This window comes from Hypanus sabinus, chromosome X1, assembly GCF_030144855.1.
Source record: "Hypanus sabinus isolate sHypSab1 chromosome X1, sHypSab1.hap1, whole genome shotgun sequence".
Lineage (NCBI taxonomy): Eukaryota > Metazoa > Chordata > Chondrichthyes > Myliobatiformes > Dasyatidae > Hypanus > Hypanus sabinus.
This window is the reverse complement of record NC_082738.1, coordinates 56,188,141-56,332,319: the sequence shown is the minus strand read 5'-3', so window position 1 is coordinate 56,332,319 and position 144,179 is coordinate 56,188,141. Positions and strand designations below refer to the sequence as shown.

At 40.8% G+C, this 144,179-nt stretch overlaps 1 protein-coding gene across 5 annotated transcripts; it reads left to right on the top strand.

Moving 5' to 3' along the window:
- The first annotated feature begins 27,624 nt into the window (after positions 1-27,624).
- On the top strand, positions 27,625-116,865 carry slc4a1b (solute carrier family 4 member 1b (Diego blood group)). Of its 5 annotated transcripts, XM_059956626.1 has the most exons (23): positions 27,633-27,888; positions 38,042-38,138; positions 40,103-40,253; positions 41,921-42,000; positions 51,405-51,475; positions 52,058-52,083; positions 53,290-53,360; positions 56,874-57,051; positions 57,200-57,335; positions 64,602-64,668; positions 67,537-67,612; positions 69,728-69,912; positions 79,513-79,726; positions 82,212-82,418; positions 84,140-84,288; positions 85,935-86,129; positions 87,008-87,175; positions 88,072-88,161; positions 102,740-102,897; positions 104,579-104,832; positions 106,678-106,847; positions 113,272-113,445; positions 114,651-116,865. In XM_059956626.1, the coding sequence occupies exons 2-23, from the start codon at positions 38,106-38,108 to the stop codon at positions 114,729-114,731; spliced, it is 2,934 nt and encodes a 977-aa protein (XP_059812609.1). In that variant the 5' UTR covers positions 27,633-27,888; positions 38,042-38,105; the 3' UTR covers positions 114,732-116,865. The 5 variants fall into 5 exon arrangements, 4 of the variants coding, with proteins under 4 accessions (XP_059812609.1, XP_059812611.1, XP_059812612.1 ...); XR_009509043.1 differs by lacking the exon at positions 106,678-106,847 and having other exon boundaries at positions 27,625-27,888; XM_059956628.1 differs by lacking the exons at positions 40,103-40,253; positions 41,921-42,000 and having other exon boundaries at positions 27,636-27,888.
- The last annotated feature ends 27,314 nt before the right edge of the window (positions 116,866-144,179 follow it).

Genomic DNA, 144,179 nt, shown 5'->3' with positions numbered 1-144,179 from the left:
TCTTATGGACTCCTCCTTTTAGACTGTTTGAGGTAACTTATTTTTTATTCTTTCTTACTCCTCTTCTAATATTTGTGTATCTGTGACACTGTAATTTCCTTTGGGATCAACAAAGTATCTATCTATCTATCTATCTATCTAGGTAAAGTCCTCCCCACTATTGAGCACATTTACAAGGAGCCCTGTCGCAGGAAAGCAGTATCCACTGTCTAAGCCATGCTCTCTTCCAGCTGCTGTTTTTGTATTTGCACTGTTTGTTGTCTTAAACACGTTAGTTGTTTGTCCATCTCTATTGTGCGTGGGTTTTCTTTGATTCTATTGTGTTTCTTTCTATTTACTATGAATGTCCATCAGAAAATTAATCTCATGGTTATATATATGCACTTTGATAATATATTTACTTTGAACTTTAATTGTACCTGCCTCAACCTCTTCCAGGTACTCACTACTCTGTGTAAAGGAGTTACCTCTCGGGTTTCTTTTAAATCTCTCCCCTCTCCACTCTATCCATGCCTTCTAGATTTGGACTCCCCAACACTGGAGAATTGACTATGACTGTCCAACTTATCCATGCCCCACATCTCTGTTGTCATTGCTGTTGCCCCAACCTGTAAGGTGAAGCCAGGAGAGACTTCTGGTCTGATGTTGAGAAAAGCTTCGTTCTCATTCCCAGAGGGAAGCAAACTGATCCCAACACCAGAGTGGGAAAAGATACATGTCTTTGGAAAGTGTTCAAGCAAAGAGGGAAGTAGGGACAACTAATTCCAACAGGGTCATTCTCCTAACAAAGTGCTTGGAGTACAGGGTTTGCAAAACTTACTTGTTCGGCCTAAGAGATCTCTTAGCAATACCTCCAGAACCAACTTGTACCTGTTACATGATCCAGGCAAGAGATAGTAAGTATGTGAACATCACATGACTGTTGGACTAATCACCACATACCTGAACTATTATCTCTATTAACCTTGTACCCATATAATGACAGCAGAAAAAATAACCAATGGATGATCTTGGCAGTCAAAGAGCATCTGTGGTGGGAATTCCTCCTTATCTCCATTCTAAAAGGTCGCCCCTCAATGCTGAGGCTGTGCCCTCTAGTTCTGGATAACCCCACTATAGGAAACATCCTCTCCACATCCATCCTATCTATTCCTTTCAACATTCAGTAGATTTCAATGAGATACTCCAGCATTCTTCTAAATTCCAGTGTGTACAGGCCAAAAGCTGCCAAATGCTTCTCATATGTTAACCTCTTCATTCCCAGAATCATCCTTGTGAACCTCCTCTGGACTCTCTCCAATGACAACACATCATTTCTGAGATATGGGGCCCAGAACTGTTGACAATACTCCAAGTGCAGCCTGACTAGAGTCTTATCAAGCCTTGTTTTTATTTTCTGTTCCCCTTGAGATGCCAACATTACATTTGCATTCTTTACCACAGATCCAGCCTGTAACTCAACCTTCTAGGAGTCTTGAACAAGGACTCCCAAGTCTCTCTGCACTTCTGTTGTTTGAACCTTCTCCCCATTTAGATAATAGTCTACACTATTGTTTCTTTTACCAAAATGTATTATCATACATTTCCCAACATTGGATTCCATCTGCCACTTTTTTGCCCATTCTTCCTATTTGTCTAAGTCCTGCTGCAATCACATTGCTTCCTCAGCACTACCTACCCCTCCAACTATCTTAGTATCAACCTTAAACTTTGCCACAAAGCTATCTAAATCATTATCTAAACCATTAACAAACAATGTGAAAAGTAGCCGTCCTGATACTGACCCCAGAGAAACACCATTAGTCACTGGCAACCAACCAGAAAAGGCCCCCTTTATTCCCACTCACTGCCTCCCGCCTGTCAGCCATTCCGCTATCGATGCCAGTATCTTTCTTGTAATGCCATAGGATTTTATCTTGTTAAACAGCCTCATGTGTGGCTCCTAATCAAATGCCTTCTGAAAATTCAAATAAGTGACATCCACTACCTCTCCTTTGTCTACCCTGCTTGTGACTTCCTCAAAGAACTCCAACATCTTTGTCAGGCAAGATATCCCTTGACAGAAACCATGCTGACTTTGACCCCAAGACCTCATCCTTAATAATAGACTCCAACACTTTCCCAACCACTGAGGTTATGTTAACTGGCCTGTAATTTCCTTTTTTTTTTGCCTTCCTCCCTTCTTAAAGAATAGGATGATACTTGCATCTTCCAGTTCTCCCAGAATGCCAGAATCAAGTGATTCTTGAAAGATCATGACCAATGCATCCATTATCTCTTCTGCAACCTCTCTCAGGACTCTGGGATGTAGTCCATCTGGTCCAAGTGACTTATCCAACTTAAGACCTAGGAGTTTGGCTAGCAGTTTCTCCTTTGTAATAGCAATGGCACTCACTCCTGCTCCATGATAATCATAGACCCCTGGCACACTGCTAGTGTCTTCCACAGTGAAGACTGATGTAAAGTACCCATTAAGTTCATCTGCCATTTCTTTGTTCCCCATTACGACCTCATCAGCATCAGTTTCCATTGGGTGAAAATCAACTCTCGCCTCCCTTTTACTCTTTATATTTTTAGTATACTGCTTTATGTAGTTGCCCTCATAATTTAGCTTTTACCTTCTTTTTCTTCAGTTGCCCATCCATCCGCCCACTCACTTCTGCTACTTTGTAGTCCCTTTTTCTGGCTTTTATGCAGTCAGCCATGGTTGCCTATCCCTGCCGTTTGAGAACTTCTTCTTCTGTGGGACATATCTATCCTGCCTTGTAAGTTATTCCCAGAAACTGCAGCCATCCCTGCCAGTATCCTTCTCTAATCCACCTGGACAAGCTCCTCTCTCATGCCTCTGTACTATCCTTTATTCCATTTTGATACTAACACATGTGATTTATGCTTCGCCCTCTAAAATTACAATATGAGTTCAATCATATTATGATCACTGCTCCTAAGTGTTCCTTTACATTAAGCTCCCTAATAAGATGTAGGTTATGACACAACACCCAAAATAAGATAGCTTTTCCCTGAGCAGGCTCAAGCACAAGCTGCTCTACAAAGCCACTTTGTAGGCATTCAACAAATTTCCTCTCTTGGGATCTGACACCAACCTGATTTTCCCAATCCCCTTGCATATTGAAGCATCCCATTACAATTGTGACATTACCCTTATTACATGCCTTTTCCAGCTCCCTTTGCAAACTCAAACCCACATCTTGGCTACTATTTGGAAGCCTATATATGATTCCCATAATGGTTTTTTAACCCTTGCAGTTTCTTAACTCCACCCACAAAGATTCAACATTCTCTGACCCTATGTCACCTCTCTCTACAGATGTAATTCCATCTCTTACCAACAGAACCACACCACCGCCTATGCCTTCCTGCCTGTCTGATACAAAGTATGTCCTTTGATGTTGAGCTCCCAACTATGGTCTTCTTTCAGCCACTACTCAGTGATGCCCACAACGTCATACCGACTAATCTGTAATTGCACCAAGAATTTGTCCACCTCATTCTGAATGCTATGTCCATTTAAATACAGCTCCCTCAGCCCTGCATTCTTCGGCCTTTTGAATTTTGCCTTTTGTCTGCATTTGTATCCAATTATTGGCTTGTCTTTCACTTACATTCATGCTACATCTATTATCTACTTGTAAACCTGCTGGCTCATCCTCAGCTCTATCATACTGGTTCCCATCCCCCTGCCATATTAGTTTAAACCATTCCCACCAGTTTTAGTAAATCTGCCACAAGAATATCGGTCCCCCTCGGATTCAAGTGCAACCCGTCCCTCTTGTACAGGTCCCACTTATCCAGAAATCTGAATCCCTGCCCCCGCTCCAATTCTTCAGCCACACATTTATCTGCCACCTCATTCTATTCCTATCCTCACTGTCACATGGCACAGGCAGTAATCCCAAGATTACTACCCTAGAGGTCCTGCTTCTTAGCTTCCTTCCTAACTCGTCATATTCTGTTTTCAAGACATCCTCTCTTTCTCTACCTATATCATTGTTACCAATATGTATCACAACTTCTGGCTTCTCACCCTCTCTTTTCAGGATATCGTGGATGCGTTCAGAAACATCATAGACCTTGGCACCCGGGAGGCAAATTACCATCCATGTTTCTTTTTCATGTCCTCAGAATTGCTTATCTGTCCCTTAACTATAAGTCACCTGTTACTGCTGCTATCCTCTTCTATTCTGTTCCCTATTCTTCTGAGCCACAGGACCAGACTTAGTGCCAGAGGCACGGCCACAGCTCAGGTAGGCCCCACCCCCAATACTACTCAGAATGGAGTATTTATTGTTGAGGGGCATGGTCACAAGGGTGCTCTCCATTATCTAACATTCTCCCTTCCTGCTCTTGACAGTCACCCATATATCTGTCTCCTGTCGCCTGTTACAGGTGACTACATCCCTGTAACTGCTGCTTATCATCTCCTCACTCTCCCTAACAAGTTGAAGGTCATTGAGCTGCAGCTCCAGTTCCCTAACTTGGTCTCTAAGGAGCTGCAGCTCAATGCAGCTGGTGCAGATATGACCATCGGGTAGGCTGGAAGACTCCCAAAAATCCCAAATCTGACACCCAGTACAGAACACTGACCCTATAATCTTGGCAATTAGGACAAGCTAATGTTTCAAGTTGAGACCCTACATTAAGACAGAGAATGGAGGGGAGAATAGGAGAGGTGAGACAGGTGGTTAGTGATAGGTGGGAGTGTTGAGGAATGGTGGGAAGGTAGGGGGTGGGAACATGAAGGTTGGAGATAAGTTGGAGGGTGATGTACAGGAGCACAAAGACTACAAATGCCGGTTATCTGATAAGCAAGGAAGGTAATAATGGAGGTACATTTAAGTGAAAAATGGAAAGATGGAACCAGATGAGAAAGGAAGACCACTGGATGAAGTGAGTAGGTAATAGGTGGATGGAACTGTGGAAAGGGGTTGAAATGGGTGATGGAGTTAGAGAGGAGTATGAGAAAGTGAACAAAAATGGGAGGGCTCGGGTGGGTTGGAGGGAGAGAGGGGAACATGGAGTGTGTGTTTCCTTAATGGAGTGTTGTTCCTCTAGTTTTCCTTTGATTGCCAAGATTGCAAGGTCAGTGTGAAATGGGAAATGGAGTGCAATCAGGAACTCAAGATGGCCACTCCACTGTGGGCAGCAGCAACTTGGAATAGTGGTTGCCTTGTCTTACCTTTGAAAAAGAGGCCACAGCAGCAGATGCTGCAGATGAGGTTGGTGGTGGGGCATGTGAATCTTTGCCTCACCTGGAAGGGCTGTTTGGGTTTCTGAGGGAAGAAGTATCGGAACAAATGTTGCGCCTTCTACAGTTACAGGGGAAGGTGCCAGTGACTGGGGAGGGATCAACTGAGGAAGTCATAAAGAGAGTGGTCCCTATGAAAAGTGGAAAGGGATGGGGAGGGGAAGATGTGACAAGTGGTGGATCCCATTGCAGCTGATGAAAATGACAAAGGAATATGTGCTGAATAGAGAGGCTAGTAGGGTGATGACTAAGGGAACTCTTTGCTGAGGCTACATAAGCCATTGGTCAGGCCACATTTGGAGTATTATGAGCAGTTTTGGGCCCCAAATACAAGAAGGATGTTCTGGCATTAGAAAGGATTCAGAGGTGGTTTACGAGAATTATCCCAAAAATGACGAGTGTTTGATGGCTTTGGACCTGTACTCGCCAGAGTTTAGAAGAATGAGGGGTGATCTCATAGAAATCTACAGAATATTGAAAGACCTAGATAGAGTGGACATTGAGAGAAGATTTCAAATAGTGACAGAGTCTAGGACCAGAGGGCACCAACTCAGAATAGAGGGACGTCCCTTAAGAATGAGGAGGAATTTCTTCATCCAAAGGGTGATGAACCCGTGGAATTTATTACCACAAACAGCCGGAGGCTAAGTCATTTGGGTATATTTAAAGTGGAGGGTGATAGATTTTTGATTAATAATTGACATTAGTAATTAGTATTGGCCTTGAATTTCCTAATAGTGAGCTGTCCACTCAGTATTAGACCTATATGATAAGTATGAACTTACCAGTTTCCTGCAAAAGCCAGTTTGTGTGTCAATGCAAGTCCCTGTGCAAGAGTACAATCTTTGTAAATTCACTCAGACTGAGGGCAGAACAGAACAGTTAGCTAAACCACGTTCCTATCTCAGTCAGCTATCTAAGTCATTGGATGACTGTGAATATTAGGAGATACTAGGTAACATTAAAAATGTTCAGAAATCAATAAAAATGTTTTTAAAAGATGATTAAAGTGTAAAAAAATAAACACTTATAATTTAGTGGTACACAAGGTATTTTGCTAAGAAGGTGTATACAACTGCAGATTGAGAATGGAAAGTACTTCTTAGGGCAGTGACAGGAAGTATGTTTTTAAAATATAGATCAACAGACACTGATTTTTTTGTTATGCATGTACACGAAGGGTAGAGTTTGTTATCAGCCCAGCTACAGAATCCACTCTTGTCCCATGACAACTGTGCCAAATTGAATCAGATTCTTCATAGACTTAATTAACCCTAGGCTGAGGTTTGGACACTTCACAAGAAAAATTATCTATTTCCACTTGTGCTCCAAAGGAAAAGGAGTGTGAAAACAGCCCCTCAACCAATGCACCTTTCATTCATATCATAATTCAACCCCATCTTCCTGCTTGTGTATATATGGCTGAAATCTTCACCTTAACTTTGTCACCTTAGAATTAGCTCATCACTGATGACCCATTCTTTAATTTCCATAATTGAATTTCTGAGTAACTCTGAAACAGCCCCAATTATAGCTAGAGCGTTATGATGATGAATTGTAAACAAAATTCATCATGGAATCATATGGATTCCAGAATTATTATGAGTATTTCATGAACAAGTTTTTACATTTTGGACCTCTATCCAGAAGATCAAAACATAATATGCATGACTGCATGGTCAAAAACCCTAGTAGTTACATTGTCAAGTTCACCAACGACACAACAGGCTCATCACCAACAATGACCTACAAAGAGGAGGTGGAAGAGCTTAAGTCCTGGTGCCAGGAAAATAACCTCTTCCTTAATGTCAACAAGACAAATGAGATGGTTATTGACTTCAGGAGATTTCACACCCCACTTTACATCATCGACACAACAGTTTCAAACTCCTGGGAGTGCACATCTCACACAACCTGCACAATTACAAAAGCTCACATATGCCACTACTTTCTTAGGAGACTGAAGTGAGCTGGACTATGCACATCTATACTCAGGTCATTCTAGAGATGCAGTAGAGAGTATCCTAACAAGCTATATAGCTGATTGGTATGGAAGTTGCACAGTGTCATGCGGAAAGATGCTACAATGGGTAGTCAAAACTACCCAATGCATTACCAGCATTAGTCTACCCTCCATCAAGGACATACAGTATATACAGACAGGTACTAGAAAAAGACCAGAAATACCATGTATGATCCTACCCACCCTGCTCATGAACTGTTTGCCCCACTCCCATCAGGAGGGAGGCTGCATAGCATCTATGCCAGGAGCACCAGACTCAAAAACAGTTATTTTCTACAAGGAGTAAGGCCAATCAACACCTCCACCCACTAAGCTACCCCTCCACCACTACCACTTTATGTACAGACACTCCTTATGTCTAGCATCACCTTATAGACATACAATCTATATACAGGATATAAGCATCTTATGTATTTATATTTATTGTGTTTATTATTATTATTGTGTTCTTTACCTTTTGGGGGTTTTTGTGCTGCATCAGATCCAGAGTATAAATTATTTTGTTTGCCTTTGCACTTGCATACAGGAAATATATGTTTATGCACACTGCAGTGGGACATACACCTGAATTACAATGGTCTGAAATCCCAAAACATTTTTTTTGCATTAGTTAAAAGGTACTGTATTTGATCAATTGGAACTTGTAGGTAGAATTTTGTGAAGAAGCCTTGGAACAAAACAATCACAGAGAGGTTGGGCAATAGTGCAGTGCATTATAGAACTTAGAAGTCAAGTGGTAGGTCAGATCATAGATTACATGCCAAAACTATAAATTGAGAAACATCATTCCATGTCATCATAAATTCACAATGTAATTTGTGTAAGTTCTAAGCGCTTCTGGGAAACAGCTTGGAAAATTTAAAATTTAAAATTTAAATCCATTTCTGACACCTCCCTCCCCTTTCTTGATCTTTCTGTCTCCATCTCTGGAGACAGCCTATCTACTGATATCTACTATAAGCCTACAGACTCTCACATCTACCTGGACTATTCCTCTTCCCACCCTGTCTCTTGCAAAAAGGCTATCCCCTTCTCACAGTTCCTCCGTCTCCGCCGCATCTGCTTTCAGGATGAGGCTTTTCATTCCAGGACGAAGGAGATGTCTTCCTTTTTTAAACAAAGGGGCTTCCCTTGGTCCACCATCAACTCTGCTCTCAAACGCATCTCTCCCATTTCCCGCACATCTGCCCTCACCCCATCCACCTGCCACCCCACTCGGGATAGGGTTCCCCTTGTCCTTACCTACCACCCCACCAGCCTCCAGGTCCAACATATAATTCACTGTAACTTCCGCCACCTCCAACGGGATCCCACTACCAAACACATTTTTCCCTCCCCCCCTCTTTCTGCTTTTCGCAGGGATCGCTCCCTATGCGACTCCCATGTCCACTCATCCCCCCCATTCCTTCCCACCGATCTCCCTCCTGGCACTTATCCTTGTAAGCGGAACAAGTGCTACACCTGCCCTCACACTTCCTCCTTCACCACCATTCAGGGCCCCAGACAGTCCTTCCAGGTGAGGCGACACTTCACCTGTGAGTCGGCTGGTGTGGTATACTGTGTCTGGTGCTCCTGGTGTGGCCTTTTATATATTAGTGAGACCCGACGCAGACTGCGAGACCATTTCGCTGAACACCTACACTCGGTCCGCCAGAAAAAGCAGGATCTCCCAGTGGCCACACATTTTAATTCCACGTCCCATTCCCATTCTGATATGTCTATCCATGGCCTCCTCTATTGTCGAAATGAATCCAAACTCAGGTTGGAGGAACAACACCTTATATACCGGCTGGGTAGCCTCCAACCTGATGGCACGAACATTGACTTCTCTAACTTCCGTTAATGCCCCCCCTCCCCTTCTTACCCCATCCCTGACCTATTTAGTTGTTTGCCTGTTCTCCATCTCCCTCTGGTGCTCCCCCCACTCCTTTCTTTCTCCTGAGGCCTCCCGTCCCATGATCCTTTCCCTTCTCCAGCTCTGTATCACTTTCGCCAATCACCTTTCCAGCTCTTAGCTTCATCCCACCCCCTCCGGTCTTCTCCTATCATTTCACATTTTCCCCTCCCCCCACTACTTTCAAATCTCTTACTAGCTTTCCTTTCGGTTAGTCCTGAAGAAGGGTCTCGGCCCGAAGCGTCGACAGCACTTCTCCCTATAGATGCTGCCTAGCCTGCTGTGTTCCACCAGCATTTTGTATGTGTTGTTGTTTGAATTTCCAGCATCTGCAGATTTCCTCGTGTTTGGAAAATTTAAGTTTTCATACTGTTTAGTTCTTATGCTCCAATTATATGAACTTTTCATTCCAATTAAAATTAAACATACAGAATACAAGATTACTTCAACAATCATTAAGACAGGAGTGCTTACTATTGGAGAAGGTTTCTTTCAAATTGAAGACAGCAATCTCCATTTTAGACTTCATACAACTAATGCATAGACTAGTAGCCTTCCAAGACATTTTGGCAAAAAGACTTCAAATGTGTTGTCAACTTCAGCTGACAGAAATATTATCAAAGGAGCAGGAATATATTGCTGAAAACTGAATATGGATGAGTTTCCTAGCATTATTGGTAAAAATAACTACTTTCTGCAATAAGCTGCATTGTAGAAAATCACATTGGAGTACAAATATGCCCATGAATAAGTCCTCCAGTAGAAAGCAACAGCATCTATGAATGCACACAAGAAAATTGTTGACAGGACACACACCTTTAAAATCTGGCAATGTATTTTTATTTAAACTCATTTTATTACCCCCCCAAATACTTTCACTTTCCTCAAACAGACCAGAGGATACGTTGTGTGGACTGGAGCCTGAGTTCCTCAAGCAGCTAATATTTGTTGCAGATGTGGTCACCAGGAACCACAATGGGGCCCATCAGCTTCCACATCATGCAGACAGATCACATCACCTGATCCTGCATCCCTGTTTCATTTAATTTGGTATCTTTTTAGTTATATAAAACTGATAGTATATAAGAATATCTTTACATGTTCTTATCTACTACTTAGCTGTGCCTCATTGCTGAAGTTTCTCGAGACAAATCCTCCACTGGCCCACTCACACTATGGCTGCTCTGACACTGGCCACTCGACTTAGAGCTTGCTTCTTTTTATTTGCTCAAGTGAAACTCAGATATAATGAGATTTGCTGTTTTTAATGATTCCAACTCTCTCACAGATCTTGCTCTCACTATTCCAAAGTGTAACAAGACTTATGTGTCATATATGCCAATTTGCTGCTCACCAGTGTAGCTGGTAAAATAAGAATCTTCCATTTATGATAAATTCCACCTCATCTGAAAAGGGCTTTTGGCTGCCAAAACACTAGCATTCATAAGGGCACTCATGTCCTTTCACACATTTTTGTTTAACCTACTGACTTATAGAGGCCGTCACCAGCAGGCCTTGTCTCCAGAAAGCAGTGCAGGTTTTCTGTCATCCCTCCTCACTCTCTCTGGCAGTCTCCCACCCATTATTGTATCATTCTTCAAGGGGAACAGCCACAGGCCCTTCAGTCCGATGAATCCATCCTGATCATGGTGCACGCACAGTTAGTCTCAATATCCTGTGCTTGTCCAGTCGCTCTAAGCCTCTCCCTCTTCCATATACCTATCAAAATGTTTCTTAAATAATACCGTTGTACTTGCCTCAAGCATTTCTTCTGGCAGCTCATTCTATGTACTCTATACTCTCTGTGCGAAATAGTTGACCCTCCCTTTTAATTTTTTTGCCTCTCACCCTAAAACTATTCTTCCTAGTTTTGGTCTCCCCTACCCTAGCAAAAAGACTTCTTTCATTTACCTTATCTATGCCTCTCATTATTTTAAACATTTATATAATATAGCCTCTCACTCTCCTGTGTTCCAATGAATAGTGACATAGCCTGATAACCTGGTCATCATCTACCTATAACTTGGGCCCTCTACATCTGGCAACATCTTCATAAATATTTTCTACACTCTTTCTAGTTTAACCATACCTTTCCCACAACAGGGCCTCAGTAATGACTTATAGAACTACAATAAAATGTCTCAACTCTTGTACTCAGTGCCCCGAATGATGAAAGCCAGTGTGCTAAATGCTGTCCACCTGTGGCAATGCTTTCAACTAAATAGTACAGCTAGAATATTTTAATGAAACAAAACTACAACTTCTAAATAACAAATTCACCCCTTATTTGCATAAAGCTGCTTAAAAATGTATTATTATATAATGAACAAAACAGACTCCAAGCACCAGGAAAAGATGAGACAAATGAAGCAATGCTTGATGAATAAAGGATTTAGAGAATTTTTTTTTTAAACTTGCGATTTGCAGAAGTGTAAATATGCCTGTAAACATTTAAAATAAATTATTATATGAGTGATTGGGCAATGAATATTCATCTCCAGGTTGAATTGGTATGTTTGTAAAGTGAGGATCACCAATAAAGACTTTGAGATCAGTCATGTTGCATGCTAGATCACACCCAGTCGGATAATCACTATCTAACAGCCACAACTGACTCCTCCCTGAGGCACATGGTTCTTACGGTTGAAATTGACTCCTCCCTGGAGCAAACAGCTCACACGGTAACCTGTCATTTACATCCAACTAACTCCATGCAGGCAGAATACTGCACCATCAATATGACAAATACCACCACATATAGTCCACCTTAAGTCAAGGCTATTTGATTCTCTCCTCTATGGCTCATTGCCCACATGGCAGGTGATCTGAGGCTGCAAGAAATAGCAAAGGCTAATATCTGTGTTGATATGGTCTCAGTTCACAGGCAGAGCCTTCCCGCTCACTCTCCTGCAGTTGTACCTTTTTTATTTAAATCATACAGTACATAGGGAATATAATTGTGCACTTGTTAGATAATTGATCAGAATAAGCAATAATTTGGAAAGAAGCAGAAAAAAGTCCTAATGCCAGTTTACCAGAAGATATTTCATTTTCAGTGATGCTACTTTATTTATCTTTTAGGTGGCAGCACTACAGCAACTGCAGATTCAACCCCCTTGAGGTAATTGGATAATTCATATTTGAAGCCTCCACTTATGAGCCGACAGTTTATCTCAGGATCCCTTATACAGTATTTCGAACTCAAACAATCACATAACAAAAATGTATTTCAGCTTTACTTGAATTTTAAATTTCTCTATAAATCTAGATTATGAAACTCCACTTTAATTGCTCCTAGCCGAAGTCTGAATTTTCAATCAGAGTGGTCATTGTGCTATGTTGTAATTCAAAGTGGGAAAGAGTAACTGAACAAAAATCTCTAGACATTTATTTGGACTTGCTCTCCTCTGAATACATTGTAAAAAGTTAGGTTTTGCAGTCTTTGAAAAAAAACCTTCATGACACCTCTTGTAAGAGCATGATCTCTGTTGAATATTATTTCAGTTTCCTGCTTTTGAGACCAGACAGCAGTGAGAGAACAGTACAAGCAGCACAGTAGTATAACAGCTAACATAATGCTAATACAGCACTAGCAATCAGGGTTTAGTTCCACCATGGCCTGTAGGAGTTCGGTATGTTCTCCCCGTAACTGCATGAGTTTCTTCCAGGTGCTCCAGTTTCCTCCCACACTCCAAAGATATATAGGTTGGTAGGCAAATTGGTCACATGGGTGTAATTGGGCAGTGCAGACTCGTTGGGCTGGAAGGGCCTGTTACTGTGCCATATCTGTAAATAAATAAAACAATGGCTGGACACAGTCACACCACAAGGGTCACCCCATAACATGTAGCCAAACAGAATACAATTTAAAATATGTAAATATTTAAAATTTTATTTCTAGTATACAGTTTTAATATTACAAGATTTTATTTGTTATTTCCTTTGTTTTAGTGAGAAAAAAATTAAAACTTTAAACCAATTGCTAAGCTGTTCCTGTGAATTTGACTCAGTAAGTCAAGTTCCCTCTGCCTGAAGGAGTTTGTATATTCTCCCTGTGACTGAGGTGGGTTTCCACCCACGTTCCAAAGGGTAGTAGGTTCACTGGTCACATGGGCGTAATTGGACGGTGTGGGTTCATTAGGCCGGAAGGGCCTGTTACCTTGCTGTATCTCGAAATAAAAAGTTTAGGAACTCAGACCAGCATTTAATCTCCAGCATGTTTTGTATTTCTGGGTAAACAAACTCAGTGAAATCTCTGTGTAATATATGAATCGTGGCTGAATCTTGTCTTGGACTACACCCCAAGGTTCTGAAAGAGGTGGCTGAAGAGGTATTAGTAGTAATCTTTCAAAAAGCTCTAGATTCTGGAATGGTTCTGGAGGACTAAAAAATTGCAAATGTCACTCAATTCTTAAAGAAGGAGAGAGGCAAAAGACAGGAAATTATAGGCCAGTATAAGTCAGCACGAATTCTTTAAAGGGAAATCTTGACTGACAAAGCTGTTGGAATTATTTGAACAAATTACAGGCAGGATAGAAAAGGGAGAGTCAGTGGATGTTGTTTACTTGGATTTTCAGGCCTTTGACCAGGTGTCGTACTTGAGGTTGCAAAACAAGATAAAAGCCCATGATATTAGAGGAAATAAACTATCATGGACAGAAGATTGGCTGTCTGGCTGAAGGCAAAGAGAGGGAATAAAGGGGGCCTTTTCTGAATGGCTGCCAGTGACTAGTGGTGTTCCACAGGGGTTGATGTTGGGACCACTTCTTTTTCTGTTATACGTCAATGATTTGGATGACAGAATTGATGGCTTGGTGGCCAAGTTTGCAAGTGATACGCAGGTAGGTGAAGGGGCAGGCAGTGTTGAGATCTTGGACAGATTAGCAGAATAGGCAAAGAAGTGAAAGATGGAATGCAGCGTAGAGAAGTGTATGGTCATCCGCTTTGGTGAAGGAATAAAAGCGTAGACTATTTTCTAAATAGGGAGCAAATTCTGAAATCAGAGGTTCAAAGGGACCTGGGAGTCCTAGTGCAGGAGTCCTTTAAGGTTAACTTTCAGGTTGAGTTGGTAGTAAGGAAGGCAAATGCAATGTTAACTTTTCACTTCAAGAGGACTGGAATATAAAAGCAAGGATGTAATGCTGAAGCTTTGTAAGGCTTCAGACCACAGTTGGAGTGTTGTGAACAGGTTTGGGCCCCTTATCCAGGAAAGGATGTGCTGGCATTGGTGAGAGTCCAGAGGAAGTTCACGAGAATTTTCTCCGGACTGAAAAGATTAATGAATGAGGAGAATATGATGGCTCTGTGCCTGTACTCATTGGAATTTAGAAGTGTGAGAGGAGATCTCATTGAAACCTATTGGATATTGAAGGCCTAGATAGAGTAGATTTGGAGAGGATGTTTTCAATTGTGGAAGAGTCTAGAACCAGAGAGCGCAGCCTCAGAATAGAAGCATGTCCCTTTAGAGTAGAGATGAGGAGGAATTTCTTTAGAAATTTGGCTAATAGTGAACCACAGCCACATTCATTTGAAAGGCATCAATGGCCTGGTTAAAAGACTTAAGCAATGTAAATTACTTGACAAAATAATTTTATTTTAATATTTATAATAATATGCTGCCATTTTATGGGGCATATAATTAAATGTTTCTTATGTACTTTTTTTACATAAGAGACATTACACAACAATTCCAAATTTCAGTGAGGGCAGAAAGCTATCAAAGGCCTTTGGGACGTTCTGAGATCAGGACCTCAAGAAATGGGATGCTTGCAGTAAGAAGCCTGCCTTACTTCATATTACACCATTCAAAGGCAAAACATTAGTGGAACCAGCCCTCTATACTAGAATACATCAGTACTGGCAGACAGTGGGTTCGGGTATTGAAATGATTTAACATGGCCCAAAATTTCCTCATGCAGCTTGGTGTCAAAATTCACTCGAATATGCTCCCCAGAAAGCATCATGGGACATTAAAAGCATTATATAAATATGAGTTGCTATGATGCAATTAAGTGTTTATAGCAGAGAAGAATAAACTAAATCACTTCCTTTTCAATTTGTAGGCTGACAAAAACAGAATATTTGGAATTCACTATTCAAAAGCTAATGCACATTCAGATGTTATGGAAGTCAAGACAATGAAGAATTGAACAATAATTTTGTTTGTACTTATGGTCATCTGTTCAAATATTTTTGGTGTTTGATAATGATAATCAGTAATGTGCTCTCTATACATGCCATTGGGTAAGTACTATACTTCACTGATGCCTTTTTCACAAATTGTTATTATATTTTTGGTTTGAAAATATTTCACAGATTTTATCTAGTTTGGTTTTTGTATTGTAGATGAAGATCTGATTAAATGTACATATCCAACTATTGTTTGTCTTTCAGAAAGTATAAGAACTCATGGTGAAATCCCACCAAGTCACAAAAGACTCAGAATAAAGTGAGTTGTTAACCTCGGTTCACCATAGAGTAGCATATGGTTGAAATGAATGAATATCCAATCTGTATTTAGAAACTGCATTTTGGTGTGAACAAGAATAGATACTGCACACTGGGAAAAAGCATGTTAATAATCCACTTTCTGTTGAATGCAGCAATGATTCTGGTGCATCAAGATTAATTGTAGATTTAAGGTCTGCCTTTATCAGCTCTAGCACATAAATTAAATGCACTAACAATCACAAATGCTATATGCTATTGAGACATTACGGTAAAAGAACCCTTCGTGGCAAGTGATTATAATATAATCAAATTCACCCTGAAATTTCAGAAAGAGAAGCTAAAGTCAGTTGTATCAGTATTACAGTGGAGTAAAGGGAATTACAGAGGCATGAGAGAGGAGTTGGTCAGAATTGATTGGAAAAGAACACTGGCAGGGATGATGGCAGAGCAGCAGAGCCTGGAATTTCTGGAAGTAATTCGGAAGGCACAGAATATATATGTCTCAAAGAGGAAGAAGTATTCTAAAAGAAAGATGACACAATCATGGTTAACAAGAAACATCAAAGCCAACATAAAAGCAAAAGAGAAGGCATATAATAGAGCAGAAACTAGTGGGAAGTTAGAGAATTAGAAAGATTTTAAAAACCAAAAGAAGGCAACTTTAAAAAGTCATTAAGAAGGTAAAGATGGAATACAGAAGTAAGCTAGCCAATAATATTAAAGATAATACCAAAAGTTTCTTCAGATATATAAAGAGTAAAAGCGAGGTGAGAGTGGATATTGGACCACTGGAAAATTATGCAGGAGAGGTAGTAATTGGGGACAAGGAAATGGCAGATGAACTGAATAAGTATCTTGCATCAGTCTTTACTGTGGAAAACATGGAAGTTTTTACGATGGAAGTTCCAGGTGTCAGGGGACACGAAGTGTGTGAAGTTTCCGTAACTCAAGAGAAAGTTCTTGGGAAACTAAAAGGCCTGAAGATAGATAAGTCACCTGGACCAAATGGTGTACACCTCAGGGTTCTGCAAGAGGTGGCTGAAGATCATGGAGGCATTAGTAATGGTCTTTCAAAAATCACTAGATTCTGGAATGGTTCCTGAAGACTGGAAAATTGCAAATGTCACTCTGCTCTTCAAGAAGGGAGAGAGGCAGAAGAAACAACTCAGTGGGTGCGAAGATGTTGGAATCGATTATTAAGGATGAGGGCTCAGGGAACAGGATATACCAAGGAGAATCAGTTGATGTTGTGTACTTGGATTTTCTGAAGACCTTCGACAAGGTGCCACACATGAGGCTGCTTAACAAGCTATGAGTCCATGGTATGACAGGAAATATTCTAGCATGAATAAAGCAGTGGCTGATTGGCAGGAGACAAAGATTGGGAATAACGGGAGCCTTTTCTGGTTGGCTGCCGGTGACTAGTGATGTTCCACAGGGGTCTGTGTTGGGACCGATCCTTTTTACGTTATATATCAATGATTCGGATGATGGAATTGATGGCTTTGTTGCAAAGTTTGCAGACGATATAGAGATCGGTGGAGGGACAGGTAGTTTTGAGGCTACAGAAGGAGTTAGGCAGATTAGGAGAATGGGCAAAAAATGGTAGATGGAATACAGTGTCAGAAAGTGTATGGTCATTGACTTTGGTAGAAGAAATGAAAGGGTTGACTATTTTCTAAATGGAGAGAAAATACAAAAACTGAGGTGCAAAGGGACTTGGGAGTCCTTGTACAGAATTCCAAAAATATTAATTTGCAGGTTGAGTTTGTGGTGAGGAAGGCAAAAACAATTTCATTTCAAGAGGACTAGAATATAAAAGCAAGAATGTAATGTTGAGACATTATAAGGCACTGGTGAGTCCTCACTTGGAATATTATGAGCAGTTTTGGGCCCCTTACCTCAGGAAGGATGTGCTGAAACTGGAGAGGGTTCAAAGGAGGTTCACAAAAATGGTTCCAGAATTGAATGGCTTGTCATATGAAGAGTATTTGATGGCTCTGGGCCTGTATTCACTAGAATTCAGAAGATTGAGGGGTGACCTCATTGAAACCTATCAACTGGTGAAAGGCCTTGATAGAGAGGATATGGAGAGGATGTTTTCTGTGGTAGTAGAGTCTAAAAACAGGGGACACAGCCTCAGAATAGAATGGAAGAATTTGTTTAGCAGAGAGTAGTGAATCTATGGAATTCTTTGCCACAGGCAACTGTGGAGGCCAAGTTTTTATATATATATATACTTAAGGAAGAGGCTGATAGGTTCTTGATTGGTCAGGGCATGAAGGGATACGGGGAGAAGGCTGGAGACAGGGGCTAAGAGGAAAATTAGATCAGCCATAATGAAATGGTGGATCAGACTTGATAGGCCAAATGGCCCTATTCTGCTCCTAAATCTTCTTATCGTCTTATGGTAATGGGTAATCATTTAATAATTAGTAGTCATACAAATGACAACAAAACACCTGAACTGTGCCTTCTACATACACTACATAATTTAATGAAATACAATTTCTTTGAATATAAAAAATTTCAGTAAGTCCGCTTTCCTTGACAATCTTGTTGCTGCGTGATATGTCTGTCTAGACTTGCTACATCCACATTTTGGAAAAGGAAACTTTTCATTTCTGGTTTTTTATTTTTGTTTTTGAGACTCAAATACTTTCACCCATTCAGCTCATTGTTGCGCAGCAGCAGAATATTGCTTGAATTTGTCATTAATGATTCTTGATATCTAATTGACCTATTCAAACATGGATAGCCTTCTCAACCATGCCTTTCTCGCATTTGTTTTTGGCTTCAGTTTCTCTCAATGTTCTGTGCAATTGAGACACATAGACCTAACTGATATTTTTTATGTTATGAATATTTAACATAGAATGTTGTATGAATGATCTTTAAATTCTTGTGTGTGTGTTTGAATTTGACATTGCTGAGTGAACGCGATGTGTCTATTTACATCTGAATCCAACTGAGTGAATAAACTTTCAATAAATATTTCTCAAGTGTAATACAAAAAATCAATTGTCCAGTTAGTTTGCATCATTTTTAAACTGACACAAGCAAATTGTTTGAAGAACATTTGGGGAGAACGTAAGTGATCTGGTTGGTTAGATAAGGCTGCAGATGGGCTGAGAGCATTTTTTGATAAGGCACTTTGAAATGTAGTGTAAAGAAAATTATCCTTAATCTCACACTTGCAGCCCCTTATATGAGCACTGGTTCTGCTGAAGTAATGCACAACACATGCAAAATATCTCTCAGACTGACATTTTCTCTAGCAAATCAGCCAGGCTGCAGTGTGGATGGAGGGCACTTAAATTTGTTAGCCTAGGCCATCAAATGAAATGTTTGCACTCCAGTACAATCCTTGACTGTCTCACATAGCAACACCACTATAATTCAAATAGAAACCATATTCAAGTTCAACAAACAAATATACACGAGATTCCCCATGCAACTTCTTAGCAAAATGTTTCTCCAGCATTGACCATAAACAAGTGAGGATATTCAAATGTTTAAAAGCTGTTGTTTGTGATCTTTTTGTTAACTGTGTAAGTCATTGGGAAACAGAGGCAGGGGTGAGGAGCCCAACGAACAGAAGTGCTTCTACCACCAGCGGTGGGGTGCAGAAGCCTGCCGTTGTCGCCCACCCTGCAAGTTCCCGGGAAACACCAAGGCCAGCCGCCGCTGATGATACGGCGGCTGGCCATCGGGATAACCTCCTGTATGTGTGGGACAAGAGGTCGGGACACCGCTTTTTGGTCGACACCAGAGCCGAGATCAACGTCTTACCTCCAACGAGTTACGACACCCGCAACAGGGCACCAGGTCCCCTCCGAGGGCTGTGAACAGCAGCACGGTAAGGACCTACGGCACCCGTTCGGTGCAGCTACAGTTCGGCTCCAGCCAGTTCACGTGGGACTTCACACTGGCCGCCATAGCCCAACCGCTTCTGGGTGCAGATTTTTTGCGGGCTCACAGCCTGCTGGTCGACCTGCCGAGGCAGAGTCTGGTCCACGCCGAGACCTTTCAGACGTTCTCCCTGGGAGAAGCCCAGTTGCCAGCCCCACACCTTGACTCCATCACGCTGTCCGACAACAACTTCACCAGAGTCCTGGCGGATTTCCCATCGGTTCTGGCACCGCAGTTCACGGCAACCATGCCCCGACACGGCGTACAGCACCACATCCCAACCCAGGGACCACCCCTCCATGGCCGTGTTCGAAGGCTTCTCCCGGACAAGCTCCGACTGGCGAAGGAGGAGTTCAAGACGATGGAAGAATTGGGGATCATCCGGCGGTCCGACAGCCCATGGGCCTCCCCCCTGCACATGGTGCCCAAAGCGACAGGGGGCTGGAGACCATGCGGCGACTACCGCAGGCTGAACGAGACTACAACACTACCCTGTGCCGCACATTCAGGACTTTGCAGCAAACCTGCACGGCGCACGGATCTTCTCCAAGGTAGACCTCGTCCGAGGGTTGCATCCGGACGACGTCCCCAAAACGGCTCTCATCACCCCGTTCGGCCTTTCCGAGTTCCTCTGCATGCCGTTCGGCCTGAAGAATGCCGCACAGATGGTCCAGCGGTTAATGGACGCAGTGGGACGCGACCTGGACTTTGCTTTCATCTATTTGGATGGCATCCTCATAGCCAGCAGCAGTCGTCAGGAGCATCTGTCCCACCTCCGTCAACTCTGCGCCCGACTGAGTGAGTACGGTCTTACAATCAACCCCACCAAATGCCAGTTTGGACTCGATACCATTGACTTCCTGGGCCACAGGATTACAAAAGACGGGGCAACCCCTCTGCCCACCAAGGTAGACACTGTCCGCCATTTCCCCCAACCCAACACAATCAAAGGCCTTCAGGAATTCGTGGGTATGGTGAATTTCTACCACCGCTTCCTCCCTTCAGCTGCCCGAATCATGCACCTCCTGTTCGTCCTGATGTCGGGTCCGGGCAAGGACATTACCTGGGACGAGGAGTCCGCCACCGCTTTCATTAAAATGAAAGAAGCCTTGGCAAACACCACGATGCTAGTGCATCCCAGAATGGACGCCCCTACCGCCCTCACAGTGGATGCATCTAACATGGCAGTTGGTGGGGTGCTGGAACAACTCATCGAGGGTCGCTGGCAACCCCTGGCGTTTTTCAGCAAACACCTACGACCACCCGAGCTCAAATACAGTGCTTTTGACCAGGAATTGTTGGCACTATACCTGGCAATCCGGCATTTCAGGTGCTTCTTAGAAGGTAGGCCCTTCACCGCGTTCATGGACCACAAGCCGCTTACCTTTACGTTCACTAAAGCGTCCGACCCCTGGTCGTCCCGCCAGCAACGCCACCTGTCCTACATCTCTGAATACACGACGGATGTCCGGCACGTCTCGGGTAAGGACAATGTCGTGGCGGACGCGCTCTCTCGCCCTACCGTTCATGCCCTTTCCCAAGGGGTAGACTTTGAGGCGCTGGCAGAGGCGCAGCAGGCAGACAAGGAGATCCCGAGTTACAGAACCGCAGTCTCCGGTTTGCAGCTCCAGGCACCTCCTGACTATCGTGGACCGGTTCACAAGATGGCCACCACCTCCGAATCTTGCGCCTGGGCACTGATCGCCACCTTGGTATCCCACTTTGATGTACCGGTCCACATTACCTCCGACAGAGGTGCCCAGTTCACCTCCAGCCTGTGGTCAGCTATGGCCAGCCTTTTGGGGACACAGCTGCACCACACCACTGCCTACCACCCACAGTTGAACGGGCTAGTGGAGCGTTTCCACCGTCACCTGAAGTCGGCCCTCATGGCCCGCCTGAGAGGAGCTAACGGGCGGACGAGCTCCCCTGGGTCTTACTCGGCATCCGCACGGCGCCCAAAGAGGATCTGCACACCTCGTCGGCCGAGTTGGTGTGCGGCGCACCCCTGGTCGTCCCCGGGGAGTTCATACCAGCCCCAAGGGGGCAAGAGGAAGAACCCGCAGCAGTCCTGGACAGACTATGCAAGAGGCTCGGTAACCTGGCCCCCATACCCATTTCACAGCATGGGCAGAACCCGACCTGCGTACCCAAAGACCTGCAGAACTGTAAGTTTGTGTTTGTACGATGGGGCGGGCATTGGCCACTGCTGCAACAGCCCTACGAGGGGCCATTTACGGTGCTCAGGAACAATGAGTCCACATTCGTGCTGGACATTGGGGGAGAGAGGAGGTTTTCACGGTGGACCGACTCAAACCGGCCCACGTGGACTTGGTGCAGCCGGTCGAGATTCCGGCACCACGGCGCAGAGGCAGACCTCCCAAACAGGGTCTGGCCCAGACTGTGGACATTGGGGGGTGTATCGCCGGTTCTGGGGGGGGGGGGGGGGGTTATGTGGCGACCCACTTCCTAGCGCACTCGAACCAGCTCACAAATAGCCAGTGCGCCGGCATAAAGGCCAGTCCCAGAAGGGCGCCAAGTCTGCTTCACCAACAAAGGGAAAAGCCTGTGCGGGACTGTAAATACGTGCCCCCTACAGCATCTGCACCCGGGGAGGCGGGATCAGGGAGGCTTTAAAGCAAGGCTGTGAAGTTCGAATAAAATCTTCTTTAACTGCAGTTTACCGACTCCGTGTCGTTATTTTAGTGCTGCGTGTAGCACACCGCTACAAGACTTTAGTACACTGAGTGGCAAACAAACCTTTGTGGCGATGCATTATGATGTACTTTCCTTCACTAAAATTGACAGATGGCTTGAGGAAATGCTTCTGTTGTGAACTTCTGCCGGAAGGCAAGCCCTTCTGAGGTTTTGATGTGGTTCGCTACAACCAATAATTTATTCACTTAGTGCAGGCTTGCCAGACTGAGATGGTGGGTGAATTATCAGAAACAATATGAAAAGGTGAATTCCATTGAATGATTCATAAACAGCGGATAATTTCACGATGTTTTTCAAGCAGTTAGCACTAATTTACTTCACTGCAGATTATTGGAGATAAAAAAATTCAGGTTTCAGTATTCAAAATAAATTTATTATCAAAGTAGGCACTGTATATGTTAGCATATACCAAACTGAGATTCACTTTCATCCAGGTGTTTATAGGAAAAAGAAATACAATAAAATTTATGAAAACCTATACATAAACAGAGAAAGACTGACAAACATCCAAATGTGCAAAAGAAGACAAACTGTACAAATAAAAAATAACACTGAGAACATGAGTTGTAAAGAGTCCTTGAAAGTGAGTCTGTAGGTCACTGAATCAATTTAGAGTTGTGGTAAATGAGGTTGTCCACACACATTCAGAGCCTGATGGCTGTAGGGTATCAACTGTTCCTGAACTTGGTAGTGTGGGACCCAAGGCTCTTGTACCTCCTGCTCAGTAGTGTGGTGAGAGGAACATGATGCAATACCTCTGCAGACATTTCCTGACAAAAATGAAAGGAAATAATGGAAGTTGTTATATGATTCTTAGTAATAGTTACATGTTCAGGAATTTTAAAAGTTAAATATATATGGTTTAAACATTATATGAAGCAAAGGCTGTTCTTCAGCTGATCATGCACTTTGCAGAAGAGGGCTGAGCAAGAGGAGCATGTCATAATCATTATTAATTCTTTATAATTATTTGATGCATATTCAATATTGGTTCTTATTTCTGAAATTCTTAGAGTAATGACTTTTTAATCATAAGGTTTTGACTTGTGGACAGCATGAAATAGTGACCTTTATTGCCAATCGTGAATGATCTCAAAGGCACCTAAGGGCAACTGTATCTTTCAGACGTGAGCTATTTATAGGCAGAACCGGTAGGGATTTTATGATTCCATATCCTTTATGAAAAAGTTTGGATTATGTACCATGTTTTCTCTTTTAATAACTTATTTATTATCAGATTTATAGAATTCAGTTTCAATATCAGTACTGAAACCTTATTTGGTTGACAGATAAAATGAATTTTGGACAAAACCCCATATTCTTATCCAATATCTCTTTTGCATGGAATGTAACATTCCCTATCATAAGATTATCACCCATGGAGTCTGTTGCTACCATCAGCTTTTAAAGCAGTGCTTCCCAGTTTACAGGAACTCATTGCCAACAACAGTCAGATTATGGAAAATTAACTTGGATCTAATTCTGTTCTCAGAAAGTATATATCCACTTTGCAGCAAGATTGACTGGCAGTGAAGACCTGATGTTCATCTTCATTAGCAAGGAGAATATCAGCCTAAATTTTTCCTATCATGGCAAAATTAACAGCCGCATCTATGGATCAGTGCTGCAGAACTCTAGCTGATGACCCAGTATAATTTAACCATTCTGCCAGTATAAATTCCCATATTTCTAATTGATCAGTTGCATTCCCTACTTTTGATTCCTTGTTATCTGGAAACTGATTCTAAGCTTCTGTACTCAATAACAAATGATTCTCAGCAATAGACTGAGAATCATTATGCCAGAATATGTTTAATTGTGTGAAGCTCTTTAATTTTAGGCACACAAGGAATCTATGGCAAAAGATCCAAACATCAGAAGGGAGCTCAGTAGTCATGCAGTTTTTAGGTAATGCACTAAGCATGGAAGAAAGGGAGAGTATCATTTCTCAGAAGCGTTGATAAGCAATGCCCAACTTAGATGAGGGTTCAGTTATCAGGAAGTTGTTCATTAAAAGAGCAATGATTAAAGTAAGTATGGAATTGTTACAGCACAGAGGGAAGCCACTTGACCCATCAAAACCCTGCCAGCATTTAGAACAATCCTATCATTCTTATTTGCCCACTTTTCCCCTGCAACCATGTAAATTATTCTCTTTCAGGTGCCTATCCAATTGCCTTTTGAAAGCATTGATTGATTTATTTTCTACAACTTCAACAGTCAGTGAATTCCAGATCATAATTATTGTCGGTGCAAAAATAGTTTTTGTTAACACCCCCTTTGATTTGTTTGTTCAATACTTAAAAGCTTTGACCCCTCTACCCATTTAACACAGCTTCTCTCTGTCTACTTTATCTAAACTACTCATCATTTTATACACAGATTGCAGATACTGGATGAACTCAGCAGGATCAGGCAGCATCTCTGGAAGGAAATGGACAATCAACATTTCAAGTCGAGACTTTATTGATATCCATCAGACCTCCTCCCAAACTTATTCATTATCAGGAGAACAATAACAACTTCTTCAGTTAAACCTTAATGATATATATTAATATATAATGCAGGAAGTGTAGAAGAAATTCCTCAGGTATATACCTGAGATGAGGGAGAAGTAAGAAACATATCTTTATCTGTAATCAATTATAGACCCTGGGGCATGCAAAATCCTCTGAAACCAATATAATGGTAAATGGCTTTTATCAGCCTTCATGGATGCTCACAGAAGTTTAAGTGAAACTGGAATGTGTGCAGAGAAGATAAAATTGGGACCAGATTTGGCTTAAATATTGTACCTAATGACACACCTCATTAGACAGACTTACTTGTGCATGTTTAGGTTTTAAATTTATTTTGTCCACATACTTGCCTCACTCTGGGCTAGTATTTATTATTGTCACATGTACTGAAATACAGTGCAAAACTTGACTTGTATACTGTTCATACAGATCAAATTTTTGCACAGTGCATTGATCTAGAATGAGGTAAAACAATAACAATGCAGAATAAAGTGTAAAAGATACCAAAAGAGTGTAGCGCAAGATCACACACACAAAATGCTGGTGGGACTCAGCAGGCCAGGCAGCATCTATAGGAAGAAGCACTGTCGATCTTTCAGGCCAAGACCCTTCATCAGGCCTAATAGATTTCCTCGTGTTTGCAAGATCATAAGGTTGACTGTGAGGCCAGGAGTCCATCTTGTCGTAGACGAGGTCCCCATTTAAGAGTCTGATATCAGTAGTACATTAGACTCTTGAATGGCCTTTGAGCCTAGTGGTACATGCTTTTAGAATACCTATCTTCTGCCTTTTGGGAGAAGGGAGAAGAGGGCATGTCAGAACTGTATGGGGTCTTTGATTGTACTGTCTGCTTTACGGAGGCAACAGGAAGTATAGACAAAGTCCATAGATGGGAGGCTGGTTCCTGTGATGTGTGAGCTGTGAGCTCTACAGTTTCTTGTGGTCATGTGTGGAGCAGTTGCCATTCCATGCCATTATGCATCCAGACAGAATGCTTTCTATGGTGCACTGATAAAAGCTGGTAAGAATCGATGGGAACATACCGAATCTCTCGAGCCTGCTGAGAAAGTAAAGGCATTGGTGAGCTTTCTTGACCGTGACGTTAACATAGTTGGACCATGACAGACTATGGGTGATGTTCACACCTAGGAACTTGAAGCTCTCAACCTTCTCGACCTCAGCTCTGCTGATGAAGACCGAAGCACCACTCTTTTTGATGAGCTCTTTTGTTTTGATGACATTGAGGGAAAGGTTGTTGTCGTGACACCATGTCACTAAACTCTCATCCCCTTCCTGTACTCAGGCTCATTGTTAGTTGAGATGCAGCTCACTACAGTGGTATCATCTGCAGACTCATAGATGGAGGTAGAACAGAATCTGACCACACAGTCCTGAGTGTCCAGGGACTAGAGTACGGGTCTGAGGATGCAGTCTTGTGGAGCACTGGTGTTTAGAATGATCGTGGCGAGATGTTGGTCCCTATCCTTACAGATTGTGGTCTGTTGGTCAAGAGGTCAAGGATCCAGTTTCAGAGAGAGGTATTAACTCCAAGGGTCAAGAGTTTGGTGATGAGTTTGTTTGTAATTATAGTCTTGAAGGTAAAGCTGTAGTCAACAATAGTCTGACATGGGTGTCTTTACTGTCCAGACACTCCAGATATTAGTGTAGAGGCAGGGAGATGCCATCCCCCATAGATCTTGATCGGGACCTCCTCCCATTGCTACTTTACCTCATTTCTGTTGAGTCTTACAGGACATTGGTGTGTTTTTTTTGGGAAGAGAATCAGCAATAGTTCTTAGGCTGGCAAATTTAATGTGGCAACTATTCTTCCCTTTAATTGTCTGAATTTCACCAATTATTAGGTAGTGCCTCACAAGGAAATCCCCTTTGTTATAGGATTCAAAACTCTAAATCTGCTGCCTCAGAGCTCCACCAACCAGAGATCCATCCTGACATCCACTGCTGTCCACGTGGAGTTCACAGGTTGTCCATGTGATCACATGGGTTTCCTCCCGATGTTCCAGCTTCTTCTAAACGGCATGTGGATTAACTGGCCATTGTAAATTACCCACACTGTATCGGAGGTTAGTAGAATCTGAGAGGAGCTGATGGGAATGTGGGGAGAATGAAAAAAGGGATTCGTGTAAAGAGATTACACTACCCTAAGATTCACTTCCTTGCAAGAATTCACAGGAAAATAGACAAATGCAGCAGAATTTATGAAAAACTATAAATAGCAAATCACCAATGTGCAAAAAGGAGACAAATCACTGTGCCATATCTCAGTCCTGGTACCCTCTGTGGGTTATTGGTACTCTGTGTGATATTCCTAATCCTTTCATAAGATACAATAGGGTCTTTTAAGAGACTCTTAGATAGGTACATGGAGCTTAGAAAAATAGAGGGCTATGGCTAGGGAAATTCTAGTCAGTATCTTCAGTAGGTCACATGATTGGCACAACATTGTGGGCTGAAGGGCCTGTAACATGCTGTAGATTTCTATGTTCTATGTACTCTAAGATGGTATATAAATGGTGCACTTGGGAATGTCGAAGAAAACCCATTTTGGCCAATGCAGCAAGTAAGAGTTTGTGATTGGTATGTTTATCCCAGGAGCATGGGGATTTTCTCTGCCACTATGAGTGGTAACTGCAAAGTTCTGTTTTTTTTTTACTTGGCCACAGTTGAATGTGTTTACAAACTTGCATCATGCAATGACATTGCAGCCAGTTGAGAGGAGCAAAGAGCAAGGGTGGGGATCACTTGCTGACGATGAAAAAGCCCATGGTCCTGAAATGTTTCACTCAGATAAAGTCGCGGCTAGTTTTCTGTAGAGGGCCAGGCTCTTAATCTTGCCTAGCCAGTATGCAGGGAGCAATTGGGGTACAATTGACAATTAGAGATTGTGAATATCGCCGTGACTCAGATATCTGGTAGCAAGCGGCTGTGTGGAGTGTCTCTGCTGCCTCAGGTTACTTGTGAAAAGGTGCCCGTGTTACTACACCAAAGGCTAAAGCTTCTACAACCAACAGATCTCATTGCAACTGCACAGAAAACTTGGAGGTTGGAAGGTTGGATATCCAAAGGTGTGACTTCTTTCCAGAAGGTAAGCACCACGTTGAGTAGGACTTGGGAATGTACCAAACCATACCACTCTGAAGGGCGTAAAGGTGGAGGGCAACATTGAAATATCTCATGAATCTAAAAATGTTTCCTTTTAAAGGCAAAGAAAAGGGTCAACCCAGACTTTACATTTTCCTTCTGATCTTGCAAGACATCTTGGAACTCCTCTTAGTAGATGTTATTCAACACAACCCTTTTACTGGAAACATTTTCCAAGTAGTCTGTGTGGTAGTTGCTGGGGTGGGATGTGTGGGAGGTAAGATGGGGTGAGGGCAATAAATCCTTGCTTAAGGCTCAATGACTGGGTCTTTTACCCTCTAGTGAGTCAACCTTTATTTCTCCATTTATACGTATAGATCACATTCCTTCTTAATCTCATTCCCTTAATAGCAGTACATTAGGATTCTTACATTTAATGTTCTTATGTCCGGAGTTTACCTTCTAATATCATATTTACTATTCTTCCCTCAGCTTATCCTTTTAAAACCATTACCTAAAAACTGATCACAACCACGCAGACATGATCCCATTGATAACAGGCAGCTCCCTGTAGTTGCTTGTGTTCCATCTGCCCTTCGTGCAGGATAGCTCTGTATTCCTGTCTATTGCACCTACAGAGTACTAAGTATTGTGGATTATGTAACTAATCTACAATGGGAAAAAAACACAGTGATCTAATGAATAGATATCCACACCATGGCAGAAAGGGTGGACTGACAATTTACTTGAATTATTCAATCATTATAATGTTCTTACCAGTAAAAGTAGAATGTGTTTACAAAGCATCTCATCTACAATGTGCAGGTATAACTTTGTGTAAGATGTTGCCCTGTGCATTGAAAAAACAACTAGAATTATTCAGCTCTTGGTTACAATGTTTAATATTATCTTTGATGATGATTGAATGATGATGGAAAGCATAAAAAGACCATAAGACATAGGAGCAGAATTAGACCACTCAGCCCATTGAGTCTGCTCTGCCATTCTATCATGGCTGATTTATTTTCCCTCTCCACCTCATTCTCCTGCCTTCCACCTGTAACCTTGATACTCTGAGTAATCAAGAACCTATCAATTTCCACTTTAAATATGCTCAATGACTTGGCCTCCACAGCCATCTTTGGCAATGAATTCCACAGATTCACCAACCTCTGGCTAAAGAAAGTCCTTCTAATCTCTGTTTGAAATGGACGTCCCTCTATTCTGAGGCTGTACCCTTTGGTCCTAGACTCCCCCACTATAGGAAACATCTTCTGCACATCCACTTTATCTAGGCCTTTCAGAAATCAATAAGTTTCAATGTGTTCTTCCCCCCCCCCACACCATTCTTCTAAACTCCTGAGAGTACAGGATTAGAACCATCAAATGCTCCTCAAATGTTAACCCTTTCATTCTTGGAATCATTCTCGTAAACCTCCTCTGGACCCTCTCCAATGCCAGCACATCTTTTCTTAGATAAGGGGCCCAAAACACTTACAAAACTCCAAGAGCGGTCTGAACAATGTCTTATAAAGCGTCAGCATTACATCCTTGCTTTTATATTCTAGTCCTCTCAAAATTAATGCTAACATTGCATTTGCCTTCCTCACCACCAACTCAAGCTGCAAGTTAACCTTTAGTGAATCCTGCAGAAGGACTACCAGTCCCTTTGCACCTCTGATTTTGTATTTTCTCCCTGTTTGGAAAATAGTCTATGTCCTTATTATGTCTACCTAAGTGCATGACCATACGCTTCCCTGCAGTATACTCCATCTGCCACTTAGCTCATTTTCCCAACCTGTCTAATTCCATCTGCAGACACCCTGCTTCCTCGACACTGCCTGCTTTCTACCTACCTTTGTATTATTGCAAACTCGGTCACAATTCCATCATCCAAATCATTGACCTATAACGCAAAAAGAAGCGGCCCCAATACCGACCCCTGCAGAATGCACTAGTCACCTGCAACCATACAGAATAGTCTCCCTTTATTCCCACTCTTTGCCTCCAGCCAATCAGCCAATCTTCTATCCATGTTCATGTCTTTCCTGTAATTCCATGGACTCTTATCTTTTTAAGTAGCCTCATATATGGTCAAGTGCCTTCTGAAAATCCAAGTACAATATCCACTGACTCTCCTTTGTCTACCTTGCCTGTAATTTCCTCAAAGGATTGATTTGTTGGGCAAGATTTCCCTTTAAAGAAACCATAAGCACAAGCTCCAAAGAAGGATCTCAGCTCAAAATGTTGACTGTTTATTCATTTCCATAGATGCTGTCTGACCTGTTGAATTCCTCCAGCATTTTGTGTGTGTTTTAAGGAAACCAAGCTAATTTTGGCCTATTTCATCATGCACCTCCAAGTACCTCAAAACCTCATCCTTAATAATAGACTCCCACACCTTCCCAAGCTGGCCTAGAATTTCCTTTCTTCTGCCCATCTCCCTCCTTAAACTGTGAAGTGACATTTACAATTTTCCCGTCTTCCAGAACCATTCCTCAGAGTAAATGTATCTTCTTGGAAGTTTTACCTTTGCATTTTTTACCTCTCTGTGCAACTGTATAAATTTAGTACAGTCCACAAAGGTGGGAGTTGAAGTTTTGTTACTACTGGTCCAGATATGAACTTAGCACCTACAGAAAAGATGCTTTTGTAAGTTACTGCAGCCACACATTTACATCAACAAGTTGATATGATGAGTTGTGTTAAGGGAATACAAAGGATCCTTATGAACTTTTAAAAGGAAATTCATTTAGCAAAGCAGTAGAGTGGGATTAATTGGATGATTTTACTAGAGCTTGCATAACAGCTGAATGGTCTTCAGTTTGCGATATGATTTTATAAACATTAACTTAAAGTATTATCCTCTGAAAGCAGAGATTTGACTTGTGTCCTAAATGCACTATATGCTAAATATCAGTCTTCTGGAATATATTTTATTATTTGTTAATTTATTTGTGGTAATATTACTTTATGTGTTGTGTGTGAGTTATAGGTACTTTGTTGTTCCCCTTGGTTTGGACGTACATTGTTTAGTTTGGCAATATATACAGTAGAAATTATAACATACTTGAACTTGAAAATTCAATGTGCAATTGCCAGTGCTAATTTCTGAACTTATCTGATGGGCACTAGAAGGGCCAGTGTCAATGAATCAGCAAATTCATTTGATTTCAAAGTTCCAATGATCTACGTACACTGACTCCTCCAACAGCACCACCTTACCCTATAAGCTCAATTACCAAGAACAAGGGAAGTGACTGTATGGCAACACTGCCACCTGCAGGTTCCTCTCCAACACATATTGCCATGACTTGGTCTCAATCCTGGAACTGACTCCCTTTTGAACAGTACTACTTCACAAGACATGCTGTTCATGAATGCAGCTCATCACCTCTCCCTCAGCGGCAATTAGTAATGAGCAATAAGTACTAAACATCTCAAAGACTTAAAAAAATATATGTTTCATCCTTTGAAGGTTTACTAGTTAGCCTTTTATTTGGTTGATATTTGAATTACCTTCGGGTAATCCCAATTCCTGGTGCTACACTGCCACCTTGTGGCTACAATTTGCTGTAACCAGAACCCTATTCAGATTTGCACATTTAGTGGCAATTTGTTAATACCAGAGAAGTGTTAGGAGAGATCAACACGATTGTCCTAAAACATACCCCAACTAAAATGCCTAATTGTTAAAGAATTTGCACTAACTGTGCACTTCAAGGTCTTGTCAACAAGTTTGATTGGGAGATATAGCTTGTGAACTTCACAGGATTATTGCATTCTCTAATTTATAATTAAATAGTTTAAAAATCACTTGAAAGATCTGTGTTTATTGTTCAATAAATCTCTATTGAGATAGGCAGCATTTTACTCCACTTTTTCTCCTTGCGGTATTTAGGTAACAAATTAATGAGGAGCAGAAGGGGGTCACTCAGACCTTCAAACCAGTCCACTATTCATTGTAATCACAACTGATTCTGCTTCCACTGTCCTGTCAGGAGAGAGTTCCAAAGACCGCCCTGTTAGCCTAACGTCAGCCGTGGGGAAGATGCTTGAGTCCATTATTAAGGACGAAATAGAGGCACATCTAGATGGCAGAAATAGGATTAGGCCGAGCCAGCATGGATTTACCAAGGGCAAATCATGCTTGACTAATAGACGAGGGTAAGCCAGTAGATGTTGTGTACCTAGATTTTCAGAAGGCATTCGATAATAGACTTATTCCTTTCACAATGGACAATCAACTTTTATATAATTGGATTCAAAATGGGATTAGATATATAGGGAATTGTTTTGAAGGAGGTATATTAATGTCATTTGATCAATTAAAGAATAAATATAAAATATCAAACAACACTTTATTTTGTTACTTTCAATTAAGGGCTTATTTAAGAGAAAAATTAGGTCAAACAATGTTATTGCCGAAATCTAATGAAATAGAAATTTTAATTCAAAAAGGAAATTTCAAAAAATTTATATCTTGCATGTATAACGTGATTCAAAGACAGGTAATTAAACAAGGAGTCCATAAGTCAAGACAAAAATGGGAAAGTGATTTGAATATTAAAATTGAAGAAACAAATTGGTCAAGACTATGTCTTGATAGTATGACAAATACAATAAATGTTCGGTTAAGATTAGTGCAGTATAATTTTCTACATCAATTATATATTACACCACAAAAAATAAAAAAATTAAATCCAAATTTATCGGATCAGTGTTTCCGATGTAACCAGGAAACTGGTACTTTTTTACATTCGACATGGTCTTGCTCTAAAATTCAACCTTTTTGGACAAATTTAAGACTTTTACTGGAACAAATTACAGGAACACAATTTCCTCATAATCCAATATTATTCTTACTAGGTGATATTGAAGGGATAAAACCGAAACTCAAACTAAATAAGTATCAGAAAGAATTTATAAAAATTGCACTGGCAGTAGCCAAAAAAGCTATTGCAGTTACTTGGAAATCGGATACACATTTAAGTATAGATTCTTGGAAGAAAGAAATATATGGTTGTATTCCATTAGAAAAAATTACTTATAATTTAAGAGATAAATATGAAACATTTCTGAAAATTTGGAGCCCTTATTTACAAAAGACAGGATTAAATATATAGATGCTCTGAAGATGAAACAATTGGTTATTAGGGGAAAGAAATAAATATACATATTAAAGTTATTACGAATTCCATGGAGCATGTGGAGATCTTCCAACAACCAGGCATTCTTTCTTTCTTTCTTTCTTTCTTTCTTTTTTTTCTATAGGGCAGTTAGGGGGGAGGGGTTAAGGGGAGGGGGTAAGGGTTATATACATTGTTTTTTCATACTTTGTAACCATTTAAAAATGCAATAAAAAAAGTTTTAAAAAAAAGAAGGCATTCGATAAGGTGCCACATAGGAGATTGGTGAGTAAAATCAGAGCTCATGGCATTGGGGGCAGGGTTTCAACATGGATAGAAAACTGGTTGGCAGATAGAAAGCAAAGGGTAGCAGTGAATGGGTGTTTCTCGGACTGGCTGGAGGTGACTAGTGGGGTACCACAGGGCTCTGTATTGGGACCACAGCTCTTTACGATTTATGTCAATGATTTAGATGAGGGCATTGAAAACTATATCAGCAAGTTTGCTGACGATACTAAACTGGGTGGCAGTGTGACATGCGAAGAGGACGTTAGGAGAATACAGGGAGACTTGGATAGGCTGAGTGAGTGGGCAGATACTTGGCAGATGTCATTCAATGTGAATAAATGTGAAGTTATCCACTTTGGAAGCTGGAACAAGAGGGCAGAGTATTGTCTGAACGGTGTCGAGTTAGGTAAGGGAGAAATGCAAAGAGACCTAGGAGCCCTAGTTCACCAGTCAATGAAAGTGAATGAGCAAGTGCAACAGGCAGTGAAGAGGGCAAATGGAATGTTGGCCTTTATTACAAGGGGAATTGAGTACAAGAGCAAGGATGTTCTTTTGCATTTGTACAGGGCCCTGGTAAGACCACACCTGGAGTATTGTGTGCAGTTTTGGTCTCTAGGTTTAAGGAAGGACATTCTGGCAATTGAGGAAGTGCAGCGTAGATTCACTAGGTTGATTCCTGGGATGGCAGGGCTGTCTTACGCAGAGAGATTGGAGAGATTGGGGTTGTACACACTGGAATTGAGGAGTTTGAGAGGGGATCTGATTGAAACGTTTAAGATAATTAAAGGATTTGATAGGATTGAGGCAGGAAATATGTTCCAGATGTTGGGAGAGTCCAGTACCAGAGGGTACTTCATTCTAATTCATACTAATTCAGAGATTGAGAATAAGAGGTCAGTTATTTAAAACAGAGTTGAGGAAGAGCTTCTTCTCCCAGAGAGTTGTGGAGGTGTGGAATGCACTGCCTCAGAAGAGGGTGGAGGCCAATTCTCTGGATGGTTTCAAGAAGGAGCTGGATAGATATCTGATGGATAGGGGAATCAAGGGATATGGGGACAAGGCAGGGACTGGGTATTGATAGTGAATGATCAGCCATGATCTCAGAATGGTGGTGCTGACTCGAGGGGCTGAATGGTCTACTTCTGCACCTATTGTCTATTGTCTATTGACTCATCATCTTCTGAGAGAGAAAAAAATCACCTCATCAACATCTGATATAGTCAACCCCATACTTTTAAACCTAGGTTCTAGGTTCTCCATGAAAGAAAGCATCCTCTCTGTATTACCATATCATGTCTGCTTAGGATCCTATATGTTTTAATTAAGTCACCTCTCACTTTTCTAAACTCCAATGGATACAAGCCTTGATGTCTAACTATCTCCCATGTGATAAACCATTCATTCTAGGTGCTAACGTAGTAAACCTTCTCCAACTGCTTAATATAGTGGAAAATATAACATATTTTCCATTTTCCCTCTCACAAAAAACAAAAAAAATTCTGTTAAATTTTCTCATTTCTTGCTGTAACTACACAATGGCCATTTGCAAATTATTAGGAACATAAATGCAATGTGTTTACATGCCTCTGCGTATCAATTATCTGCAAACACTTATCATTTTCAAGTAAAGGAGTTACATTGACTATATTCCAAACTAATGGAACCTTCCCTGAATTTGAGGAATCTTGGAAATCTAAAACCAATGTGCCCACTGCCTTCGTAAGCATTTCTTTCAAGACCCTTAGATGGATTTTACCAGGATTCAAAGACTTGTCAACCAACAACTCTAACAATTTGCTTAGTACCACTTCCCTAGTGACTGCTACTTTACTGGTTTATTTTCTCACTTCCAATTCCATATTTACAGTTAGTGTATTTCCATTAAGCTATTTACAAACTCTGTAGTGAAAGCTAATGCAATATACCTGTTTAATTCACCTGCTATGTCCAATATTAATTCCCCAGACTCCCTTTCTGCAGGACCAATGCTCACATTGTAAATTCTTTTATTTTTTTAAATATCCTAAGAGGTTCATACTATCTGTTTTTACATTTTTATCTAGCTTTGGCTCATACTCTGACTTTTCCTTCCTTGTTAATCTAAGGCAGGTCCGCTTTATTTTAGTCAACCTTAGGTGATACATGTTGGCAGTCTGATGTAGAATCATTCCAATCTGATCAGGAAGTATTTTAGGCTATATAAAAGTATGCATTTATCTGTAAAAGCATATTAAATAAAACTGAGTCTTCCAAAACAGTAGAAACAAGTACTTACTTGTTACCGTACAGAAGGAAACCGTTTAGCTCAGCAGTTCTTACAACTGCTATATGCAATCATGCATGTGTGTTGCAACAAACAGAAATTAAAAGCACATTTAACCCTTTATGATTACTAAGGCTGTTCATTGCTGACTGAAATATTACAACCATAACATTTGAAATGTTAAACCTGATGATATGGCTAAAATGCAGCCTTCAATCAGAAAGTTTCTGGAAAAAGGACATATACTTATTTTTTCTTACTGAATGTACAGAAATGAACCTTCTTTAATTAGTTCAGACCACTTCACAAATTTAGATGTTTAGTTTGAATTATGAATCTACTTAGCTAATGGACACATTCTTTCAGTGCAATTACCATCAAAGCATTCTGTATTGAAGCAAATCAACCTGGGATATTCTTAATTAAAACACTTGACATAAGATGCTCACTAGAGTGAGTCACTAGCTAGCACACTGTATCAGCAGATTCTGCATTGGATCCATCAGTTCATTAGGTTGTGACATTTTACATTGGAACAACTCATCTCTGGGAACACTTAGGGAATATGCAATAGGTATTCCCATTGCACCTTCCAAAGGCCAAGCCTCAAGAAGGCAGCATCTATCATTGGGGACCCTCGCCATCTGGGGCATGTCCTCTGCTCATTGCTACATCAGGGAGGATGTAGCGAAGCCTGAATACCTACACTCAACATTATAGGAATAGCTTCTTCCTCTCTGCCATCAGATTTCTGTAAGTCCATAAACTTATGAACACTGCTTCGCCTGTCTCCTTAGCATTATTTAGTTATTTATTGTAACAAAGTAATTTGTTGTGCTTTCACTATACTGCTGCCACAAAATAACACACTTCATGATTCATTTCAGTGACAATAAATCGGATTTTGATTCTGATTTTGGTTGGCATACTTTGCACCCGCGAAGCATTCAGAGCATTCAGACTTAAAGCATTATACAGAACCATATGTAAAGAGACTCTATGGATAATATTCTATATAGTTACTTCCAGAAAGTCTAAAATACAGGACCTGATTATGGGTACAATGCTTGTTACTAAGACATTGGCAGTCAGTCAGTAACAGACATTCTAAAGTGTGGCAACCTGAATCAGAGCAATTGGTAAGGGACCCTTTGTTCTTAAGACATTCAGCATAAAAATCCTGCCTAAAGAAACAAATTATCTGCCATATTTTTAGAAAAGTTGAATGACATGTTATTGGCATTAGTGGTGTTTCCCAAGGAGCCTGGTATTTTGACTCTACATCATAAGACATTCCACACCTCTTGGTTAAAAGCTAGGTGTGTATAACTGGAGTGATCCCCTTTTGATGATGTCTGGCTGAAATGGACTCTGGTTTTGGTGAAAAGATAGCTTCCTCTGCTTTGGTAGACTCTGCAGATCTGATTTGTGCTGAGCAGGATGGCCGCTGATGGATTTACTCCAACTGAACCAAATTAGTTGATCTGCTTGGAGATGAGGTGCTTCTAGTTAGCGACTGCAGTTGATCTTCAAGGCTCCTCTCACAGAATTTTATCTAAATTTAAATGTGTATCACTAAAAATTAATTAACTGTACTTAAGCTACTTTCTTAGTTGGAGCTATCTTCTTGCTAGTACACCCAGTACTCAAATTGTGGGTGTTGGAAGCTAAACTCATTGTGGAGGATAAACTAGTCTTTGAAAAGTAGTTAGTTACAGTATAACTCCCCTTTAGTGACAATACCTGTAGCTATCTATCTAGTGCTTAAGATCTTTGAATTTAGAATTTCACTGTCAGCAAACTCAACACCATCACAAATTCATGCACTATTCTGAAGTTGGAACTTATCCCTGTTGCTTCATTCCCAATGAATCAAACTGCCAAAGCAGCGCTGTGGGATATTGACAGAGGCTCAAAGGAATGAGTTGAACCACCTTCCAAATGGAAGCAAAGTTGCACCCTTCAAGTGACTATAATTCTGAGGGAAACATTCGCTGAGTTAGTTCTATAATGATCACCTCAGGTTTGGGAAAATTGGCAGAGTATGAAGTGCTAATATCATTATCCTAGTCACGTTATTGCAGTCTGCAGGCTTTTTAGTATATTTGTGTAACCTTAAGATCAAGGTTTTTTTGAATAAAAATTTGATTTCTGTAGACAGTGATAAGGAAAGCTCAATACTCTATGTACTTAATTTTAATGTCAGTGGTTACCAAATTGGTCCAGTTCTGCTTTCTTATTCTGAGTTGGAAAATTACTTTTGGATGTCTCTGCTCTGATACAAACCTTTCTGATGTAGAGATAAAAATCTCTCCATCTTTTTCTACATTTAAACTTGCATCAAGCTTACTAATAGGTCCCTGTGTAGTTTGGGTACAAACTTTTATTTGATGATATTCCTGGTTTATTATGTTCAAGGCATGATTATAAATGCAAAGTGTTTTTACAATCTAAGTATATTCACTGGTATATTTTAGGAATGTTGTCATCGAACTCTATATAAGAAGGAAGAAGAATAACTTTAAACAGAAAGTGAGCAACATGTCATACAAAGGATCCTACGAACTCCAGAAGGTAAGTAAATGCAGGAGTCTTTGGTGTAATAAAAGACACATTTGAAATGAATAATCAGTTGCAATGCCTGCCATTTGAGTTGAGCAATGAAGTAGACATGTGACTTTGAAGGAATACCTGAGAATTTCTTCTGCACTATTTACATCCTTCTGAGGAGCAATATCGGAGGTAATGTTTTGTACATATCCCTGCCACATGTCAGAGAAGCAGGAAAAGGGATGTGAGAATGATCAGGTGTGACCATGTCCTCAACTTCTGTGGCTACAGCCCATCCAATGGCCATGAACTCAGCAAATATATTTCAATAATAGTTGGCATTGTCTTCTTCATGATGATTAAGGCAAACCATCATACCTGTCTGCTTTTGGATAACTCCTTTGGTCATATCCTGCACATCTAAGTGCAAAGGAGTCTATCAATAAGAGATGTAGAAGCTTTTGAACCATACAGTTGTCGTGTTTGAAAAGCTAGCGGTGTGCACAAGTGTACTGTGTGATGTGAGTGTGGTGCATTGTAACCATGCGACAAGTTTGTGAGGGTGTGGTGAAGCCAATGAAGGTTAGATAGGCTTCCTAATTGATGGACGGTGTCAGTGAATGAACAATGGTGGTGTGGTAAGTTGTGCTGTCTCTAAGGCTAATGGTGCAAACAGAAGAATGCATTCACTGATCTTGACCACTCTGATAAGGTCATTAAATTTCTGGCATACCACACATCCTTCGTGCTTGATATATAGCACTGATCTCACTGTCTATTTACTCCCAGACCTTGCAGTTTTGCATCTGGAAGCCTCTTTTACCCCCTGCAAATCCATTACACAAGTCCTTCTGTGATCCTGATCTCAACTGCATTATCCAAGAATCATGGAATCTACCCTTTTCTATATTGTACTATGCTTCACTATTTCCCAGGTTATACTCACTCCATACAAGACTGGAATTCTCTTCCTGCCTAATTTTAGTTATCCCTCCGCTGATCTGTCTGGTCAATATACTGCCTGCTGAGCATGCCGAACTAGTACATTATTCCAGCATGATCAATGTTGTGCATTGTGACACTCTCTCATAAATGGATAATTAAGCAACCACCAAATATTTCCCTCATAAAAATGGACTGTATGTTTCTGCTAGCACTTAGAAACAGCAGTATCAGCCCAAGTGTTAAATTTAACAAGTTACAGGCAGCAAAGATTACTGGCCCCTGATAAAGGAACCTGAAACCAATACTGGAGTGCAAGAAAGAAGATCAGAGTACTTGAGCATGGAAATATGGCCTTTGTCAGATCCATGGTGTACCCTGCTTCCAAAATTTGATTGTGTTTATCACAGGTGATTAAGAGCAGACATCCCCTCTTTGTCTCCGTAATGTTTCAAGCACTGAAATCTGGAGATTCCTAGTGAGACAAATATTTAACAATGGTTTCTCTACTGTGCTGATTACCTAATAATTATTGGGGCAAAATCAATTATCTATGAAATTACTACATGAAATTTTATTTTATTTTTATTTAGAGATACATCACAGAACAGGCCCTTCCGGCTCCACCCAGTAACCCAACTATTTAACCCGAGCCTAATCACAGGACAATTTACAATGACCAATAATCTACTAACCAGTACGTCTTTTGAATGGGGGAGGAAATCAGGTCACCCAGAGGAAACACACACATTCACGGGAGAACGTATGAACTCCTTACAGACAGCGTCCGACGGACTCTGATATTGGAATAGTGAGATTAGATCCTAGACTGTGTCCTGGCCCCATCTTTTGTGCTGCTCAGTAGCAGCAAAACAGAATTATCAAAATGTTCTATAGTGTACTTAGTTCAACAGAATAAACAATATTTGGGGGGGGGGGATGTTGATGGACAGCCAATCCAATCCAATCTTCATTTCCTAATATCTCTCCACCTGTGCCACTCTGTAGAGTAAGAGTTGTTGATTGTTCCACTTAATGCCAAATAGGACCCTTCCTCACCCAGAGGCATTGAGGGTCACTTCAGTGATGAAGAGGAAGATGACTTGGACAGAACTCTGGAAGTGGCGAGTTATGAGGACGTAAACTTTGAAACCGAAGAGTCTAAATTGAATGATGATGATGATGATGATCTTAATTGTGAGTAGATATAAAATATATTGAATCATTTTCAAAGTTCAGCTAGTGAGCACATTGTAATTTGTTAACTCATAGTTAACACAAAAAAAGAATTTTTACCGCCAATGGAAATAGACAAGGGAAAGTTGTCAATAGTATTGAATTGAAAACTAAGCCAATGCTATGCATTCTGAAGCAAACATGATGAAGTTATCAAAATGTTGTTATATCCTTTCTCCAATGTCAATAGATTGATGAGGATACTGGGAAAGCAATAACTTCTTTCAGCTGAAAGAATCCAGTATTCAGCTGAAAAAATACCTAGCATTTGCTGTCACTTACTGTTGACTGAGGCAGATAGAAAGTCAGACTCTACTCGTGAGAGTCACTGAGTTCAAATTCCAAGACTGAGAGTTCAGGGAGTACAGTTTCTAAGTTCAGGTTCAAGACATGATGTTCAATGATGTCAGACTACAGGAGAACAGATCCAGCGAGTTTATTCTCCAGAATTGAGGGTCACTGGGTTTAGACTCCATGGGTGAGCATTCTATGAGTTCAGACTGTGGGCATGAGAGTTCAGTCAGTTCAGACGCAGGCTGTGAGTCTGATTTCAGATTCCAGGCATTAGATCTCAATGAATTCAGACTCCACATTTGAGAAGTCAGTGATTTAGACTTCAGGAGTGAGGGTTCTATGAGTTCAGGCGTCAGAAATGAAGGTGATGAGCTCAGAATCCAGCAGTAAGGGTCATCAAGGTTGAACTCCAAGAATAAGTATCACTTAACTTTTCATATTAGCAGTAAGAATAAATTTTGATTCTAGAACTATTGCGACCTTGTTGGATTTTAGAGAGAAGTCTTGCTGCATACATGAGGGACTTCAGTTAGCCCACACCTGGAGTATAAATATACTTTGCTTTCTTGATGTATATTATACAGTATATTTGTCTGTATAAGGGTTCTCCTGGACTAGTTCCAGACAAGAAGAAATTGCATAGGGTTGGCTTATGTATGGTGATGTTTAAAAGAATATTAATTAATGTGAGAGTGCTTGATTTGTTGGTCACTGAGTGCTGTTTCCCTTGGTCAGAGATCTGAGAAACAGGTGTTGTAGTCTCTGTAGAAGGATTTCTCCTGGTGTTGGTTAACAAAATTAAGATGTTTTCATTTTGTAGACTTTGTATCTTTGGGATCCTCTTCCCTAGAGGTGTGAATATCCAAGCTTGAAATCTGTGGATTTTTTGGATACTAATGGAATCAATTAATATAAGGCTTAAGCAAGAAAATGGAGTTTGATAGATACAGCAGATTCAGGGAGATCACATAATCTAATTCTGGTCATCTTTCTTACCTTTTTAACTGAATTCAGATGCCAAGCTGAAGTATAGCAAATTTTGAGAAAGCATTGACAACAAAAAAAATCCAGGACAGAAGCCAGAATAATAAACTTGAAACTAGAAAAGCATTATACTGCAGAATCTGAAAGTTTGACCTGGAGGAATTGATAGCCGACTTTCTGATGACATTGTAACTAGCAATGTTTTCCCCTGTTTTCATTCAGCTATGTTTATAAAATACTCTCAAAATAGCCAATTAAAGTGGGTTTCTCAGGATATACATTGAGGATGTAATTGAACAACACAATTTAATACACCCTTGTTAATATTCCTTTTAACAAATCTCTCATAGACCTTCGTGACCTAATTGCCTGCAGCCCCCAAGTACCTTCCACTGATAGTCAGGAAGAGAAGACAGAACCTGGGGACCAGGTAAAGAGCTCGATTGCTCTATATACCAGAGTGTGTTCCTGACTGGTGCATAACCTATCTGCTGCTAGATTTCACTTGTCAGCAATATACCCTGGACACTACCTAATGCACTTAAATGGAAGAAATTATCATATTACACTTGGCACATGGAACAAAGCAAATACATTGATTAGACAATATCTGAAATGGGATGGTATTCAATATTTAACAGAACTAAACCTCTGTTACAAACTGAAGTTAGCAATAACCAATTGGATCTACGGTATTTTGTACTGCAATTCAGAGACAAAAATGTACTTTTCCAACTATCACTTTGGGACCAGTATCAAGCAACTGATATGAACATTAGTTCCTATGTTTTTCCCCTTTCCTTAGCAAACCATCGTCATTATAAGGCCAAGTGTTTCCATTCTTTTAACAGTTTTTAAAATAACTGGCAAGGAACAAGACTGACATTTCTGGACAGATGTTCCATCAGGTATAGTGTGGCATAATAAATAGCTGAAGGCAAAAGAAATGGAATTCTGAAGTCTCATAGAAAGGTGGATGGATTCGCTTTGAGTTTCACTTGATTAAACTTGGGCAACATTTGCAGAATTTTATTGAATAGGCAAGAGAGAGTCCACAATATGACAGAGAGACCTTATGTAACTGCAGAAGGAGTGGTCCACACATTCATGGAACATGAACTATAAATGCAGATTGTGGAAATCCAAAATACAACCAGAAAATGCTGGAATTACACAGTGGGTCAGTTGGCATTAGTCCTGCGAGTTTTTCAACATTTTCTGGCTTTGGTTTAACTAGTTTTATTTATTCCATAATTTTACATCCTTATTTCAAAATCCATAAAGCTGATCATTTCACATTACTTCACCTTAATCTGTTTTGTTTTCTTATATACCAGTATGTCTGCAACAACTCTCTTGAAATTCCTTTTGCTGTCCTAAAATAAGTATCAATATTAAAACACATTTACAAAATTATTAATTTTTTTTAAAGTGAGATTGTAAATTTCTGAGGTTGCAAATCTGCCTTCTTACAGCTGGGAAGAAAACTAGGAATGGTTACTCAACAGATGAATTACTACTATCAGTTGAATGTAATAGATCCTGAGCAGTCCTTTTTATAAAGGAAGATTGATGTGAGCCTGCTTCCAATACATCTGCATAACACGGTCTCCAAGCCTACCTTTCAATTCCCTGTCTTCTTGACGTACTCACCCAGTGTCCTTCTGAAAACTCTTAAGCCATAACATTGTGGTAATTGGATCCAATTCTACAATTTTCTGAAGGCAAAATTTTCTTCTTACTTCCTTATGAGATTGATCTGTAAATACCCTGGACATTAGAGTTGGTTTTAGGTTCTGCTGAAAGTGGAAAGACTGGAATAAACATTAAGGAGCAGATCTATGTGTATTTGGGATGGAAGAGTTAAGACTTAAGAGTTAAGATCTTTATACCATTCCTGTTCACCAGCTTTGGCATTTCACTGCACTGCTTTAGGTAGTGTGTGTATAACCCATGATCTGGTTGATTGTCAGCTTTAAAACAATCAATTGTAGTGACAGTAACATGGCATTTGCACTTATTATTATTATTATTATTATTATTATTATTGTTGTTATTATTATTATTATTATTATTATTATTATGAGTTCATGTACTTCCTAAACACCCACAAGCTCATAGCAAATCTATGCCAATGGTTATTACGGGGACTGAAGTTAAGACAGGGAAGTACACCGATAAGTATTGATGCCTATCAGTTGAAAGTTTTCTATAAAATACTTTTGCTGAGATTTGGATAATTTTTGTGCTCACCTATATTATCTGCACTGATCTAATAGATTTGTGTATGTGTGTGTGTGGTTATGCTCATTGTTGATGAGACCAAGGGGCCAATACACATGGGCAGGATCAGAGAATCATGAAAAGAAATTATATTTATGTGAAACCACCACGGTGGGCTTCACAGCTGAACAGGTGAGAAGACAGCTGACATGTATCCACCCAAGCAAGGCTGCAGGCCTGGATGATGTCAGCCCCAGGGTGCTCAAAGCTTGTGCCCCTCAGCTAAGTGGAGTACTTCACCATGTCTTCAACCTGAGCCTGAGTCTCTAGAGGGTTCCTGTGCTGTGGAAGATGTCCTGCCTCGTCCCTGTACTGAAGACACCACGCCCCAGTGGCTCCAATGACTACAGACCGGTGGCATTGACCTCCCACATCATGAAGACCCTGGAGAGACTTGTTCTAGAGCAGCTCCGGCCTATGGTTAGGCCACACTTAGACCCCCTCCAGTTCACCTATCAGCCCTGACTAGGAGTTGAGGGTGCCATCGTCTACCTGCTAAACCGTGTCTACGTCCACCTGGACAAGCTGGCGAGCACTGTGAGGGTCATGCTTTTTGACTTCTCCAGTGCGTTCAACACCATCCGCCTTGCTCTGCTGGGTGAGAAACTGACAGTGATGCAGGTGGATGCTTCCCTGGTGTCATGGATTATTGATTACCTGACTGGCAGACCACAGTACGTGCACTTGCCACACTGTGTGTCAGACAGAGTGGTCAGCAGCACTGGGGCTCCACAGGGGACTGTCCTGTCTCCCTTTCTCTTCACCATCTACACCTCGGACTTCAACTACTGCACAGAGTCTTGCCATCTTCAGAAGTTTTCTGATGACTCTGCCATAGTTGGATGCATCAGTGAGGGAGATGAGGCTGAGTACAGGGCTACAGTGGGAAACTTTGTCTCATGGTGCGAGCAGAATCATCTGCAGCTTAATGTGAAAAAGACTAAGGAGCTGGTGGTGGACCTGAGGAGGGCTAAGGCACCGGTGACCCCTGTTTCCATCCAAGGGGTCAGTGTGGACATGTTGGAGGATTACAAATAACTGGGGATACGAATTGACAATAAACTGGACTGGTCAAAGAACACTAAGGCTGTCTACAAGAAGGGTCAGAGCCGTCTCTATTTCCTGAGGAGACTGAGATCCTTCAACATCTGCTGGATGATGCTGAGGATGTTCTACGAGGCTGTGGAGGCCAGTGCTATCATGTTTGCTGTTGTGTGCTGGGGCAGCAGGCTGAGGGTAGCAGACACCAACAGAATCAACAAACTCATTCATAAGGCCAGTGATGTTGTGGGGGTGGAACTGGACTCTCTGACGGTGGTGTCTGAAAAGAGGATGCTATCCAAGTTGCATGCCATCTTGGACAATGTCTCCCATCCACTCCATAATGTACTGGTTAGGCACAGGAGTACGTAGAGCCAGAGACTCATTCCACCGAGATGTAACACTGAGCGTCATAGGTCATTCCTGCCTGTGGCCATCAAACTTTACAACTTCTCCCTCAGAGTGTCAGACACCCTGAACCAATAGGCTGGTCCTGGACTTATTTCCACTTGGCATGATTAACTTATTATTATTTAATTATTTATGGTTTTATATTGCTATATTTCTTCACTGTTCTTGGTTGGTGTGGCTATAACGAAACCCAATTTCCCTCAGGATCAGCAAAGTATGTCTGTCTGTCTAAAAAATATGAAGCAACTGAATTAGTAGTGTTGCACACCATTGTTCTTACCATATAACTGCAAGCTCATCCTCCTTCTGACATTCAACATGAGTTAATCCCTACATCTTCAGCAGGGTGGAGACAAGCCTTCGATCCCTGCTTCGACTGCCGAGCTGCTCTTGGCCAATGCATTGTAGATTTTGAACTGCCAATCACAGCTCAACTTATTCCCATGCAGAATCAGGCTTGGCCATCAGGACCACAAGGATCTCTCATGAACTGAGAAAGAGTAAAGACAACAGATGAGAAGCTAAAGAGCTTCTCTGGCCACTCATTTCCATTGCTCTTTCATTCCTGTTCCCAGTTAGGAACTGACTGCACTTCCCTCCTGTCAATGAACTGGAGAAAACTTTGCTGCAAATCAGCATGGCAATGAAAATAACAGCAGGGCTTGGACATCATCCATTCTTTTTAAGGTCACATAAATAGTGTAAAAGCCCTTGTTAAAGGGCTGCACACAAGGTCTGATTACCTACAACCATGATGGAATGGCAAGCAGACTCAATGGGCTGAATGGCCTAATTCTGCTCCTATGTCTTATAATGATATTGTGACCCATGAATATTTCATGCTGTAATGTGAGTGAGCTTTTGTTGTTTCTGTTAGTGACTTTGTTACTGACCAGTATACTTTGGTTAAATAGTCTTTCAGCAATGCTACCAGGACTGCTCCACGCAAAGATGACTGTGATACCAGATTTTCATTGTCTGACCTTGCCAAACCAAGACAAAGACATTAAATGATTGAAGAACTGAAGGTCATTTGTCACACCAACTGCACAAGAAAGCAGCTGGATCAAGGCAAATGAATGCAAATTGATAGAATGTCTTTCAAATAATCTTCTAGAGACACCTGAGTAACAGTAACACAAATTATCACTTAATGCATATGCCTTTTTTCTCCTGTTGGACAATCTCTCAAGATCAAGAATGACTTATTTTTAATGTTCTTTTGTGGGTTATGATGTGGCTAATGAGGGGAATATAAGAAACGCAGAGTGTTTCATGGGTTGGATAGCTGGTTGATGAGGCAGGTGGCTGGGTAGTTTTGGAGATAGATCACTCTTTCTGCTACCAGCACTGCAGACCTCTATGTGCTCCCAACTCAGTGTTCTCACTACCACCTAAATGCTCCCTTTCCATTCTGAGTCGTCATGGGCTACAAGTTCATGTAGTTGTTGCATGGGGGATGTTGTAGTTCATCAAGGAGGATTTGAATACATCCTTGAACACTTTGTTTTGTCCACCTGAGAATGTCTTACTATGGTACAGAGTCTATTTCAGGAGTCTGGTGTTGATCATGCAAATAGTGTGACATAGCTAACTAAGGACATCAGTACTGTGGAGATTCACCTGAGAGAGATCAGCTGTTCATCCACTGAAATTGGATGATTGTGCAGAGACAGATCTGGTGGTATTTTCCAGTGGCTCAAGCTGCCTGCTATGCGTAGCCCAGATTCAGGAGAATTTGGACTCACTCTTGCCCCATAGACCATGTGCTAAGTCTCAGTCCTTGATCTTAAAACCTTCAAAGCTAACACATTGAAAGTGGTGGCGAATGTCAATAGTATGATAAGCACCGGTTACTGCTGCACTGACCACTACTTAATAATTCTATTATCTCCATCACCTTGAGACCAAAGTTTTAGCATCAACAGAAACATTGAATTTCAATAACAAGATCCTCAGGAACCCCACAAAGTTGGCCCATCTCAGGCAACGCCACATAAGAGGCCTCTCAACTCTTTGCTGCCCTGAAATCTGACAAAACTGGGTTCTGTAATCAAGATAGGGGTGAGAAACCAGGAGGGAGACAACGGGCAAAGCCCTCTCTGCATGAGCAATGCAGCTGAATCTCTGTGAATCAATTGCACACTGGACAGTGCCTGCACATGTGTGAACTATCCTTCTGTCACAGAATTTTCCCTCCAATTATCTTTGCCCAATTTACCAATGGATCTAGACCTCACTCAATGAAGGTAATGTGCAAAGTTAACATGCATTAAAAGAAAACATTCAAAGGTAACTTCTATTGCACAATGTGAAGGTCAGGACTATCACGATCAATCTCAACAATGGCAGACATTGCTCCATTTTGGAACTTAGGAATTTTGATGTTTTGACAACAATATTGGCACACTGAATGAGACACTATAGGGAGGAAATGACTAGGTTCAGGACAATATGGTGGATCCAACAGAAGAGGAACATCATCTTCACATAGTGAGCTTTGCCACTGAGAATGAACTGGTGGTGTTTCTGCAATCCTTGGGCTCAGTCTACTATTGAACCATCACACAGCAGTGATCAGTGCATGCTCTCCAACTCTTGTAGTTTTGGGTGAGGCCAGGCAGGAGTTCACTTCTGGTCTTGTAAAAAACTGGGTTGCATTCCAAAAGGAGACAAGCTGATCCTGCTGGTCATTTTCAATGGGAGTTTGGGAAATGACACAACTCTCTGTGAAGATGAAGTCAGCAATGAAGGGGCAGTGAAGGCCAAGTGCAACAGGATTCGTCTTTTAGTTCATGGTCTCATCATAGCAAACACTCTTGTTAGAGCGAAAACACAAAACACCATGGCATCACATCTGGCCCAAGCACTGGTTCCTGCTTGATTTTTTTTCTTATTCGTTCCTCATTGCTTATGAGCTGCCTTCTTTTTTTTTTTTTTTTTAATAATTTTTTATTGCATTTTTAAATGATTACAAAGTATGAAAAAACAATGTATATAACCCATACCCCCTCCCCTTAACCCCTCCCCCCTAACTGCCCCATAGAAAAAAGAAAGAAAGAAAGAAAGAAAGAAAGAAAGAATGCCTGGTGGTTGGAAGATCTCCACATGCTCCATGGAGTTCGTAATAATTTTAATATGTATATTTATTTCTTTCCCCTAATAACCAATTGTTTCATCTTAAAAGCATCTATATATTTAATCCTGTCTTTTGTAAATAAGGGCTCCAAATTTTCAAAAATGTTTCATATTTATCTCTTAAATTATAAGTAATTTTTTCTAATGGAATACAACCATAGATTTCTTTCTTCCAAGAATCTATACTTAAATGTGAATCCGATTTCCAAGTAACTGCAATAGCTTTTTTGGCTACTGCCAGTGCAATTTTTATAAATTCTTTCTGATACTTATTTAGTTTGAGTTTCGGTTTTATGAGCTGCCTTCTTGAACTGCTGCAGTCCCTGAGGTGTGGGCTGCCTACAACACTGTTAGGGAGGGAGTTGCAGCATTTTGACCTGCAAAATATTCCATTATATACGATATATATAAGTCAGGATGCTGTGTGGCTTGGAGTCCAACTTCCATGTAGTGGTGTTCTCTAAGCTTTTGCTGCCCTTGTCTTTCTCATTGGTAGATGTCATGGGTTTGGAAGATTCTGTCTAAGTTTCCTGATGAATTGTTGCAGTGCACCCTGTAAGTGGTAAAAACTGCAGCCACTGTGACTGAATTTTGGTGGTTGGGTTGTCTATTATAGTGCCGAGCTTCTTGAACATTATTAGAGCTGTGCTGATCCAGGCAAGTGGAGACTAACACCAAACTCCAAACTTGAGCCTTGTAGATCATGGACTGGCTTTGGGAAGTTAAGAGGGGAGTTACTCCCCTCAGGATTCCTAGCTTCTAACCTGCATGTGTAGCCATATTATGTATGTAGCTATTCTAGATTAGTTTCTGGTCAATAGTAACCCCACAGGATGGGGCATTCAGTGATTATTTAATCATCTGAATGAGAGGCAACAAAGTTACCCCATCATCATCACCATGCCGGGCACCAGTAACTCTGCACCACCACATAATCCTATTGATTATCTCAAGAATATCAGAATCCACAGAAGCACTGCAGCTCATGGGCCGCTGTGAAGAGCTTCTTGGCTTCTCTAGTAAGTAGAATCAGGACTGAGTTAATAAGAAAGTCCAGGAGATCAAGGGAACTAATTCACCACTAACATAAGGTGTTACTGGATTGGGAGATCCAGCTTTCCTCAAGGTAAAAGAAAGAGGTCTACAGATACCTGCATGCAGAAGCAGAGCTCCAGAAGTCTAGGACCTATGGAACAGATGGTGAATGGAGACAACACTGAATGGTTGTTATCTTGTCAGCATTTGTGAGTTCTTCAGCATTGTTAAAAGCTGCATCCCTCTGAGAGCCATGAATTGGACGTGAACTTATCAGGGCAGAAATAGTCAATACACAGTGGAAGGATAATCATACAAATATTAATAAAATACCATATGTGGACACAGTTCCACACTGTTATAGAGAACCATATGAGAAAGAACGAAACACAGAAGAAAGACCTATGTGCACAACGTTATTTTAATTTTTTGCCTGCAGCAACCCACAACTGTTTTTTTTCCCCATTGGAGAGCAAATAGAGCTGGACAATCATCTCCAGTGACATTCACATCCCATGAATGGATAAAAAATAAACAAAACATTGTCTCTTCCACCCATCATTAGCTCCAAATTAGAAAATAGGCTTTCATCTTTTCACAACTGCTTTCTGATCACTGTACTGTGACTGTGAGAGATAAATTGTCAAAGACCTTTTAAAAACATGACCATTCAACAGCTAATATAAAAAATGGCATCATATCAGATAAAAGAGAAATAAAATACAGAACTTTGACAAACCAGAGAGAAATCTAATCACCTGGCTGAACTATAGTAAGTGACAAATTATGAGTTACTGCTTGATATATACTGGTATCCTACTAAGGGAGGATATAACATATATTGCTGTGATATAACATACAGGTATACACGTGTATTATTTTAATGGGGCGTATAATTGTATGTCCTTTATGAGAAAAGGGTCACCAGAGTGGGGATGGTAATAGGATGAATATATCTTTTCTTGGTTGTCATTCAATCACAAGGTGTAAAACCATCAAAGTTCGAAGTAAGTTTATTGTCAAAGTACATATATGCCACCATATACAACCTCAAGATTCATTTTCTTGCAGGCAATCCCAGTAAGTACAAGAAACACAATAGAACCAATGAAAAACCACACGCAACATGATGGACAACAACCGATGTGCAAGAGGAAAACAATAAACTGTGCTAATACAAAAAGGAAAAGAAAAAATATAAATAAGCAACAAATATTGAGAACGTAAGATGAGAAGTCCTTGAAAGTGAGTCCTTGAAATGGCCTAGTTTGAAATCCTGGTTGTGGGAACAGTTCAGTGATGGGGCGAGTGAAGATGAGTGAAGTTATTCCCTCTGGTTCAAGAGCCTGATGGTTGAGGGGTAATAACTATTCCTGAAGCTGTTGGTGTGGGACCTGAAGCTCCTGTACCTACTTCCTGATGGCAACAGTGAGAAGAGAGCATGGCCTGGATGCTGGGGATCTTGATGATGAATGCTGCTTTCCTGTAACAGCACCTCATGTAGATGTGCTTAATGGTGGAGAGAGCTTCACACATGATGGACTGGGACGCATTCACTACTTTTTGTAGGTTTTTCCATACAAGAGCATTGGTGTTTCCATATCAGGCTGTGATGCATCCAGTCAATATACTCTCCAATACACATCCATGGAAGTTTGTCAAAGTTTTAAGTGACATGCCGAATCTTCACAAACTTCTAAGAAAGTACAGGCAAGCCGTGCTTTTGTCGTAATGGCACTTATGTGCTGAGCCAAGGACATACCCTATGAAATGATTTTAAATGGAATATGGGAGTAAAGGTGTTCACATGGTCTTGATGCCTTCAGTTGTTGACCACTTCTTAATTGGATTTTGATGCTTGTAACTTGTAATTTTTTTTTACCAATTCTGTCACAATTAGTAATTACTCATTTTTTCTCTATACAGCCATCCCCTGATGAACCAAGTCCAAAGCCTCATCAGAAGTTCACTTCCAAGCAACATACTGATGATTTTGGGTAAGTGAACACCTCAAAGCTTCTTTATATGATTGGAATAGAAAGTTACTTATAATTTGCCAATGTGAAACTTTCTTATACCTGCATTTTTTCTCATATTGCCCATGAATAAATAGTTGTTTTGTTTTATTGCCTCCTATGTATAAGGATATGAATTGTCTTCACCCCATGCAAGATTAATAAACTGGCTGGTCTTTTCCTGTCCTACAATTTTGTCTGTTCATATTCAAATTGTATGATCTATATAAAGAGAAATGACTTGAGTTTCATTGCATCACCAAATAGGAAAGAGTACCTTCAGCACAATCATGTCTGTTTAATATAAATCTTGTACTTCTCCTTCTACAATTTCCTTGAGATATATATTAACAGCAGTTCAGGAAATCCAATGTTTGATAGGGGAAGTGACTCAAATAATATTGTTAAAAATCTATTCAGTTGTTCATTAATAATGAAAATGTCAAAGTTCTACATAGATGAAATTTCCACCTATCTATCTATTCACAACAATTATGGACTATATATAATTAGTGATACCCCTACAATTGTTTTCTAAGTTTGTTATTGTTTCTGTTTTTGTAGCAAAGACAAAACACCTCTCCAAAAGGGTAAGTGGCATATTTCACTTTTTATACCTAATGTTTTCAACAAGTTGATCACTTTAAAATTTCTTGTTATTTAAGAAATAACAAGAACAGATGATTTGGGATATAGTCTTCTTCATCTTCAACATATCCTCAGGATTGAAGATGTGTTGACAGTGTTAGGCTTAAACATAATTTATAACTCAGCTTCCAAATTTACAGAAGTCTTTAATAACATAATATGTTAGTAATTTATTGGAGACTTATAATAATACCATGTATCTGTAAAATACTGACACTTCAAAAGGTTCCACAGAATGATTGCATGTGCAGTTTATTATAATTTGGTATAACCACATAGACATATTAAGCAAATTTTGACTTATGCCTGTGTCTGGATCTAAATCTATTAAATAAACATTTAATGGTTATGTTGTACATAAAATTCTCACCTTTACGTGCAATCAAGAAAAGTCAGATAAAAGCCTCAAATGGTTGATCCAAGACTGACCTGGCTACAGTACCAGACACAGCAACAGTGAACATTACCAGGACTTGAAGAAAATAAATGATAAAATTATTCACATTTTTGGTGAGTCTTTAAAAAGCCACCAATGTCTAATGTTGGATATGCAACTTTCACTCTGTATACTCGATCGTCAAAACAAATGAAAAAAAATTGTGTGCTTAATGCAGTATTCTATTCTTACTGTCAAATTAATTGTATTAAACTCCAAACTCTAAATCTCATTAAATGACTTTTCATTTGACATTGCCATTTCTGGAGGTTTATTTTTATGTTGCACTGTAAACAGGATATCACCTATCCCAATTCCTGGTCCCATAGCTGTAAATAAATTACAGTGGAAAGACTGGGCTCCTCTGTTGATGCCTACATTCCCAAAACTTACTTTGCATTTTCTTGATGTACTCTATCAAAATGGCACTTGCTATTCTATAGTTGAATTTGATCCAGTTTTTCTAATCTAACTATTGGTTCCCAGTATCAAATGGTAGCATCTGAATCACATTGTATGGAGTGCAGTATATTATGAAAGAGCTTATAGTCTGAGAGAAATAGATTTCTCATCATGTTAGGATGAGGACAGTGCGGCTGGAGTACTGACTATCAAAATTGAAATAAGTCATAAATTAAAAATTATAAAGTTATTTCAGTAACAATAAATGTTTTAAAATTACTGTTCCAATATTCGTTCTGTTTGTAAACAGATCCCAAAGCCAGTCATCCTCCTCAGTCTGAGAGACGTGCCAAAGAATTTGGAGAAGATGCCTTTAGCAAGGTATAGTTTAAGAAGATAAAGTCTTACTGTAACTGTTCAAACAAGAGATTAAACTACTTTAGGAAAGGAAGGAAGAAGCTGGATTTTAACTATTAATTATTTGATCATATCTACTGGATTTCGCAATACGTTGTTGATTCTGAAAAATGAGGTCAGGGCTACGTGAAAGAGCTCTATTAATGTGTTTCTTCCTGAGATTGTCATAGGGCTAATCTTCACATGAGTGGAATGAAGTCTGATTTAAGTTGTATTAAAACAATCCTGAGCACTTACACTCACGCTTCTGGAAATATATTCCTTTGTTTTATTTATTTTCCCATGAAAACTGTTCTGGCTTCTAGAGTTGCATTTCACTTTGTATGACCATCACTTCCTACATGTAAGCTGTTTTTATATAGTTTCCTGGGCACTTGTTATTCTATTTGAAGCACACAGCGGAAAGACATACATCTCCATTTACTCTTTATTTGCCCTTGAAATAACAATATCTTTTTAAAGAAAAGAGATCTCATTAAAAACCAGAAGAAAGCTTTTGTCTCAGTTGATTTCTTGAGAAGTTGTTTAGTTCACTGCATAGCTAAACAGTGAGGGCAGTAGAAAAACCAAGACCCAATAGTGTTAAATGTAATTTCTTTTTTATCTTACACCTAGGCCTTGTTGAGGTGGATCTAAACCTTCTGCTGTCCTTTATTATTCACTTGCCAGCTCCATATTTTTTATGATTACATTGTTTTAATATAGTATTAGACTCTATTTTAAAACAGTGTCAGTAATATTGGAACAGTTTATTATTGTTGCATATACGGAGATACAATGAAAAGCTTTTGTTTTGCATGCAATCCAGGCAGGTTATGCCGTACATTGAGTTAGAAATAAGAAAACAGAATGCAGAATATACTTTATAATGTTGCAGCTTCAGAGAAAGTGCAATGCAGGTTGACAAATAAAGTTCAAGGGTAGATTGGGAGATCGAGACTTCATCCTTTAGTGTATGAGAGTTCCATTCAAGAGACCATTGAGAGTGGGACAGAAGCTGACTTTGAATCTGATGGTTTATGTTGTCAGGCTTTTGTATCCTCTGCCTGCTGAGAGAGGGGAGAAGAGAAAATGGACAGGGTGGGAGAGATCCTTGACTTTGTTGGCTGTTTTTCCAAGGTGTAGATGGAGACGATGGAGGGAAGGCTGGTTTGCATGATGGACTGGGCTGTTTTCAAAAATCTCTACAATTTCTTGTTGTCTTCAGCAGAGCAGTTGCCATACCATACCAGAGTCCCTTACCTTCTGACCTCATATCCCACCACCCACCAGCACCCACACTATATTTACTATTTCCTCCTCTCATTTCCCTCCTGAGATCCCCACCTCCTGATGATGCACATGGAATTCCTTGTTCAAGAAAGGTCATAGAGATAACTGGGAATTATGCACTAATGGGTCTGATGTTAGTGGTGGGCAAACTATTGAAGAGGATTCTTAGAGACAGGATTTATGAGCATTTAGAGAAGCATAGGCTCATTGGCGATAGTCAAAATGGTTTTGTGAGGGGCAAGTCGTGCCTCACAAGTCTGATTGGATTCTTTAAGCAAGTGACAAAACAAATTGATGAAGCTCGAGCAGTGGGTCTGGTGGATATGGATTTTAGTAAGGAATTTGACAAGGTTCCCCACAATAGACTCATTCAGAGAATCAGGAGGCTTGGGATCCAGCGAAACATGGCTGTGTCGATTTTGAATTAGTTTGACCACAGAAGGCAGACAGTGGTACTATATGGAGATCTCTGCCTGGAGATTGGTGACCAGTGATGTTCTGCAGGGATCTGTTCTGAGACTCCTGTCTTTGTGATTTTTTTAATAAATGACTTAGATGTGGAAGTAGCAGAGTGGATTAGTATGCCTGCAGATGACACAAAGGCTGTTGGTGTTGTGGATAGTGTAAAAGGTTGTTGTAGGTTACTAAGGGTGACAGGATGCCACATTGACAGGACGCCACAGTTTCCCAAATCTGCCACACCTCACCTCACTTACCTTGCACAACCTGCTTGTTATCACACATCCCTCCTCAATCCATCAATCACCTCATAATCCTTTGTCATTACTCCCGTTCTCTCTACATTGGCCACTTCGTCTCTCCATTCTCAGTCCTGATGCAGGGTTTCGACCCAAAAAAATTGATCATTTCTTTCCTCCCTCTGATGCTGCTCGACCTGTTGAGTTCTGCCAGCAGATTGTGAGATGCCACAACAAGCTGTGTTACCTCTGGATAGGATGCTCTCTATGGTGCATCACCAACAGTTGGTACGAGTCAATACAATTATAATAAATGTAACGAGCTAAAGCAGGCTCATAAAGAGTCACCATGTTTCAGTGCCATCATGGATTGAGCACCATCTTGGAATATTCCAGAAGGCAGTAAATTCTAATGTTAAATTCCAAGGCTTATTTTACTGTCCCACATTTCAACACATCCCTCTTAAGTAAGGGCATGCTTTTCCATATCAATGATTTGAAAGAATTATTAATATTATCTTAACTATCAAGTGAAATTATAATATTCTGCTTTGTTGACTCAAAAGATTTCTAATCATACTGTGACCTTTAAAGGCAACAATCTCTCTCTCTTGTCATAGTGTTTCAGTATTTTCTCCTGTTGTCTTTCCATACAAGGAATTCCATAATTACCTGCTTAGCAAAGTTCCACTGATGTTTAAATAATTGTTCCACTGCTCACTAATATCAGAATTTGTTTATCTTTCACCATTGTGGTTCAGGATTCTTCCAGGTCATATTTGCATAATTAATTGAAGTGAAACTCTCTGCAGCGCAATGATCATACTAACAAAGTCAAAGTGGAGTTTTTGTCATATTTGCAAGTATATGTACACACAAGTGCAATGAAAAACTTATTGCAGTGGCATCACAGGCACATAGTATCAGATACAAGCATCTGCAAAAAAAAATAAATCAGACATAAGTCATTCACAATTTTTACAAGAAAGAACAAATAAAACAAGAAAAGTCAATATTAGAGCAAATAAATTTAGTGGTCATAATGTTGCATAACTGTGGTGATTAGTGTTTTGCCATTTGGTTCAAGAACCGAATTGAAGTTGAAGGGAAGTAGCTGTTCTTGAACCTCTGCATTTGTGAAGTGATCATTGTGATTATTGTGTAACACATGGCCAATTAATAGTTAATCAAACTTATCTCTTCCTTATCTCCACCCGTGGAAGTTTTACATATTTTAGTTTCAGAATCAGATGTATTGTTATTTCTTTTGTATAATTAATTATCTAAATACAATGAGACCAAGATTGTCAGTCTTGTAGCACAGAACAAAGTATCATTTAAATATTAAAACAAACTGAAAATAGATTTAAAAATTATGATTTAGCCCAATAGAAATGAGTTGTTGAACAAACACTAAAAGCTCATATTTATTCAGTTGCTCAGAGAAAACCAATATGTTTTGCCATTTAACAGTCACTTCATCTCCGTCTTCTGGGTGTTACCTCAGGTATTTGTTGAAATGAATGAACTAATGAAGGATGGAGACAAATATTACTGGATGGAAAGAGGGCGATGGATCATGTATGAGGAGAATTTGGATCTGGACACAAACCGTTGGAGTCATCCACATGTCCCTTGTCTCAGCTTCAGGAGTCTCCTGGAAGTCCAAAGGGCCATCAAAGATGGTGTGTGCAATAACTCTGTTCCAATTGTTCTAAAATTGTGCAGCAAGTATTTTCTGTGAGACCAACATTCATATGTAAAACTAATTTACTTGTGATGATGTTACCAAGACTTCTTTTGCAAATTAAAACATTTCTTTTTCTCTATCAGGTGCTGTCTTGCTGGACCTGAAGGAAATCACAATGCATGCGATTAGTCTTCAAATAATAGAAGAGATTTTAGCCAAAGATCAGATAAGGACCAAACTGAAAACCACTCTGTTGAATACCTTGCTCTTTAAACACAGGTAAAATGACCATCTCCTCAGACAGAAGTTCAAATTACTTCAGATATCCATATATTTATTACTAAAAAGTTTTAAAAAGTGAGCGAGGCCTGTCAGGACTTGTCCGTGGAGTGAGAGATTGCTTGGGTTATTAGTAACTTAGCAAGGGCCAATAAATAGAAATGAGGTGCAAATGGAGTGGCTATTGTTGGAGTAGACCAGGGTGAGAGTGGGAGGCTTTGGCTCAACAGGCGCTGGCAAGAACAGTCCAAAGCTCTAAGTAAGTACAGAGCAAGGTAAATTTCTAGTTAGCTTTCCTTTTTGCTCTTTCTTTGTCTATTAGTACATAGCTGCTGCATTGAGAATGGGTCCAGGGTTAGTGTTATGTTCTATGTATCAGATGTGGGAACTCTGGGAGACCTCTGGCTGAATGTTAGGAGAAAGAAAAAGAATGGGCAGCCAGTGCAGAGTACCTCTGTAGCCATTCTCCTCAATAACAAGCATACTGCTTTGGATACTTTTGGGAGTGGAGGGAACAACCTATCAGGGAGAAGCTTCAGCAACCTGGTCTCTGGCACAGAGACTGGCTCTCAGGCTCATAAGGGAAGGAAAGAGGTATGTTGTCTCCCAGGAGCTAGGGTCAGGGATGCCTTAGGTTGGGTCCAAAAGATTCTAACTGAGCAGCGTGAACAGCCAGAAGTCGTGCAATATATTGGTAGCAATGACGTAGGCAGGAAAAAGGAGGAGGTCCTAAAGAAAGAATGTAAGGAGTTCAGTAGAAAGATGAAATGCAGGACCTCATGCATAGTAATCTATGTATTGCTGACTGTGCCACACATTAGTAAGGATAGGATGATTTGGCAGATCAATGCATAACTGAGGAAGTGATCTCTGGATCATTAGGATAGCTTCTGGGGAAGGTATAACCTGTACGAAAAGGACAGGTTACACCTGAACCCAAGGGGCACCAATACTGTAAAAGGGATGGATGGATTGGAGTTGTAAATTGTGTGCAGGATAGTTTTTTGCAGCATTACATAGAGGTACCAACTAGAGAAGAGGCAGTGTTGGATCTCCTGTTAGGGAATGCGATAGGTCAGGTGACAGAGGTATGTGTTGGGGAGCACTTCAGGTCCAGTGATCACAATGCCATTAGTTTCAATATAATTATGGAGAAGGATAGGACTGGACCCAGGGTTGAGATTTTTTATTGGAGAAAGGCTAACTTTGAGGAGATGCAAAAGGATTTAGAAGGAGTGGATCGGGACAATTTGTTTTATGGGAAGGATGTAATAGAGAAATGGAGGTCATTTAAAGGTGAAATTTTGAGGGTACAGAATCTTTATGTTCCAGTAAGGTTGAAAGGAAAGGTTAAAAGTTTGAGAGAGCCGTGGTTTTCAAGGGATATTGGAAACATGGTTAGGAAAAAGAGAGAGATCTACAATAAATATAGGCAGCATGGAGTAAATGAGTTGCTCGAGGAATATAAAGAATGTAAGAAGAATCTTAAGAAAGAAATTAGAAAAGCTAAAAGAAGATACGAGGTTGCTTTAGCAAGTAAGGTGAAAATAAATACAAAGGGTTTCTACAGTTATACTAATAGCAAAAGGATAGTGAGGGATAAAATTGGTCCCTTAGAGAATTAGAGTGGACAGCTATGTGTGGAGCCGAAAGAGATGGGGGAGATTTTGAACAATTTCTTTTCTTCAGTATTCACTAAGGAGAAGGATATTGAATTGTGTAAGGTAAGGGAAACAAGTAGCGAAGTTATGGAAACTATGACGATTAAAGAGGAGGAAGTACTGGTGCTTTTAAGAAATATAAAAGTGGATAAATCTCCGGATCCTGACAGGATAATCTCTAGGACCTTGTGGGAAGTTAGTGTAGAAATGGCAGGGGCTGTGACAGAAATATTTCAAATGTCATTAGAAACAGGGATGGTGCCGGAGGATTGGCGCATTGCTCATGTGGTTCCATTGTTTAAAAAGGGTTCTAAGAGTAAACCTAGCAATTATAGGCCTGTCAGTTTGATGTCAGTGATGGGTAAATTAATGGAAAGTATTCTTAGAGATAGTATATATAATTATCTGGATAGACAGGGTCTGATTAGGAACAGTCAACATGGATTTGTGTGTGGAAGGTCATGTTTGACAAACCTTATTGAATTTTTTGAAGAGGTTATGAGGAAAGTTGATGAGGGTAAAGCAGTGGATGTTGTTTATATGGACTTCAGTAAGGCCTTTGGCAAGGTTCCGCACGGAAGGTTAGTTAAGAAGATTCAATCGTTAGATATTAATGTTGAAGTAGTAAAATGGATTCAACAGTGGCTGGATGGGAGACGCCAGAGAGTAGTGGTGGATAACTGTTTATCAGGTTGGAGGCTGGTGACTAGTCGAGTGCCTCAGGGATCTGTACTGGGTTCAATGTTGTTTGTCATATACGTTAATGATCTGGATGATGGGGTGGTAAATTGGATTAGTAAGTATGCAGATGATACTAAGGTAGGTGGTGTTGTGGATAATGAAGTAGGTTTTCAAAGCTTGCAGAGAGATTTAGGCCAGTTAGAAGAGTGAGCTGAATGATGGCAGATGGAGTTTAATACTGATAAGTGTGAGGTGCTACATTTTGGTAGGAATAATCAAAATAGGACATACATGGTAAATGGTAGGGCATTGAGGAATGCAGTAGAACAGAGTGATCTAGGAATAATGGTGCATAGTTCCCTGAAGGTGGAATCTCATGTGGATAGGGTGGTGAAGAAAGTTTTTGGTATGCTGGCCTTTATAAATCAAAGCATTGAGTATAGGAGTTGGGAAGTAATGTTAAAATTATACAAGGCATTGGTGAGGCCAAATTTGGAGCATTGTGTACCGTTCTGGTCACTGAATTATAGGAAAGATGTCAACAGAATAGAGACAGTACAGAGAAGATTTACTAGAATGTTACCTGGGTTTCAACACCTAAATTACAGAGAAAGGTTGAACAAGTTAGGTCTTTATTCATTGGAGCGTAGAAGGTTGATAGAGGTATTTAAAATTATGAGGGGGATATATAGAGTTGACGTGGATAGGCTTTTTCCATTGAGAGTAGGGGAGATTCAAACAAGAGGACATGAGTTGAGAATTAGGGGGCAAGAGTTTAAGGGTAACACAAAGGGGAACTTCTTTACTCAGAGAGTGGTAGCTGTGTGGAATGAGCTTCCTGTAGAAGCGGTAGAGGCAGGTTCAGTATTGTCATTTAAAGTAAAATTGGATAGGTATATGGATAGGAAAGGAATGGAGGGTTGTGGGCTGAGTGCAGGTCAATGGGACTAGGTGAGAGTAAGCATTCAGCACAGACTAGAAGGGCCAAGATGGCCTGTTTCCGTGCTGTAATTGTTACATGGTTATATAGAGGATTATGTTCATGATGGAGCTGGTTGAGTCTACAACCCCCTGCAACCTCTTTCAATCTTGTGCATTAGAGCCTCCATAGTAGGTTGTGATGCAACCAGTAAGAATGCACTCCCTGTACTTCTGTAGAAACTTGCTAGATTATTTTAGTGATAATTTGAGATTGTTCTAGATCAGGAGTTCCCAAACTTTTTTATGCCCTGGACCAAGCAAGGGGCCCATGGACCACAGGTTGAGAATCCGAGACTGGATGAGATGCACCCCAGGCTACTGTGGGAGGCAAGGGAGGAGACTTCTGAGTCTCCGGCAATGATCATTGCATCATCAATGGGGACGGGAGAGGTTCTAGAGGATTGGGGGGGGGGGGTTGCAGATGTTGTTCCTTTATTCAAGAAAGGGAGTAGAGATAGCCCAGGAAATTATAGACCAATTAGTCTTACCTCAGTGGTTGGTAAGTTGATGAAGAAGATCCTGAGAGGCAGGATTTATGAACATTGGAGAGGCATAATATGATTAGGGATAGTCAGCATGGTTTTGTGAAAGGCAGGTCGTGCCTTACGAGCCTGATTTAATTTTTTGAGGATGTGACTAAACACATTGATGAAGGAAGAGCAGTAGATGTAGTGTATATGGATTTCAGCAAGGCATTTGATAAGGTACCCCATGCAAGCCTTATTGAGAAAGTTAGGAGGCATGGGATCCAAGGGGACATTGCTTTGTGGATCCAGAACTGGCTTGCTCACAGAAGGCAAAGAGTGGTTGTAGATGGGTCATATTCTGCATGGAGATCGGTGACCAGTGGTGTGCCTCAGGGATCTGTTCTGGGATCCTTACTCTTCGTGATTTTTATAAATGACCTGGATGAAGAAGTGGAGGGATGGGTTAGTAAGTTTGCAGATGACACAAAGGTTGGGGGTGTTGTGGATAGCGTGGAGGGCTGTCAGAGGTTACAGTGGGACATTGATAGGATGCAAAACTGAGCTGAGAAGTGGCAGATGGAGTTCAACTGGGACGTGTGAAGTGGTTCATTTAGATAGGTCAAATATGATGGCAGAGTATAGTATTAATGGTAAGACTCTTGGCAGTGTGGAGGATCAGAGGGATCTTGGGGTCCGAGTTCATAGGACACTCAAAGCTGCTGCGCAGGTTGATTCTGCGGTTAAGAAGGTGTACGGTGTATTGGCCTTCATCAATCATGGGATTGAGTTTAGGAGCTAAGAGGTAATTTTGCAGCTACATAGGACCCTGGTCAGACCCCACTTGGAGTACTGTGCTCAATTTTGGTCACCTCACTACAGGAAGGATGTGGAAACCATAGAAAGGGTGTAGAGGAGATCTACAAGGATGTTGCCTGGATTGGGGAGCATGCCTTATGAAAACAGTTTGAGTGAACTCGGCCTTTTCTCCTTGGAGCGACGGAGGATGAGAGGTGACTTGATAGTGGTGTATAAGATGATGAGAGGCATTGATCGTGTGGATAGAAAAAAGTTTTTTCCTAGGGCTAAAATGGCAGCCACAAGAGGGCACAGGTTTAAGGTGCTGGGGAGTAGGTACAGAGGAGATGTCAGGGGTAAGTTTTTTACTCAGAGAGGGGTGAGTGCATGGAATGGGCTGCCAGCAACGGTGGTGGAGACGGATACAAAAGGGTCTTTTAAGAGGCTTTTGGATAGGTACATGGAGCTTAGTAAAATAGAGGGCTATAGATAAGCCTAGTAATTTCTAAGGTAGGGACATGTTCGGCACAACTTTCTAGGCCGAAGGGCCTGTATTGTGCTGTAGGTTTTCTATGTTTCTATGTTTCTAATCCTTGTTCTAGATATTTATTCTAGAAATTTGGCAATTTGCTAAATCATCTTAAATCTCTTCCATGTCGCCAGTTGAGATCCTTTCTGAAACAGGGTGTATAATTAAGCTTCCACGCACTTGCTCACAGTAAATGCTCTTGGACATGTATATCTAAATAATCAATAAAATAGCTTTTTTTTATTTCCAGGAAGACTTATTTTTCTGAGATTGAAATGTACTAATAGCATTCCCAGGTTAAAGAGTCACAGATACAGTGTGGATACAGGCCCGTCAGCCTGAGCAGTCCATACTGACCATGGTGCCCTGGCTTTTGGCCAATTTCCCTCTAAAGCCCCACCTATCCAAGAGCTCCTTAAATAATATAGTTGTACGTGCCTCAGACATTTCCTTCAGCAGCTCATTCCATATACTCACCTCTTTCCATGTAAAAAAGTTGCCCCTCAGAACCCTTTTTTAAATCTTTCCTCTCTCCCCCAAAATCTACGCCCATTAGTTTTGATCTTCTCTACCCCAGGGAAAATGCTGTTATCTACACCTTTCATAATGTTGAACATTTCTATAAGGTCACCCTCATTTTTCTACATTCCAAGGAATAAAGACCTGTCCTGGCCAACCTCTCCCTATAACTCAGGCCCTCACGCCCTCTGGTCCTGGCAACATCCTGATACATAGCTGTATGTTTTCCAGTTCATTCACATCTTTCCCAAAAAGATAACCAAAACTGTACACAGTACTCCAATTGCAGCCTCATCAATGACTTATACAACTGGAACTTGTCCCATCTCCCACACTCATTGCCCTGACTGATGAAGCCATGCTAATCTCCTTTTCCATCAGCCTGTCTGTCTGTAACGATGCTTAATATGAACTCTGCACTTGTACCACTAGGTCCTCTGTTGCTTCACAGTCCCCAGTGCCCCACCATTCATAGTATAAGTTCTAGGGTGTTCTGACTTTCATGAATGCATCACCTTACACTTGTCTATACTGAAATCCTTTGCCACTCCTGGCCCACTTCCCTAACTGATCAAGATCCCTTTTTAATCTACTATAACCTTCTTCATTATCAACAACACATCCTAATTTGGCCTGATCTGAAAACTTACTGATCAAGCCTTGTGCATTCCCAGCCAAATCATTTATAGAAGTAACAAATAACAAGGATCATAACCTGAAGAGCTATGACCCAAGAACATGGAAGGAGGAGTCATCTATGTAAGCAATGGGTCAACTAACCTCCTTCTATCTTCTGTGTAGTAAAAAAAATCTATGATCTAACATTTTTAACACATTTGTTGGTCTGAAGTGAACTGCCTGAAAATGTACTGGAAGTAGTTTCAATAGTGATGAACAAAAGACAATTCACAGTCCAAAGGGGTTAATGGGGAAAGAGCAGGGAAAGCTCAAGTCAAGGGCTCCTTTGTGCTGGTTCCACCTGCCTGATTTTAACCTGCGCACAGGACGCTGAGCAATCTGTTTCATACATTGATGGGAGACTGCTCTGGGAAACCGGCTGCAATCGGCATTACTTGCAGATGAGATGTGTATTTTCTTTCTGTTGCTCTGCCAGAAAATCTCCTATGCCGCAATGTAGTGCAACATTTATGGTGACCAACGGTTACAATGCCCATTTGGCAAATGTCTGCTTGATCCATAAGGCCATAAGACATAGGAGCAGAATCAGGCCATTCAGCCCATCAAGTCTGCTCCGACATTCATCATGGCTGATTTATTATCCCTCTCCACCTCATTCTCCTCCCTGCTCCCCATAACCTTTGACAAATTTACCAATCAAGAACCCATCAAACTTGCTTTAAATATACCCAGTGACTTGGCCTCCACAGCCATCATCAGGACTGTCCTGTGGAGGGCCTGGGTCTGAAACGTTGACTGTTTATTCATTTCCATAGATGCTGCCTGACCTGCTGAGTTCCTCCAACATTTTGTGTGTGTTAAGAGATCAGCACTCCTGATCCCAATTAAAAATAAAAATACAATAACTTTACAACTACAAATTTGACAATCAATATGTTCAATATCTATTGTGCACAAATATAAAGTAAACCATCTGTATGTTTCATCATCATAGGCACCAACATGATGAAGCCATTCAATACAAGCAGAGGACTCAAGACATTGAAACACAGGGCAAAGAGGCAAGTTAAAATCTTAGCAGTTGTATTGGAAATGTGTTACTATCTCCCCATGATTAGAAGTTTATAAACAAGATGAAAATCAAATGTTATTATACTAATTGTAATAGTAGGTTCATTATATCTCTGCAAAATACAACTGAACAGCCTCAGTCTAGGTCAAAGTCATGTGGGGCTGGGACAGGTGTAGGCTGTCTTTGCACAGGAAGTAATCACTTCTTGATTTACATTTATAACAAGTTGAAGTGGAACTAATTTTCAATTAATATTGAGTAATTGGGTACCTGGAATTGAAAATAATTCGGGCCTCAGCACCTCTATCCATTATTTAACCAAAATTCACAAAATATGTGCAAAATTAAATTTTATTTAACAACTTTGTTTTGATCATTCAGTTTTCAATATATATAGAAAAGGTTTTAATTCAGATCTGGTTTTCTAACCAACACTGGTTTGTCATCTGTATGCGCAAAAAGGTGACCCACTTTCCTCTGCATGGACACATTGTATTCATCTCAGTTCAGCAAGTCTACATGGAAAAAGCCAGTACTTAGGATTACACAATTGTGATTTAATGAGAGTGGATTCGACAGATCTTAGTACGGAGCTTTGCAACTCCCCTTTGGTTGTTCTTTAAAGCATTAGCTTTCTAGAATTGTGTAGAATGACTCTTAATATCATTGACTGAACTATTTTTAAATCCTATTAATGAACTAGCTTGATAAAATAACCAAATCCTTTCTTAGAGTAGTATGAAAATACACAATTAATTTATTGGATAAACAAGTCTCCAACTAAAGACTGACTTAGTTCCAAATTATTTTACCATGCATATCCTCTGGCTGTACTCAAATCGGTGTCTACATATTCCCTTCCAAAATTCTCAGATTTAGGATTCTGAACTATTTTACCTTATGTCAGACTTTCCTTCTCTTCTTTCTTCCACTCGGCCCCTTCCCTACCCCTGCATTTCATGAAATCCCATATCCTTACATATCCAGCTTTTCCTTAGTTCTGACTAAAGTTCATCGGTGTGAAACATTAACTCCTGTTGCTTCTGCATAAATGCTGCCAATATTCTGCTGAGTACTTCCAAAATTTTCTATTTTAACTTCACTTTTCTAGGATCGGTGGTATTTTGCACATGTGAAATCTATTTCAATAGGCAATGCACTCTATATAGTATTCTTGTTTCAATCCACTTCAGAGTATCTTTACCAAAATTGAAACTTTATGGCTTATTTTCAGTTATCTTTTCATGGTATAAACAAGCAGGTCGAGAATTTTCAACTTTATTTGCTATTTCTCCTATTCACGCTGTGCATTAAGAATAAAATTGTAAAATAATTGGGTATTCTATTATTTGTGTTGGCCAGAAAGAACAAAAATCTGCAAATCAGTGAACAAGGATGAGGCAAAACCAGTGGAAGAAGACATAGCTAATGTCTCAGTTCTTGCCATGTGGTTGACGGTTATGGAGGCTGCCATTTTGTGAGCTTGTTCTTGCAGCCACCATTTTGTGAACCACTTTAGTGAACTGGTTCTTGCTCAGTGATGGTTCAATCAGAGCAATTGAAAGTGAACACAATAAGTTTCCCTGATAATGATTTGCTAAACCTGAGACCATGTCCAGATAAGAAGCTGTTTATTTAGTTATGTAAAAATGGTAGGCTTGTAGAAAGAGCAGCCAGTGATCTGAAACAGCATGGACTCAGTGTTTGGCTGACCTGGCTGAAGTGGGTTGAGTTGAAAAGAACTCAGGAAGTTACCTGAAGCACAAGTCTGAGGAAAGAGCCAAAAAGTATTACTGTTTGTAGCCTTGGGACAGATCCAATTAGAAGCTGACATAGGTCAGTCAGAAAAGCCTGAGCCAATGAAATTTGATCATAACAGATTGATCTGATAAGGAAAAGGATCAGAATGGAGGTTTGTGTGAGTATAGACAGTGGCAACTCTGTAGAGGCTAACCATTGTGGAAGAGATAACCCCATGTCAGAAATGTGGATGATCATGATCAAGAGAAACAACTAGGCAGCATAGACTCCTTTTCCTGGATATTACCTTTTCCATTTTTTGACTGTTCACAGAGGGTCATGAAACCTGATGGGTATGTGCACAAGTACCTAGTTTTGTAAATTTGTGTGTTTGATAACTGAGCCAATAAAGGTATTTGTCAGCACATAAAAATTCTCTCTGAGCCTAAATGATCATTTTAGTTCATGGTTAATACCTGTAACATTTGTAAGCTATTTTTTGCATCAATTCAGTGCTATGTCTGAAAGATATCTATGTTATCATAGTGTTGAAGTGCACTCTGTTATACAAGGATTACAGAATTAATGTACATCACCGAACTTGAGAACTATACAAATGACACCTCTGTTATGGCAGGTTAGGTGATGGAAATTGATTGTTACAAAATTCACAAACCACACCTAAAAGATCTGAGTTAGCAATGAAACTTTGCTCTTACAAAAGTCATGTGAAATAAGTAAATAAATAAACAACTATTTTGAGCTTGTATTTCTTGATGCACAACAGATGATGTGGTTTTGCACTGCAGACAACTGCAATTTAAATTATTTTCTAGTAACACAACAGCCCATCCTCCAGCTGTAACACAGGGGTCACCTGAATGACAACCATTAACAAACACCTGTATAAATTCAGTACAAATGTACATCTTTATGTAGGATCAAATAGTCAAAAGTTTTACATACACTGCATAATGTGGCATTCACATTGTCAGCGTACATGGGTATGGTACACAAGAGTACATTTCAATAATTCTTCCCAAGATGTTTTATAAAGGTCTGCAAAAAAGAGAGTTTGCATTAAAGTAAATTGTAATGTTTTGTTATTGTGGCAAAGGAACATCATAAGAGGCATCACTCGGAAATAATGGACAAAATTCCAGAAAACACGGAAGGAACCTTAGTTCTTGTTGGTAAGTATGGAACCTCTTTGTTGTGCCTTGTAATGATAATGAAAAAAAAAAGATGGTTTTAATTAGAACATCCGTCTCTCCTTATAGGGGAAATTGTGGTGGTGGTGGTGGGGGGGGGGGGAGCGTGGGGGAATGGAGATAGGCCTTGGTTTGCAAGTGAATGTGTTGTTAGTCATTTGTTGCCTTGGATTAAGTTGGTATCCTTCAAAGAAAAACACTGTGGTCTTGGCCAATATTCATATTTTTACCCAAAACACCACAAAAATTGCTATCATTCACCTCACTGGTGGCTGGAGGGCACTGTTTAATGTAGATGGGCTTCTCAAGACAAGTCAAGCCAAGTTTATTATCATGAAATTATGTATGTAACATAAATAACCATATAATGTATATAGAAAAAAGACAACATTCCTCCGAACCAGGGTGTAAAGCACAGCAGTACACATAACACACAATATCTTATGAAGGTAAGGATAAAATGTACAGATGAATCACACATAAATAACAAAGTAAAGTGCATTAATATTAAATATTGGAAGGTAGAGATCAGATTAACCAGTGACACATTGAATATGATACAGCCGGGATTTCAGAAGCCTAATGGCTTGATGGAAGAAACTGTTTCTCATCGTGACTGTTCATATTTTTATGTTTTGTAGTCTCCTGCCTGATAATAGAAAGTCAAAGAGGATGCTGGATGGATGGGTGGGATCCTTAATAATGCTCAGGGCCCTGCATCTTCAGCACTCCTGAGAAATGTCCCTGATGGATGGTAGAGAGACCCCTATGATCTTCTCAGCTGTTCTCACAGTCCTTTGTAGGGACTTCCAGTCTGATACTTGGCTGCTCCCGCACCAGATGGAGATGCAACTTGTCAAGATGCTCTCAATGGTGCTCCTATAAAGTACAGTTAAAATGGGGTAGAGGGAGCCTCGCTTGCCTCAATCTTCTTAGGAAGTGGAGGCGTTGTTGTGTCTTTGTGTTCAGGGAGATGATCTTAAGGGACCAGGTGAGGTCATCAATGATGTGAACTCCCAGGAACGGTGCACAGAACTCACTCTACGGAGGAGCCATGTATTCACAGAGGGGGATGGTTTGTCTGCACCGTCCTGAAGTCCACAATGATTTTCTTTGTCTTCTCCACGTTCAGGCTTAGGTTGTTCTTTTCACACCAATTCACCAGTCACTCCACTTCCTCTCCATACTCTGTCTCGTCATCTTTCTTGATTAGGCCAACCACTGCTGTGTCATCTGCAAATTTGGTGACAAGGTTTGAGTTGTATCCTGTGACACAGTCAGGCATCAGCAGTGTGAACAGCAGTGGGCAGAGCACACAGCCTTGGGGAGTGCCAGTGCTCAGCGTAATGGGATGAGAGGCATTGCTGCCCACACGGACTGACTATAGCCTTACCTTTAAGAAGTCCAGTATCCAATTGCAGAGGGAGGTGTTGAGACCCAGGGAGGACAGTTTCTAGGGTATGATGGTGTTAAACACTGAACATAAGTCTATAAACAGTTGTTTAGTGTATGAGACCCCATCTTCCAAGCGGGACAGAATGGGGGAGGGGGGAGGGCAGAGGCTATTGCATCGTCAGTGGATCAATTTGAGCGATAAGCAAACTGGAAAGCGTCCAGTGTAGCTGGAATTAAGGTTTTAATATGTGACATGACTAGCCACTCAAAACATTTCATGTTTGATAACATAAGCACAAGTTTATGCTCTGTGTTTCTGTAATGTTATTATGTTGCCTTTGATTTCAGCAACATACTTTCAATACCACTTCATTGCAAAGAAAATCTTATCCTTCTTGTAAAACTTGAACTCCTTACACTCGTGTCTTTTACTTACTGTACCTTTAAGCATGTCTCTCAATTCTGAACACTGCTATTTTCCTCCCTCTTCCAATCACCAATACCTATTTAAGCACTTTTATTCTCCAAACTATTTTAAAGAGATTCCAATTTTATGTTTAAGTTATGTTGGCCTGTTAGTATAAATTAAAGAAGTAAATAATTCTAAGGCTTTGTTCTCAAATTTAGCATTGCCTAGACAGTGAACTGAACTAGATGTGGATGATATATCAAAGATATTCACACTATCTCTCCCTTTGGCAGGTTGTATGGAGTCGCTGACTTGTCCAGCAATGGCCTTTGTGCGTTTGGAGGAGGCTGTTTGCTTGGAGTCAGTCCTGGAGGTTTCCATCCCCACCCGATTCATCATAGTATTCCTGGCACCCAAAACTTCCAACATGAACTATCATGAAATTGGGCGGTCATTTTCAACTTTAATGTCAGACAAGGTATGGAAACTTTCTGCAACTTGGAAAACTTAACATATCTGTCATAAACTGCTGGAAATTGACAAAGTCTTTCTGATCCGGATCAATGCTTCATTACATAGAACCACAATCATAACTATAATAGAGCTTCCATCTGATTCAAAATTTGAGAATTGCATTGAGAGTTGTGTACTCATAGGGTTCATAACAAGGAGAATACATGCTTAAGGTAATATTTCTTTCCCAAGGTTAGTTAGCGAAGACCAAGGCAGGGTGTGAATACATTCAATGCACTGACTGTTTTATTTGTTTACGGAGTCAGGAAATGAAGTGTTTGGTATGACATATAGTAATTCAAAAGCTGAGCACTCTATTACTAATAATAAATAATAACCAAGTTAATGCAACTGCCAATCAATAGTGAGTGAAGTCAATGATGCATGCTTTAGCTGAATTACCTCACTGGGGCTTTATCTCATATTATGTTCAATTTTTAAAAGAACCATGTTTCTCTTATCTGTTCTCATCCAATCAGAGGCTACTATATTAAGTGCTTCCTGTATTGTCTTTAGCTGCAGTAGCCCATCCACTTCAAGGTTTGATGTGATGTGTGTTAAGAAATGTTCTTCTGCATATCACTGCATGTCACATGGTTATTAGAATTACTGCTGTCTTCCTGTCAGCTTGAACCAGTCTGGCCAGTCTCTGCTGATCTCTCTCATGAACAAGGCACATTCACCCATAGAACTGCTGCTTACTGGATTTTTTTTTGTTTTTAGAAACTTCTTCTTCTTTAAAAAGTTCTTCTTTTCTTCCTTTTCCCCCTCTTCTTCCTCCTCTTCTTCATGGCAGCTGGCAGACCAACATAAGGTGCATTACCGTCACCTATTAAGCTGGGGTGTGGAGCAAAGAGACAGGAAGTACACCCACTTTAGTGACCCCCAAGACAAATATCTTGTAAGATCAAAAAATCTCATGCTTTTCAAAAAGTCAACTACACACTTATATAAATTACAATGGCGGTGATGTCCTTACAAACTTTCCATGTTAAACTGTGTCTGTCCCAAAGATCTCAATTTAGCAATTAGAAGATTCCTTTGCACATTCAAACAATATATGCAGCACCAGTTCTTGACAAGTACACTCCCTACAACTGCCTGTATTATGCATACTAGTTGTGAACAAGGAGTTATTCAATCTCGTATGTCTAGTATGTAAATGTGTATGTTTAACTTCTACCTTCCTGTTATACCCATCTCCCAGTTGAGTTCCCACCATCCTCTGAATTTTATATAACTTCTTTCCCTTATCCCAACTTTGTTACCTCAGTGATCGAACAGATATTTTAATTATGGCTTTATAGAAAAGCACCACTACATTTACATCCTTAATTTTTAGTGATTACTTAGCTAGAAGGTCTGCCACTTTGTTTCTTTCAATACCAACATAGGCAGGGACCCATAAGAAATAGATATGCTAGCTTAGACCCTGCAGCCTCAACAGATGTTGCCCAATTTCCAGAAGGAACTCTGGTCTACAATTTGAAGTACCTATTTTAATAGATGTCAAAACCAAGAATGGATCAGACCAAAGAAGTACATAATCACAACATATTTCTTTGACCCATTCCAAGGCTGAAATAATAGCAACCAACTCAGATGTGAATACTGACAATCTTTTCATAGTCACTTGAATCGTTGGAAAATAAACAGAACCACCTGAAAGACCTGTCACTAGATCTTTTGAACCATCTGTGTAGATAAGTAAGAATCCACAATATCTGCCTTGCATATATTGCTGAACTACCTGTTTAACTGATGTACAATCATTCTTCATCTTGATCTTCTCTTGAAGGCTTAACCACAGGCAAAGGGAAAAACCGTGGTGGAGCAACAGAAAGGGGTACACTGGGGCCATATTCCACATTAAACAACCCAAGATTTTGTGCCCATTCATTTCCCATCCACCCAAAACTGAAGACTATGAATACAGTCCTCCCAACACTCTACCGATGTTGCCAATATTGAATGACCAACTTTACCTCCTCTTACATTAACGCAATAAACCATTGCTAACTGTAACCTGCATAGACATAAAGGTAATTCATCCAGGAATGCCGAAATTGGGGATGATTTAATTGCACCACAACATAATCTCAATGCTTGAACTTGAACTTTATCTAGGGGCTTTAAACCACTGGTGGGGCTGACCCATACACAACATAATCTAAGATAGATCTGATTAACACTATATACGTTTGTCTAAATGACCTCCCACTCACACCCAACTAAACATTTCAGCACATTAAGGGCTTTTTTACACTTCTCTGTAATTTTATTCACATGCATCTTCTATGTTAGCCTTATGTCTGTCCACATACCTACAAACTTTACCACTGACTCCTGTTTAAGAGATTTTCCATTTAACTTGAGATTAATTGTGGATGTAATGTTCCTTTTAGAAAAACAACTAACTTGAGTCTTTGCAACAGAATATTTAAGTCCTCACTGATGGCCTCAATCTTCTACTTCATTAATAGCTGCCTGTACTTCCTAACTATATAATTTATATTCCTTTGTCTCTTCCACACGGCACCATCATCGGCAGATAACAATTTAGAAATGTCTGAGTCAACGGTTAAGAGAATTATAATATTAAAAAGGAATGGGCTGCACACACTCCCCTATGGAGTCCCATTCTCTATCTTATACTCCACAGAACATATTGTTCCTGTCACATAAAAAATACTGAATCCAACAGAACATTCTACCACTTATTCCCATCTTTTAAAGTCTATGCAATAATTCTTGTGTCCACAACATATTACAAGCATTTATTTACGTCAAAGAAAACTGCTACCACTGATTCGAGCCTTATTATAAATATTATTAATTTGAGCCTTATAAATAACAGATTCTAACCCTAACACTGAGTGACTGGTCATTCTCCCTTTCTGAAAGCAAATTGGTATACAGCTAATTTTCCACTACTTTCTACAAAATAAGAAAGCCTTGCTTATAACTTATCCTTCCATGATCTTACATCCATGTGAATTTAATGAAATAGGTCTATAGCTGGAAGGATCTGATTGATCTGTACCAGGTTTCAATATAGGGATAACAACTGCTAATTTCCAGGAAGGAAGTAAGTTGCCCTACAATTCATATTGTATTTAAAAAACTACAAAACAAACATGATTTTTGAATCTGACAATCGTATAAGCAGACAAATAACACTTCCCAGGTCTGACTAGCACTATTAATAGCCCTTTTAAGTTCAGACAATGTAAGTTCAACTTCCAAACAGGAACTGGAACAGACTTGTTCTCAGCAATCAGGATTGTTTGTCCGAACTGTTTCATAGAACATAGAACATAGAATAGTACAGCACAGTACAGGCCCTTTGGCCCACAATGTTGTGCCGGCCCTTAAACCCTGCCTCCCATATATCCCCCCACCTTAAATTCCTCCATATACCTGTCTAGTAGTCTCTTGTTTCACTAGTGTATCTGCCTCCACCACTGACTCAGGCAGTGCATTCCACGCACCAACCACTCTCTGAGTAAAAAACCTTCCTCTAATATCCCCCTTGAACTTCCCACTCCTTACCTTAAAGCCATGTCCTCTTGTATTGAGCAGTGATGCCCTGGGGAAGAGGCGCTGGCTATCCACTCTGTCTATTCCTCTTAATATCTTGTATACCTCTATCATGTCTCCTCTCATCCTCCTTCTCTCCAAAGAGTAAAGCCCTAGCTCCCTTAATCTCTGATCATAATGCATACTCTCTAAACCAGGCAGCATCCTGGTAAATCTCCTCTGTACCCTTTTCAATGCTTCCACATCCTTCCTATACTGAGGCGACTATAACGTTATTTATATCACGTTATTTTTCCTATTCCACCATCACTTTCCAATATATCAGGTGTTAACCTTTCACAAGGTTTATGAAAATTTATTACCTGTAATTCACTATGCTCTCACCAAAAATTCAACCAGATTTGACTCAAAAACAGCTCCAATTCCCAAAACGCTATGTGCTATCCCATTTTTAACAAGATTTCAACCAGGTTCCCTGTACATCAGGTTTATTTGTTAAACATACAACAAATTTCTTTAATTATTGATCATTTGCTGACAAACTAGAATTCCATTATAAAATTAGAAAACACATTAACAACTGTCCATTGAAGTTTGAACATTTTTTACTTATATAAGTTTAATTTTTTTCTGTTGTACTTTTAGTTTGTGCTGTACAATTTACCACATCTGCCATAAAAGTGACAAACTAGTTTACCAACAAACAATGAATACTTTATTATAAAATCATGCACTTTACACAGTGGCTTTAATCTATCTGTATTCTGGATATAAATAGGTCACATTGACACTGTCTTCTGTACTTTCTGCAGAGTGCCTGCACATGACATGCCCATTTTCACCTGAGCACGCTGTGTTTCCACAGCTTTCTTATATACAAGACACCCTGCATAAACAGAACTTTGTTCCCCCCCACAATTGCTATATTTTGGCCTAATGCCTTCTCCACTATGACATAATCATGCTCTCCACTGCATCTATCAGACTGCTTTTTATCCCAACACATAGCTCCTACATGACCAAACTTCTCAGAGAGGAGGCGACACATAGACTTAAACCGTGTAACTCATAAGCTAAATTAACCCTATCTGTCAACTTTTTTTCCATCAAATATAATCAACACCAATAAGCTATCTGTTCTTACTCCACCATGAAACCCTTAGAAATGTTTATAATCCACAACTTTTCCCCCAACTAAATTATTTTTATGAAGCAACTCTTCCTGGGTTAAATTATTTTTAACTTGTTCCATGGATATATCCTTGATTACTCTCTAAAGCCAGTGTCATTCAAAATAATTCCTTGGTGTTATTTTCCTTCCTCCCACAGCTTTAAACCCCAAACCTTTCTCACATCATTTACAATATTTAGAAACACTAAGAGTGCCCCATCTTTTAAAGGCCATTTGGGCCATTGGTTAATTGCAGCAGCTGCTTATTTGGGACAACTCTTACAGAACAAAAACTAATGGAGAAAATAGTCGGGATTCTTTTAGGGCACTATGCCACATAATTGGGACAGGACACTGTTGTTGAAGTTTCTAACTAGCGTCAGTCTTGTGCACTTGTGTGACCATTAGACAGTACATCATGTTTAGAGTGAACAATATTTAAATAGCATTAATAGTGTGTGTGTTCAAAAAGCAGTGATTTTTGTCACTGATAGCGAGAAACGAGCTGTAAGGCAATTTAGTACTGTCTTGCTCACTGCAGTTTCAAGCATTGAGGTTTTATAAATGCCAGAAACAGCCAGGAATGGAAGTGAGGCAATTTCATTACTTTAAAAAATTAGGGAATATGAAGAATTTGAAGGTATTGACAATCATCTTGAACTTTACAATAAAAATGAAGATTTGGAGGATGGAATTGCAGAAAGCATTGTATGAAGGCAAGTTCATTATCCACACCTGTGCCAGCACAGATTTTGTTAATTTACCGTCAATCAAAAGAACATGGCAGCATACACTGGACTAATTCCTCCATCAATAACTATTAGGGGCTAGTACACAGTTTTATAGTACTGTAGTAGTATACTATATAGTTCCTATATAGTTCTATGGGTTGTGAGTTATCTACCGATTTCTATGCAGAGTGCACACACTCTGCCACAGGTGGGGCAGATGGAGAGGTTTGTGGGTAGTATGGATTGTCCTGCCATTTGTGCTTGACCTCCATGCTCAAAGGTCCTTGGGATTCTTTGCTTGTTCAGCAGTCTTATCCGAGGATTCGCATCAGTTGGAGAGGATATTACATTCTTCCTTAGAGCACATCCTTGAACTGTTTTATCTCTCCTCCTGGGATTCATTTCCCATATTGGAACAAAGCTGACTGAAGTAGAGAGGTTAAAGTAGTATGAGGGCTGTTGGGCTACAAGAAGATGTTCTGCCTGTCCAACCAGTAAATGTGGACCATTTTTGTGGTGGTGCTTTGGTGACATTGATCCTGTGCTTTGATGTCCTAAAAGTAAGCTGCCATTTAGTGGTTGCATTCTGCAGCTAGGGCACCACTGTTGCTTGTTGGACAATAGTGGGGCTGGGTGCCAAATTTAAAATCAAACATCCTTTTGCTCAGGTGGTTTTTTTTTTTTTTTTTAATAATTTTTTATTGCATTTTTAAATGATTACAAAGTATGAAAAAACAATGTATATAACCCATACCCCCTCCCCTTAACCCCTCCCCCCTAACTGCCCCTTAGAAAAAAAAGAAAGAAAGAAAGAAAGAAAGAAAGAAAGAAAGAATGCCTGGTGGTTGGAAGATCTCCACATGCTCCATGGAGTTCGTAATAATTTTAATATGTATATTTATTTCTTTCCCCTAATAACCAATTGTTTCATCTTAAAAGCATCTATATATTTAATCCTGTCTTTTGTAAATAAGGGCTCCAAATTTTCAAAAATGTTTCATATTTATCTCTTAAATTATAAGTAATTTTTTCTAATGGAATACAACCATAGATTTCTTTCTTCCAAGAATCTATACTTAAATGTGAATCCGATTTCCAAGTAACTGCAATAGCTTTTTTGGCTACTGCCAGTGCAATTTTTATAAATTCTTTCTGATACTTATTTAGTTTGAGTTTCGGTTTTATCCCTTTTTCTGATGTTCTATATCCGTTAAATGAGTTTCTTGTAAGAAAGCTATATCTATTTTCATTTTTTTAATGTATGTTAAAATTCTTTTTCTTTTTATTGGTCCATTAAGCCCATTAACATTAAAACTTAAAAAATTCAATAAATTAGTCATTATTTTTATTTATGTTACTCCAATCTATAATAATACCTAATCTTTCAACTCTCATTATATCCTGGGAAATCTTTTTAGAAGTCTCCATGTTGCTATGTGTGTCCCCACCAATCATCCAGGCAAAAGAATAGAAGAAAAATAGAAGAAAAAAAAAAAAAAAAAAAAAACCCCTACTAATGTTGTGAAAAAAAAGAAACACAACATTACCCCCCCTCTATTGTACGGGTCATGGCAATCGCCATGATTACACACGTGAATCCCGTAGTAACCGATTCAAAGCTCCCCAGCCCCCCCGCAACATGAAAGATATATATATAAAAAAAAACATACCATTCTCAATTAATATTTCTAAAATATTACTTTTCTCCCTTATATCGTCCTTAAATATCCATCAGTTCCATTTACTTTCTCTGTCTTCGTCTTTAACCATTACATTTAGAAATCTCCGCTTTTAATCAACGAATAGATGGAAGATGGATGATCAAAATCCGCGATCAATTTTGATAAGATATTTAAGATACCAGGATAAAGAAAAGATTTTGAGGGCGGCTGCCCAGGGTGCTAAAAGAAGAAAAGGTCCATTGATGATAGCTGAGAAACCAGTTCTTTTTTATCCTGATATAAGTTATAACCTTTTGAAGAGAAAGAAAGAATTTAACCCAGCTAAAAAGGTTTTGTGGGAAAAAGGTTATAAGTTTTCAATGCGTCACCCAGCAACACTGATAATTTTTTTGGAGGAAGGAAAAAGATTTTTTTCTGACTATCAAGATGCGGAGGTGTTTGCACAAAGACTTCCATCTATTCGTTGCTCAGGTGGTTGAATTCAGAATTGGCATATGCTGTAGTGGTGGACTTTATCACTGAAGTCAAGTTGAGTTTACTACTATGTATACATAGTATATTATTTGTAGAGTTTATTTTCTTTTGCACATTGGTTGTTTGTCAGTCATTGTGTATTTTTTTCTATACATTCTATTGTATTTCTTTATTTTCCAATGGATGCCTGCAGGAAGGTGAATCTCAAGATAGTACTGTATATGGTGACCTATATGTACTTTGATAATTAACTTACTTTGATTTTGAATTTCTTAATTCAACCCCTAGTCCATTTCCCAATGTTACAGATAGTAATAGTAAGAACCTTTGGTTGTTACTAGATATTAGACCATAAGACATAGGAGCAGAATTAGCCATTTGATCCATCAAAGTCTGCTCCACCATTTGATCATTGCTGATCCATTTCCCTCTCAAACCCATTCTCCTTCCTTCTCCCCGTAACCTTTCAATGAGACCTCCCTTCATTCTTCTAAGTTCCAGTGTATACAGGCCTTAAGGGAATCGTGCACAAGGACTCCCAAGTCCTTTTGCACCTCAAATTTTTGAATTTCCTCCCTATTTTGAAAATAGCCTACACTTCTATTCCTTCTACCAAAATGCATAACCATACACTTCCCAACACTGTATTCCATCTACCACTTCATTGCCCATTCTCCTAATCTGTCCAAATCCTTTTGCATACTCCCTGCTTCTTCAACACTACCTTCCCCTCCACCTATCTTTGTATCACCTGCAAACTTGTCCACAAACCTATCAATTCCGTCATCTAAATCATTGGCATATCAGCACTGACCCCTGTGGAACACCAAAAGCCAACCAAAAAAGGCTTCCTTTGTTCCCACACCTTGCCTCTTTCCAATCAGCTAATGCTCTATCCATGCTAGTATCTTTCCTGTAATACCATGGGCTCATACCTTGCTAATCAGACTCATGGGCATTTTGTCAAAGGCCTTCTGAAAATTCAAGAACACAACATCAACCGATTCTCCTTTGTCTACCTTGCTTGTTGTTTCTTCAAAGAATTCCAGTGGATTATCAGGCAAGATTTTCCCTTAAGGAAACCATGCTGACCTTGATCTATTTTGTTATGTGCCTTTAAGTACCATGAAACCTCATCCTTAACAATCAACCCCAACATCTTCCCAACCACTGAGATCAGGCTAACTGTTCTATAGTTTCCTTTCTTGAAGAGTAGAGAGACATTTGCAATTTTCCAGTCCTCCAGAACCATGCCAAAATCTAGTGATTCTTTAAAAATCATTAAAAATGCCTCCACAGTCTTTTCTGCTACCTCTTTCAGAACTCTGTGGTGTAGTCCATTAGGTCCAAGTGACTCATCTACCTTCATACCTTTCAGTTTCCCAAGCACCATCTCCCTAGTAATGATAACTTCACATACTTCATGACCCCTGACACTCTCAAACTTCTGGCATACTGCTGGTGTCTTCCACAGTGAAGATTGATGCAAAATTCTTACTTAGTTCATCCACCATTTTCTCGTCTCTGCATCATTTTACAATGGTCCGATATCTACTCTCACCTCACTTTCACTCTTCATATATCTTTAAAAACTTCTGGTATCCTCCTTGATATTATTGGCTAGTTTACCTTCATATTTCATCTTTTTAGTTGCTTTCTGTTGGTTTTTAAAAGCTTCCCAATCCTCAAACTTCCCACTAATTTTTGCTCTATTATATGCCTTCTCTTTGCCATTTATGTTGTTATTGACTTTCCTTATCAGCCACAGTTGCATCATCCTCCCTGAATAGAACCTTCTCTTTAGTTTTCTAGATACTTAAAGTATACACAGTAGTAATATTTTAGAACTAAAGTGGGTCAACTGCTCCTGCGCCTACTGCTCTCCCTCAGCTGCTCAATGGTGAAGGAGGAAGGTACTTTCTTTGTGGTGGAAAATTTAAATGAGGAGGCTCATTCCGTTTTTCCAGATTTTCCGCCAAGTGGCATACGAAGCAAAGAATCCCTGTGATCTGCTGAATGGTATCCGAGAGGTTCTGGACTACAGCATCGTCATTTCACCAACAGAAATCCAGGATGTGGAACAACTAAAATATGTGATACTTTACCAGCAGGAAATGCTTTTGAACAGGAAGAAATTGAAGGATGACAAGTTGATGAAAGCAGCTCAGCAATCAGAGACAGGTAAAATGGGCTCACTTTACATTAGTCTATGTTTATGTTTGAATGCTCTTGACATCTTTGGTAATGCTGGCAATGAAGACATCTCTTAACTGAGGAGATGGTTAAGAATCAACCACACTGGTGGATGTGAGTAACATATAGGCTAAACTAGGTAAAGATGATACATTTCCTTCCCAAAAGCCATGATACGTATGAGCTTTTGTGATATATCTGTAGTTATGTGGTTACTGTTACTAAGAACAATTTTTCTTATCTATATACCTACAAAAATTTTAAATCCTTGGGTAATCTGGTGGGATTCAAGGTTATACATGATGATCCAAACCCCTGGCTGCTGGAGACACAAGAGACTGTGAATGGTGAAACCCGGAGCAACTACCAGTCTCCTAGAGGAACTCAGCAGGTTGAGCAGCATCTCTGAGAGGAAACATATTGTCAGTGTTTCGACTGCCAGTTCTAATGCATGGTTTCAACCTGAAACATTAAGAGTATCTTTTCTCCTACAGATGCTGCTCAACCTTTTGAATTCCTCCAGCAGACCGCATGTTGCTCTGGCTGCAGTTCCTGCAATATAACCACTATGAGACTGTTCTTGAACTTATGAATTTACATGCTAAGCTAAGAAGATCAGGTTTGCACAAACCACCTTCCATTTACTGCCAAAAAACATATTCTATACAAATCTAGAAATCTACCGTAGATCCAGCCAAATATCCCAGAAGAAACATACAAGCAATAAATCAAAGTAAGTCAAAGAGTCCCACTTCTGTGGACGGGCTCCATTGAGCCTAAAAGTCTGGAGCGGCTGACTGAAAGAGTGGTTCAATCCCTGAACCCTGAATTCCCATTTGCAAGTTCTTTAATCTGCTCACATCACCTCTTCATTGGTATTTTCTAGATCATGGCATGTTAGTGAATGAAACAAAATCTGGTTTCTTCCTTGTTCTTTTAATCAATTATCTCATTGGTAATTCTTCCAACATGAAACATGCTAACATACCAACATCTCCTTATTTGTCAAACCTATTCTGATTTTTAGCGGCTTTATTAAATTGCATCTCAACAATCAATACATTAAGAAGAATGGCCAATCTTTCCATAAATAAAAACCCCATCTCCAGCATAATTCACCATTACCTGAAATGCCCAAAGCCCAGCCCATGCACCAAACACAAAGGAGTCAAATGTTCCTGCAATGTACCTTATGAAATTAACCCATTGAAGCAAAGATATGTATATTTTTCTTCAGTGGATATTTGGAACATCAACAAAAAACACAAACACAAAAAGGTGGATAACAAAAATAAACTGCAGCTGGAGGCAAAGAAAAGTTTGATATTGCTTACATTTTCTACAGTGATTCATGGGTAAACAGTTGAATAGATAAGCAATACATTGAGGTGAAGATTTCTGTCACTGGTATCTGATTTCATTGTGATGGACAATCAAAGCACTAATGCTGGACAGACTGAATGGACTGACCAGAGGAACATTTCTTCATTTTTTCTTCTTGTTTCACACTGTACAGATCCACCCTGTCTAGAACAAATTTAAGTTTTAAGTTTGAATAAAATTGTGACTAATTTTCATTCAATTTTGAAAGTACTGCTTTGGCACCAACTTCACCACACCAAATTTAGTAAAGCTTACGAAAGATGTATTGATTACTTTGATAGCACACTGTATTACCATGTGCCAGACTTCTTCAGTAATGAAGATGGGAAATCATAACAGCTTTATGCATGAGAATTAAATTTCCACAGTACAAAAATATTATTGAAACTACCATAGGTCATAGTGGACCTGCTGAGCTCCTCCAACATTTTGTGTGTGTTGATCTAAATTTCCAGCATCTACAGTCTTTCTTGTGTCTAGAAGCTGCTTTAGCAACTGGAGGCAAAGCTATACCTTCATGCTCTTGTGTTGGTGGTAGAGATGAAAGATCATGGAAACTGGTATTGGCAGTGAAGGCAATATCAGGTATTTAATAATAACTAGCTTATATTATAAGCTATAGACAATGTAAGCAACAGTCATTGCAAACACAAAATAACATGAAAATCAGATGAAATGGATACAGAATTCTGCAAACTGTAGGAAGTAAGTGGTGTTACAAATGTAGAAAAGGTAAGAAATTATAAAATTACTATTCATCTGAGATGGGCAAAAAGTTGTCAGTATTAGCAGGATGGTGATTCCTTACCTTGAATAATGAGGTTGATGGACAAGGCTAACAACATAACTGACTTGTGAATGAGACAGCTAACATAAGCTCTCATCAGGTATCTCAGAAAGAATTTTAAAAGCAACCCATTGAAAGTGATAGATTAGTTGGGAGACAGTGGGTTAGGATCAAATTCCCAGTAAATCTAAATCAGAACGACAAGAGTAGTTCCAAAAATAATTGCTGATCTAAGAGGTCCTAAGAGCTCAGGAGTAAGTCCACTTGGATATCATGTGCAATTCAGAATTTCCATTGTTCCAGTTCCTAGCAGACCAGCACCACCTGTTGACGATGATCCTCTCAAAAGAACTGGGAAGCCATTTGGAGGTTTGTTCCGAGATATCAAACGTCGTTATCCCAAGTACCTGAGTGACATCAAGGATGCCCTGAATCCTCAATGTTTGGCTGCAATTATCTTCATTTATTTTGCTGCCTTGACTCCTGCCATCACTTTTGGAGGTCTCCTTGGTAAGAAGCTATTATGACAATTACCTTTCATTTACTAAATTAATCAAAAATTAATACTAAATAATTCAAAATCAGGAAAAACATTGCAGTTTCCTAAAGCAACTGTTGGTGATGGATTCAACTGATAACTCTCTGAATAAAAGTGGTTTGAATTATCACATTTAAGTAACCATGAAAAGGTAGGGTATTGTCAAATTTAAAAGAGGAAAGAACTTCAAAAATATTAATATGCAAAAAAGTCCAGAATTCTCTAAAGCACCGATATCTTACAATTGTATAGTCAAGTGCAACTTGTCACTGAAGATCTCAAAGTAGTAAAATATGGACAGACTTGTTGCAGAGTAGTAGATTCGACCACAAAACAGAATCTCAGATAGAACATCAACATCACTCTTTTGTTTTTTTGATGGACTCCTTTCTTTTCCACTAAAGTTCAAGTCTTTTCATTTATCTTAAATGTCTCTTCCTTCTGCATTTGTTATAAACTTGCCATCACTTAATTACTCCTTTTCATACTGCTTTTGTTCATTTTAAATTCCCTGTGACTATGACCCTAGAGCATGGTTTTTCAATTTAACACTGCAACTCACCAGAGACTGCATTAGTACAGCACATAGACTAACAATATCCAATTATAGCTACACTGATATCTAGTCTTATAAAATAGTCTATACTCTTAAAGTGCTGGACATGCCTTATTTTGTTACATAAATTAGTCTTGTTGAAGTTCACTAATGATTTTGAGTCACTGAGGAATGGAGCAGTACAGCACAGATAAGGTCTAACCAGTCCATGCTGACTCCTGTACTCATCCAGCTAGTCCCAATGTCCTGCATTCAGTCCACATCTAAGCCCCATCCTTCCATGTACCTATCCAAGTGCCTTTCAAATGGCACTATTGTACTGCTTCAACCACTTCTGGAAGCCCGTTCCATATATTCATCACCATTATAAATCTTTCCCTTCTCATCTTACAACCATGCCCCCAGTTTTGGTCTCCCCTGTTCAGGAGAAAGAACTTTTTCCACCCACATTATCAATGCCTCTATTTAACTGAAATAACAACACAAAACTACGAGAAAGAGAAGCAGTAGAAGGCCTTTGAGCTTCTCGTTCTCTGCCATTTGATAAGAACAGGGTGATCTTTTACCTCAGTACAACTTTCTTACATTTATCCCATATCTTGATTTCCTTCAATATCTGAAAATACAACAATCTTTATCTTGAATCCATTCAGAGCTTGGTTCTCCACGGTCCTCTTACGTGGACAATTCCAAAAAATCCAGATATCTCATCTCTGACCTGAATAGCCAGCCCCTTGTTTTGAGACTGTGGCTACTAGTTTTAGATACTCCAACCCAGGGAAACACTCCCCTTGTCAAGCCCTTTAGAATTTTGTATCTGCAACGACATCACCTCTTGCTGTTCTGAATTCAATAGGTACAACATAAGCCAAGTTTGTTAATCTTTTTTCATACAACAAACCACAGCAATCAATATTAAAGTATGTTGAAATTAAACATTTGAATATGGAATAACTTTTATTTCTAAATTTACAAACATTTTTTCCCAAACTGTATAAACTGAATGTTGAATGAGGGAATGGATCATAAGGAAGGTTGATTCATCTTTGTCCTCCTTTTCAGATGTCGGATGATAAGACTGTGCTTTCCATGCCCTCAATATTCCTCATGCTTAACTGTTCTCAATCTTGTTTCCAGAGGAGAAGACGAAGGGTAACATGGGTGTTTCAGAGCTAATTGTTTCCACAGCAATTCAAGGAGTCATCTTCTCTCTAATTGGTGCTCAGCCCCTGCTTATTTTGGGTTTCTCTGGTCCACTTTTAGTGTTTGAGGATGCCTATTTTAATGTAAGTCTAATAACTTCTATTTCCGTGACATTCAAACCCAGTTTTAAAAAAAGTTTGAGCATCACAACCATGTTAAGCTTTGTATATTGCGCATGGTCTGCTATCCAATGGTGCACATTTCATAGGACAATATTATTAAGAGTTCATTTATTTCCTAATATAAGATTCCTACCAACCATGTGATTGAGCCAATGATCCAGGTAGTGCATGTTGGAAGCTCCAGCTAGCAAGGTTGAACTTTGAACTTCATCATGTCACAGAGTGGATAATGAGCTCATCTGGTGCTCCTGATAGATATCTCTGTCAAGTAATGTTGCTTTGTTCTTGCACAAAATATACTTAAATATCAAAATCTTTAAAGATCATAGACCAGCGGGTTGTTGTTATGTCTCCCGCTCGCTGTGAAAATGGGGGACAGCTCCCTCTCCCTTGCAAGGGAGAGAGAAAATCTGTGGTTTGTCAAATTTTGGATGAAATGCAAAGCTTTTGGGGTAATTTTGGTCTGTGTCTTTGCTATTGCTTAGCACACGCTTAGGCTCGCTGATGGTACTTTGGGGTTCTCACGTTTAACTGTCATTCATTCTTTGGGGCACTTCTCTGTTTTGTGGATGTTTGCGAAGAAAAAGCATTTCAGGATGTATATTGTATACATTTCTCTAACATTAAATTTGACTCTTGAACCTTTAAAATCTTTGCCGCATGAGCAGAATATGCACGTATTTGCATTTACTATAAGCACTAAAGAAAGGTTACTAACAAATTTGTTACTACATTTTTGATACCTCCCTCCCCTTTCTTTCTCTGTCTCTGTCTCTATTTCTGAAGACAATCTGTCAACCGTTCTCTTTTATAAATGTATCTTGACTATACCTCTTCCCACCCTGTCTCCCATAAAACCTTTTTCAGTCCCTTACATTTCCATCACATCTGTTCCCAGGATGGGGCTTTCCTTTCAGAGATATCCTCCTTCTTCAAAGAACAAGGTTTCCCTTCCTCCACTATTGATGCTGCCCACAACCGCATCTTTTCCACTACACCTGCCCATTCACCTTCTGGTGAGACCAATCTTCCTCTATTCCCCACTCTGTCCTCTTACCTCTTCTCACCTGCTTATCACTCCCCCTGGGTTCCCTCCTCCTTCCCTTTCTCCTATGGTCTACTCCCCTCTCCTATCAGATGTGTTTACCTTTTTCACCCACCTGGCTTCACCTATTTTTTATTCTGGCAAATTCCCCCTTCCTTTCCAGTCCTGAAGAAGGGTCTCGGTCTGAAATGTAGACTGTTTGTTGATTCCACAGATGCTGCTTGACCTGCTGAGTTCTTTCAGCATTCTGTGTTTGTTGCTTTGTTACTACAGATGTGGGTTGAAAGAGAATGATACTTCATCACAGAGTCACTGAATTTTATAGATGTTACTCTGGGAACATTACTATATTAAAGCAGAATATTAGACACAACAGAACTTCAGAAATGTTAATGAGGGAAGCCATAGAACGTAGTAACTTTGCATCCCAGATTTGAATAGAACATATCGTATCACCGAAGATTTCAAAGTTATAAAATATGGTTGGTTCCAGTGCAGAATATAAGTGGCTACTGCTAAGAATATTTTCAATTAAAACTTTAATGTCACCCTTCTTTTACAGTTCTGTGAAAATATTGGTGTCAGTTACCTGGCTGGTCGTATTTGGGTTGGATTATGGATGATTATTATCGTCCTTCTTCTTGTTGCCTTTGAAGGCAGCTTCCTGGTTCGATTCATTTCTCGATTTACGCAGGAAATATTCTCCATCTTAATCTCCCTCATTTTCATCTATGAAACCTTTAACAAGCTATTTCAGGTGCGTATAAATGAACTTAACTGTGTGAGACAACAGTGAGTTAGACTCAGTGAGAAAAAGAGGGACAGCAACAGTGAGGGAGGGTGGGGGGAATATCGGAGAATGGTCTGAGATAAACCATATGAATAACATTAATAGAATGTGTGAGAATAATAATAATAGTGTTGTTAATTTATCTTTATTGGAATTTTTGATTGGTAATATAAAAAGGCAATTTAACCATGCCCATCCAACAGAAATCAGATTTACTAACAGATAAGGAGTTAAAACCTGTCCATGTTACCTCATCAGATGACGTCCCATTAGCTATGATTTTAGCATGCACTCCTGCACAGTCAGAAGGGCATTCCCTTGAAATCTCTGTGGTCCTATTTCTCTATTTTTCATAAATCCTGGCATCATCAAAGCCCAGGTGTTTCAACCGCATGCACCCAATTCTTTGCAATCAGACCTACCAACTTATTTCAAATAATTGACCAATCCCCAACACACACCTTCCATCTTTTAGAACAAATTGATAATCAGGAATGTCATTGAGTAATACGATAATTCATCTCCTTGGTCTACCTTTTCTTCACAAACATACAACTGTAGAACAGGATATCACTGGAATGTTAAATATGAGATGACGGTAATCTTTTATTTAAATTGTTTTAATTGAATAATCATGGGTGGGCAGTCAAAAACATGATAGGGTAAGTTTCAAGTGAAGGTTAGTTTCAGAAAGTATTGTACTTCCTGATTGAATTGTCCATCCTTTACTTAGTGGTCGACAGGAATACTTATTGAACGAGTGACCTTTCATTCAAAAGATACTGTATGTAGGTAATAGAAGTAAGCTCTTTTTTACTCATTGCTGCTCGTTTTTTAAAAAACAGATTTTTAAAAGCCACCCTTTGATGAAGCATTACAACACAAGTGTGCCTGATGCAAGTGAACACCCTCAACCTAATACGGCTCTTTTGTCCCTTGTGCTAATGTCTGGAACCTTCACTATTGCCATTTTTCTAAGACAGCTGAAAACCAGTCAATTCTTCCCAGGAGCTGTGAGTAATTTTGCTGTTAACCTGATTTTTTTGAAATTTTCAAGGAAATGTTTGTGCTCATATGTGCAATGTTTGTTCAAATGGTCAGGAAATCCAGACAAATCCTGTTTCCTCAAATGAGATATGTTAACATGCTTATAAGTTTCATACATATTAACTGCAAAATATTTTAGATTTTGTAATTTCTTTGGTTCTTCATACACAATTATTTTATCTAGTCTTCTTAAACTAAGCCATCTCTTATGGGATTATATCCAACACAATTTAGACCTTAGACAGATAGAGTCTTAGAATAATACAAACCACCCCCTCCCACTCCATTGGCTCCATCTACACTTTCTGCTGCCTCAAGAATACAGCCAGACCCTCCTACCCTGGTCATTCTTTCTTCTCCCCTCTCCTGTCAGGCTGATGATACAAAAGCTTAAGACCATTTACCACCATGCTCAAAGACAGTTTCTATCCCACCATCATCAGATTCTTGAACCTCTCATACACAAAAGGATGAAATCTTGATCTTCCAGTTTATGTCAATATTGTCTTTGCAGTATATTTATCTACCTGCACTGCATCTTCTCTGTAACTCCTAATTCTACATTCTGATTTTCTTTTTACTATCTTGATATGTTTATCTATGGCATGATCTGACTGAATGGCATGAAAACGAAAGCTTTTCACTTTATCTCAATACAGGTGCCTGTAATAAAGCAATACCAAATAAGAGTCACCCTTCCCCCAAATTCCTTTACAGTTCATTGAAAAAACATTTACTAAGTAAATCCCACATCCATGACCAAAGTACCCAGAGCTCCACTTAGGTAACCGCATGCTTAGACTGGCATTTTATAATAGTTATAAGCCTTAGCGTGAACAAAGCTCTCTTTTTCTTCTTTTAGATCCGACGTGTGATTGGTGATTTTGGAGTCCCCATTGCCATCCTTACAATGGTGCTAATAGATTACTTCATTAAGGACACCTTCACACAGGTTAATAGACTCTCTGATAATCTTCTGATTTAAAAAGATTCTCTTGCTTAAATGGAGTGGTGAGTTGTGGAGAGTGATTGTTATGGAGAACATAGATGGGGTATGCAAAATATTTCTAACATCAGGTCATCTCCCAAATGTCACACCAGTCAGTGAACAAAGCCTAGCTACTTTCTATAGTAACTTCAGATAGCCAGAACATTGAGAAAACTCTAATATTGATGATTGATCAGATATTGAGGCAATTGGTGACACTGGGAGGGTACGTCTGTGCAGATGACTGATGTCTTCTTGACCACTTTGCTAATACCTTCAAAACTAAATGGCCTTAATTCCCAGCAGAATTAGCAGTTAAATGCTTATCAGCACTTATTATCTTAGTGACTCTTCCTCATTTCCTTTTACATACTTGGAAAAACCTACAGTCAACTCTATTTTGGTATGTACAACTACACTCCAGTAATCCACTATCTGAATATTCAGAAATTGCAATAGTTTGGCATCTGGCTCACTAAGTAATGTCTGTTGACCACCCTTCAATCTCAACAGAGCCTTGGTTCCCAAACATCTTTTCACTCACTGGGGCCCCAGTTCCTGCAATCACATCTGACTCAGTGAGAGCCATTTTCTCCCACTGCCAGGGCCCCAGTTCCCACACTTTCTTTCAACTAACCTGGATACAATGTTCCGCACTCCCTTTAATCTTACCTGGTCCACTGAGAAATTGATTACAATACTGTGCAGCAACCTATTGGAATATTAATCTAATAGACCAGAAAATTTATTAAGCTTTGGCAGGGGGGTGGGAATCAGAATGTGAGTGCAGGGATTAAGGTAGAAGGACAAGGGCATGATGCTAAGAGTTCTGAGTTGATGAGGAAGGACAGGCAGGGGACAGAACATAAATGTAGCCAGTTAAAGGGGTTGAAATGTGTCTATTTCAATGCTAGGAGTATTAGGAACAAAGAGGTGAACTTAGAGCATGGATTAGTACGTGGAACTACGATGTTGTGGCTGTTACTGAAACTTGGTTGGAGGAAGAGCAGGATTGGCTGATGCAGGTCCAGGGGTTCAGGTGTTTTAAAAGGAATAGGATGGGAGGTAGAAAAAGGGAGGGGGATTTTGTGGTTGGTGCATGCGTGAATGTGGTTTGGAACTTGTTGAGGGAAAAAGAGTGGGGAAGGAGTGGGAATTGCTGGGAGGGGGTTGCCCGGGTCTGGTAATGGCAGACAAGGTGAGAGGAGGGGCTGAGGGAAAGAGAGTGGAGAAGGAGCGGGATAGGGATTTGGGATCAGAGGTAGGCAGCTGGGGAGAAATGGATTATTGTGAAGGGAGAAATAAAGGGAATGCGGAGATAGTGAGGGGATGGATAAATGAAATCCGAGACAAAGGGAATAAAAGAATAAGAAATGACAGTGGAGAGAGTTCTGAAAGTGAGGAAGATGAACGTTCAGAGAGGAGGTGTTGTCATAATTAGGTTTAATGAGAAGGCGCAAGGACACATGAAGAAAATGAACCCGTTTGTGCTAACAACAACTCTGGCAAATAAGATAGGGGAAATAGTATTTGCAAAAGTCCTTAATGATGGCAATCTATTGGCAAGATGTGCGAATGAGGAACAACTTGAGAAAGCACTCAAGCTGAAAGAGATAGGAAAATGCAAGGTGGAATATACATGGAGGGTGGGAGCACGAAACGGTGGTTGTAAAGGAGTGATCATGGGTGTACCAATGAGTATAAACATGGAGGAGTTGAAGAGGAATATCAAAGGGGGAAAAGTAATTAATGTTCTAAGGCTGAAAACAATGAAGGAGGGAATGAAAAAGGAAAGTGAAACAGTATTGATTGAATTTGAAGAAGAAAGAGTGCCAAGGAAAGTGTTCCTGGGTTTCATGAGTTACCCAGTAAGAGTATATGTGCCAAAGCCATTGAGTTGCTATAATTGTCAAAGGTTTGGACACATAGCTAAAAGCTGTAAAAGGCAGAGGAGATGTGCTAGATGTGGGGATGATCATGAATATGGAAAGTGCGGAACAGGAGTGCAACCAAAATGCTGTAATTGAGGAGGAGCTCATAATGTGGCATATAGTGGGTGTGAGGTTATGAGACGGGAGAATAAAATTCAAGAAATAAGAGTGAAAAGAAAGATCACTTATGCAAAAGCTGTAAGAATGTCAAGAGAACAGAATAATGCTCCTAATGACCAGAGAGCAATAGGGATGAGAGAGATGCAGCGAAGAATAAATGACAGGATTTATGTGGGGAAAAAAAAGCTCTAGTAACATTCATTGCAGGAGTCATTAATAGTACGGCAGAGGTAACGTCAAAAAGTGACAAAATTCAGCTGGTGGTCAAAGCAGCAGTAAACCATTTAGGGTTAGTAGGACTGACATGGGAAGAAGTGAGGGAGAACCTCACTAATCAGTCAAACCAGGAAGTGTCATAGGTTGATTAGTACTCATTATGGTGATTCTTTTGCAATGGAATGCAAGGAGTTTACTGGCCAATGGCCAGGAATTTAAGGACTTTATTAAGGAAATGGTTGTAAAACCGGATGTAGTGGGTATTCAGGAAACTTGGTTGAAACCGGCTTTAGACTTTGTGGTACATGGGTGTACAATGATAAGGAAAGATAGAAATCTAGGGGGAGGAGGGGGTTGTGCTATGTTAATCAAGCAAGGTATACTATATAGGGTACTGGAAAAAGGAGAAGATCAGGAATACATAGTGGTGGAAATATGGGAGAGAGGGGAGGGAGTGGTTATAATTAACTACTACAATCCATGTAAAAGGTTGGATTTGGACAGCCTATTAAGGATACAAGGACAAAACAGACATAAAGTAGTGTGGTGTGCAGATTTCAATGCTCACAGCACAATATGGGGGGATCCGATTACAGATTCAAATGGAAAGGTAATTGAAGATTTGATGGAAGAAAGGGATTTGGTATGTATGAATGATGGTAGAGGAATAAGGATAAGCATAACAACAGGAACTGAGTCAGTATTAGATATTACGTTAGTGTCTAATATCTTGGCTGGCATCAGTAACTGGGGAGTTTGGACTGCTTCAACAGTAGGCAGTGATCACTACCCAGTTTTATGTTCAGTGGGTGAAAGAGTTGAAGTAAGACCAGGTGGTGGAATCCCAAAGTGGGTGTTTGGAAAAGCAGATTGGGGTAAGTTCCAGAAGTTAAGTGAAGAAGCATTGACAAAGATTGACATTTCTGGAGATATAGATGAATTAAACAGTCAGGTGACTTCAGCAATTATTATGGCAGCAGAAGGATCTATACCCAGGAGTAAAAATAGGATGAATAGAAAATTAGTACCATGGTGGACAGAGGAATGTTGTCAGGTTGTAAAAAACAGAAATAGAGCATTCAGGCTAGTTAAAAGAACCCATAATATGCAGCATTTGATTCAATATAAGAAGGCACAGGCAGTGGTGAGAACTATACGTCAAGCTAAAAGGGTAAGTTGGAGGAGTTTTTGCAACAAAATAGGAAGAACAACGCCTGTGGGAGAGGTATGGGGAATGATTAAGAGTATGGGGGGAGAGAGAAGGGATTGGGAATATCCAGTAATGATATCTGAGGAGGAAACAGCAGTCTCCAGCAGGGATAAGGCTGAGATCGTGGCCAAGTCATTTGTAAAGATACACAGTTCAGAAAATTTGTCTGAAGAATGGAGAAGGAGAAGGGAAAGAACAATGAGTCAATACCCAGGTGTGTTAAACAGGAGGGAAGAAACAGGTGGTATAATTGATGATCCATTTACTTTGGCAGAAATGGTGGGAGCAATAAAGAGCTCGAGACCAACTTCCCCAGGGAAAGATCTAATATGCTATGTTATGCTAAAAAATCTAGGAGAAGGAGTGCTCTTGAAGTTACTGCATTTTTATAACAGAGTGTGGGAGGAGGGAAGATTACCAAGTGCATGGAAAGAAGCAGTAGTAATTCCAATATGGAAACCTGGCAAGGATCCGTCAAAACCCACTAGCTACAGGCCAATAGCACTAACATCAAATATATGTAAGGTAATGGAAAGGATGATAACAGAAAGGTTATCGTATGATCTTGAGAAGAGAGGAATGCTGGCAAGTTATCAGAGTGGTTTTAGGAAGGGAAGGAATTCCATGGACTCAGTGATCAGGTTAGAGACTGAAATAAGAAAGGCCCAGGCAAATAAAGAATCAGTAGTTGCAGTGTTTTTTGACATTGAAAAAGCCGATGATATGATGTGGAAGGAAGGATTATTAAACTGCACAAGATGGGGGGTTGGGGGAAGAGTTTTTAATTGGATTAAAGATTTTTTGTTTCATAGAAAAATTCAAGTTTGGATTGGATCAGAATTATCAGAACAGTACATAATGGGAAATGGCACATGGGATTAGCCTGTTAATTTTCATCATTATGATCAATGATGTCTTCACAAAGGTACCAGTGGATATAGGTTGGTACTGTTTGCGGATGATGGGGCCTTGTGGAAAAGAGGCAGGAACATGGAGCATATAATCAGAAAACTACAAGGAGCAATTGATGAAGTGGTAGAGTAGGGTTATGATTGGGGATGTAGATTTTCAGTAGAAAAAACTCAAATTTTTCACCAGGAAAAGAATTGAGGTAGGGAAGAAGTTAAGGACGTATGGGATTGAATTAGAAAGGATTGGATCATTTAAATTTCTGGGAGTTATATTTGATTCACGATTAACATGGGCAGACCATATCAGGAAAGTTGAGGAGAAATGTAAAAAAGTAATAAACGTGTTGAGATGTTTGACTGGTAGGGAATGGGGAGCAAGTTGTTCAGCTTTGAAGAGAATGTATGTGGCTTTAGTAAGATCTGTGTTGGATTATGGAAGTGTAGCATATGGATCAGCAGCTAGGTCTCTTGTAAGGAAACTGGATGTGGTTCAGGCTCAGGTTTTGAGAGTGTGCAGTGGGGCTTTTAAAACATCACCAGTATCAGTCCTGCAGGTAGAAATGGGAATAATGCCTTTGGAATTAAGAAGGATGCAATTGATGGCAAACTACTGGGCTAAGGATGCAATTGATGGCAAACTACTGGGCTAATTTGCAGGGGCACAATGATTCTCACCCTGCTGAAGGAGTGTTGCAGGAGTCCTGGGAAAATGAGAGGTTTCAGAGGGAAAATTTTAGTCAGGTAGGGAATGATATTGCTAGATCATGTGGAGTGTTTGATCTAAGGATATGTCCTTCAGTAGTTTATCTGGTTGTAGCTCCATGGAAGCTGGTATGGCCTGACATAGACTGACATTTGTTAGAGGTAAAAAGGAAGGGAAAATATAAAACTGATTTGGTAAGTGCATTTAACTGTCATGTGATGGAAAAGTATACTGATTATACTCAGGTCTATACAGATGGTGCTAAGGAACCTGAAACAGGAATGACAGGGTTTGGGGTGGCTATACCAGCAAAAGAAATCTCAATCAGCAGAAGAACATCTGATAAGTTAGCGGTGTATGCAGTGGAGATGCTGGCAGTGTTGTGTTGGGTGGAGAAAGCTAGACTAGTCAAAGCGTTGATATGTTCAGATTCATCTTCAGTTCTAGCAAGTTTAAGGTCTTCTCACTCAAACGGTCGGCAAGATGTACTTTATGAAGTCCTTCAGTCAGTCACAAGAGTTGCAAATCAGGGAGGTCAGGTTAAATTTCTATGGGTTCCAGCTCATGTAGGGGTGAGGGGGAATGAGAGGGTGGATGAGTTGGCAAAGAGGACTTTAAAGAAAGAAAATAGAGAAATGCACATTATTATCAGTAAAGCAGATGTTAAGTGTGTAATCTGGGAAAAAATCAACCAAATGTGGCAAGAAAGATGAGACAGGGAGGGGAAAGGGAGGCATTTATATCAAATACAAAAAAGTGTTGCAGGTACTAGGGTAGGTAGTAGATACAGAAGAGAGGAAATTGTGTGGACTAGGTTAAGGCTGGGGCACTGTGCACTAAACCAAACATTGAAATTGATAGGGAAACACCAGACAGGACTGTGTGAGGAATGTCAGAAAGAGGAGTCAGTAGAACATGTAGTTCTGAGTTGCAGGAAGGATGGGGTACAGAGAGAGATGATGAGAATTAATCTAAGGGAATTGGGGGTGCAGGAATTCACATTAAAAGGGTTGCTGGGCATGGGTGAGAGAACACAGGTCAGGGTATTTTTAGCTTTCAAGGAGTACAGGGGTTTTTTTATAGGATATGATGGATAAACAGGAATAGAGTACTAGGATGGCCAAAGATGGGAGGATAGAGTGTAGGTTAGGATATGTGTGTGTGCAATTGGGTGAAGGGATTTAGAATGTGAGTCTATCGCATATTCCGGAGCAGAAGGTGGCGGTAATGCACCATTAAGCTGGGTGCCAACCGTCGTAAAACAAGACGGTGAGAGAGAGAGAGAGAGAGAGAGAGAGAGAGTAGAAAAGGGGGGGAGTGGCATTGCTGGTCAGAGATATTATCACGGCTATAGAACGGGAGGACGCTGCAGAAGCAGTGTCCATGGAGTCAGTCTGGGTGGAAGTCAGAAATAGGAAGGGATCAATCACTGTGCTGGGAGTAGTCTATAGGCCCCCAAATAGCCCTCGTGACACCAGGGAGCAGATAAGCAGGCAGATTTTAGAATGGTGCAGGAAATACAGGGTAGTAGTTATGGGTGATTTCAACTTCCCTCATATTGACTGGCACCTCCAGAGTGCAAGGGGGATAGATGGGGCTGAATTTGTCAGGTGTGTTCAAGAAGGATTCCTGACACAGAATGTGGACCGGCCGACGAGAGGAGAAGCTATACTGGATCTAGTTCTGGGTAATGAACCTGGTCAGGTGATAGACCTCTTGGTGGGGGAGCATTTTGGTGAGAGTGACCACAACTCCCTTAGCTTCAGCATAGCTATGGAAAGGGATAAAATCAGACGAAATGGTAAAGTGCTTAACTGGGGAAGGGCTAACTTTGAAGAGATGAGGCAGGAACTAGCGAGAGTAAATTGGAAACAGATGTTCAAAGGGGAAAGCACAGAAGTAATGTGGGAGAAGTTTAGGGACCACTTGAGCTGGGTTCAGGATAGGTTTGTCCCACTGAGGCAAGGAAAAAATGGTAGGAAAAGGGAACCGTGACTGACGAAACATGTGAGGCAACTCGTCAAGAGGAAAAAGGAAGCATATGTTTCCTTTATAAGAAGCAGGAAGTAAGAGGGGCTCATGAGAAATATAGGGTAGCCAGGAAGGAGCTAAAGAAAGGACTTAGGAGAGCTCGAAGGAGGTATGAGAAGGCCTTGGCATGTAGGATTAAGGAGAATCCCAAAGTGTTTTATGTGTATGTGAAGAATAGGAGGATGACGAGAATGAAGGTGGGACCGCTAAAGGATAAAGAGGGCAACATGTGCCTGGAGGTGGAGGAGGTTGGGGAGGTCCTAAATGAATACTTTGCTTCAGTATTCACAAGTGAAAATGATCTTGATCAGGATGAGGTCGAAGTAGAGCAGGCCTGTGTGCTGGACAATGTGGAGATTAAGGAAGAAGTGCTGGATCCTCTTAAAAACATTAAGATTGATAAATCCCCAGGGTGGGATATGATACACCCCAGGTTGTTGTGGGAATTGAGAGAAGAAATCGCAGGAGCATTAACCATGATCTTTGAACCCTCTTTGGCTGCAGGGGAAGTGCCAGAGGACTAGAGAATGGCAAATGTAGTTCCTTTGTTTAAAAAAGGTAATAGGGAGAAACCTGGGAACTATAGACCAGTGAGTCTTACGTTGGTGGTATGCAAACTACTGGAAAGGATTCTTAAGGATAGGATCTATGAACATTTGGAGAAGTACAGTCTACTCATGGATAGTCAACATGGCTTTGTGAAGGGAAGATCGTGCCTCACGAGCCTGATGAGTGTTTTGAAGAGGTAACAAAACAAATTGATGAGTAGGGCAGTGGATGTGGTATATATGGACTTTAGCAAAGCATTTGACAAGGTCCCTCATGAGAGACTCATCCAGAAAGTCATGAGGCATGGAATAAGTGGAACCTTGGCTGTTTGGATAAAAAAATTGGCTTAAAGGAAGAAAGCAGAGGGTAGTAATGGAAGGAAAGTATTCTGCCTGGAGCTTGGTGTCTAGTGGAGTGCCACAGGGATCTGTCCTGGGACCCCTGCTGTTTGTGTTTTTTATAAATGACCTGGATGTAGAGGTGGAAGGATGGGTGAATAAGTTTGCGGATGACACGAAGATTGGAGGAGTTGTGGATGGAGCTGTAGGTTGTCAAAGGTTATAAGAGGATATAGACAGGCTGCAGAGTTGGGCAGAAAAATGGCAGATGGAGTTCAATCCGGACAAGTGTGAGGTGATGCATTTTGGAAGGACAAACCAGAAGACTGAGTACAGGATTAATGGTCAGTTACTTAAGAGTGTGAATGAACAAAGGGACCTTTGGGTTCAAATCCATACATCCCTCAAGGTCGCTGCGCAGGTTGATAGGGTAGTTAAGAAGGCCTATGGGATGCTAGGCTTCATTAGCAGGGGGATTGAGTTCAAGAGTAGAGAGGTCATGTTGCAACTCTACAAATCTCTGGTGAGACCGCACTTAGAGTATTGTGTTCAATTCTGGTCACCTCATTACAGGAAGGATGTGGAAGCTATGGAGAGGGTGCAGAGGAGATTTACCAGGATGTTGCCTGGTTTGGAGAACAAGTCATATGAAGCAAGGTTAGCAGAGCTGGGACTTTTCTCTTTGGAGCGTAGAAGAATGAGAGGGGACTACAAGATTATGAGAGGCATAGATAGAGTGGATAGTCAGTACCTGTTTCCCAGGGCACCAATAACAACCACCAGAGGGCATATGTACAAAATTAAGGGAGGGAAGTTTAGGGGAGACATCAGGGGTAAGTTTTTTACACAGAGGGTTGTGGGTGCCTGGAATGACTTGCCAGGGATGGTGGTGGAGGCTAAAACATTAGGGGTATTTAAGAGCCTCTTGGACAGGCACATGGATGAAAGAAAAATGGAGGGTTATGGGGTAGTGTGGGTTTAGTACTTTTTTTTAAGGATTATATGGGTCAGCACAACATGAAGGGCTGAAGGGCCTGTACTGTGCTGTAGTGTTCTATGGTTCTATGGTGCCGCCAAAGTCCCAAATATGCCAGACTATTGAAGTTTTACTGCATATGATTAAAGCTAGTCTGAATAATCAGATAAATTAGACCATTTGTATCTGCCAAAATGGAACAACTTGACATGCTAACAAAGTTCATCATTTGTCCAGACAAACCATGAAGTCTTTTAAATGTTATAACTCCCTCAATACCTCAGATACAAACTAACTTGTCCAAGCCACTTGATCAGGACCATCTCTTCAGGCTCCTAAAATCTCTGATGCAGGAGGCTACATTGAATCGCTATAGATGGACACCCTCACATCACATGAGGCAAGGGAAATCTGTTCCAATGTGAATAGCTCAGTAATTTGACATGGTCTCTTGAATGTGGTGTCAGATTATTCACTTGACTAAACTTAAAATTGTTATGAATGTGCCACAACTCTGAGGGGCTGAAGGGTACAAAGTCGCCCCCTCCTTTTCGAGAATCGCAAGATCGCTATTAATTCGGGTCTGGGACCCAGGAAATGAGAGAGAATCCTCAAGGTTTTGGAATGTGTCCTGGTCTCAGCAAGACAAAGCCACTGATAATGGCCATTGTCTCTTGGGGATGGAATTGTGTATTGAGTACTGTACTATTCATTGAAGCCCCTCAGGGGACGACCAGAGTGGGCTGGTTGAGGGATTGCATCATCCCAACCTGAGTGACATCTGAGACCTCATGAGTAAGGATAAAAGAGGGTCTGATGAAAAACCCCTTTAGATGCACCAGGAGAAACGCTAGAAATCCCGTGACAGCGTTTAATAGCGACAGCCGGTGGAGGGCTCGCGTGCGTCCTTTTCCCTTGCCTGGGAATTGGCAGGCTCACCACGGAAGAACGACTTAGCTAAAGGAGAGGCCACAAGTGACCGGCCACACCAACGGAACTCTCGAAGGATCAAAATCATAAAACGAAAAGCCGGCAAGTTTCTAAAAATCTCTCTCTTGACTCCAACCAAAGGCTGCAGCCTGAATGAACTGAGTGACTTTTATATTTCCATCAGACAATACATTATCCCCTAGACAACGATAGAGCTATTTCTTATTGATTATTATTATACCCACACTTTTAGATTTAGTATTGACGACGTATATTATCTGTATGTTTGCATTCATATTATTTTTGTGTATTTTTACTAATAAATACTGTTAAAAATAGTACCATCAGACTTCAACAGACCTCTCTATCTTTGCTGGTAAGTGACCCAGTTACGGGGTCGTAACAAAGTGGGGCCTCATCTCGAGATTTGATACCAAATTGGAGGGCCAGTAAATCGGGCTTGGAAGTCCAAACTTGGATCTGGTTGCGTGGGTAACCAGACTGGAAACCAGCAAAGATGGACATTGATAAATTCATAGAAACCCGACTCCGGAGGTGCTAGAGCCTACCACAAAGTCGGACTTGATAAATATTACGAAAGGACTAAATCTCGCAGAGGTGAGGTTGTCGATAAAAAAGTGGGAGGTGCGGAGGGCCATAACTCAGTATTATATTGTAAAAAATGTGTTTTCAGCTGAGGTATTGGAAAATATCCCTGACAAGGTACCAGCTAGTGGGACGGCTCAGTTAGAGTTGAAGAAATTGAGGCTAGACGCGGAACAGAGGAAGAGGGAGCATGAGCTCCAGCTAAAGGAGTTAGAGGTGAAAAGGGAGAAGGAGAGAGCTGAGAAACAAAGGGAGCATGAAATTCAGTTAAAACAGCTGGAAGCAGCTGAAAAGGAGAAGGAAAGGGCTGAAAAGGAGAAAGAGAGAGCCGAGAAGGAGAGAGAGTATGAGGAAAAAGAGAAACAGAGGCAACATGACTTGGATATGGAGAAGTTAAGGCAAGAGTGAAGAGTTCAAGGGTCAGACCGAGAGGAGCGGTTTAATGTTAGTTGGGAGTTTAGGTTAGTACCTCCGTTCGAGGAGACGGATGTTGATAGTTATTTCTTGCATTTTGAAAAGGTGGCAGTGAGTCAGAAGTGGCCCAAAGAGCAGTGGGTGGCATTGTTACAAAGTGTGTTAAAAGGGAAGGCACAACGGGCATATGCGGCGTTGTCCATGGAGGAGGAAGAGTCGGAGAATTATGAGAAAGTAAAGGAGGCCACTCTTCAGACCTACGAATTGGTACCTGAAGCCTATAGACAAAAGTTCAGAAATTTAAAGAAAGGGTGGAATCAGACGTATACCGAGTTTGCCTATGAGAAGGGTGTGCTCTTGGATCGTTGGTGTGCAGCAGAAATAGTGGAAGAAGATTTTTGGCGTCTCAGGGAGTTAATTCTGATTGAGGAATTTAAAGGTTGTGTTTCAGATGATATCCAGATGTATTTGAATGAGAAGCCGAATAAGTCCATCTCCGAATTTGCTACGTTCGCAGATGAATATGCCCTAACCGACAAGACAAAGTTTTCCTCGAATAAAAGTTACCAGAGAGACCGTGGGAACGGTAGAGAAAGCCCGCCGGCTGAGGCAGAGATCCCGCTGAGAGCTAGTGGTAAAATTGAGGAGGAGAGGCAGGCAAGAGAGGTCCTGGCTTGACCTGTTTTAATCGTGGAAAGGAGGGTCATATTGCATCTAAGTGCCTTGCTCCGAGGAAGGAGACAGGAAGATGGAGAGACACGGGAGCTGAGCTGTCATTGATTAGCAGTAAGGTACTGGATTTTGGTCGCAAGACTGGAGAGGTAGCTTTGAGAGGCATAGGAAAAGGGATAAAAGTGGTGTCTTGCACAGGATCATTATAAATTGTGAGCTGGTATCTGGACCGGTTGAAATAGGGGTGCGATCAGAATTCCCGAGAACTGACGTGGATGTCCTTCTTGGTAACGATTTAGCCGGTAGTAAGGTTTGGTCAGCAATGAAGCTGCCGAGCCCGCCTGTAAGTGTTGAGGTCCCGCCCCTAGGTTCCAAGATCTATCCCACATGCGCAACCACTCGTACCATGTCCAGAAAGGCAGCTGAGAATGAGACCAGTTTAAATCAGGCCAGTATCGATTTGGCCGAGATGTTTTTACCAACCCTGTACCAAGAGGGTTTAGAGGGTGGTAAAACGGAGAATAGGAAAGTGGAACAGAGTAAGGGAGAGGAGGTAGTCCTGCCCTTAGCCAGGAGGAAATTTATAGAGGCACGAAGTAAAGATGAGAAACAGATAAAGCTGTTAAAAGGTCCAGGGTTGGACATGGATGATCTGTCAGGTTTGGCAGAACTGTTTGAAAATTCTAAAGGTGTTCCCGATAATGAAATGAGGGCAGTCCTAGATGAACAGGGTGCCCTTACCTTGAAGAAGTCTGCTGGGTTGGCAGATGAGGTTGTTTCAGCCCACGGGGTTGAGTTTACTCCGGAAGGGAGTTGCCCAGCGAGTAACTGGGAGGATCAGGGGAATTTAGAATTTGAAAAGGGTACAGGTATTGAAAGCCTGGAAGAGGCAGATGTCCCGTTTGAGTGTGTCCAAGATGTGGATGCACATGGTACTGAACCTAGTAATGGAGCTCAGAAAAAGTCTGAGGTATTTGATTCAGTTGAAAAGGAATGTAGTCCTTGTGGGTCAGATGGACTTGGTTCAGTGAAGAAAGGGTTAAACTTGGTAATAGTGGGAAGTGAGAATTCCCAGTTGTTTGTGTTCAAAGGTGTGTTAAAAGTTAGTGAGGAGATAAAAGGTGGTGAGGGGAATATTATTATTGAAGGAAAAGGGAAAAGTGTAGTTCCTAAATTGAATGAAGAAAATTTAAAGTCTGGATTGATGTCAGAAGCGGCAACCAGGCTACAGAGACAATGGCTTGGTAACATGGTGCCTGCGAATCAATTACAGGTTGATTTGGAATGTAAAGGTGCCCCACATGCTATTGTTATTCAAGAGTGTGCTGTGAAAAGGCAGGATCTGAAATGCTGTTTGGACCAAGAGTTTAAACTGAAAACTAATAGCATGAAGGGTCCTGAAGAGAAAACTAGCAATTTGCTTAAAATTAAAGAATTGTGTGGAAATTCAGAAAATGATCTAAGTTTGGAACACATTGTTGATAAAATAACTCCTATGAAAGGAGCATGCAAAAGCCTATTCCACACTAGTATACAAGTTAACCACATGGGAGTTAACTGGAAAAGGGGCGAGGGTTGACGGGATGCCATTTTAACTAACAGGATCCAGTTTTACGGGATTTCGACAAAGCATGTGAATAATAAAGACAACCCCCATGGAAGATTTACTGTTAAGTTTGAAAGTAACAAAGATTAGTATTTGCATGAACTTTTGTAGTATACACATAAGCTAAGATCACAACTCTTTAGTTTTTGTTTGCTGAAGAAAAGGAATGAAAATAGGTGGTTATTAAATTGGAGTCTGATGCTACAAGAATTTATTAAGGTACAAGATGTTAAGATATTAAAGGAAGTGACAATGTAATTGTTAACTGTTTAGATGCTGAATGGAATGTATAACTGTACTACTCTGTAGTGAAAAAAGACTTTGGTATTGTGTTAGATTCTGAACTCCTGTAAGACTCCGTATTAATTCATTTTTACCAATGGTAAAAAAAGCTTTGAAGGAAGGGGGTGTTACGAATGTGCCACAACTCTGAGGGGCCGAAGGGTACAAAGTCGCCCCCTCCTTTTTGAGAATCGCAAGATCGCTATTAATTCGGGTCTGGGACCCAGGAAATGAGAGAGAATCCTCAAGGTTTTGGAATGTGTCCTGGCCTCAGCAAGACAAAGCCACGGATAATGGCCATTGTCTCTTGGAGACGGAATTGTGTATTGAGTACTGTACTATTCATTGAAACCCTCAGGGGACGACCAGAGTGGGCTGGTTGAGGGATTGCATCATCCCAACCTGATTGACATCTGAGGCCTCGTGAGTCTCAAAAGAGGGTCTGGGGAACAACCCCTTTAGACGCACCAGGAGAAACGCTAGAAATCCCGTGACAGCGTTTAATAGCGACAGCCGGTGGGGGGCTCGCATGCGTCCTTTTCCCTTGCCTGGGAATTGGCAGGCTCGCCACGGGAAAATGGCTTTAGCTAAAGGAGAGGCCACAAGTGACCGGCCACCCCAAAGGAACTCTCGAAGGATCAAAATCATAAAACGAAAAGCCGGCAAGTTTCTAAAAGTCTCTCTCTTGACTCCAACCAAAGGCTGCAGCCTGAATGAACTGAGTGACTTTTATATTTCCATCGGACAATACATTATCCCCTAGACAACGATAGAGCTATTTCTTATTGATTATTATTATACCCGCGCTTTTAGATTTAGTATTGACGACGTATATTATCTGTATGCTTGCATTCATATTATTTCTGTGTATTTTTACTAATAAATACTGTTAAAATATAGTACCATCAGACTTCAACGGACCTCTCTATCTTTGCTGGCAAGTGACCCAGTTATGGGGTTCGTAACAAAATATAGTCAATAATGCTGGTTGGTATGTTTAGTTCACACAAAGCTATTTAAAATTCAATCTAATTCTTTTCATTATAGAAACTCAATGTTCCTGATGGTCTTCAGGTGACAAACCCCCATAACAGAACTTGGTTTATCCACCCTCTAGATGGTATACCATACTGGGTAATACCTGCTTCTGTTCTTCCAGCCATGCTGATTTTTATTCTTATCTTCATGGAATCTCAGATCACAACGTAAGTCTTTTAACAAAAATATCTGTGACCTATGGTGCTGGAAAGTAATACTGAATCACAGCTTAAAATACTGGCTTTAAGTTAATTGAGGGATTTTCCCAGGCTGAAGGAAGTATTATCAAATTACTTTCAAATTTCAGTTTTTTTTAAGGTTTGTTTTGAGAGAATTGTCCATCCACCTAATTTCCTGTGGAAGTCAGAATTTCAAAGGTATTGTTTATTGGACAATACTGATTTTACTGTTTTGTAATTGAGATTAAAGTCTGTAACAAAGAAAAACAAGCTGCTGTCTACCTATTCCCCATTGCTGCTGTAAATTTGCATTCCTTCATCTATCCCTTTGGTAAGTCCAGACCAATGATATCTTGTAAATAAAAATGCAAACAATTGCAGATGCAGGAAATCTGAACTAAAATTAGAAACTGCAATAAACATTCAACAGGTCCACTAGCATTAGCAGAAAGAGTTAACGTTTTTGTGACTGGCCTCCCATTCTCCACACACTGTAAACTTAACTTCTTCATCTCCTTGAACTTTTCCACCTTTGAAAACTCCTAAAGTTTTAGAAATGTGTCCTCCAGGAATCTCCACTACTTTGCCTCTGTCCTTTCTGCAAAACCTTGCACCCTCACCTCAATCACCCTCCACCTCCCATCGTAAGAATTAATGGCCTTCAGTAATCCAAGTTCTTCTGTGTGGAAATTACTCCTTCAATTTCCTTTCACTATCCAAATCTAACTTATTTGTAGAAACTTCTGAATATATTTCACTATCTCTTGGGATCTACCTTTGGCCATCCTAAAGAGTCTACTAAGAACCATGGAATTCAAATGTTCAAAGATACATTTAATGTCAGAGAAATGTATACAATACATATCCTAAGATGCTTTTTCTTCACAAACATCCACGAAAACAGAGACGTGCCCCAAAGAATGAACGACAGTTAAATGTTAGAACCCCAAAGTCCATCCCAGTTTCCCTCCCTCCCGCACGTAAGGCACAGCAAGCAATCCTTCCCCCACCAGCAAAAAAATGCATTGGCACCACCACCAAGCACTCAAGCGTGAGCAAAGCAATAGCAAAGACACAGACTTGCAGTTACCCCAAAGACTTCGCATTTCACCTGGTATTCGACATACTGCAGGTTCTCTCTTTCCCTAATAAGGGAAAAAAGGTGTCTCAATTTTCCCAGGGAGACATAACAAGCAACTCACTGGTTTACAATGTTAAAAGTTCGTTATGTCGCTTTTTTTGAGCTCTGTGTCTGCAGATCTCAAAGGTCCCAGGTCTTCGTACTTTTCTGACTCCCTCGACGACACACAAGTCTCCTGCCATGACATCGACCCTTGATCCACCCATCTCCAGAGCCCTGAGATTTGGCTTTCAAATCCGAGCCAGACTTCCAGGCCAAACCCTGAAACCCCGAGAACAGGTCCCATTCCTGCAAAGAACCAAAGTCAGCCTGTAACTCCAGGTCAGGGTCCTCAAAAAATAAAGATATTAAAGGTGGAAATAGAGCTGTTTCCAAAGATGCAAGCAAAGGAGTCGCCGTTTAGTGCTATCTTAACTTTGCTCTGCTCCCTTTTCTAGGTTAAAATTGCTAAATAAAGAAAACAATGGGATGACTAGTGACTTCATGTTGACATTAATATTGGTCTCAACTCTTCTTTGTTTCTATTAGTCTCATTGTTAGTAAGCCAGATCGGAAAATGGTGAAAGGTTCTGGATTCCACTTGGACTTGCTGCTGATTGTAGTAATGGGAGGGATCAGTTCCCTTTTTGGAGTGCCTTGGCTCAGTGCAACAACTGTGAGGACCGTTACTCACTGCAACGCCCTTACTGTGATGAGCAAATCTGTTCCACCAGGCCACAAGCCCCAGATTCAAGAAGTTAAGGAGCAGAGAATAACTGGATTTGCTGTTGCCATTCTAATCGGTGAGTAAGAATGAAAGGGGTTGGCAAATCACCTCTTGAACTGCTGCATCTCCTGCGGCGAAGAGATGACCACAATGCAATTGGATGGGGTGCTTTAGGATTATGATCCAACAACAACATTTTCAAGTCAAATAAAGGGAACATGCACTGGAAATCCTTGTTCTTCTTGATGGTAAACATTATGGATTTGAGGATTTCAGAGTAACCTTAGCTATATTTTTTTAGATACCATCCATAGCAGCCGCAGTACACCAATGATGGAAACCAGATGAGGTACATTTAAGCAGGATAATTAGGTTGACCAAGTTGAGCTAACCCAGAACTAAGTTGAAAGTATCCCATCATGGTGCTGATTTGTGCTTTTGAAAAGGCTTTAGGGTGTTAAGAGGAAAGTCCCTTCCTACGAGATACCCATCTTCTGACCTGCTCTTGTAACCAAAGTACCCTGGCAGAGTTCCCATTGAAGTGAGTGGTTAGGGCCTGGAAGGCACAATTGAGATAGCAGTGGAAACAGATTCAATTGTATCCTTTCTAAAAAAAACTGGGAAAAGTATCCAAAAGGAAAGAATTTGCAGGTCTGAAGGAAATTAGCCTTAACTGCCTGAATGTCCTCTGTCCATACTGTAAACATTCTGTAATTATATAATATGGTGATTTACATAGCTAGTCCAGTTGAGCTTCCAGTTAATGGTGACCCAATCCAGAATATTGATAGCAGGAGATTCTTGCCATTAAACATCAAGGGAATTTGGAACTGATACTTCTGCAGCACAATTATTCCATATCTCATCTCAGCTCAGCCTAGCTGTTGTTGCATGCAGTCATGGACTGTTTCATTTTCTGAGGAACACATGCAACAGTAGAGAACATCCCCTCTTCTATTCTTATGATAAAATAAAAGTCATTGTTGAAACAGCTGGCAAAGATGGGCTCAGGAAACTGCCTTAAAGAACTGCTGCAGTGGCATCCTGGAGCTGGGATGATTAATTTCCAACTATCACAACTATTAATGTTTGTGTTAGGCAGAAACAGAAAATGCTGGAAACATTCAGCAGCTCAGGCAGGATCTGTGGAAAGAGAAACAGGGTTCATGTTTCAGTCATAGACTCACTGGGAAAATTATGACTTCATTTAATTGACCCTTTTTCCTTCGATGCCCAATACTCCAATTGTTTCAACAATACTCCACTATGTCACACTTGGTCAGATGCTGCCTTGATATTATGGGCAGAAACCCTGATCTCATCTCTGAAATCCAATTCTTTGAATTGTTTTTGGATGAAGACTGTGATGAGGTCTGGAGCCCGGTGGGTTTAACTTGCCATTGGTTGTTTTTGCAGCATTGTCAATGAATCCTTCTATTACTTTGCTGACGGCTGATCAGGCAGTATTTCATTAGATTGGAATTGTTCTGCTTTTTGTTGGCAAACCGTTAAGAATTAAACTATTAGATCATTGTACAATCACATCTAGTTGACTACTATCTTTCATTAAAGGAAATCTGTTGTCTTTATCTGGTCTTACCAAGTTGTGAGCTCAAACCCATCAATGTGGTTAACTCTTAGCTATCCTTTGAAATGGACCAACAAGCACCGTTTTTACTGGTCTTGTTGGTGACACAAATTCCGTGTAGGAATTAAAAAATAAGAACACCACTGCAAAGGTTAGTTCAGATGACTGAGCTGTGAATCTATATTATATCTGCAGTAAGCTCCATCACCTGATGCTTCATTGGAAGCTGTAAAAAGAATCTCAGATCTGAGATATCAGGGAAATAAGCATATATCATGGCTATTGCATCTCAATATACGGAATTTCAATATGACAAATGGATTAATTTTCCAGGCCTGTCTATTTTGATTGGAAATATTTTGCGGAATATCCCACTTGCTGCGCTATTTGGAATCTTTTTGTACATGGGAGTGACATCTTTAAATGGAATCCAGTTGTTTGATCGTTTACTTCTGCTGTTCATCCCACCTAAGTATCACCCAGACATTGCCTACACACGTAAAGTAAGTACTAGTATTAAGTTCATTCGTGACTGGTCACCATGGGCCAGAAGTTTCTCTCAAAGTAAGGCTGATACCTTCAATACTTATAGGCATTAAAGTGTACATTAGACAGCAACTGCAAATATGCAATTAAATGCAGAAATTAGAATGTTATAATCCAAGTTGTCATAGAGTCATAGAACACTATAGCACAGAACCAGGCCCTTCTTCAGATCTAGTCTGTACCGAACCATTAATCTGCCAAGTCCCATTAACCTACACTGGGACCATTGCCCTCCAGACCCTTCCCATCCATGTACCTATCCAAACTTCTCTTAAATGCTAAGATAGAATCCACATCCACCACTTGCACTGACTGCTCCTTCCACACTCTCACCACCCTCTGAGTGAAGAAGGTGCCCCACATGTTCCCCTTAAACAATCCACCTTTCACCCTTAACCCACAAACTTTGGTTGTACTCTCACCCAACCTGAGTGTAAAAAGCCTGCTGGCATTTACCCTATCTATACTCCTCAAAATTCTGTATACCTGTATCAAATCTCCTCTCATTCTTTTACATTCTAGAGAACAAAGTCCTAACCTATTCAAGTTTTCCCTATTACTCATGAACTCAAGTCCCAGCAATATCTTTGTAACTTTTCTCTGCACTCTTTCAGTCTTATTCATATTTTTCCTGTAGGTAAGTGACCAAAACTTCACACAAAACTCCAAATTAGGCCTTACCTATGTCTTATACACCTTGAACATAACATCCCAATTCATGTACTCAATATTTGGATTTATGAAGGCCAATGAGACAAAAGCCTTCTTTACAAACCTATCTACCTGTGATACCAATTTCAAGGAATTATGGCTCTATATTCCCAGATCCCACTGTTCTAACACACTACTCAGTACCCAAATGTTCACTGTGTAAGACCTAAACTGTTTGGTCCTCCCAAAGTGCAGCACCTCACACTTGTCTGCATTAAATTCTACCTGCCATTTTTCGGCCCATTTTTCCAGCTGGTCCAGATCCCACTGCAAGCTTTGATAGTCTTCCTCACTGTCCAATACATCCCCAAACTTGGTGTCATCCACAAATTTGCTGATCCAGTAAACCACATTAACATCCAGATCATTGATATAGATTATAAACAACAAAGGACCAGCACCGATCCCTGCAGCACACTACTAGTAGAGGCAACCATCTACTACAACTCTCTGGCTTCTCGCATGAAACCAATGTCTATTCCAATTTCTACTTCATCTTGAATACCAAGTGACTGAACTTTCTTGATCAACCTTACCATGCAGGACTTTGTCAAAAGTTGCTAGTCAGTCTCTGTCTATTGAAATACTTAAATATCTGGTCCCTCAGAATACCTTCCAACAACTTTCAGACTACTGATATCAGATTCACTGAACTATAATTTCCTGGCTTATTCTTAGAGCCTTTTTTTAAACAATGGTACATTAGCTATCCTCCAATCCTTAGACACCTCTACAATTTCTGTACTAGCCTTCCACAGGGTCTGAGGGAACACCTTGTCAGGCCCTGGGAATTTACGCACCTTAATTTGCTTCAAGACTGCAAATATCTCCTCCTCTGTAATTTGTATCGGGGTCATGAAGTTGATGCTGCTTTCCCTCATTTCTATAGACTCTGTGTCCATCTCCTGAGTAAATAGAGATGCAAAAATTCCATTTAAGAGTGTATCTCTTTTGGTTCCATGCATAGGTGAATTTCTGATCTTCCAGAGGACCAATCTTGTCCTTTGCGATCCTTTAGATCTTAAAATCTGCAGAAGCCCTTGGGATTCTCTTTCACCTTGTCTGCTAGAGCAATTTCATGCTCTTTTAGCACTCCTGATTTCCTTCTTAAGTGTTCCCTTGCATTTCTCGTACTTCTCAAGTACCACATTTGCTCTTTCCTGCCTATATCTGGTATGCATCTCCTCCTTTTTCTTAACCAGAGCCTTAATATCTCTAAAAAACCAAAGTTCCCTAAACCTGTTATCCTTGCCTTTTATTCTGACAGCAACATACAAACTCTGTACTCTCAAAATTTCACTTTTGAAGACCTCCCACTTTTCAAGTACAGCTTTGCCAGAAAACAACCTAGCCCAGTTCACAGTTGCCAGATCATTTCTGATACCATCAAAATTGGCCTTTCACCAATTTAGAATCTCAACCAAATGAACAGACCAATCCTTTTCCATATTTACCTTGCAACCAATGGCATCATGATCACTAGATGCAAAGTATTCTCCTACCTGCCCTGCAGCATTCCCTAATAGGAGACCTGTTATCACACTCTCTCTAGTTGGGCCTTCTATGTACTGATTAAGGAATCTTTCCTGAGCACATTTGACAAACATTTTCCCATCCATCCCTTTTACAGTATGGGAATCCCAGTCAATATGTGGAAATTTAAAATCACCTACTATCACACCCTTATGTTTCTTGCAACAGTCGCAATTTCTCTACAAATTTGCTGCTCTAAATTGCATGGACTGTTTGGTGGTCTATAATATAGCCCCATTAATGTAATTGTACCTTCCTTATTCCTCAGTTCCACCCATAAAGCTTCACTAGATCAGCTCTCCAGTCTCTCCAGCACTGCCATGGCATTTTCCCTGAGTAGTAATGCCACTCCTCCCTCTTTAGTCCCTCTCTCTCTGTCTCATATAAAACAACAGAACTCAGGAACATTGTGCTGCCAGTCTTGCCCTTCCTGCAACCAAGTCTCACTAATGGCTACAATCTCATACTTCCACTTGCTGATCCATCCCCTACACTCATCCTCCTTTCCTACAATACTCCTTGTATCGAAATGTACACAGCTTAGAACATCAGTCCTACCATATTGAACCTTTTGATTCTTGACTTTGCATGTAGACTCAACAACTTCTTTCTCCACAACCACTCCATTATCTGCTCTGTTCTCTGGTTCCCATCCCCCTGCAACTCTAATTTAAACCAGGGCCCGGCCCCCTCCCCATGCATCACGAGCAAACCTTCCCGCTTGGATATTAGTCCCCCTCCAGTTCAGGTGCAAACTGTCTCTTCAGTACATGTCTCACTGTCCTGGAAGAGAGCATAATAATCAAAAAATCTCAACCTATTCTCATAAGACATGTTCCCCAATCCAGACAACATCCTTGTAAATCTCCTCTGCACCCTTTCTATGGTTTCCACGTCCTTCCTATAGTGAGGCGACCAGAACTGAGCACAGTACTCCAAGTGGGTCCTAATTAGTTGTATGTAACATTACCTCTTGGCTCCATGATTGATGAAGGCTAATGCACTGTATGCTTTCTTAACCACAATGTCAACCTGCGCATCAGCTTTGAGCGTCCTATGGACTTGGACCACAAGATCCCTCTGATCCTCCACACTGCCAAGAGTCTTACCAATAATACCATATTCTGCCATCATATTTGACCTACCAAAATGAACCACCTCACACTTATCTAGGTTGAACTCCATCTGGCACGTCTTGGCCCAGTTTTGCATCCTATCAATGCCCCGCTATAACTTCTGACAGTCCTCCACACTCCAACCTTTGTGTCATCAGCAAACTTACTAACCCATCCCTCCACTTCTTCTCTCTCCTAGCCAATGAATCCCATATCACCATAGCTTGCCTCTTTTCCCCCCTTCCCTTCTGAGCCACATAGCCAGACTCAGTGCCAGAGAGCTGACTATTGTGGCTTTCCTCTGCTAGGTCTCCCCCTCCCCACCAAAAGTATCCAAAGTATACATGCTGTTGAGGGGAATGGCCACAGAGGTACTCTGCACTGGCTGCCTCTCCCCTTTCCCCCTCCTGATGGTCACACAGTTACCTGTGTCCAGCACCTTGGGTGTAACTACCTCCTTGTATGTCCTGCCAATCAACCTTTCAGCCTCTCGCTCAATCCAGAGTTCATCCACTTCCAGCTCCAAATCCTGAACATGGTCAATTGGAAGATATAACTGGATGCACTTCTTGCAAGTCTAGTTGGCAGGTTCACTGGATGTCTCACTCCCTTCCCACATTCTGAAAGAGGAGCATTCTACTATCCTGTCTGGCAGTCCCACTGCTATAAATGTGAAATAAGAAAGAAAGAATAAGTAATGGAGAAAAATCTACCTACTGCCCATGCTTCTCGCCGAAGCCTCGATGAGCCAAAGCCTCAACTCCCCACTTTAACACTGGCCCACTCATACAGTGGCTGCTCCGCTTAAAACGGATGTATCCTTGGGAACTGTGGCATGCAAATAGTGCAGACTGCCCCACTCGCATCTTTTAAACTCACTCTCCCTCTACGCGATGCAATCTCCTTGGGAGCTGTGGCGCACAAAAATGTGCTGACTGCCCCGCTCACCTTTTTTAAATACTCTCTCCCTTTACACATTTCAATATACCCTTGAGAACTGTGGTGCGCAAAAAATGTGCTGACTGCCCGTGTTCGCTTCTATTAAACACACTCCCCCTCTACGCAATCCAATCTCTCCTCAGGAACTGTGGCGCGCAACCTTGTGGACTGCACACGCTCGCTTCTTTTCAACTCACTCTCCCTCTACACAATCCAAGGTCTCCTTGGGAATTGTGGCGCGCAAACATGTGCTGACTGCCCATGCTCTCTTCTTTTCAATTCACTCTCCCTCTACACAAACTAATGTTTCCTTGGGAACTGTGACGCGCAAAATGTGCCGACTGCCCCCACTCGCTTCACTTAAGTTCTCTCGCTCCCTCTGCACAAACTAATGTCTCCTTGAGAATTGTGGCGCGCAAACATGTACTGAGTGCCTCTGCTCACTTCTTTTCAACTCACTTTCCCTCTACACAATCCAATGTCTCTTCGGGAACTGTGGCATGTAAAATGTAGTGACTGATCTGCTCACTTCTTTTAAACTCTCACTCCTTCTACGCAAATCAGTATCTCCTTGGGAACTGTGGTGCGCAAAAATGTGCTGAGTGCCTGTACTTGCTTCTTTTAAACACTCTCCCTCTCTACACAATCCATGTCTCCTCAGGAACTGTAGCGCGCAAAATGTCCCGACTACTTCCGCTCACTTTTAAACTCTTACTCCGTCTACGCAATCCAATGTCTCCTCGGGAACTGTCTTACGCAAAATGTGCCGAGCAACCCCGCTCACTTACTGTAAACTCGCTCTCCCTCTACGCAATTCAATGCCTCCTTGGGAACTGTGGTGTGCAAAATGTGGTGACTGCACCCACTCGCTTCTTTTATAGTTACTCTCTCTCTACGCAATCCAATACCTTCTCGGGAATTGTGGCGCACAAAATGTCCTAAGATGTTGGGCTAATAGCGCAAAGAAATTTATTTTTGAAACATATAGGAAATGGCAATGAATTAGGCATGCAATAAATTTTAAATAAATGCATCCTGAAAAGAGAGGACTTAGCCATTCTATTTTTAATGCTGTAATATTTCAATTATTATTAATAAAAGTCTAACACTGAAAATTAAGCTATGTTATGAATTTAATTTGCTCTGATTATAATGATTAATAGATTTTGAAAAAGTAACTAAATTTATTTTTCTTCCTTAGTTATTTCCATTTCTTTTATAAAATTAATTTTCTTTCTCTCTCTTTATTTCAATTTCTGTGAATGCTCTGGCTTGAATTACATATTAGCCCAAATTTTGCTGTCACAGGTTTAATTGATGTTTACTGTCACCTTTTGCTGCCTCTATCAGATCTGAATGTGGAGGGCCCACCTTGCTAGCACAAAGCATCCAGCTCCATGGACAGGACCAGTCCCCAGAACTATCTTGAAAGCCTCTAACTTCTGATTAAGCTCTCAGTTTTTATTTATTTCTGGTTGTCTCTGAAAGAAACACTCAGAAATTCCCTGACAATATTCAGCCTCTGGATTCTGCATGAAATATCTGAGCAGGATCTTATTGAAATTCCTTGACATTTACACTTTTCTGAGAACCATTCCATAGAAACCACATATTTGAATGAGTGTTGTATATCTGCAGGAAATATAGAACAAAGCAAGTTGTAACTATTTAATTGTTTATGCTTGTTTTAATGTTTTAAGTTATTTGGAAGTGTTCAGCATTCCTGTTGGGTGTTTTAAAAATTATTTCTAAAATTGGTTTTTCAGGTATTTTGTTGAATGTCAGGGCCTTTCGGCAGCATTGAAAACCTTTTTGGCCTTGATAGTTGAATTTTCAGCTGCTGTGAAGGCATAGCGTATTGTCCCACTCTTATAAAGGCATTACATTGTAAATGACTTACCATTGTGCAGTGCCTATCCATAGAAATTGAGATTGCATTTACCTCTAAATTGAAAGCACTAGATAAACAGAAAGATAGTTTCTCCTACTAAGAGAACCAGCAGCAAGAGTTGACAAAGTTGCTTGTGGGCATGAATGTTTGCATCATTCCAATTTAAATATTTCTCTGTTTTTTTTCCCCTAGGTCCATACCAGGCGTATGCACATCTTTACTTTGATTCAGTTAATCTGCATTGCGATTCTGTGGGCAATCAATAAATCTCGCGCTTCATTGGCTTTCCCTTTCATTCTCATTCTTACCGTCCCCCTCAGAATGTTTGTGCTTACCAAGATCTTCTCAGCATTAGAGATGAAATGTGTAAGTATCCAAATGCTTAACTAAGAGAAATTCAGAAATTTTCTTGTAGATTTTAAATTGAATTTCACTCTATCTTGAAGATATATTGGGATATGGGTATGCATTGTGTTCCCAACCACCATTGCTTATTTGGAAGGATTGGAAGTCCAGGATTAAGGAATAGGGTCACTGAAAATGCCATATAAGTAGATACGGTGGCAAAGAAGGCATATGGCATGCTTGCCTTCATTGGTTAGGGCATTGAGTGTGAATCAGAAGGCTATGTTGAAGCCATAGAGTATAAAACTTTAGTTAGGCTGTATTTAAAGTAACGTGTGCTGTTCTGGTTGTCCTATTACTGGAAGGATGTGCAGGCTTTGGAAAGTGTGCAGAAGAGGCTTACCAGAATGCTGACTATATTAGAGGGTAAGAACTAACAGGAGAGGTAGAATAAACTTGGTTTGTTTTCTCTGGGGTGGAGGATAAGGGGAAACCTGACAGAAGTTTGTAAGATTATGAGAGACACAGAGAGTGTAGGCAGTTAGAATCCAGGGTAAAAATGTACAAGAGGATATGTAGTTTAGTTTGGAAAGAAGATGTGGAGGGCAAGTTTTTTTAAGAGGGATAGTCCCTGGAACTAGAATAGATAAGTAAAAGTAAATCTATTACTTATAAGTAATAGATTTTAAAAGGACATGAGATAGATACATGTATATTCTGGGAATGGAAGAATATGAATAATGTACAGGCAGAAGAGATTTAGTTTAATTTGTCTTTCACAGCCAGGATGGTTCTACTTCTTCCTGGCATCTTTCTTACATACAGTGCCTATAAAAAGTATTCATCCTCTTTGGAGGTTTTCATGTTTTACAACATTGAATAACAGTGAAATCACCTTTTTGTGGAGCTGCTTGGCGTGTTCTTTGGTCCTCGTGGTGTAGTTTTTGCCAGGATACTGACTTGCCAGCAGTTGGGCATTCCAGATACAGGAGTTGATCAGTTGACACTGTTGATCAGTGTCAAAAAAGGCAAATTAAATCCACTGTGATTCAATGTTGTAAAACAATAAAACATAAAAGTTTCCGTGGTGCATACTTTTTATAGGCACTGCGGATTTCATCTTCTATCTCCAGTTTATCTGTCACCACAGTCCTTTCACAAAGCTGGTAAGATTTACGTAATTCAGAAATGCAGTGAAATAACAATGTTTTTATCTTTTTATGAAGCTGGATGGAGATGATGCGGAACCTACATTTGATGAGAAAACAGGCAAAGACGTTTACGATGAGATACCAATGCCATCTTAGAGAAATCCAGACTCATTGCGGACATAACCGTTAGCAAAATGCAGTTTCAGAAACAACAGAAGCATTCAATGTTGTCTTACATATTTTTCTTTGTGAATTGATGAAAATCTACACAATAGTCAAAAAAGGGAGTGAGTTTCAAAGTTGTACAGTTGTCAAAACACAATATCATCCCAGTCCCTGGGGCTAAATGAAGTCATACTGTTGTTATGGTAACTTGATATGAATGGACACCCTTACTTTTAAAACGAGAAACATAATAGACGAAATGACAAAAGTACAACTTTAAGCTCTTTACCCAAAATTCCTAAAGTTTTACATGAATACCAGTGAAATATGAAATACATATTGCTTGTTTCATGTGTCACATGTGAAATGTTGTTCACTGTTCTGGTCCCAATTCTATAATAATATTGCTGCAGCTGCAAGTAACAATGCTAAATGCTTTTGCTGTTATATTTCTAACCTGTTTATCTCAAATTTACTAAATTACATTCCAATGCACAAATGTAATTCACGAAAATTATGTTTTTTTTTAACTTGATCTTATATGGGGTTTCCTAGGCCCCAATATTTATAGGGAGGGATTTAATGGTGTGGTGTGTATTTCTGGTGGAGCAGGGTTGGAGGAGAAAGCTAGAAAGTTAGGAGATGGGGGTTCTGTTTAATTAAATAACAAGTGTTTTAAAAATATATTTTGCTTTTTTTTTACCTGTCAAACAGCCACAATGACAGCAGGAAGGCTCTCTACAGAGGTCATAACAGGGGACTATGTTCACTACATTCAGCAAACAGAAAAACATATTTTGGTTAGGTGTGCTGGGAGGATGGGGTTAGTGTTGAGCTGTTGTAGTTGTGAGGAAGTTTGGATGAGGGGAGGTGTAGGGATAAGGAAACCTCAAAAGTTGGTGGTGGGGGGAGTCGGGGAGAACACCAAACCAGGTATCAGCAGAGCATAGGATAAACAAGAATTATTGTAGGTTGGTGTGTGGGGAACAGGGTCAGTCAGAATTGGGTTAACAATTGGAAGAGAAAAGTAAACAGCAAGTACCGAACATTGTTGGGGAGTTGTGAAGTCCGACTGTCAATATGGAGTAAGAACAGTAAACAATGCAAGTTTGGGTTATTGGGGTTGGGGGGGGGGGAGTGATCATAACAGAAGATTGAAAGGAGGGAGGACAAAGTTCTCTTATACTTGGTGGTCAACAAATAGCTTATAAAGAGAACTTAACAATGGAATTATGCTCTATCCTCACAAACCTGGTTCAGGATTTGTCTCTTCAGAGTAGGTTTCTGGATGTTCCCAAATTTTCACTGAAGTTGAACGAATATATTCTCAAGGTTGAGAAATTGGGTTCCAAGCTTATCCAATCCTCCCCTGCCCATGAATGAAACAGATCAAAATCCACATCACCCTCGCCCCAATTTCATCAATATGCATGATTCTGATTTGTAAGCAACAATTTAGTTACTGAAATTCTTTTGAGGAATATATTCTTCAGACTTTATTCTTCAGGCTTCTTAAAATAAATATGCTGATCAATGATTTATATAAGTGGCTGAATTCAAAGGAATGTAATTCCTGGTTCTTTCAAGTATTTTAACCTTGAAATGCTGTATTTTAGTAACAATAATTACTAGTTCAGATGCCAGAATCCTTTGTGTGTGTTTTATTTTTGCAGTACTAACAGTGTTCAGTTTTGCCATCAATTCCATTCATCTAAATTGCTTTGATGATCCATCACACATTTTAATTATCCATCCTTGATACATCAATATTTTGACTACTATCAAAATTTCTTCCATATTTTGGATTATAGATAAGGCAGGAATGTTTCTATGTTAAGATTTCAGTCTGGATTTGATACTTTTAGACTGTTCATATCAGTGAAAGAAAAATTATATGAAACAAAATCAACCTACAAAGGTTGATTTTAAATTGTTCGATATTTGGTCAAGCTCTATTGAAATTGTACAGTTAATTAATTTTCCTTTCTTATTTGAATATTATGAAACATGGGATGGAGATGAACACATTGACTTTGGTAATAAATTATGCTCCTATATTTGCTTATTGGTGTGATTTTTAGACATTTTCATTCTGTATTGTCCTTTCCTAAATAAAGATGTGTTCAAATAACCTAAATTTTCCAGTTTTTCCATTTTTTCCCAAGTTGAATGACTCCCACTAATTCAATATTTCTGGACCCATGCAAACACATGAATTAGCCTACTCTGTCATTTAATAATATTCAAATCAAATCAAATATACAGCGGGCAAAACAGTGTTCCTCTGGGGCCAAGGTGCAAAATGTACAGCAGGAGAGCCCATGGCTTGAGCCCTAGTCCTCTCTACAACCAAGGCTACACAGCTTCCATGTCATCTGTTGCACCACCAAACCGTAACACACCTGCAGCAACTTACTTTGTCACTGACCGACAGAGTCTTGCGATTGCAAGAGCAATGTCTGAGACAATCTCCCACAGTTATAATGTATGCCACCTTCGTACGCCAATTTCAATGCCTTCCGAGTAGCAGGCAGCAACACGGTCTGCACTCAAGTCAGCTCCTCTGAACCCAAACTGGCTCCTCCAGCTGACTTCTTACCCAACATCCCATCCAGCTCTTTCAATACCTCAGGTGGCACCACCACTGACACCAGTCCAGCTAATCCGATCAACAAGCATCTCACTGATGGAGTAACCCTGCAGTAGCCCGATGTTCTTGGAGTAGAATTGTCTTTGTAATATAAAAAACATATTTATCAAAGAAAAAAACACGTTTGGTTGACCCCCGAGTGGCCACTGCATCCAAAAGTGCCATCATCTTACCAGAACATATTACAATTGATCTGACTGTCCCATCAAGTCGACATTTCCATCTACCCACAGTATCCCTTCAACCCCTTCCTTGTCAAACATTCCTCTGGTTCAAGTCTTCCTTCAGTTTAAACTCCTTTTCAAACCATTTTTGCAGACATTAATGGATATTTTTAATGTGAAATTTATGGGCTTCCAACACAGAATCTAGAAGAAAATATACTGCTGGAGGAACTCAGCGGGTCAGGCAGCATCTGTGGACAGTTGACCTTTCAAGTTCATCTGGACCCTTCATCTGGACCTCTGACCCACTGAGATACCTCAGCAGTTCATTTTTCGCTCCAGATTCCAACACCTGCAGTCCTTTATTTCTCTAGCAAAATAGTTGGAGCCAGGGTCATCATGTGCCCAAAGCACCACATGAGGGCGCTGCTGATTTCATCCTCATTCCATCTGGTCCTCTTTCTTCCTTTGATCTCCACATTTAAAGAATATTTACCTCCACCTCCTAGTTATCTCCCAGTTATGTCAAGGGATATGGAGTTTTATTTTTACATGATCCCTTGGCAAAAGATTACTTCTTAAGCTCCTTCTAACTCCCAAAGAGAGAATTGGAAATGTGTGTTTGTGAGATATGTGGACAACAATGCCCTTAGTCTGAATCTTTACAAATCTTTTCAGCACAGAGATAAAAGAAGGAAACCTAATGTGATTGTGTTTTGTTTAAACTCTGGTGTTATTCTAAGATGCAGGAAGGTGAGGAACCTGTTTCTTTAGGTTCTGAAATAGTCACTTTCTTCCAACCTCACTCTACTACATAATGCGGTTTGATCAATTATTTGTCACTGATTGAAACGGATATTGGTCAATATCTGTTAAAACTGTACAGTTCATTTCACTATGTTATATTCTGATGGCTGAACACTACAATTGGTTTTGCATCCTTTTACTTGCTCAGTAGTTAACAGGAACAGGAATGGTTACTTCAAATGCCGGGTTTTAGATGTTTCAGAAAGGACAGGGAGGGAGGCAAAAGAGGTGGGGGTGTGGCACTGTTGATCACAGATAGTGTCACGGCTGCAGAAAAGGTGGACATCATGGAGGGATTGTCTACTGAGTTTCTGTGGGTGTAGGTGAGGAACAGGAATGAATCTACTGGGTGTTTTTTATAGGCCACCCAATAGTAACAGGGACATCGAGGAGCAGATATGGAAACAGATCCTGGAAAGGTGTAATAATATCTGAGTTGTCGTGATGGGAGATTTTAATTTTCCAAATATCGATTGGCATCTCCCTAGAGCAAGGGGTATAGATGGGGTTGAGTTTGTTAGGTGTGTTCAGGAAGGTTTCTTGACACAATATGTAGATAAGCCTACAAGAGGAGAGACTGTACTTGATTTGGTATTGGGAAATGAACCTAGTCAGGTGTCAGATCTCTCAGTTGGAGAGCATTTTGGAGATAGTGATCATAATTCTATCTCCTTTACAATAGCATCGGAGAGAGATAGGAACAGATAAGTTACAAAAGTGTTTAATTGGAGTAATGGGAATTATGAGGCTATCAGGCAGGAAATTGGAGGCTTAAATTGGAAACGGATGTTCTCAGGGAAAAGTACAGATGAAATGTGGCAAATATTCAGGGGATATTTGTGCAGAGTTCTGTATAGTTATGTAACAATGAGACAGGGAAGTTATGGTAGGGTACAGGAAACGTGGTGTACAAAGGCTGTAGTAAATCTAGTCAAGAAGAAAAGAAAAGCTTACAAAAGGTTCAGAGAGTTAGGTAATGTTAGAGATCTAAGGGTAACAGGAAGGAGCTTAAAAAGGAAATTAGAAGAGCCAGAAGGGTCCATGAGAAGGCATTGGTTGGCAGGATTAAGGAAAACCCCAAGGCATTCTACAAGTAAAACATAGAAATATAGAAAACTTACAGCACAATAAAGGCCCTTCAGCCCACAAAGTTGTGTTGAACACGTCCCTACCTCAGAAATTACTGGGCTTACCTATAGCCCCCTATTTTACTAAGCTCCATGTACCTATCTAAAAGCCTCTTAAATGACCCTTTCGTATCCGCCTCCACCACTGTTGCCAGCAGCCCATTCCACGCACTCACCACTTTCTGAGTAAAAAACTTACCCCTGACATCTCCTCTGTACCTGAAGAGCAGGTATGTGAAGAGCAAGAGGATAAGACATGGAAGAATAGGACCTATCAAGTGTGACAGTGGGAAAGCGTGTATGGAACCGGAGGAAATAGCAGAGGTACTTAATGGATATTTTACTTCAGTATTCACTATGGAAAAGGATCTGAAAAGGACTAAAAAGCTTGAGCATGTAGATATTAAGAAAGAGGATGTGCAGGAGCTTTTGGAAAGCATGAAGTTGGATAAGTCGCCGGGACCGGATGAGATGTACCCCAGGCTACTGTGGGAGGTGAGGGAGGAGATTGCTGAGTCTCTGGCGATGATCTCTGCATCATCAATGGGGACAGGAGAGGTTCCGGAGGATTGGAGGGTTGCAAATGTTGTTCCTTTATTCAAGAAAGGGAGTAGAGATAGCTCAGGAAATTATAGACCAGTGAGTCTTACCTCAGTGGTTGGTAAGTTGATGGAGAATATCCTGAGAGGCAGGATTTATGAACATTTGGAGAGGTATAATATGATTAGGAATAGTCAGCATGGCTTTGTCAAAGGCAGGTCATGCCTTATGACCCTGATTGAATTTTTTGAAGATGTGACTAAACACATTGATGAAAGAAGAACAGTAGATGTAGTGTATATGGATTTCAGCAAGGCATTTGATAAGGTTCCCCATGCAAGGCTTATTAAGAAGCCTTTATACATTATTTATTATGTATATTAATAATTATCATTATTAATTAATGAGTAATGATTAATAATTATTATAACTATATGATTATAAAATTATATTATATTATTATCTATTTATATATAAATGATTCATCTGTTGTCGGCCCCCAACCAACACAAACTCCACTCTCCCCTCCTACCCCTCCTCACAGCCCCCCACCCTGCTCTCATGACTATATCCCTCCCCCACCTGGAACCACCATGGTGGGCTTCACAGCTGAACAGGTGAGAAGACAGCTGAAACGTCTCCACCCAAGCAAGGCTGCAGGCCCGGATGGTGTCAGCCCCAGGGTGCTCATAGCCTGTGCGCCCCCCCCCCCCCCATCTATGTGGAGTACTTCACCATGTCTTCAACCTGAGCCTGAGTGCCCAGAGGGTTGCTGTGCTGTGGAAGATGTCCTGCCTCGTCCCTGTACCGAAGATGTCGCGCCCCAGTGGCTCCAATGACTACAGACCGGTGCCATTGACCTCCCACTTCATGAAGACCCTGGAGAGACTTGTTCTAGAGTAGCTCCGGCCTATGGTTAGGCCACACTTAGACCCCCTCCAGTTCGCCTACCAGCCCCAACTAGGAGTTGAGGATGCCATCGTCTACCTGCTGAACCGTGTCTACGCCCATCTGGACAAGCCGGCGAGCACTGTGAGGGTCATGCTTTTTGACTTCTCCAGTGCGTTCAACACCATCCGCCCTGCTCTGCTGGGTGAGAAGCTGACAGTGATGCAGGCGGATGCTTCTCCGGTGTCATGGATTATTGATTACCTGACTGGCAGACCACAGTACGTGCACTTGCAACACTGTGTGTCAGACAGAGTGGTCAGCAGCACTGGGGCTCCACAGGGGACTGTCCTGTCTCCCTTTCTCTTCACCATCTACACCTCGGACTTCAACTACAACACAGTCTTGCCATCTTCAGAAGTTTTCTGATGACTCTGCCATAGTTGGATGCATCAGTGAGGGAGATGAGGCTCAGTACAGGGCTACAGTGGGAAACTTTGTCACATGGTGCGAGCAGAATCATCTGCAGCTTAATGTGAAAAAGACTAAGGAGCTGGTGGTGGACCTGAGGAGGGCTAAGGCACCGGTCACCCCTGTTTCCATCCAAGGGGTCAGTGTGGACATGGTGGAGGATTACAAATACCTGGGGATACGGATTGACAATAAACTGGACTGGTCAAAGAACACTGAGGCTGTCTACAAGAAGGGTCAGAGCCGTCTCTATTTCCTGAGGAGACTGAGATCCTTCAACATCTGCCGGACGATGCTGAGGATGTTCTATGAGTCTGTGGTGACCAGTGCTATCATGTTTGCTGTTGTGTGCTGGGGCAGCAGGCTGAGGGTAGCAGACCAACAGAATCAACAAACTCATTCATAAGGCCAGTGATGTTGTGGGGGTGGAACTGGACTCTCTGACAGTGGTGTCTGAAAAGAGGATGCTGTCCAAGTTGCATGCCATCTTGGACAATGATTCCCATCCACTCCATAATGTACTGGTTAGGCACAGGAGTACATTCAGCCAGAGACTCATTCCACTGAGATGTAACACTGAGCGTCATAGGAAGTCATTCCTGCCTGTGGCCATCAAACTTTACAACTCCTCCCTCGGAGTGTCAGACACCCTGAGCCAATAGACTGGTCCTGGACTTATTTCCACTGGGAATGATTAACTTATTATTATTTAATTATTTATGGTTTTATATTGCTATATTTCTTCACTAATCTTGGTTGGTGCAGCTGTAATGAAACCCAATTTCCCCAGGGATCAATAAAGTATATCTGTCTGTCTGTCTGTCTGAAAGTTAGGAGGCATGGGATCCAAGGGGACATTGCTTTGTGGATCCAGAACTGGCTTGCCCACAGAAGGCAAAGAGTGGTTGTAGGTGGGTCATATTCTGCATGGAGGTCGGTGACCAGTGGAGTCCCTCAGGGATCTGTTCTGGGACCCTTACTCTTCATGCTTTTTATAAATGACCTGGATGAGGAAGTGGAGGGATGAGTTAGTAAATTTGCTGATGACACAAAGGTTGGAGGTGGTGTGGATAGTGTAGAGGGTTGTCAGAGGTTACAGCGGGACATTGATAGGATGCAAAACTGGACTGAGAAGTGGCAGATGGAGTTAAACCGAGGTAAGTGTGAGGTGGTTCATTTTGGTAGGTCAAATATGTTGGCAGAATATAGTATTAATGGTAAGACTATTGGCAGTGTGGAGGATCAGAGGGATCTCTGGGTTGAGTCCATAGGACACTCAAAGCTGCTGCGCAGGTTGACTCTGTGGTTAAGAAGGTGTACGGTGTAATGGCCTTCATCAATTGTGCGATTGAGTTTAGGAGCCGAGGGGTAATGTTGCAGCTATATAGGACCCTGGTCAGACCGCACTTGGAGTATTGTGCTCAGTTCTGGTTGCCTCACTACAGGAAGGATGTGGAAACCATAGAAAGGGTGCAGAGGAGATTTACAAGGATGTTGCCTGGATTGGGGAGCGTGTCTTATGAAAACAGGTTGAATGAACTCAGCCTTTTTTCCTTGGAGTGACGGAGGATGAGAGGTGATCTGATAATGGTGTACAAGATGATGAGAGGCATTGATCGTGTGGATAGTCAGAGGCTTTTTCCCAGGGCTGAAATGGTTGCCACAAGAGGACACAGATGTCAGTGGTAAGTTTTTTACTCAGAGAGTGGTGAGTGTGTGGAATGGGCTGCTGGCAACGGTGGTGAAGGCGGATACAATAGGGTCTTCTAAGAATCTTTTGGATAGGTACATGGAGCTTAGAAAAATAGAGGGCTACGTGTAAGCCTAGTAATTTCTAAGTTAGGGACGTGTTCGGCACAACTTTGTGGGCCGAGGGGCCTGTAGGTTTTCTGTGTTCCTATGTTAATAGCAGAAGATCACTACTGATTTGACTAGTTGATGTGTGAATTTTATAATAGTTCTTTGGCTACTTTCGCTCTCAAAGACCTTTCAGTGGTCATTTAAAGATTGACCTTCTCTGATACCTGGATATGTGAGGCACAGAACATCACTGGCAATTTTCATTTGTAAATTTCCAGTATCATGCTTAATACAAAAGGAGAGCAATGCAGGCTTGAGAAAAATTAAAGAAGATGAACTTGAATTATTCACAATAAAAGCTCAATGGATGATACAGACACAGAGAGATAAATAAGGAAATCTAGAACAACCAAATGGCTCAAATCTTCTTTTTGACCATTAAAATGCATTTTGAATTTGATTAACCAAATACTTGGTTTGCTCTTTGGAAAGCTGAGATGATTGAGATTTGGATCTATAACTTCTTCATTGAAAAAGCCAACCTCCTACAACTGTTGAATGTTATTCAGGAATGTGCTAATATCATTTTGCACCTTTGAGGACCGCATAACAATGGCAGGCATTAAACTTGCTGTTCTTGAGAATCAGATCTTAGAAACATCTTAAGATAAGATTCTAGAACATAGTGAGTGAAATGCAAGACTTCACCTTGGTCTTCAAAAGTAGATGACAGAAAGCACAATTAATTTACTTTCCAACATTAGAAGTCAGCTTAATAACAACGACCTAAATACTCTGATCTTCAAACCACAGAAGCCCAGCAGCAACACAACAGAGTTACGAGAATCTTAGAGTAACTAGAGCAATGTAGCATGGACACAGGCTCTTTGGCCCAACAAGTCCATGCCTACTCAGCTTGTCACAACTTCCTGCCCATATCCCTCTAAGGCTCCACCCTTCCATATACCTATCCAAATGCTTCTTAAATGATACAATTGCACCTGCCTCAACCATTTCCTCTGGTAGCTCATTCCATATACTCACGCACCCTCCATGTGAAAGAGTTGATTTTCAGATCCCTATCACCCTAAATCTCTAAGCCCTCTAATTTTGGACTCCCCTACTCTGGAAAAAATACTGTTACCATCCACCTTAACTGGGCCTCTCACAATTTTAAACACTTCTATAAGGTTGCCCCTCATTTTCCTACATCTCAAGGAATAAAGATGTAGCCTGGCCAACTTCTCCCAAAGGCCCTCTAGTCAGGGAAACATCCTCATAAATCTTTTTCTGCATTGTTTCCATTTTAATTATATTTTTGCTATAACAAAACTGTACCCAGTGTGGCCTCACCAACAACATATGCAATTAGAACATCATGTCTCAATTCCTACACTCGATGTACTGACTGTTGAAGGCCAGCATGCTAAACACTATTTTTACCAACTTGTCTGCCTGTGACATTGGTTTCAATGAACTATAAACTTATTTTCCTCAGTCCCTCTGTTCCAATACACTCACTCTTTGCCCTACCATTCACAATACAAGTCCTACACTGGTTTGACTTTCCAAAAGGCATCACCTCACACTTATCTGTGTTGAAATCATTGGTCCACTTCCCAAGCTGATCAAGATCTCTTTTTAATCTACAATAACCTTCTTCACTATCAACAACACCTCCTAATTTGATGTCATCCACAAACTTAGTAATGATGCCTTGTACATTTGCATCCAAATCATTTATATCAATAATGAATAATAAGGGTCCTAAACGCTGACCCCTGCAGCATATCACTAGTCATTGGCCCCCATTCCAAGAAACAACCTTCGACCACCATCTTGTGTTTCCCACCTTCAAGTAACTTGTGAATCCTGCTAACTAGCTTTCCCTGGATTCCATGTGACCTAGCCTTCCTGACCAGTCTACCATGCAGGACAGTGTCAAAGCTGTTTCTAAAGTTCAAACTGGCAACATCCACTGCCCTACCTTTTTGGTTACCTCTTCAAAAATAGGTTAATCAAATATGACTTTCCACACACAAAGTCATGCTGACTCCTCCTAAGCAGACTCTACCTATCCAAATGTTGGTAGATCCTGTCTCCCCGAATACCCTCCAATAACTTCACTTCTGATATCAGGCTATCTAGCCTATACTTCCCTGACATGCTATCATTTTTTAATCAAAAGAACAACATCTGTCATCTTCCAGTCTTCAGGAATTTCACCAGTAGCAAATGATGAAAGAAATATCTTCACAAGGGCCTCCATCATTTCCCCTGTAGCCTCCCAAAAAGTTCAAAGATACACTCAGTCAGGCCCTGAGAATTTGTCCACCTTAAGGCTCCATGGTAATTTGAACGTCCTCCAAAACATCGCCACTTCTTTCCCTTATCTCTTGAACAACCATGATTTTCTTCCCAGTAAACACCAAAGAGAAATATTTGTAAAAATTCCACCCATCTCCTGTGGCTCAAAACATAGCCGTCCATCTGTTCTCTAAGGGGACTTACTCTCTCCTTAGCCAACCTTTCACTCCTAATGTAGCTATAGAACATCTTGTGATTAACCTTAACCTTACCTGTCAGATTCATCATACATACACTCTTTACCCTTCATTTCCATCTTAAGAGTATTCTCGATCTTTTATCATCATCAAGGGATTCACCGAGTCCCAAACTCATGAACCCAAAGCATGCTTTTTTCTTTTTCTTGGCCAAAGCCTCAATAATCTCTTATCAGCCAAGGTCCCAAAACATGCGAGGTTTACTCTTCACCCTAACAGGAACATACAGCTCCCAGACACGTACTATTACATTCTTAAAAGCCTCCAAATTGCTATTTATTCATTTCCTTTCAAACAAGCTCATGCAATCGACCTGTACTGGATCCTGTCTAATTTCCCTCAAACTAGCCCTGTTCTAGTTCTGGGCCTGAATGTGTAGACCAGTCCTATCCTTTTCCATCACTATCTTAAAACTAATAGCATTATGGTCACTAAAGTCAAAGTTCTCCCTCACTTACTTACTCTACCTCATTCCTCAAGAAGAGGTCCGTATTGCACCCTTCTGAGTCGGACCCTCTATATATTGACTCGGGACATATTTCATAAATTCCACCCTTAACACTTTAGGTGGCCCAATCAATACCAAAGTAATTAAATCTCCCACTTATACAATCCAACTGACTATTGGGGAATCTATAATACAGTCCCACTAGAGTGACCCTCCCCTTCTTATTTCTAAGTTCTACCGATATACTTGACTGGACAATCTCTGAGTACTGCTGTTATGTTCTCCCTAATGAGAAAGACTACAGCTCTCCACATTTACCTGTACTTCTATCATACCTGTAACATCTGTATCTTGGTTTATTGATTTGCTAGTCCTGCTCTTCTCTCAGCCATGTTTCTGTTATAATGACGACATCCCAGACCTCAGCCAATCCATGCTCTGAGTTTATCCACCTTAGTTATTAAACCTCAAGCACTGAAATAAAAGAAGTTTCTTCCCCTTATTGAGTCCTTGGCTATCCTGAGTACTGGAATTGCTGTCTGCAGGCTCCTGCATTATCCATGACTTGCTCCTGCTCAGAGTCTCACCCCTTGCCAATCCAGTTTAAACTGTCCTGTGTTGCACTCACAAATTTCCCTACAAGGACATTGGTTCCTCTCTGCTTCAAGTGCAACCCATCATTCTTATACAAATCATCTCTACCCCAGAAGAGATCCCAGTAGTCAAACAACTTGGATTCCTGCCCTTGCAGTAGCTTTTCAGCCATGATTTCATCTGGCCTTTCCTTCTATTTCTGTCCTCAATAGCACATGGCACCAGGAATAATCCAGAGATCACTAGCCTTGAGGTCTTGCTTCTTATATTTCTAGAGGATATAGCCCACACAGTCCCACAAGCAACAAAGTAAACTTTAAGATTTTGGAACAATTACGGTAAAGTTTTATCATCCAGCAAGCACCAGGCATGTCCTGATGTCAGCTCTGAAGTATTAACAGCCATTGAGTAATACAACATAGAAACAAGCCCCTCAGCCCAACTTTCCATTGTCAACTATGGTCCCATTTGCCTGCTTATAGCTCTCTAACCCTCTCCTATCCATGTACTTATCCAAATGCCTTTGAATATGTATGTGCCACTTCCTCTGGCAGCTCATTCCATATATGTGCCACCCTCTGTGTGAAGAACTTGCCCATCAGATTCCTTCTAAATCTACTTACTGAAGTGTGCCAGTTAGTTAAGTGCCGAATAACTAGGTTTTTATTATGATTCCAAATACACAATACAAGACAAATATCACACAATTTCATCTTGGCTATTAGTTTATAACTGTTATACAAGACATCTTATATCTAATGGTTAAAAGGGTTAAGGGTAACTTAAAAAATTCAAAATATGATTCTTACTTGAAAGAATCAAAGACCTGCTGTATGGGGAACTGGCATAAGGGTGGCCCAACACTGAACATGAACGTCGAGAGGTGGGAGGACATTGCAAGTGATCGCTCTCACTGGAGGCTGGGACTACACAGAGGTCTAAAAAGAGGAGAAGAGAATCTGAGGTTTGCTGCTGAAGAAAAGCTCACTCGCCGAAAAAACAGCACCAAGACAACAGCGGAGGACAGCGCCTTCAAGTGCAGTCGCTGCAGCCGAGTCTGTCACTCCCGTGTGGGCCTCTACAGCCACAACAGACACTGCTCTACCAACACAGACTGAAGCAAAGACTTTCCAGGCGCAGATCCATGGTCTCGCAAGACTGACGGATGCCATCATCATATATCTTACTTTTTTCATCTTACATACTGCAAGTCAACAATAAATTTCTTGAAAGCAGAATTTGCATTGTTGTCCATTTTATTTAAACATGTTGCGCAAGATCTTGACAATTTACATTTGGACTGCATTCCAACCCTATCTGTGGTATAAGAAGACAAAATAAAGTCTGCAGATGCTGGAATCTGGAATAAAAACTTGAACTATAGAAGAACTCAACAGGTCAAGCAGCATCTGTAGAGGCAAAAGATGTAAGTTAATACTTTGAGTTGAGGCCTTGCAGCATGATGGAGAGATAAGAGGAAAGATTGGCAGTATATAGCAGTCCAAAGAAGGGGTGAGACAGAGGCTGGTGGGTATTGGTAGGGTACATTGATCTGTGGCATTATGGAAGAATAAAAGAGCAGAAATGGGGCAAAAATCAGAAGGTGTGTCTAATTATGTGAAAGAAACTGAACAGTGAATTGAAGAAATAGTTAAGAGAAATCTTTTAAATCGGAGCAAGAGGCTGAGAGTGAAGGAGTAAGGAATCTCGGAGAGAAGCCATTTTTTTTACCTGCTCGGAGAAAAGAGGCTAGACTGCGTAGGCATGTGTCGTAGAGCACCAAAGGTTTAAAAAGGAGAGGAATTTTCAACAGTCTCTTTTAAATCGGAGCAAAAGGCTGAGAGTTAAGGAGTAAGGAATCTTAGAGAGAAGCTATTTTTGTTTTACACTGCTTGGGGAAAAGAGGCTGGACTGCGCAAGAGCACCAAAGGTTTAAAAAAACAACCACCATATACAGCGGCCATCGTCGGAGTGGACTGAGTCAGAGTGGGACGACTTTGGTTCAACAGGCTTCGGCGTGAAAAGGCAGAGGCGAGGGTAGGTTCCGGTAAGTTTTGTTTTGTTTGTTTACAGAGAATGCCAGGCAGGATGTTGGAATGTTCCTCTTGCAGGATGTGGGAAGTCAGGGAGACCTCTGGTGTCCCTGACAACGACACCTGCAAGAAATGCATCCAGCTGCAGCTCATAACAAACCACGTTAGGGAACTGGAGCAGGAGCTGGATGACCTCCGGATCATTCAGGAGAATGAGGAGTTTATAGATAGTAGCTACAGGGAGGCAGCTACACCAAAGGAGCAGCACACAGGTAACTGGGTTACCGTCAGGCGAGGGAAGGGGAAAGGGCAGGCAGAGCAGGGTTCCCCTGTGGCCATTCCCCTCCAGAACACCGATTTGGATACTGTTGGGGGGGATGACTTACCTGGGACAAGCTGCGGAAGCCGGATCTCTGGCACTGAGTCTGGTTCTGCAGTGCAGAAGGGAGGGGCAAGAAGAGGAGAGCAGTAGTGATAGGGGACTCGATAGTTAGAGGTACAGACGGGAGGTTCTGTGGTCGTGACAGAGATTCCCGGATGGTGTGTTGCCTCCAGGGTCAGGGAAGAAAGAGTGAGGAGGTCCCAAAGAGTGAGTATAGAGAGCTTGGTAGGAAGTTAAGAAGCAGGACCTCGAGGGTTGTAATCTCAGGATTGCTACCTGTGCCACGTGCCAGTGAGGGTAAGAGTAGGATGTTCTGGAGGATGAACACATGGCTGAGGAACTGGTGTAGGGGGCAGGGTTTCAGATTTCAGGATCATTGGGACCTCTTCAGGGGCAGGTGGGACCTGTACAAGAGAGACGAGTTACACCCGAACTACAGGGGGACCAATATCCTTGCAGGGAGGTTTGTTAGTGCTATTGGGGTGGGGGTGGGTTAAACTAGATTTGCAGGGGGATAGGAACCAGAGTGACAGAACACATAGTTGAGCAGGGGTGAAAATAAATGATGTTAGAAGTTCATGCAAAGTCACAAATAGAAGGGTTGTATATGGTGGTAATAATCTTCTGAGGTGTGTCTATTTCATTGTGAGGAGATTTGTAGGGAAGGCAGATGAGCTGAGGGCCTGGATTGACATGTGGAATTATGGCATATAGCCATTACTGAAACTTTGCTACAGGAGGGGCAGGGCTGGCAGCTTAATGTTCCAGGATTTAGATGTTTCAGATGTGATAGAGGCAGAGGGATGAAGGGTGGTGGGGAGGGTGGCAATGCTAGTCAGGGAAATTGTTACAGCAGTGCTCAGGCAGGACAGATTAGAGGGCTTGTCTACTGAGGCCATATGTGTGGAGCTGAGAAACAGGAAAGGTATGACCACATTAATGGGGTTGTATTATAGACCACCCATTCGTCACAGCGAGAATTGGAGGAGCAAATCTGTAGAGAGATAACAGACAACTGCAGGAAACAGAAAGTTGTGATAGTAGGGGATTTTAATTTTCCACACATTGATTGGGACTCCCATATTGTTAAAGGCCTAGACAGGTTAGAGTTTGTAAAATGTGTTCAGGAAAGTTTTCTAAATCAATATATAGATGTACCAACAGTGGTGAATTACGTGTGCTTGTCTGGACACGCCCCCTGCTGACTGCCCCTGTGGCTCCTCCCACAGACCCCTGTATAAAGGCGATCTTAGCCTGGGCCCGGCCTCTCAGTCACCAGGATGTAGTATGGTGGTCACTCACTGCTGGTTCCTTCTTCCAGTCAATAAAAGCTGATATCTCGCCTTTACGTCTCAGAGTGAGTTATTGATGGTGCATCACCAACTAGGTAATCTCCTATTAGGAAATGAGTTAGGACAGGTGACAGAAGTGTGTGTAGGGGAACACTTTGGTTCCAGTGATCATAACACCATTAGTTTCAACTTGATCATGGATAAAGATAGATCTGGTCCTCGGGTTGAGGTTCTAAACTGGAAAAAGGCCAAATTTTAAGAAATGAGAAAGGATCTAAAAAGCGTAGATTGGGATAGGTTGTTCTCTGGCAAGGATGTGATTGGTAAGTGGGAGGCCTTCAAAGGAGAAATTTTGAGAGTGCAGAGTTTGCATGTTCCTGTCAGGATTAAAGGCAAAGTGAATAAGGATAAGGAACCTTGGTTCTCGAGGGATACTGGAACTCTGATAAAGAAGAAGAGAGAGATGCATAGGCAACAGTATCTATGGGTGAGGTGCCAGAGGAATAGAGGATAGCTCTTTTTGTTCCATTGTTTAAAAAAGGCCCTAAAAGTAATCCAGGAAATTATAGGCTGGTAAATTTGACATCAGTAGTAGGTAAATTATTGGAATGAATACTAAGAGATAGGATCTACAAGTATTTGGATAGGCAGGGTCTTATGACCCTGTGAGAGAGTCAACATGGTTTTGTGTGTGGTAGATCATGTTTAACCAATCTATTAGAGTTTTTTGAGGAGGTTACAAGGAAAGTAGATGAAGGGAAGGCAGTGGATGTTGTCTACATGGACTTCAGTAAGGCCTTTGACAAGGTCCCACATGGGAGGTTAGTTAGGAAGATTCAGTCACTAGGTATAAATGGTGAGGTAGTAAATTGGATTAGACATTGGCTCAATGGGAGAAGTCAGAGAGTGGTAGTGGAGGATTGCTACTCTGAGTGGAGTCCTGTGACTAGTGGTGTGCCACAAGGATCAGTGCTGGGTCCATTGTTATTTGTCATCTATATCAATGATCTGGATGATAATGTGGTAAATTGGATCAGCAAATTTGGTGATGATACAAAGATTGGAGGTGTAGTGAACAGTGAGGAAGGTTTTCAAAGCTTGCAGAGGGATTTGGACCAGCTGGAAAAATGGCAAATGGAGTTTAATACAGACAAGTGTGAGGTATTTCACTTTGGAAGGACAAACCAAGGTAGAACATACAAGGTAAATGGTAGGACAAGGTAGCCACAAGGTTGAATAGGTGAGGACTTTATTCCCTGGAGTGTAGAAGAAAGAGGGGAGATTTGAAAGAGGTGTATAAAATTATGATGGGTATTGTTATGGATTCAGCAACAATAAATATATGTGAGGCAGGGTTTTTTATAACAAATAAAACATTTATTAAACACTGAAAAACAAACCCCCAAAAGTAAACAACGGCACCTTAAACAGTTCTTAAAGGGATAAAGCAAAAACAGTTCTTAAAGCGATGTTGCAAAAACAGTTCTTCAAAGTAGTACTGCAAAAGTTCAAAATGCTTACAGTCCATTAAAGGAAAGACTTTTTAGATGATTTAAATTTTCTTTCACATCATGTTGTTGCGGTTCCCAGTCAACTGTACTTATCCCGGAGAATTTACGAAGATGAAAATGAAACCTGCCCCTCCTCACAGGGAGGGGTCCTCCTTTTATACCCTGTAAAAAAAAACTGTCACATGATCTCTACTGGCAGGAAAATGACGTCACTCCACCATCACAAGACCACTACCTTAGGTCCAGCATATCTTCAACACCACTGGCACGTGACAAGTACAAGATACCCACGGGTACGTAACTGTGTAGATAGAGTGAATGCAAGCAGGCTTTTTCCACTGAGGCTAGGGGAGAAAAAAACCAGAGGACATGGGTTAAGGGTTGAAGGGGAAAAAGTTTAAAGGGAACATTAGTGGGGGGGGGGGCTTCTTCACACAGAGAGTGGTGGAGTGTGGAATGAGCTGCCAGATGAAGTGGTAAATGCGGGCTCACTTTTAACATTAAGAAAAACTTGGACAGGTACATGGATGAGAGGGGTATGAAGGGATATGGGCCAGGTGCGGGTCAGTGGGACTAGGCAGAAAAATGGTTCAGCACAGCCAAGAAGGGCCAAAAGGCCTGTTTCTGTGCTGTAATTTTCTATGGTTCTGAATCCAAAACTAACCTATAAATACTGCAGATTTGTCTGTTCTGTGGTTACCATATAAACCACATACTGTATTTTAAAGCATCCACACTGTGCACAATACATTAAGTCAAAATATCCAAGCTCCCAATTTCTGGAACAGTACAGATCTCACTAATGGAATCTGTAACTAAAGTGATCAAGAAGCAGGAGGAAGTGAAACCAAATAGGGATAGCAAAAACTGATAGAATTTTTCAGCAGGGTCAGACTCACGACATTCACACAAGGTTTGTGGGTGGCATGCTGGCACAACTCCTACCATCTCCAACTCTGCCGAGGTCTCCAGTTTCCTGAAGACGTGCAAGTTGATAGCTTCATTTCTCACTGTAAAATTTCCCTAGTGTGTGGGTGAGTGATACAATCCAGGGAAAGTTCATGGTAATGTGAGGAATTAAATGAGATTAATGTAAACAGTGTGATTATGTGATTGCTGTGAGCCATGGGGCCTGTTTCTATGATGTATGGCTCCATTGTTCTAAGACATAGGGAAAGCAGTTTCTGACTCTTTGGACGGCATAGAGGAAATGAATTTTTGCAGTGAGGACCTGACTGAACACAATAAGCTTTTGAGGAAGTGAAAGTGAAAGCAATACAAGCAAGGAGACAGTACAACAAGAGGATGGCAATTATTATAAAAACAGAATTCTAAAATATGCTATAGTGGTGGAAAGATTGAAGGGTGATCCCAATAGGTACAAAGAGGGAAACTGTGTATAATAGTAGAAGATGCAACTGGAATACCAAATGATAACTTTGGATCAGATATACTGGAGAACAGGATGCTAGAAAGATCTCAGCAGGAAAAATTTGGGGATGGGTGTTTGGTGAGAAGTGGGTGGAGACATGAAGCATGGTAGGGTATTTAAGATAATGGATGGGTGAACATTGATTAGAAAGTTCTCCCAAATTATTGCAAAACCAAAGAAAGCCCTCCAAGCTGGCATTTTTTTACATAGAAACATAGAAAACCTACAGCACAATACAGCCCTTTCAGCCCACAAAGCTGTGCTGAACATGTCCATACCTGAAAAATTACCTAGGGTTACCCATAGCCCTCAATTTTTGTGAGCATACACTTGTCAAGGAGTCTCTTAAAAGACCCTATCATATCCACCTCCACCACCTTCACTGGCAGCCCATTCAATGCACTCACCACTCTGCGTAAAAAAACTTACCCCTGACATTTCCTCTGTACCTACTCCCAAGCACTTTAAACCTGTGTCCTCTCATACTAGCCATTTCAGTCCTGGGAAAAAGCCTCTGACTATCCACACAATCAGTGTCTCTCATCATCTTGTACACCTCTATCAGGTCACCTCTCACCCTCCATCGCTCCAAGGAGAAAAGGCTGAGTTCATTCAACCTATTCTCATAAGGCATGCTCCCCAATCCAGGCAACATCCTTGTAAATCTCCTCTACACCCTTTCTATGGTTTCCACGTCCTTCCTATAGTGAGGCGACCAGAACTGAGCACAGTACTCCAAGTGGGGTCTGGCCAGGGTCCTATATAGCTGCAACTTTACCTCTTGGCTTCTAAACTTAATCCCATGATTGATGAAGGCCAATACACCGTATGCCTTCTTAACCACAGAGTCAACCTGCGCAGCAGCTTTGAGTGTCCTATGGACTCAGACCCCAAGATCCCTCTGATCCTCCACACTGCCAAGAGTCTTACCATTAATACTATATTCCGCCATCATACTTGACCTACCAAAATGAACTACCTCACATTCACCTGGGTTTAACTCCATCTGCCCAGTTTTGCATCGCATCAATGTCCCACTGTAACCTCTGACAGTCCTTCACACAATCCACAACACCTCCAACCTTTGTGTTATCAGCAACTTTACTTATGCATCCCTCCATTTCCTCATCCAGGTCATTTATAAAAAGCATGAAGAGTAAAGGTCCCAGAACAGATCCCTGAGGCACCCCACTGGTCACTGACCATCATGCAGAATATGACCTGTCTACAACCACCCTTTGCCTTCGGTGGGCAAGCCAGTTCTGGATCCACAAAGCAGGGTTGGACCCCATGCCTCCTTACTTTATCAATAAGCCTTGCATGGGATACCTTATCAAGTGCCTTGCTGAAATCCATATACACTACATCTACTGCTCTTCCTTCATTAATGTGTTTAGTCTCATAATTATTATATCCTTACAATTCAGGTTTAAATTAAAGAAAAGTATCTCCTTCCTCCTCTGCACAAACCTCATGATTTTTGCAATCTTTGATCCTCATTGCAGGTGTTGCCTTAATTGTGTGAGCTTCTTCTGCATATTCCAGTGTCCTCCCACACCCCAAATATATGCCAGTATGTGATGGTATTAGGTTCACTGTCCACAAAACCCAAAATGCGCAAGGAGATTTTAAGCCCCATCTGATACAGATGTCTATGGGTACCCTGACTGTGGGGAGGTTTTACTGCATCAACCTACTCTTCAAACACTAGCTTACTTCCATATCCAGTCTCTGTGGTGAGATCTAGCTTCCAATACCCACTATTTGAGTGGTGGGTTCTCCCCCTCTACTAAGGAAGTGGTCCAGCCAACAAAGTAGTTTAAACACAGTTTAACACATACAAAATGCTGGAGGAACTCAGCAAGCCAGGCAGCATCTGTGGAAAAAAGCACAGCTGACATTTCAGGCCGAGACCCTTCGGCAGGACTGGAGAAAAAAAGCTGAGGAGTAGATTTGGAATGTGTGAGGAAGGGAGAGAGAACACCAGGCGATAGGTGAAACTTGGAGGGAGAGGGATGAAGCAAAGAGCTAGGAGGTTGGTTGGTGAAAGAGACAGAAGGCCGTGGAAGAAAGAAAGGGGGCGGGGAGAGAGCACCAGAGGGAGGCGATGGGCGGGTGATGCACCATCAATAACTCACACTGAGACGTAAGGCGAGATATCGGCTTTTATTGACTGGAAGAAGGAACCAGGAGTGAGTGTCCATCATACTATGTCCTGGAGACTGAGGCCGAGCGTCAGGCCTCAGATCTCCTTTATACAGGGGCCTGTGGGAGGAGCCACAGGAGCAGTCAGCAGGGGGCGTGTCCAGACAGGCACATAGTTCACCACAGCAGGTAAGGAGATAAAGCGAGAGAGAGACAAGGGGATGGGAAATTGTGATGGGGGGTGTGTGGAGGCATTACTGGAAGTTTGAGAAATCATTGTTTCTGCCATCAGGTTGAAGGTTACCAAAACAGAATATAAGGTGTTGTTCCTCCAACCTAAGTGTGGCCTTATCCCAGCAGTAGAGGGTGCTATGGATGGACATATCGGAATGGGAATGGGAAGTGGAATTAAAATGGCCACACCTAGGTTGGAGGAACAACACCTTATATTCCGTTTGGGTAGCCTCCAATCAGATTGCATGAACATTGATTTCTCAGACTTCCAGTGATGTCTCCACCCCCCTTCACTATTTCCCATCTCCCTTGTCCCTCTCTCAAGTTATCTCCTTGCCCGCCCATCGCCTCCCTCTGGTGCTCTCCCCCACCCCCTCCCTTTCTTCTTTTTCCCACGGCCTTCTGTCTCTTTCACCAACCAACTTCCTAGCTCTTTGCTTCATCCCTCCCCCTCCAAGTTTCACCTATCACCTGGCATTTCTCTCTCTCCTCCTACCACCTTTCAAATCTACTCCTCAGCTTTTTTTCTCCAGTCCTGCTGAAGGGTCTTGGCCCAAAATGTCAACTGTACTTTTTTCCATAGATGCTGCCTGGCCTGCTGAGTTCCTCCAGCATCTGGTGTGTGTTGCTTGGATTTCCAACATCTGCAGATTTTCTCTTGCTTGTGATTTAAACAGGGTTTATTTTATTTTTAAAGACACATGTTTAAATTCAGGCAAATAGTTTTAACATACATATAAAATTCACACAGAGGATTTCTGATTTATAAAATATTTCTGCATTCCGGAAGATTTATAAAATACAAAGGATTTCCAAATACAAGTATAATTCCTACGAGCTAAATGAACATACCAATGTGTTGTCGCTGATCAAGTAATTCACACAGATGGTATAAAAGCTTCTGGGGACAGAGACCCCAGACATTCAAAGTTAAAGCAGTGAAGGCTGACTCACTGAGTACACAAATATCCAAACTTTTGATTGATCATACTTGCAACCATACTTGATGTGCTGTGACTAAGTAAGTCTGGTCTGCAAGTTTTTTTGAACTCAATCACAATGATGCAAACAACCCAGGCAGAGCTGCTTGTATGCAAAGCTGACCTTTTAACTTCAGACTAATTATTGCTTGCAATTTACATTAAGAACTGAAGACTGATTCTTGTTTACAACAAGAAGCTGAGCTGGAAACATTGGTTAGAGGTTTAACTTTGTCACAAACACTGACCCTTTGGAAAGGTAATGCTGGTGTGGTAAAAAGCTGAGGTTAGCAATAAACTTCTTGGGCCCTGGGATATGAATATCCATCACAAGTAAATTAACTGTAGTAATAGTAGGATCATGAGTTTGCACCTCTGGTGGACTGTGTCCTCACCAGGGTGCAAGTCCGGGCAGAAAGATTTGAAGATCTGCCTGTTGCCCCGCCTTGGGTCCCCCTCTCCATGTCACTGATGTAGTCCAAGGAAAGGGCAAGGGAAGGACAAGCGCTGATAAAATTTGGCACCAGAGTCATCACAGAAGTTGTCAGAGTAAAGTTGTAAACAACATCCAACTGCCTTGGTACTGTCCTCATGGATATTCCTGCATAAATAAAGATAAAAAAAAACAAACCAAAAAAGATATAATTTATTCATTCATGGTATTCATGGTAAAGCCTTAGAAGTCGGCATGCTCAGCCTAATCAGAGTTCATACATGGATGAGAGATAATTATGTGTATGTCAGAGATTATTTTCATTACCTATCTACCAGCCTTCTTGCTCTAAATGAGAAGGGAATTAAAAGCCAATCAGCTCCACAGGATCCTCCTGTGCATTTCTTTGCTGGACTGCTGAGCTAGGCCACCACCTGTCCTTGTTCTTTCCCTTGGGTTTTACATATTTCTCTTCTCCAATGGCCAAGAATACATGGTTGAAGCATAAGGCTGGAAAACATTCGTGAGCATACCAATGAATCATATGCACCAGATTGCGAAAGAAGTGGTGGGTAGATAAATAAAAATGAAATGGCAGATGTTGAGTCCCATGGGACTCAAGGGAGAATGGCGAATGGAATCCTAACCGCAGTTATAGGAGGCGAAGGTTAATGGTTTTGATCGGAAAACTTAACAGCTTAGTTCCACAGAAATCAATACTTAGTCCCTAATTTTTATGGATACATTAATGATTCATATTTAAATGTAGGAGGCATGATAAAATGAGTTTGTAGATGATACAAAATGACTATGTGGCTGTCTGTGAAGAGAAAGGCTTTAGATTGCTTTCAAATATAGATGACCTAATTAGAAATTGGCAAATGGGATTCAGTACAGAGAAGTATGAGGGTTGGAGTGTCTATCCACATGAGATGTCATTGGATTTGCTGACCGCTAAATTCTAAACTCAAATGAAGACTTTAAGCATTATTGGAAATATAGTGGCATGCAAATGTTTGGGCAGCCCTGGTCAAAATTTCTGCTACTGTGAAAAGTTAAGTGAGTAGAAAATGAACTGATTTCCAAAAGTCATAAAGCTAATGATGAAACATTCATCTGCAAGATTAATGCATTATTTTTGTTTTGTACTATTTTTAGAGTGAAAAAAAGGAAAGGAGAACCATGCAAAAGTTTGGGCACCCCAAGAGATTTGAGCTTTCAGCTAACTTTTACCAAGTTCTCAGACCTTAATTAGCTTGTTAGGGCTATGGCTTGTTCACAGTCATCGTTAGGAAAGGCCAGGTGATGTAAATTTCAAAGCTTTATAAACATCCTGACTCCTCAAACCTTGTCCCAACAATCAGCAGCTGCTTAGCACTCTGAAAATCAAAATACATGATGCCGACAAAACAGGAGAAGGCTATAAGAAGATAGCAAAGTGTTTTCAGGTAGCCGTTTCCTCAGTTTGCAATGTAATTAAGAAATAGCAGTTAACAGGAATGGTGGAGGTCAAGGTGAGGTCTGGAAGACCAAGAAAACTTTCCGAGAGAACTGCTAGTAGGATTGCTAGAAAGGCAAATCAAAACCCCAGGTTAACTGCAAAAGACCTTCAGGAAGATTTAGCAGACTCTGGAGTGGCGCTGCACTGTTATACTGTGCAGCGACACCTGCACAAATATGACCTTCATGGAAGAGTCATCAGAAGAAAACCTTTCCTGCATCCTCACCACAAAATTCAGTGTCAGAAGTTTGCAAAGGAACATCTAAACAAGCCTGATGCATTTTGGAAACAAGTCCTGTGGACTGATGAAGTTGAAATAGAGCTTTTTGGCCTCAACGAGCAAAGGTATGTTTGGAGAAAAACGGGTGCAGAATCTTATGAAAAGAACACCTCCCCAACTGTTAAGCATAGGGTGGATCGATCATGCTTTGGGCTTGTGTTGCAGCCTGTGGCACGGGGAACATTTCACTGGTAGAGGGAAGAATTAATTCAATTAAATACCAGCAAATTCTGGAAGCAAATATCACACCATTTGTAAAAAAAAGCTGAAGATGAAAAGAGGATGGATAATGATCCTAAACAGACCTCAAAATCCACAATGGACTACCTCAAGAGGTGCAAGCTGAAGGTTTTGCCATGGCCCTCGCAGTCCCCCAACCTAAACATCATCGAAAATCTGTGGATAGACCTCAAAAGAGTAGTGCTCGTAAGATGGCTTGTTATATACCTCCAGGATTAATTTTTTCTGTGGACTGTCACTTTAAAACACCGAAAGAATGAGACTGACTTTTAGACACTGTTGGATTTCTACTGATTACAAAGTTGCTTGGTTACTGTGGTGAGAGAGGTGGAGTTATTTGATGGACAATGAATGTTTATGGTTTCTCGTGGCTTGTTTTGAATATACAAGGACACACAGACACACACAGTTAGAGTCAAGATGGATTTGGTCAATGAAAGACACCAGTGAGATGGTTGCCGGTTTAAACTTTCAGTGAGTTGAGGGGTGAGTTGAGATCAATTCAGAGTATTGTAAATGACTCTCATAAGTGCTGCAACTAGAAGAAGTTGGGGGGGTGGGGTAAGGGGGAGAGAGAGAGAGAGAGAGAGAGAGAGAGAGAGAGAGGGAGAGCGAGAGGGAGAGAGAGATTTGAAACAGAAGAGACCTAGTGACAAAGATTCAGTTTCACTGTTTGGACTCTCTCTTGGTAGCCCATGAGGGTGAGTTTGTTTCCATTCAAATACGAAAGTGTGATTGTCACTTAGTTAGTCCACAGGAGTGGGTTCTCTGGTGAGGGGAAAACATTTGTGAATACCAGGTTTGTTTACCCTTTGTCTGTGTGTGGTAATTCACTGAAGAAAGGCACCCCTGTGGCAAATCACTGTTGGAGTTATTTTGTATGTCGTGGAACTGGATAAGTGGCTATCACGTTGTGTGATTGGTGTAACCTTGTGGAATCTACCAGTGTGTCGACCCTTACCTGGGTGCTGGTTCCCTTGAAGATAGTCCCCTTCGTGATAAGCTACTGTTGGTGATATTTCGTGTGAGGATTTGGAGGACAATGGGAAGATCAATGATGCCTGTTTGTTTGGATTGCAAATACCTCTCTCCCACTTCAATCCCGTGGACTGAACTGAATTTCCTTACCACACCATCGTAAGACTGTGTCACCTACCACCTAAGCTTGAAGAAGTCTGGGGATTTATATATTTACACCTACAAGTGCATAGCACAATTAACTCTTGATTTACCTGGTTTAAGTTACTATATGACAGGGGTCACCAACCTTTTTCGCACTGCAGACCGGTTTAATATTGACAATATTCTTGCGGACCGGCCGCTGGGGTGGGGGATGTTGTGAATCACAACTGGAGTATAGGTGATAAGTCAACTATAAGTCACTTCTGAGTGGCTAATACACTCAATTTTGTTTCTAAAAGGGTTTATCTGAAGAATTTAATATTAAACACAGCGCATATTTTCCTCGCATGAATATAGTGATAAGTCACTTATAAGTCAATAGCATCATAACATTTTAAGTAATGTTTGGATATTAAACACACAGCGCATACTTTCTTTGTATGAACATATAAAATCATTGCAACACACCAATATCGCTGAATCATTGGGAGCCTGCAACAAGACAATCCCATCCAGGGGTGATGGGAGACAGTGATACTCGAAGGGGGTTCCTTATGTCTAGTCTATTCCACAATTTAGCTTTCGTGGCTCTCAGCACTTGCTTCTGTCCCACTTGCTCACGTTTCTTTCAGTCAAAAAACTCAACGGGTTTGTCTTTAAGAGCAGGGTACTTGGACTCAAGGTGCTGAAGCAGTTTTCAGGGCTTCATTGCCTCATTAGACAGCCTCCCAGCCTAAACTCCAGCCTCCCGCCCACCTGCTGCCAGATGCCTTGGCCAGGTGTGGCTGGTCATGGGTGGGGTGAGAGGACAAGGTAAGGGCCAGAGGTCCCTGTGCTGGGGCTGGGGTGTTCACAGTCCGGAGAGAGCAACCGACCGAGCGAAGAGGAGGAGTGACGGGGCGCACACCACCCCCCACCCCCCCCGTAGGATCTATCGGCCGACAAAAGTTTGGCTCAAGGGATGACTTTCAGTAGGTCGCAGCGAGGTAGCTGCTCTGCTACTTACGAAACCCTGAGCCCGAATTAGGTCGTCGGTGTATATTTTAGCACCGGGTTCCCCACGAACATTGGGTGTGCTAAACAGATTTAGAGGCGGCGCCTATCTGTCTGCGCTCCAGGCCAGTAGTAACAGCACTTCTCACCAGCCGCATGAGGCCGCCGATTACCCGAGGCCAACCAGTGATCCCTGGCACGAGGGTATCACTGCGTTTAGGTGACTGATGACCCCGCGTGCATTCAGGTTCAACAGTGGGCGTGACAGGGAATGAGGAAAGGTGCTGCTGACTCATATTGCCAAATCATATCATTTCCTCACGGCCCAGTGGTTGGGGACCACTGCTATAAGACATAGTTACTAATGAAATAGTGATTTGTTAACAGCAAAACCAGACGCCAGGTGTTTTCTATTGCTGCTGATACTTTTACAGGGTTGCGTGTACGTGACAGGCCCAAGCATCTCACAGAACTTGAAACCTCTTGCAAGGAAGAATGGGCAAAAATCCCCTAAACAAGAAATGAAAGCGTTTAGAAGCTGTGATACTTGCCAAAAGGGGTGTTATTAAGTACTGACCATACAGGGTGCCCAAACTTTTGCTTCGGGCCCTTTTACTTTTTTGTTATTTTGAAACTGTAAAAGATGGAGGTAAAAAAAGTAATCTGGTTTAAAAGATTAAAGAAATGTGTCATCTTTAACTTTATGCATTTTGGAAATCAGGTCATCTTATTCGCTTATCTATATTACTCGCTTATCTATACACAGTAACAGAAATTTTGATCAGGGGGTGCCCAAACTTTTGTATGGCACTGTAAATAGCCACGAGTACTCTTACTAAAGAGAGATTATACTGTAATTACCCAATCTTCAAAGACTAGTTCACTTCCCTGTTTATTCTCCATGGCAAATTTAGCTGCCATTACTCACTATTTGACTGGTGGGTCGCCTCTCCCTACCAAGGAGAAAATACTTCCAGCTCATTTAAAAACACAATTCATTTATTGACAGTAATACACATTTACATCCACACATTCTTAAACACAATTAAAACTCACAGAGATTTCCTATCTTAAACATTTCCAGTTCTCACCAAGGATTTCTATTATATCTTAAATCATTAAATTGAACCTTGACATATTATACAACATTTCCAAATTACAAACCATTTCTAAAACACAAAGGGCAAATCACTTCTTAAGCATAAAGGACAAAGGATTTTTTAAACTTAAAGGATTTCCAGAACACAGGTACAATTCCTGTAAACTAAAAAGCCATACCCATAATGGAAACAGGTTGTCCATCGCAGAAACTGAAGATGGAGGAATGGATTTTCATTCACTCCTTTCATGGTTCCTTGATGTTCTTTACCCAATTCATAATAAGCTCGAACTGCTCTCAACATTTATACTCTTTTTCTCCCACTTGGGTGACTTCACATGATTATGATATGTCCTCAGATATCCTTTTAACTCAAATGGTCCAAAACAGGGGTTCCCAACCTATTTTATGCCATGGAGACTTACCATTAACCAAGGAGTCTGTGGACCCCAGGTTGGGAATCACTAATCTAAAAGCGTTTTTTGAGACATAGACCTCAACTAATGTCCACAGTTCACAAATAATGCTGTGAAACTAACTTTGAGCACATAAACATTGCAACTATAAACAGATCAGTTATTGTTATGTTAAATGATATTATCCATCTATTCAGCAAACTTCCTTAAACTAAGCAACTTAAAAGCCAGCTTGTCTTATACAACCCATTGTCTTATACTCTTGTAATGTCCTGGTTCATATTTTTACTGTTATGCTGTATGTATTTCATTTAGCAGTTCTGTAAGAGCAGTCTGTTCTGTTTTCAGCTTGTTTGGGTCACCGTTGAATAAGGGAGAGGAGGAACGTGTGCCATCCAATTAGGATGGTCAGATTAAGGGGAGGTTTCTCTGGTGAGGGGCACTAAGGTTGGGCTTGGAGCTTTTGTTTGAGGGGAGATGAAGAGAGAAGATTCTGCGGAAAACCGGTCGTAACATTCAATCCAGTGGGAGACACGTTTGTTCGAGATGGATTGCGAACAACGTTTGGAAGGTGGTGTGTGCTTTCACGTTGACGGAGGGCCCAGTGTGTGAGTGACAGAGAAGTTCAAGATGAGCTCCAACTTGTGCACATTTGACTGTTTAATTAGAATTGGCCCTTCCCTTTTTGTTATTTTTTACTAACCCTTTTGTTAGGATTCATAAATATAATTCCTTTAATCATATGGAGTATACTGCCTGTTATTTCGTGGCATTAATTTGTAATAGGGTAACTAATGACACAGCATCCACATAAACCAGGGTTTGGGGTGGGATCGAGCGTGCCTCAATCTCACGAGTTTGGCAGGGCCAGAAGTTGTCTTCCCTGGACTTATGCAGCCAAGGAAACCAGGGTGTTCCACTCCACTCTTGAACAGTAATAAAGCAGGTGTAGTGTGCTAGCATCTGCTTCCACAGACAAAGCATCTGCAAAATACAGCTCGAACTGAGTTGAATTGAATTTATTTCTTACATTCTTCACATTCATGAGGAGTAAAAATCTTTGCATTACGTCTCCATCTAAATGCGGAATGTGCAATTTATGGTAATTTGTAATAAATAGTATGTACAGTACAATATACAACAGAGCAGTCAATATAGCTTAGAAATACAATTGTGTCAGCTTGAATTAATCAGTCTGATGGCCTGGTGGAAGAAGCTGTCCCGGAGCCTGTTGGTCCTGACTTTAATGCTGCGGTACTGTTTCCTGGATGGTAGCAGCTGGAAGGGTTTGTG

What these genes read in the sequence shown, in the direction of transcription:
- slc4a1b (XM_059956626.1), top strand. Translation starts at nt 38,106, where the DNA reads ATGTCATACAAAGGATCCTACGAACTCCAGAAG. An exon ending in CACTTTTGGAGGTCTCCTTG is followed by an intron (nt 82,419 to 84,139) that starts GTAAGAAGCTAT and finishes TCTTGTTTCCAG; the next exon opens with AGGAGAAGACGAAGGGTAAC. An exon ending in GTCAATTCTTCCCAGGAGCT is followed by an intron (nt 87,176 to 88,071) that starts GTGAGTAATTTT and finishes TTCTTCTTTTAG; the next exon opens with ATCCGACGTGTGATTGGTGA.